Here is a 141,508-nt window from a genome sequence, read left to right as displayed (position 1 = left end):
AGTCATGCAGCTGGCAGCCACAATTAGTTGTGCAGATAAACAGCTACCAGGATTCCGTCCCTGGGATGGATTGGCAGACTTCTATCATGTAATCAGTTTTACAGACTGCGATCTGAGCTCCTCTGCCTTCTCTCCCTGCTTTCCCACAAAACCAAGCTCACACAGCCCTTGCTGGCAGTAACAAAATCTGTCTGAATCCCAAAGTCAGGCACTCATGAAATCAAAGCCACTGCTCCCAGGTGAATTGGCTCCAATGATGCTCTTTGTTGATCACTAGAATAAGACTGCACCTGCCTGAGCAATAATGCAACTTCTTCCAAAGGAGGAAGAACTCATACTGCAGCCCAGGGATGTGCTCTTGGTGACCACACCAGGGACAGGGGAAGGAGCACAGGGAATGTTGCTGTGGTCCATTTCTTCCATTTTTCAGTTCTCTTATTTGTCCCCTCTTCTTCCCCCAGAGACCATTCACAGGTGTTTGTTTGCTGCCTTCTCCATTCCTGTGACTATTCCCCTCCACATGGCAGAGAGGTTGCATTGCACATCCTTTCCTAGCTCTGGGGCTCACACAGTGTGACTTCCAGAAAAACACAGCACTTGCTCACCATCCCTGGGCCACATCCTTGTCTGCAGTACCCTCGGGAACCTGGGCACTGTCAGCGCACAGCAAACAGCTCTTCCCTTCTGTGCCACCCTCCTGCAGAACACCCCACATTCTCTCTCACCTTTTACATCTCAATTACACTTGCAATAGAGTCCTGGAAGCATGCAATCCTTAAGGTTGGCAATGATCTCCAAGACCACCAGGCCTAACCAAAACATTTCCTCGTGGGAGAGGGGCTGTGACTGCCGTTGGCTCACGTTGTCACTGCTTCAACCCGAGCTCATTTCTGCTCCCCTCCCAGAGAGAGCAGGGAGGAGGCAAACACACCACCCACAGTGGGTAGTTCTGCTGTGTTTATTCTGGCCATAACTGCTCCAGTTTATTCCTCATGAATCCTCTTGCTGCCTGCCATCTCCTTGGGTGGCAGCTCCAGGCACTGGAGCCACAGGTAAAGCCACAGGTGCTGCCAGTGCCCTGCCCCACAGGATGGCAGGTGAGGAGCAGCCAGCGCCCAGAGCCTCCGCCAAGCCCCAGGGCCCTTAGCAGCGTTAGAGTGCTTTGAGAGATCCCAGAAAAGCACATTCCTTCTGTCCCCCCTGAAACTGCAGCTCGGGGGCAAATGGTGAAAGGCACCTGCCTCACCTCCTGTGGCACAGCACGAGGCAGGGCTGGGCACAGCGCGGTGCCATGGTGCTGAATTTCCTGGAACGCCACAGCTCTGTCTTTCGGCCTCCTGAAACCCCTCCCGGGTCCCCTGCAAAGCAGCCCGTGCTCCGGGCTGGGCACAGGCACGAGTGGGCAGCACAGAGCCCAAGCCTCCCCCCAGGCATCCAGGCAGCCCTGCCTCCCTCTTACTGAGGGGTTCCTTTTCAGACTGACACATAGCACCAGCTGAAGTAACCTGGTATGAAAACTGTTCATGATGAAAGATGTTTCTAATTCAAGAAGCTTTCATAGCCTTGAAAAGTGTGAGAGTTAATTTGCAACTATGTCTGTGCAAGAGGTGACAAAACAGTTAAGTGAGGAAATAATAAAGATATTGCCATCCTCTCTCGAGGATCTTGTGTCTCTAATTTAATAGTTTTAAGCTTTTTAAAGCATTTGCCAGCACGGTTTTCTCACTTTAGCTGGGCACAGCTTGTGACCTCCATCTGAGTCATGTCAAATCCCAACGCTCGTGAGTGTGTGAATAAAATCCTGTTTCCTTTGTCTCAGCGCCCTGGACAGCGTTTGTTGAAGCAGCCTTGGCACGGGGGCCAGCTGGGGCGGGCAGGGCAGCGAGGGACCCGCAGCTGCCGCTGACCTGCCAGTTCAGGTCCCACCTGGGCTGGAATGGTGGTCCTGCCCAGCCAAGAGGAAGAGTGTCTTGGCCCAGGGGTGACCCTGTGGTCACCAAACACCCATGGCCCCATGCCAGGCCCCAAGGGCTCCCCAGGGTGCACCACATGTGGGGCTGGGGGCAGCTTCACACAGGATTTGGCAATATAAAAAAACACCCAGGCTGGTTTATCCGTGGACACAGGGAAATCTGTCTCAATGTAAAAAGGAAAAGGTGGATCAAGAAGGAGAGAAATCTCGCACAAAAAAACCTAACTAAATTACAAGAGCATCAATAAATCTCAGATTATTCTTATTCAAATAGGACCTGGACCCCCACTGCTGGCTGATTGCACTGACTGAGATCAGACACAGACAAGGAAACAGAAAAGGGCTTTTTTACATCTTCACATTTATTAGGCAAGAAAAACGTAGGTGTTCTTCCATGGGACTGCTGTGCTGATCCGTGACATTCTCCTCGTGCTGTTCTGCCTTGACTCAGCAGTCTGAATAATTCCAGTATTTTACCTTCCTGCAGGAACCTGCTGAGGGAAGCACCACACTTCTTCTCACACCTGAGGAAAGCCTTGCACGTGTCAAAGGAATATGTTTGAAGGGGTTTTCCCTACAAAAGCTGAAGAAGAGAGAACTTAGGAAGTGTGCACTTTGGATTCTCATTCCTTAACCAGCCCTGTGGCAGCAGCACCAGCCAAGCCTCAGCCCGCCCCACAGGAACCAGAGAGGCAAATTTGGGGAGCAGGATTCCAGCATCCTTCAGCTTTTGGTGTCTCCAACTCTCCACTGTCCTGGCAGAGAGACTGAACAGCCAAAATCCGTGACAAGCCCTGAATTGTCCCTCTCCCTGGAAAATGGGTGTCTGTGTGCAGAGCCTGAGTCGCTGCCGTTCATTACCCCCTCCTTGTGCTGCTAACTGTGAATAAGCAGCAACACTTTGATAAAGTTTGCAAAAGCATAATTAGTCCTACAGGCACAGTATTTTCCCATTTCAAATGCTGCTTCCCCAGCTGCACTTTGCAGATTTATGATTTCAAAAGCAGCTGATCGCAGCCTCTACTGCAGCTCAAGAATTGAGAGGTTTGGGCTTAATGACATTCAAAACCTTATTAAAATATAAGCAGAGAGAGATGCAGTACATGATCCTCCATTTTCTTTGTTATGTGCATCTGTCACAATCTAAAGATGTGAGAAAAAAGAAAAATCTAATACAAACAGACTTTATCAGAAATTCTGCTGGGATTCCATAGCATGTAATCCTTTTTCATGTAGTCCTTTATTTCTGTAATGAGCTAAAACACACGAGGAAAGGAGAGGAGAGGAGAGGAGAGGAGAGGAGAGGAGAGGAGAGGAGAGGAGAGGAGAGGAGAGGAGAGGAGAGGAGAGGAGAGGAGAGGAGAGGAGAGGAGAGGAGAGGAGAGGAGAGGAGAGGAGAGGAGAGGAGAGGAGAGGAGAGGAGAGGAGAGGAGAGGAGAGGAGAGGAGAGGAGAGGAGAGGAGAGGAGAGGAGAGGAGAGGAGAGGAGAGGAGAGGAGAGGAGAGGAGAGGAGAGGAGAGGAGAGGAGAGGAGAGGAGAGGAGAGGAGAGGAGAGGAGAGGAGAGGAGAGGAGAGGAGAGGAGAGGAGAGGAGAGGAGAGGAGAGGAGAGGAGAGGAGAGGAGAGGAGAGGAGAGGAGAGGAGAGGAGAGGAGAGGAGAGGAGAGGAGAGGAGAGGAGAGGAGAGGAGAGGAGAGCTCTCACCTGGTGCTCGCTGACCGGGGGACACCGGTGCTGACACAGTTCAGTCCACGAGGATGGAAACTCCCTGGAAGCTGGAGCTTTTGTGGCTGTGAGGTCGGTCCAGTGGTGTCAGTTCCAATCAGCCTCCTCTTGCAGAAACAGACTGCCACAGTGGGCTGGTTTTCAAACAGATCCAATATTTTGCTGCTTAGCTTGACTTTTAGGTTTATTTCCCAATTGACTTGCTCATAACAGCTTATCCTGTAGTCAGATTCCTGGGCTTCAGGAGCAGGGCCGGCTCTGCTCAGCCTGGGCTGAAACAGTGGGCTGGTTTTTATTTATTTTACTTCCTTAAAATGTCAAGATTTAATACAGCTTCAACCTTAGCTCAGCTGCTGCAGTGCAAGAGCTCCTGCACTGTTTGCCAAAGCTGGATATTCTATAGCCCTGGCCTAAATCCATACACAGGGAGACGAGGTCTTTCCCCAGCAGGGGAAATTTTCCAGCAGCAGTGTGGCTTCTCAGGGGTGCTGCTGACTCCTCAGGGTCCAAAGGAGCTTCTTCCAGAGCTGAAATCAGCGTTTTCCCAAAGATGGTAGGATGGAGTTGACACTGGACCAGTTCACAATGTGTACGACTGGAAGACCCTTCATTTTAATTTTACATCAGGTTTACTGTTTCTTACCTCAGGTGCATCTGAGGTAAGATATTTCTGTGTACATTCACCAGCTTCTTCTAATGCAGTTACTGCAGTCTGGGTTGCAGTAATTCCCAATGTTTCATATTGGGGATTCTCTGCATATTCCAAACTCCAGGTGCTGGGTTTGTCTGTGCCCACCGTGAATTTAATCCAAACAGTGACCGCTGCCCTGGCTCATCCCTGGGCCTGGCAAGTTGCTGCTTCCAGCAAATACTGGGATGTGCTGCTCGCTGTCCTATCCAGATTTACCTCTCGTGCCAGCTGATGGAAATAGCGATTTCCTTTGAAAACCACCTTTGTCTTTGCATTTGACACCTACGGCTGTTCCTCTGTCCCAGTGCATGGCAGCACAGCTGCGGGGGATGCACATCTGCACCACAGACGGACAGACGGACAGGGAAAGCAAGGCACCACAGACGGACAGACAGACAGGGAAAGCAAAGCACCACACACGGACAGATGGACAGGGAAAGCAAGGCACCACAGACAGACAGATAGACAGGGAAAGCAAGGCCCGTGGCTAGGAAAGTATTGATGAGCAGAGAGGGTAGAGACAGGGGAGAGGAGTGCTCAAACCGAAAGAAGCTTGTAGAAAGCAGAAACCTGGAGCTGTTACACTCAACCCCTGCTCCTCTCCTCCAGTTCGCAGCTATCTTTTTCTGAAAAAAAAATAAACTAACACGATAAAATATCATAAATTTGGGTTGTGATGGTGCCACACCACCTAATGCTTTTTTTTTTTTTCCCCTGGGATGGTCTGGAAATCTAGGAGCACCTCTAACAGCCCCTTGATATGGAAATTAGTTCCTGGGAGCACTGAGAGGCAGAGATCTCTCCCCAGACAAAACAAAGGAATGGGCTTTCTCCGGGGCAATTGCAAAGCGATTTGGGGGCGATTGGGCGGAATCTGATACGTTTGTGAAACTAACAGAAGAGTCCCGTGCTGCTTTCTGTAGAACAAACACTTCCAAAATCAAACAGCCGAAAAATAACCAAACATTTAAAAACGGAAAGTAACGAAACATTGTAAAATGCAAAACCAACCAAGAGCAAAAGTAACAAACATTTCTATCAGGAAAGGTAACGAAACATTTCCAGGGAGAGGGAGGTCTGGCAGCTCTTCACACACTGCGCGTGGACGTTTATCACCGCAGAGTAGCTGGACGTTAATTTTTATGAAAATTACTTTGTAAGTGGCAGCTTATTGAGACATTTATTGGCAGTAATTATTCAAATGAAAGAATAAAGCCAATAAATTTGGTTCTTCAGGAAATTAGTGCTGATTTGCAGCATGAATAAACACAAATTCCCGTCTTCTCCCACGCTCGGCAGCAGCACAGAACAATCCTGGCGCAGAGCGGCACGGAGGGACCGGGAGCATCCCTGGGAATGATTCCCAGCTCGGGCGTGGGAAGGAGCCCGACTCCTTCGTCCTGCGGGCACCCAGGGGAGCCTGAGGAAATGCTCCAGGGCGCTCCTCTTGCTCCGTGCCAGGCCCTCCATTCCCGCACGTGTTTGAGGACATCTGCCAATTATGCGCACCAGGGAAATGCAACACCTGGAAGGACAGGGTTGGAGAGAAACAGATGCAGAAGGGAATGTCCTGAATCTATCAATTAAATATTAATATGGTCTAAAATACAAATATTCTCTCTAGAAATGAACAGATACCGGGCTTCTAGGCAGGAGAACGTGTGCCAGAGGTTATCATATAATATATGTTATAGGAATATAAGACGTATCAGATACCTCACTCGATAATAAAAATGAACACCCCAGGTGTGGGCTGCCCCACGGTGAGAAGCAAAGCATCACCTTGTGTGACTGCCTAACAGGAGCACTCAGTCCTTACTGCAGAGCTTCACCTGGAAATTTATTCCTGAGTAAGTGGTAAGTAAAGATTTTGACTTCGGACTCATCAGTCTCCGATGATCAGCAGCTTTAATCATGAAGACAAATTTCTGAGCATGTCAAAACATTTATGGAAAAGAATTTAAGAATTAAAAAGCACACAGTGATTCCTTAGGGCTCAGGCTGAAGTCTGAGCCACTATTCCAGCTGTAAGATTTAGTTTCATTTCAGTTTCAATTATAAGATTTTATTCTTGCTATTAATTTACACTGTCATCTGAAATTTAAAGATTTGACGTAGTAAGATGCAATTATGGTGGGAACTAAAGGCTTCTCCAGAATTCTTTGTGTTAAGTAAAGGGCATGTTTTTAGAATTAAACAGTGGAAATATTAGCAAATATTATATAAAGATGTAGAAATGTGGCTTTGTATAAAAAAAATTAATGATCTTGGTTTAGATTAACTCCCACTTGCATTGCTGACTATTTTCTCTCATCTTGAAATCCCGTTTTTGTTGCTGAAATGGATTTACCCCTGCTGAGGTGTCAGGTTTGTGCCCACCTCCTCCCTCATGCGCGGTTTGTAGCTACAGCTTCAGCTCTGGGGACATCCCAGGCACTCACAGGATCTGAATTTTGTGCTCCCTTCCCCTAGAAGCTGAAGAAGGGGAGCAGAAGTCAGAGAGCAGAGCTGCTTTCGAGTGGTGACTCCAGCCTGAGCTTTCCAGAGCCTGGGAACTGGCACCTGCATTTCGGCATTCCCTCCGTGCCAAGCAACACCAAAACCTTCTCCAGCCTCTGCTGCCTTACAGAGCTGAATCCATGCCAGAGAGAGGGAGGTGTGCACCTGGAGGTGTTTATTGGGATGGAAGCACAAACCCTGGGCACACCTGTGCTCCAGGCTGGGCTGGCAACTGCCCTCGGCCTCACCAGAGCCAGGCTGGGCACAGGGAGGGGATGGGATGGGATAATGGGGTGGGATGGGATGGAATGGAATGGAATGGAATGGAATGGAATGGAATGGAATGGAATGGAATGGAGGTCCACTCTGGAATGCTGGCTGCACCCACCACGCTCAGAGGGAGAACCTGCTCCCTGGAACCCCATGGAGCATGTTCAGCTTGAGAGCAGAATTAACTGTTCATGCTCTGGAAGGGAGCATGAATGAGAGAGTCCGATTTCATGCTTGGGTGGCAGTTCCCAGGCAGTGCTGGAATGCTGGAATGCTGGGCCCAGCCATGCAGCAGGAATGCCAGGAGTGGGGTGTGGAGCAAGGCCAGACAGGGGGATGGCCCAGCAGCAGACACTGCCTCCAGCATGGATTATAACAACGTCATCACTTGTGCACTTAAGCCCCTGAAGACATGATTCTGACAACAGCACAAATAAATTGGGTGCCTGATACAAAAATACTCCTGAAAATTTTATATTTTCACGGCAACCAGCTTATTATATTTACATGAACAGCTGCTGCAGGTTCACTAAAATCTTCAAAACAGATGGACATAAAGAAAGAGCTGGTAATTAACAAAGCTATATGTTGATTAAATCAGCATGTGGCTAATTTTAATGATTACTGATCCTTATTGGGGTCCATAAGACTTCTCAGAATCAAACCCACTTTAGCTGATGTGTGGATTAGGTGCAGAGCTGCAGACACTGGTGCTGTCCTGTGCTGCAGTGCTGGGCAGCACCGATGGCTGTGACACTCTGTGGCTCCAGGCCTGACCCTGCTTCCAGCAAAACCCACTGGAACAAGAGGTTCATAGCCAGGGTGGGCTGCTGTCAGCATCCCTCGTGGCTTGGACATCAAAGTTTTCAGCATTAGTTTCTGCCCAAGCAGTGCACCCTGTAATACCAGTCACTGGGATGGAAATTCTCCAGCACATCCATGGACCATCCCAGTAAATATCTGTCATACCAGTCACTGGGATGGAAATTCTCCAGCACATCCATGGACCATCCCAGTTAATACCTGTCATACCAGTCACTGGGATGGAAATGCTCCAGCACATCCATGGGCCATCCCCACAGCTCCCACCTGACTGGTGATGGGACACCACTGGGGGTGACCACTGAGAGCTGAAACCATGGCATTGCCATTGCTGGCAGCAGTCCTGGAATGATCCAGACAGGTACTGAATTAAAGAACATTATCCTTTCTGCAAGCATTTAAAAATAAACAACACTTAATACTTCAAGCCTGTGCACCCCACCACTGCCTTTCACTGCAGCAACACCCGGTGATTTGTGTGTGAAGTTTGCTCCTGGAAAAGTCTGTGGGAACACAACAGGATTTCACAGAACATTAAATCCTATAGTTTTATCAAAGAGGAAACACACAAAACCAGCCTAATCTCTTAGCAAGTAGACAACTCTGATTAAAAGGAAAAAGACTTGAAAAAAACTCTAAAATGCTAAACTGAGCCATCACAGATAAGAAATTCTGCCATATGCTGTCACATCACTTTGCTGGCATTCGCCAGTCACAGGGATCAACAAAACATTGTCAGGAATTATTTCAGTTAGCAGGATGATACTGCAGAGATTAGATTAATTAAACCAGTAAATCCCGTGCACGGATCAAAAGCACCCAAGACAGAGAAGGAAAGTGAGTGCGATCCAGGAAGGGCTGCCAGGAACATCTGAAAAGGTCCCAACAGTCCAGAAGACTCAAGGGCTGAAACAAGGAAATAAATAAAGGGAAGAGGCAAAGTCCCAGGTAACTCCAAGCTCGGGTCTGACTCGGGCACCAAAGCCCCAGCCTGGAGCTGGGCTCCCAGCGCTCACCTGAGCCTGTCCATCCCACTGCACAGGCAGCAGAGCCACCCCAGGAGCCCCCAGGAACCCACGGCACCCACAGCACCCACGGGAACCCACAGTACCCACAGCACCCATAGCACCCACTGTCCCCTCACAGCACCCATAGGAACCCACAGCACCACAGCACCCACAGCATCCACTGTCTTTTCACAGCACCCACAGCCTGTCACAGCACCACAGCACCCACAAAACTCACAGCACCCATGGGAACCCACGGCACCCACAAAACCCACAGCCTGTCACAGCACCCAACACCCACTGTTCCCCCACAGCCCCCACAGGCGCCCTTGCTGGGGGCAAGGGCTCAGTGACACAGGGGACCCCATCCCACAGCTTCCTCCCCTGGCAGGCAGTCCCTGAGCTCCCCATCCTGCACAATGCAATTTAAAATGTGTTTAAAAGCATCCTTTGTACAAATGCACTTTACAGCCCGAGGGAGGACGTGCATTGTGGCTCAGGCTGCACAGGAGCCTCCTGGCACTCAAAAGGAGCTGACACCACGTCATGACAATCACAAGTGACACCTCTCTGGGAAATCAGCAAGCCAGCAAAGATAGATCATACCAGTGTCACCAGAGGAAATACTCTGTGGACACAGACACCCAAAAAACCTCCAGAATGCACCTGTAGAACTCATTGCCAGCGGATATTGCTGAGAGCAAATATTTTACAGGATTCAGAAAAACATGAATATGTAGATCAGTGCCAAAGTGAAACACTTATTTCAGCTGGGTTTTATGGAAGAGGATACAAACCCCTCTGCAATATATTGCACAGAAACACACTCAGAGTTTTTCCTGTGGATAAACGTCTCCATAATCATGGAGACCATGATCTCCATATCCATTTCTCCACAGAAATCTCCATTTCTGTGTATTCCTCTGTCTTCTGAAGCATCTGAGCCTGGCAAATGATAGAAGAAATAATAACAAAAGGGATGGATTGTCAGTCTGATCTCCTGTATCACTCTCTAAAATTCTGAGTAATAATATGGGACTTAATGAGGGGAAAATGAAACCTATGAAGCAAGGGGGAAAAGTATATATTGAACAGGAAATGGAAACCTAGAAAAGCAGTAAAGCTGGAGACCTTGGGGCTGGGTTGGACAGTAAATTAGACATGAAAATGAAATAGAATTTGGCAGCCCAAAAGGTCAATGCAATTTGGAACTGTATGTGCCAAGACTCCCATCACCGAGAGGGGATAGAGCCTATTACCCTGTTTTAGATTTAAGCAGCTTGAATAAGTTTCAAATAAATATCCAAACATTATGATGCCTAACCAAATCAAGCCTCAAAATCCTTTTGGATTTTCACTTTGATTTCTAACATCTTTATGTTTGGCCTCTTTTCTGAGAATTCAATCTGTTGTTAAAGTGAATCTTTCAAGATAAGCATCTGCAGTTGCCAAGAGACTGTTGTGTTAAGCCGGAGGATGATTTAGCATCTTGCGAACTGGGATTTTGGAATTAGAAAAAATTGCTTTGCTCTTAGCAGCAGATCCATTTCAATGCATAAGGAACAGCCATGGTTTCCCAGAACTTTTGATTCATTTATTTCCAGCCCAAATCACTGCTATTTTCCTTAAACAATACTTTTTTCTGAGGCCCATTACCCGGCTGCTGAAAAACACACACAAATAAATAGAGAAAAGTCTCTAAACAGACACAAAATAGTTCTTTCCTTTCCAAACACCCTGCAGTGACCTCCCCATCCCCGGAGCTCCATTTACTGCCACTTACGGCTCCAGAACAGGGTGACAGCTCTGCCAGGGAACAGTTTCCTGCACAGTTTTCCTGGGAAACTCAAGGATGTGACAGGTTGTGTGAGGACTGTTTCAGAGCCATCAGCTGACTCTAGAAATAAGAATTACTATATAAATGCTGCATGTATTTAAATATTATAGTGTGGTGAATAGCAAGAATTATTTTGTCTTTCAATACGTACTTGCTGTAGTCCTTTTATAACCAAAATTGCATCTTTCAACTGCTCATTGTTCCTTGATGTAACTAAAGCTTCCCTGTCAAAGAAGTTAAAATCCCTTCAGCCTCAATATTCACTCACAATTTTCTTTGAAGAAGGTGGAAATTTATTCAGTTTGACCTTATGATTGAACAGAGCAGGTTTATCCAAGCTGTCTGCCAAGCTCGACGTGTTTACTTTGGTGCTCTGAAGTTGCATTAGAATTATTTACTGTAAGTACCAAAAGCTTGGGAAGCTCTGGAATGACTGTTGTTGAGATAAATCCAGGGCTAAATCCTGGCATCTTTTTCAGAGTGGCCTCAATCCAGGAGGAAGGGACTTCCCTGGAAGGCGGCAGGATCAGATTTTTCTAGGCACTTCACTTCCCAGCTAAGCAGCTGACACAGCCATTCAGAAGATGTGACCCTACACGAGGGGGACGCATCAGAAGCCAGGTGTCCTGAGACACCATTGACACTATCGGATGCGGAGGGCACAGCGAGGGAACGTCGCCTGCAGCGGAGGCTGGACAGCCGGGGCCGCGCCCGGGGCTGGCGCTGCCCAGCTCCGACCCTCGGTGCGGGCGCTGGCGCTGCCCGGCACCGGGCACTCCGGGCGCTTCCCACGGCAGCAACGGCCTGGGCTGCTGTCAGGGGACACAAAGGGAGTACACAGAAGCTTGGTAAGTTTAAAAGAGAAAAAAGAGCCAAATTTATTTCTGACCTCGCAATATATAGAATTCTAAGTGACAGTGGATTGGAGGATGGAATTGCCACCTCTCCAACCACACTGGTCAAACCAACAGTCTATTCTTTTCCCACAAAGAATGTAAAACAATCATTATTTACATGAACAGTGTGTGAGAACTCCAGTAAAAGTTTATATATTTCTAATAGAAAAGAAGTTTGAAAATAATTATAAAAGAAAACTTAGCACTTTTAAAAATCAGAGCAACACTGGGGTTCCCCCAAACCCCAGGTCTGAACGTGTGAGGATGAGTTTCCAAAGTATGGTGGAGCCTCCTGGCTGGTGCCACTGCTGTCGCGCTTGCTTCCTTTCACCCGTGTTGAAACAAACTCACAATTATTTCTCACTGATGTTAGGAACAACTCAGATGCCGAGCGGGAATGAGTAATAAAAATTTTATTAAGAACCAATTAAAAACACAAAGCAGAAGGGAGACGGTGCTGGGAGCTCAGTGAGGCTCCTTTTGCCCACCAGAGGCTCAGTTCACAAAAATGGCATCTCAGCCTTTTATATACCCAAGGTTGCAACAGTGTCATTAATATTCATGAGCAGTCTGTATATAGCCTCTGGCTTGCCCATACATGTACATTGGCTCCTTCCATGGGCGTCGCCTCGCCTGTATAAGTAGATCTGGCTGCCCAGGGCCTGTGGTCAGTCCCTCCGTGCTGGCAGTGCCCGTCTCACGCCCTGCTTGCTGCTGGTGTGTCTCCCTGTCAGCCTCCCAGCAGCAGAAAAGGGCTCTAAACCAACCTGCAACAGCAAAAGCACATGTCAAAAGAACTATAAACTTTAACAAACTTCTTCCCACCATACCTAATAACTCCTCCTCATTTTCATGAGCCAACCCTTACACCCCATTCATAACACTGGTCAAACTCTAATTTCTGCTTGTTCCCTTTAGCCTAAATTGCAGCTTAACAGAGCAGGTTAACCCAGCCTGGCTGCAGAGTGCTGGCTCAGCTGCTGCACCTTCCCCTGTTGCTGCTGGAGAATGAAGGGGTTTTAAGGCACCAATTTTTTCTCAGTTCTTTCCATGCCAGAGTTCCTTTGCTAAGTATCAGCTATGCTTTGTGACAGCAGCACCTGCTCTTGACTTCTATTCCCCAGCCCTTCATCTTCCAACCATGGCAATCACATCCTCCCGATCACATTCAAGAGATTCCTGAGATACATGCACATATCATTTTCTCTCCAAGAGTTCTGATGGCTTTGCCAGTTAATTAAAATAGAATTTGAAAGGGTTTTTGTAATAGATTATAATATCTTTGGTTTCATGACATCTGTTAAAATTTACAACTAAGGATGTCATTTTTGGTGAAAAACATGTTCTTTTACACCCAGCCCATTTATTTGTGTATTTATTTGGTGACAGAGCATCTCATTTATAAGAAACATGCAAAAGCAATCATTAATCATACTTTTGTCACAAAGCAGCTTCCCCAGCAGTTCGCTGAAAACCCACAGACAAGCTGCTCGGGTGTGGGTGTTCCAAGAACAGGCAAGGAGCCTTGCCAAGAGAGCTGATGGAGGCATCTTTCTGTTTCAATGTCTAGCAGGGAGGAAACAAAGAGGGAAACTAAGAGAAAAACACAGAACCTTCAGAGTAGACACTGGAGTTATCTGGGAAGGATGCAGCTCCGTGGATGGGAAAGAAAAGTAAGTGACAGTGAGACCAGGATTCTCAGTGTATCAGAACCATTCAGGATAAATTCACCAGTGTTTTTCTATCACTACAGCTCACAGGCTGTATAACAGCAGCACCTCTATGCATTCCTCCTCAAGACAGAAGTAAGTGATCCAGCCACAGCCAGCCTTGTCTGATCGACCCTGTGCTCAAGGCCATGCTTATTTTAGTACAGAGGTATTGCCCAGGTATTGCCTATCCCCTCCTGCCCCTCAGAGCCCCTGCCTAGACCCTGTGTGTGCCCAGGGTGCAGCTGTGCAATCTGCACAAGATTAATTTCAGTCAGTCGAAGTGCCAGACCCCTCTCTGTGTGTATCAGTGCTTTAAAGAAGAATGTCACCTCCTCTGGCTGGTGCAGAGCTCTCAGTGCTGGCTCATCCCATGGTCCCCTGGCCCCTGCAGGGAGGGCACGGCCAGACTGGGCACAGAGGGACACATGTGGCACTGGGGCTCGCTCTGCCAGCACCAACCTGATCCGGTTCTATGTTTTGGGCTTTTTCAGCTCACCAATCCCATTCTCCATGGGTGCTGCTCCTTCTGTGCCCACCTCCAGAGAGCACATGTGTGCTTCTCTCCCAGGCTGGGGACAAACACTCTGTGGTGTCACCATGCAGGCAGCCATGGACAACCCCTGCAAGAGACAGGCAGGAAGGTCATTATACATCCAAGTGATTAACAGACTAATGTCTTCCCTGAGCATCCCTCTACACTTTAAGGAATGTACTCAGTGTGCAGCTTGAACCAGAGGGTTTGCAGCTCAGCTGATGAAACTCATCTTCAAAAATCAAAGAAAGATGAAAAGCCCAGTGTCCTTTACCAGAGGGCTGAGCTGCAGCAAGTCATCTTCACAGAAACAGGAGTACGAGCCCATAATGTGCCATCCTGTATCTGCAGACTTCTGTGCATGAAATGTTAGCCAACAGCTTTGTGTCTGCACTGTGCTGCTAACTAGAAATTGTCCCCACCAGTCCTTGATTTAAAGGTAAAAGAGTACAACCGTATCTAAACCCTGCATTATTTTTATTTTTTTCTTAAATGCTGCCTCTGCATTTTAGACACTACAGACTCCAAAACATAAACCCCATCTGCCTTACAGAGCTGTGCAGAGGCCGGGTGTCTGAGCAGCAGAACACAGACGGGGTGGCAGCTTCACCATATCCTGCTTCTAAAACATGTGGCCAACAGCAGCAGCTGCCTCCAGCACCGTTGGGACAGTGAGTGAACACCCCAGAGGGGGGGCAGCAATCCAAACCTCAGCAGTGCAAGGACACCTCAGGTCACAGCCTTGTTCTCCAGGTCAGTGCAGAGGAACAATCCAGAGCAGGTTGAAAAAAAATATTATTCCTGGTAGGGTTTTGTGGCAAACACTGCAGCAGGACTGCCAGAGGAGGTGGTGCCAAAGGACAATAGCAAAGTCACCTGTGAGAGTGGTGGGCTGCAGTGAATCATCACTGGGGCATGGCAGACCTTGACCAACGCTGGCTGAGCCTGGGTGGAAGAGGAGCTCCAGCCATCCTCCTGCCCCAGGTCTAGCACTGCTTTCAGCCACAGAACACAGGTCACACCCTGTGCAGCTGCAGTTGTCACTATTTCCCACAAAAAGCTAAAAATATCAGCTGTGTTACAAGTGAACCTCTGAATGGCAGTGAAGATTCATGCCAGTGCTGTGAATATGTCCCAGACCTCTCATTTAAATGAGCTGGTTTCAACCTCTCACACTTTGGCTTCTGAACTTTCATGCTTTTTAATTATGTATCCATGAGAAAACAACAAGGCCATCCTAAAAAAAAAAAAAAAAAAAAAAAAAAAAAAAAAAAAAAAAGTTTAAAACTGAAAATTGGTTGGATCTCTGCTATTCTGAAGTACAAATATAGACAGTGCCAGATTGCCTCGGCTACCTACACCACCTCCATGCATCGCAAAGCTCAGATGGCCTCAAACTAGCCAGATCTGGTTGAAAAATGTTATAAAAGCATAATTCTACTTCAGCTATTTTTCATGAAAGTGGCAGGGATATTCACAGCCTCAAACTCTTTGAGCTAATTGTAGATAAGGGACTCTGTGAGTGAGGACACAGAATGATTTGATCAGGAACTTCCCCTGACTATCTCTCCGTGCTCCTCCACACAATGCTGCAAACACCAGATATGCCCAGGAGCTGTAGCACTGCTCTGGAATCTCTCTAGTACTCTGCTGTGAAGTGAATTGCAACAGCTTTTGAAGTAAAACCCTCTTGCAGGAATAAAGCAAGCTCCTAAAGAAGCAGGATGGGGGTCCTGAATGAGTTCACTGGGGCACATCTTTATGTGACATCAGCACAGGTACAAAATCAATACCTCAGCATCTGGAAGCATGCTGGGAGCAAATACTGCTGGGTGTGGCAGAAGACCACTGTCCCACCATGGGCATTGTGACCTCAAACACAGCAGAGTTGTCACAAGGGTGCGTGGGAATCGCAGCTCTCCACTGTCTCCATCAGCTGTTAGTACAAGCACGACCAAGCAGCCCAACCCTTGTGCAATTCTTACAAAACTGCTCTTGTTTGGACTGCCAAGCGGCCCTTGGGGGAATGGTTTAGGGGTGACTCTGGTGGTGGTGGGTTGCAGTTGGATTGGACAACCTCGTAGGTCTTTTCCAACACTGAGGATTCTGTGATTTCACATGACCCACCATGTACAACAGACAGAGAAACAGCCATGGTTGTGACCAATGAGCACCACCAGTGTCCTGCTTCAGTCTCGTGTACATTGCATTCTTCATACAATGTACAACTTCAGACATCCTGTAACCTTCACTCATTACCAGACTAAGGATTTAAGTGGTGCTCCAACTTTTGAGAAGGTATTTGTTACTTCCCCCCTCTTCTGTGCTGCACAGAGCCAGAGCTCTTCCCCACAGAGCCTGCTTACAGCCTTCCCAAAGCACCTCTGCAGCAAGGAAAACAATTCTTAGAACAATGAGAATCTCCTGGATGGGGCAGAGACCTTTCTTAGGCAATGCTTGAGAGTGCTGAAATCACAACAGCCTCTGCTGCTCACTTTACAATTTGCCCATAAACATCCAACCTGAAGAAAAATTGCTGCAAATTAAGGGCTTTCATTCAATCACCTTGTAGAATTTGCTTTTATCACACCTACCCAGGGCGGTTCATGTGTCCATAAATGCAGAAATGGGTCATTGAGGTGAGGCGCCTCGGTGCAAATTCAGTCATTAAACACAGGTAGCAGATGCAGTGACCCACAAAGGCCACAGCAAGGTTTGGGGAACACTCTTACCTTGCCCTTCCTCGAGCACCGTGTCTCTGCAGGCTGGGAGCCGCTGGTGCCACGATGTTCTGCAGGATCAGATCAGCGTTTCGGCTGTCTAGGGCAAAATATATCCGAATCAAAGGGCATCTGAAGCAACAATGTCAAATATGACAAGGCAGGCAGGAGCCAGAGCTAACAGCTGAGGACTTCCTGACTTTTTAAGCTGTTCAATTGAACATTTAAAAGGTTTAGTCTCCTCTCAGGTCTCGAAAGCACCCTGGGGCAGGCTTAAGTAACTGCGCCATTAGGCAGGGAGCTGCAAATTGCCTATTAAGTCTGACTGAAACTGTAAAATTGCTTTTCACAATGCAAATTAATGTAAATAAGAACAATTGGTTACACATATCACAGACTATCAGATTGACGACAGATGATGCATACTGGTTTTTCCCCCTGAATTAGCATTGCTTTAAAGTTAAATTTAGTGCGTGTTTAAGAGGTCTGGATACTCCTATGACAGATTCCACCAGTGCATTACAAATGCACATCGGGATGTATAGCCTCCATTACATGAAATATAAACCTCCTCTTAGGCCAGGCAGTGATACTCGCTTTCAAGCCTAATAGAAACACCACAAAGCAAAGCCATTTGCTCAGCAGCACAGTCAGTCACATCTTAACCTCACTCTGAAGAGCGAGACCATGGATTTGTTATGAAGCCTTTAGGATGGAGGGAGCAAATCTGTGCATTTCAGAACCATCCAAAGATGATCAAAGCTCCATCTGGAGCCCCTGGGCCCCAGTCAGTCACTGGTGGGAGCAGCTGTGTGCCAGCTCTCCCCATCATTGCCATGAGCACTGCCTGGGCATTGCATTTTCAGATTTATTTCCCAAAGATGCAACAGAATGTATATCAGAAAAGTAAATCAGAAAAGTAAATCAGAAAGGTAAATCAGAATGTAAATCAGCAAGGTAAATCAGAATGTAAATCAGCAAGGCCCCTTCTCTGCCTCCTTCCAGGCTAAATGGAGACACGACACACACAGGCACAACCAACTCACCTGCTTGAGAAGAACAAGGTCTCTGTCAAGACAGACACTTTCAGTCTCAGTAGCCACTTCTACACCACAAATTCATCCTTCAGGGAAGCTCCTGACAGCAAGAGGTAGCAGCACTGCAGCAAGCAGAGCAGAGTTTTCTCTGGTGGGGGGGTATTCTTATCAGAGGTTTTGCTTATCATTACTAACATATGTTATCTGAAAATTTACATTCCCATTAGCTACAGAAATAACTGTTGCCAGTTTATTACAGATTCTTGCATAAATCAGATATCCTGATAGCTCCCTGAGGATTAGAGCTCACCTTGGGGAGGGATGGAGAGCAGTGAATGAGACAGAGGCAGTCACAGCCCTTGGTACCAGCCTGTAGCTGTGCCTGGCTGCCCTGGAGAATGGGACACGGGAACCTCGTGCTGGAGTGGTGAGTTCCACACTTGCTGGCTTGGGCTCTCAGGGAAGAAACAGCAGATGTCATGAGACCTGAGGAGGATCAGCAAGGCTGGAAATTCAGCACGGGCACACCTCGATGCAGCAGCTGTGATTTCAGGCCATGCTCATCTCCTTCCTGCCTCGCTGTGCTGCTGTGCTTCCAGCATTTTCTTCCCTGTCTCTAATATTTTAATTGCTGTTTTAAAGAACAGCATTTGGAAAGAGAGTCTGGCACAAGGTGCACAGGTCAAATAAACTCCATGTTTGCTTATCTTCCAGAGGGAAAAAATAATTAGCCACAAGCTGGAGGTGTTTTCTTTCAGCCTCAGGGACCTTTCAGCAGCAATCAGCTTTCTGCCTCTCCCTCTCATTTACATATAGACAGATATAGATTAATTAGGCAAAAAGAACTTACACCGAATTTGAAACTATTGACCTATATTTCAGGTTGCTGTCCTGGTGTCCTTGGGGTTTGTTCAGGTCTTGCTGTGTTTGACTGTGCTGAATGCATTCAAATCTTTTTGTATCACATTGCTCACTATCTGGACAAAACATACAAAGATCTTAATCCCTGGGTCAGCCAACCCACTCCTCAAAGGGTCACCCTCTTCTTCCCCATGAAAAATCAATAACCCAGAAAATAACAAATGCCTGAATCTGTAGGATTTCTGTAGCCCCAGGTCTCAGCTATGAACTTCTTCAGTCAGGCAATAATTCCATAGAAGCTGTTGCTGTGCTCTGCACCTGAATATATTTCTTTGATAACAGTGCTCAGCACATGCACACGCACTGCAAATCTGTATTACTCAACAACAAGGTATAAAATGAACCCTGAAAACCACCAAATCTGAATGCCAAAAGGCTGCTCCCCAGGCATCATGCCATTCCTGTAAATCACTAGTGCAGGACTTTACAACACTGTTACTACAGACACAGGTATTTATTGGGGTTTGAGATGCTGGAAACAGGATCCCTGTGCACATAAAATCCCAGTGATTTATTTTAATGCATTTTGTAAGTAAATTCTTGACAGATGGATGAAGCACCAGAAGGGTGACACAAGGGAGTCAGCAGGTGGACAGAGAAGCCAAGAATGGACTGGCACTGATCAGATTATCCACTCCAAATACCTTGAGACAAGCACAATCTGCCCACACAACAGACTGGCTCTGACCAGATAAACAGCAGAAATCGTGTGGGGCTGCAGCCCTGCCCAGCTGCACCCCGTCCAGACATGGCTCCTTCCTGGGCTGGGGCTGTGCAGAGACCCGTGGCAGCATTCCCAGTGCCCAGCCTGTGGGACACGGGGGCTGCGTGGGCCCCTTGCCCTGCCCTGCCAGGGGGCACAGCCCCTGCCCCTGGACCAGCCTGAAAAAATGGAGGCTTTTTTAGACCAATTTTAAAGGTAATGACCAGATATGCCTGTGTCCCTTCTTGCCTTCTGACATTACATGTCCCCTTCAGCCTTGTGCTGACTCCTCCAACCAAAGGGTCCAGATGCCACTCAGACGTGGGGCTTTGTGCCAGTCCATACCAGCATCACCAGGTGACGGTGCCCTCCCTCTGGTGTGAAGAGCTGGCCAGGACTCAGGTCTGTGCCCCTGCAGAGCTGAAGGGTTTGGAGCGTGTTTCTGACCTCCAGCCTTCCCTTAGAACCAGCAGATGGGGAGTGTTTGGATCAGGTTATTCCAAGTACAGAGTACGCCATGATTACTGTCAGGACTTGTTCACTACTTTTACTGCCTTATCATCCCATTGCTCTACTGAAAAAATTAACTTTCAGCTTCCCTGTAACACTGTCTTTAAAAAATGAGGGAACCTGTGGCTCCGGACAAGCAGAGCCCTTGCCCACACTCTTGATGCACAGTCCTTGTCATGAGTGCTGGACTTAGGAAGGGACTCAACGTGCAGAAGGCAGAGCAATGGCCTGACTGAGAGACAGAGAGAAAAAACCTTGCAGTGTTAGCTGCTCAAAATAAAGAGACTCAAAACCACCTGCAGAAGAAATCAATCCTTCTGGGTTTGTTCTGCTGTAACCATGGTAGATGTTGATGTAACAATTACAAATAAAACTCCATTAAAAACCTGTAGCATGTGTGTCAGCGGTGCCTTTTAACGAGCTCAGCCTGAGGGATGGCCCGTGTGTGCTGTTCCACTCGTTACCTCACGTCTCCACAGATGTCTCTTGACAGGTCCTTCCACAGTTGAACAGATTGTTTATAATGTCCTAGAAGAAAAAGCACTTCGACTGGTGAAACCAAAATCCCAACCAGAACTGAAGGTTTGTTTTCTTCTTTGATCCTTGAAAATAATCACTTACACAAAACACATTTCCAGAGATTATTATATCCACATTGCACATCTGCAAAAACTCAAGGAGTTTTGCTTACCAACAGAGAGGTAAGAGCTTCACATATTGAAATGCATCTGAAACAAGGTTTGCCTATAAACATTTCCTGGATTAAATATTGCCTAAGTGCTGTTCTGAAGGCAGTGGCACAGTGTAATAGCACCTGGGAAGGATCACTGTCATTCCCTGTTTGCGTTGCCCCTGCAGAGGCTGTCTTGGTGCTGGGCACTGCAGCTTGGACCACCCAGAGCGGGGTCACCACGAGGCTCTGCCAAAGACCCTCCCCTCAGCACAGCACAACCTTCTTCCCAAGCTTCCCAGGCAGAAAGGAGCTTGAGAACAGATCACCAAAACGGATTTTAACTGCACACTAAGATCACTAGAGCCTCATCTCACAGCCCAGCCTGCAGACCGCACACCTCCCCTCACTAGGGCTAAACTGCTGCTCACCATCAGCCTTCAGTGAGATTACTTGGACAGCACACTTGGCCCTTCTGGTTTGGAATTTACTGCTTTCCTGTGGCTCCTTCTCCCAGACCTTCTTTCCCCTGATTGCTTTATTTTTTTCCTTTTAGCAGAAAAAATGGTCTCATCTGCCTAAAGTGCAATTTTCAGCCACAAATCATTACTTTCATTGTGACTGTGGCAGCATTCCCTGAGTGACAATAGAAATAAATAAATAACACCTTTTCACAGCACTGTAAAGACTCATTTTTGCCCTTGGCTGACTTCTCTATATTCATTTATTGACTTAATTCTCCGTGATCAAAGCACACATTGGCTCCAGGAGATGGCATTAAGATGTGTGAGCTGAGCAGTGCCAAACAAGGACAAAATATTGCTGGTCAAGATTTCCAGAAATGATTGGCTGTTTTGTGTAGCCAGCTTGCAACTTTTTTAGCATGTAATTTCCCAGTATCTTTGTTTGTTTGCTTTTAAATGGTGGCCCTCAAAACAATTATTTATTTTTTTAAAAAATTGGCTGCTCTCTTAGTAAAAGCAGCATTCCCACTAAATAGTAAACATGGCGTGTTTATGTTTAACAGAAAGCAAAGGACAGTCCCAGACATGGCAGAGCTGTGAGACACAACAGGTCCTTCAGCATCCAGGCCTCAATGAAAGAGCCCCATGGATGTGCCCAGTCACTGCCACCAGTGCTGGTGTGGCAGTCCCAGTGGCAAGAGGATGCTTGAGAGGCCAGATATGCAGGGAGAAGTAATGGATTTCAGTAAGTCAAGGAACACTTAATTTTTGATATATCTGGAAAAATATATGCAGCTCCTACCTGAGAACCAGGGAGGGAGCTGTAAATGTTCTGTGTTGTCACCACTTCGGGGAGAACTCCCAGCCTGGCCTTTCTCAGGGGATGGAGGGGATCACTGAGAGTCCGCAGCTCCCAACGCTCGTGTCCCAGCTCTGCTATCAGGGGTCCCAAAACCCACGCCGGAGGTGCAAGGGCAATGCTCTGCCCAGGGAGTACAGGCAGGAGCCAGGACAGTGTGAGCTCTGCATCTGATTAAATCAATTAAATCTTGCTCCTCAGCAGCTGGTGCCCAGTGAAATGCAGCCCCAGCCCGGCATTTCACCTCGCTGGTTTTTGAACACCGCAGCAATTGGAGTGAGTGTGCACTATGTGTCTGGCTGGACCAGCCCTTCCCAGGCAAACTCTCCATGGTTCCAAGCCCGTGGCCAGGTAACACACAGCTAAAACAGTCCCTTCAGCCTGGTGTCAGGGACAGCAGCAGAGAACAGCCTTCAGCTGGTGTGTGGTGTGGGGCAGTGACAGGATGGCACCAGGGGAAAGCTCCAGCAGCTGTGCAAGTTAAGCTGTCAGGAGAGGACTGATCCTGCCACCTGTGCACACAGGAATGCCTGTGGGGCTGGAATATGCACCTTGGAGATGACAACCTGTCACCCATTCCAGCCTTGGAGATGGTCTGCTGGCAATGCAGACAGAGATGCCATTCATTAGAGTTAAACCTGTTAATGGTGGACACCCCAAGGCACCATTCCCTACAAAAAAAAAAAAAAAAAAAAAAAAAAAAAGCACAAAAAAAAGCTCTATACACACACAACTGCACTGTGTTTTAGCTTTTACACAATAACTAAATCCCAGTTCCCAGGATTCAGTATTCTGTATCAGCAATAATGACTAAAACTATTGAAAGTCATTAGAGAACTTGCTAATCAGTCTCTTAATTGAGGCTATCTGTTTTGCTTTACACAGAGACAAATTAAGCAGGTTAAAGCAGCTCCCAGCAAACATCTGTTGAAGCAATTCAAAATTAATGACAAATAAAACTGAGTTCCCTTTGTGGTTGATTTTTCTCCCAGCTGTACCTATAAGCATGCTGTCATGACTTGTCAATTCAAAACAACTTTGCAGCACATTCCCATCCCCTCACAACATCTGGGAATCACAAAATCATTTAGGTTGGAAAAGCCCTATCGGACCCCCAAGTCCAACCATCCCCAGCACTGCCACGGCCAGCACTAACCACATGCCCAAGAGCCATCCACAGGGCTTTTAAATCCCTCCAGGCATGGGGACTCCACCACTACCCTAGGCAGCTGTGCCAGGGCTGGCAGCCTGTTCCAGGAAGGAATTTCCCCAAAATCCACCCTGAGGCTCCCCTGGCCCAGCATGGGACCATTCCCTCTCCTCCTGTCCCTGTTCCTGGAGCAGAGCCCGACCCCCCGGCTGTCCCCTCCTGGCAGGAGCTGTGCAGAGCCAGAAGGTTCCCGCTCCATGGGTCAGGGCTGGAGAGAGACATCAGGGTGTGGAGCCCTAACCCACAGCTTTGGGAGCTGTGTCCCAGTGGCACCAGTGGCAGGGGATCCTCCCCTCTGCAGCCCAGGGCTGCACACATGTGCCACACGTGCTGCAGGTGGCTGGGCAGCCCCAGCTGCTCCCTGCACGGGCAGCAGCAGCCAGGCAGGTGCTGCACCAGCACTTGCCAGCTGGAGAGCAGTGGCCAACAACTTGTTGAAGGAAAAGCAGTAAAATCCCAGAACTAGGTCCAGCAAGAAAGCACAAGGAGCCACGGGCAGTGCTCAAACACTAATTGGGACCTTGGAGAGCTGACTGCAGCACACCATCCGAGCAGGCCTGAGCGGCATTTTGGAGCAAGGTGCGCTCACACCGCGGGCAGCAGCCAAGGCTCGCCCCGTGCCCCACAGCCCGGCCCCTGTGCTGGCTGCTCCCACACCGACCCCTGCCCGGGGGCAGTGTTCCAGATGCCAGTGCATAGAGCGGCTCCTTGACACTGACGGACAAGTTGGCACAGAGCTGTTTTTCTCTCTGAGGGATCTGCAGAGAGCTCTGCCCATGGAGCTGGCTCCTGACAAAGGGCCCGGGGTGTTCATCTGCTTGCTCGCTGCTTACTTTGCTCATTAAAACCTTTGCTCCCCATACCTGCACAGCCATGGCAGCACAGCACCAAGTCCCACATGCCTCAGGGCAACAGCTCCTCTGACAGCAAGGAACTCACACCAAGGGCACCAAGATCAGAGACCCTCTGCAGCAGCCTCTCTGTCCGGCAGACAGCAGCATTAACAGCTTCCCAGCCCAGGAGGGAAATCTCCTCCCCAGCCCCAGCCCTGGACTCGTGGCAGCTCTCCTTTCTCAGCTGGCAGCGTTGCCTTTCCCCCAGCTCCAAGCACAGCGTGCACAGCTTGGGCTGAGCCTCCAGCCGGGGATGGACAGCTCACCTGGGAGCTCACTCCTGGTGTCCATAGTGGCTGTACTGAAAAGCCTGGCTTTTAGGGGTGTCTGAGTAAAGCCTTGCCTGTAACTCCTCAGATGGATTTTCAAACTAGACAGATGCCCAGTGTAAATAGAGGTTGATGAAAACATTTATATTAGAAAGAGTCAAATATATTTCCAGAAAAAGTAAGCCTTGGGAAAATCCCAGTGAGCACCTGGCCACACCCCTAGGAGCCCATCACCTTTTACATCATGTCTGTCAGGGACAAAAGCTATCTGCCTTTCCTTATCACACTGGTACAAAAGCCCAGCTAGAACTGCACAGAAGAGGGTGAGGGAGAAGATGCACTGCAAGCTGACTGCTTTAGTGAACAGCCCATGGAGCTGGCAGGTCCTGGAGCCCTGGCTGCCCACCCACAGCCCCTCTGGAGCCTGCAGCACCAGGGTGGGAGCAGCCAGGCACTGAGCGTGGGGCAAGCCCCGGGTGCAGCCAGAGCTCCCCTCCGCCAGATGAGGTGTCCACACCGTACACAGGCTGGTAAATTGGGAATCTTATGCTTGGTTATTGCTGAAATGAGGTCATTCACATGTCCTGAATTCAAATTATGGAATTCTGGCATTTACATTCTAACAACGGTTTTCCCCTCCCTTCCATGTTTTACATGTGCAGATGGTTCTGACACATGCTACCCAACGCTTTTTTGTGGATGTAGGTTTTTGAGTTGGTTTTTTTTTTTTCTCCTTTGCAAACCAGAAAGCTGCTATAGGAAACCTAATGGATGAATTGTCTGTTCTCCAACTTAATGGAGCTGGTGCCAAGTTTCCAAGCAAGAGCCATCAGGAAGCTTTCAACCATGATGTTCAAGGCAGAGCTTTTACATATGAAGTGGAACAGAAATCTCAGCGCTGTCCTAGTCCAGCAGGGAAGGGGAGGCTGTGGCACAGCTGGCAGCAGTGGCACAGCATCACCTCACTGCTTGGCAGAGCAGGAGTCGGAAGCCTGAGCTGCAGCTGTGCAGAAGCATGGCAGCAAGGGGAGGAGAGCTGTCCTGGGGAGCACACTCAGAGCTCCCTTTAACTGCACATCCTTGAGTGAACCAGCAGCAGAGACGCTGGGCACACCAGCTGGCACAGCCCCATCCCAGGGCTGCTGCTCACACTGGGCATTTTCACCAGAGACCTCCCAGGTGAAGGTGCTGCTAGCACCTTCTAACCAGGAGTACTGCCTTCAGTTAGTGTCTTACCTCAACAAACACAGCAACTCACAAGAGGAGGGTTCCCCAAAGCAGCCTCAGCACTTACCAACCACACCAGGAAAGTTCCAGCAGCCTCCTGCAAGCACGCCCTGGAGCTCAAACCAGGAGCTGAGCTCACCCTGCCTTCTCCTGGGAGAAGAGAGGGTAACTCCTGGGAAACGGGTTTATCCCAGTTCTGTCACTGCTCTGGGGATTGGCCCAAAGTCACTGACATCTGGGTGACGGTGGGGGTGGCAGTGACCAAGGGCACAGGTGATTAAGGTGTGGCTTCCTACAGAGACAGGCAGAGCAAACCCCGGGGTTCTGCTGCAAAGTGCTCTGAGCACCCAAACCTCGGGCTGAAAACAGGCCAGGAAAGGTGATCTGCAGGCTCCACTCACAGACAGGAGTCCAGGCAAGAAAGAGGGAAACACCTTTTGCTTTTCTTTTGTTCTACCACCAGCAGTGCCAGACTGAATTCATGCTGCAGTTGTGTCATCTCCCTCCTCCCAGGTGTGAGCAGGTGATTCACTGCCCTCAAACACATCTCAGCCACGTCCTGCACAGCTAAGACGTACCATTTCCTACTGCAGAAACCTGCTTGGGCATATCAAATGGACCTAAATAAGAAGACAAAACCACTTAGATACTAGAAATTCCCCAGCTGGACTCTGTGCTGTGTCTTATTACAGCCTCCATGTCTGGAGAGTTTTGTATTATCATATTTCATAGAATATTGGATAAAGGTGACAGCAGGAGAAACAGTAAGGAAAATGATAATAACCTCAGGAAAAAAAAAAAACATATTATTGATCATAAAACAGAGACTGTTACAGATTTAAAATGAAAGTTTGGTTTCATTTCTCATGTTCTCCAGTCTCACAGGTCCCAAACAGAGTCTCTGTTTGAGTATTTGAAATATTTGATGGTTAGGTTTTCAAGAAAAAGATGAGAAGTCTTAGCTCCAAGTTGATCCAAGACATATTCTTTTACCTTCACAATGAAAGTGCACAAGATGGAAACAGCCTGGCTGAGCAGGTCCCAGCACAACACAGCAATCATCCTGCCTCCCACAGAATGGGAAGAGGGCTTCTGCTCCTTTTGCTGTCTCATTGGAAGGATGGGGCTGACATGATCTGCCTGTAACCACTACTTTTGATGGCTAAAAAAAGTTAATTAGAACTTCTGAAACAATGAGACATCCAATTTTTCAAATATGATTCATCCTGCATCTGCACAAGTCTCCTGAGGGTCATTTTCATAGTAAATTAATCTCTCTAATGTCAGGCTGAAGTTATCAGCAGTGACACCATGGCCACAGTGGTGGCAGCAGCAGTGGCCGTGCTGCAGAGATGTGGGGGTGATGCTGATGATATTGAGTCTGACAACACAAAAAATTAGCTTAAAATTAAAATAGCTGAAATGGCACCAATTGCAGCAGAGGCTTTTTCAGCCCCTGGCCATGTCTCTGGACACAAGCTCAGTTCCTTCATCCTTCCATCTGGAACAGATGGGGATAACAGCACTGGGCTGTCCTGCAGCACCCCAGAGGTGCTGTGGAAAGTGCTGGAGACAGGGACAAAACCCCCAGTTCCTGCTGCTCCCAGCTGTGGGGACAGGAGCTGCAATGACTGTTCCTAGAACCTTCCAGGGGCAGAGGGGATGAGGGGGTACCCGACCGGCCGACCCTGGACCAGCAGCGGCCACAAGTGGCCCTGCCTTCCCACGCCCAGCCACGGGGGAACACGCCCCGCTGCTGCTGAATTAAACACCACTTTCTGTCGCTTGCCTTCCAGCACTGAATATTGCATCTGGAGCTCCTGAGCTGTGTTCGACAGGGAGATTTCAGCAGCCACGACATGCACTGGGAGCTGGGTAAATAAACTACAGCGAGTGGCTGTTCTAACTCCTCAACAGCCTTTGCCTCGGAGACCACCGCTCTCTTTTGTGGAGCTCTAAGCCATTCCCTGAATACATCCTGGAAAAAAATTTGTCTGATGACTACTTGAAAGCAAGTCAGATAATAGTTCATATTTTTCTTGGCAAGATGAACTTTATAACTGGGTTCTAGCAAATACACTCTGGGATTTATACCCTCATTTCATATGCCATCAAAATTCTACAATATTTGACCAAATTTTTCTTTTTTGGCAAGCACTCTTGCCAGGAAGTTCATTAGCCAAGATTTGCAAAACTGGAGGAAAAAATCAATGTTAGCACAGGCAGAGCAAATTTATTTACTGATTAATTCAGGGATTGCTCCAATTGTCACTGGCAATACACAGGATGTGCAACTGTTGAATCTCAAAGTGTCGCTCACAAACCAGGCTGAAACCATGGCCAGAATGGAATTTCATTAAGCACAGGGAGGCATTTTGCTTAAAAATCCAATATTAACCCTCACTTTAAAGAAAGTAACAGTTTAAAATAAGACATTTGTTTTCGGTTTTAATTATCTGGCAGCCTGGGCCCCTTCCCAGTTCCTGCCGCTCCCTCCGGCAGTGGCACAGGCTCCCTCCAGCACCCTCACGGTGCACCTTGGCTGGAGAGGTGGGACTCGCTGGCAGCCCAGCAGGGCCCTGAGCTCCTGCTTCACCTGCCCAGTCAGTCACCCGTGCCCCTGGCACAGAGCCTGGGCTGGCACTGTGTCCTGGGGCAGTGGGGATCCCTCCCAGCCCGCTGCTGCTGCTATGAGCCCAGCAAGCCGGGGAGCGGAGCAGGGTGTCGGGGCTCCCCTTGCAGCTGTTTGTTTCATGGGCATCTGCTGGGAGGTTGGCAACGCCATCAGAGCCTCTCCTCCACCCACCCGGTGGGAAAGAGTGATGCCAGCAAGGGAGGGGAGCTCCAGCATCGTGGCCATGCACTGCATTCATAGAACCCAGGCAGGAAGGGGAGGCCGATTGAAATCCTGCAGATGAGCAGTGGATACACCATGCCAGTGCTATGCCATGGCAGTGCTGGGTGCTGTCTGGGGAGGGAAATCCTGTCCCATCCACACTGCTGGAATGGTCCCAGCTGCACTGACAACTTCAAAATGGGTTTAAATCCTTGAGGCTAAATGGGTTGTGCATTTGGTGTGCAGGGGTCCCAGATGAAGCAGCACAGAAGGGAGCGGTTCTCCTTCTGACCTGTGTCCAAGGCCAGGATGGCAGGGCTAAAAGCAACTCAGTCTAATGGAAGGTGTCCTGCCCACAGCAGGGGGGTGGAATGAGGTGAAATTTAATGTCCCTTCCAATCCAAACCAGTCTGTGATTCTATCATTCCATGAACCAGAGACATCCAGGCAGCTGTGCCAACAGTCCTCCAAGGGTGACCGAGCACTCGGTGCCATGTCACAGCATTAACCATGCCTGAGACAGACACACGCCCACCAGAGCCTGAGAGCAGCCCCACCAACCACCACCACCCTCCTCCTGTAATTACAAAACAAACTATGCAACAAAATAAATGAGGTTGGTAATTTGTTATCGTTCTGCTGCTCCAGCAGCATGCCGAGGGTTGTAAATTAGGTGCTGTATTAAAAATGACAGAATCACTGTGAGTTCTGCACAGAGAGGGGGATTTCACCGAGGTGTTTGTGCATCTCAGCATTTGCACACAGCAACAGCACAGAGGGAAACAGCAACACAGAAACACTGAGAGGCCACGATGCTGCTTAATAATGCACAAGAACAGAAATCAGAGGGAGAATTATGTGGGTGTAGTGTGTGTTGCAGCAGGGTCCTGAGAGCGGCAGCAAGGCAGGAAGATGAGGGGAGGTGGCACCAGGTCCCCAGGCAGTGGGCATCCTGAGAAAGCCACATCCCCACAGGGATCCCTCCTGAGCTGCACTGCTGCTCCTGCAGGAGCAATTCTGAGCTGTCCTCAAACAGGTGCATCACCTCTCTGAATGCTTCCTGCCACCCTGGCCCAAGAACAGACGGAGGAAGTCAGAGCCATCACCTGTGCAGCACCCTGGGGAGCAGAGCACACCAAGGGCAGCAGTAGCACAGCAAAAGGGAACACAGGGACAAAATCCTGGCAGGTCAGGATGATGCCAGGACTGCAGAGCAATGCAGCCAGAACAATCCAATGAGCCTGGAAAGCAGCAACTCAACTGCTGTCTGTCTGAAACACAGAGAGCAGCAGCTCAGACACTGCTTGTTTATGACCCTTTGCACTTCCCAAAGTGCAGACAGGGGTGATCCCACTCTGAGGCAGGTTTAACCTCCCTCCCTCCCCCTGTTCTGCCGAGCACACAGCCCTGTACGGATTATTGAGCTCCTCATTTGCCACGCACTCCTGGGCAATGGCAACCTGTGTGCTGAGAGGACAACCTGCCGATTACTCAATTTCCATGTGCATTATTAACGTGGCACATCGAGTACACACACATCAACAGCCCACAGAAAACCCTGTTTGCTTCAGACTCACACATTATGCAAAGAAAAGAAATTACTACAAAGAGGGCTTCCCCCCATTTGTTAGCAGATTCAATTACTGGGCCACTTAACCTGTTTTAATGTTCATCTCCTTCTTGCTCCACATGAAAGCTTTATTGCCAGCACTACAATCATATAAATATAAGCTAAAGCCTGAGCCTGCTGAAGAGTTTTGGTTTCAGAGCTGAAGTAGAGGAGCACAGCAAGAGTTACTGAATGGGAAGGAAGTCGGCATGCACCGAGCTGTGGGTGGATACATCTCTGTTGCCATTGCAGGGACAAATTAACCCCTGGGTTTAATTAAAGGTGAAAAGTTTGGTTTAGCTCTCCTGATGCCAGCACGACACAGTCAGGCTTAGCGAGGCCCCTGTCCCCCAGCATGCGCAGACAGCTTGGAAAGAGAGTCTATCTTTGTCTGTATTTGCCTCTATCAGTCACACATACCCAAATGGTTGGTAGAAAATACAGCCACATCTAATTTCTTTCCAGGAATCAAACAGATGCTCTTATTCAGGCACTGTGCTGATTCCTCAGCAAGAAGCAAGGCTGCACTGAAGGACCTAGTGCCCCAGCCCTGCAGCCCTAGCATGGCTGACAAACACCTCTGGCTGCCAGGCTCACCAGGCACTGCTGCCCGCCACTGCTGGGGCTCCACAGGGACAGGTCAGGCCCGGGCTGGCTCCCTTGGCAGGTCTGGAAATTAAACACATCAGGCCTCAGCAGCTCCTTGACCACACTGTTTTGGAATGGCCACTACGGCTTGGTCATAAAACATAAGACACAAAACAAATGTATGTGAAAACTTTAGGAAGCTCATAAAGTAGCACCAAAACTTCAGTCTGACTCTGTGACTTTCATGATGTTCCTTGAGACTTCATTCTTCCGAAGATTTCAATAGGTGTTCAATAAAGTGCCCTCAAGGGAAGCAGGCAGGAGGGAGCTGAGAGACACAGCTACCTTTGGACATGTGAAACACAGCTGGCACACGGGATTGTTCGGGTGTGTCATGTCAGTCCTGCCAGATCAGAGCAGCACACCGAGTCCCAGCTGTGCAGACCAGCCCTGCTCCCAAGGATGCTCTGAGCAAGAATGCGCTCCAGAAGCTGCCTCAGCCTAACAAGGTACCATGGGCTCAGCTGAAACACAGCCCTCACAAAATACATGAAAACTTTTCCCTGAATTTGTAAAGGGATGTCCATTTAATTAGACACAGAGCTGCCATCATGATTTAGTAGAACAATTCATATAAAATCAATATTTTCAGTAGGCTTACTCAATCACACTCTATCTTTACATATGTAGAAAAGAAAGATCTACTTATTTGTTCAACACTTCACTTTTCAAAGAGTAACATAATAAGTGAATTGATAAGTAGTGAAAGCATTAACTGTCATATAAAGATTATTACTCTGGTGCTGGGTCACACAATTAAATTTAATGTTTGTTTCTCTGTCTCTGTGCAAGACGATAATATTTCCCTTGTGAATATCTAAGCGGTGACTGATAACATAAGGACAACTGCTCTGGGTGGCCAATGCAATTCATTACTAAACATGCATGTCATTAAAGCTAAATTTTGCAATTACCTTAAATGACCTCAAATGCTAAGGAATAAGGTAATATTTAGGTGTGATTGCAATAAACATGCATAAAACTATCCCCAAATCAGGTCACCTGGTTTTATTTTTATTAAAATAAAAAAGAAAAATCAGAGCTCATTTGAATAATACTGAGATGTAAAGCTGCATTAATTTTTTGTTGTGTGTTCTGTGATGGACGGTAATGGAGGTGTGATTACATCCAGAGATATGAATTTATAGCTCTCATTTCTGGATAATACAGCCAGGAACACATTAATAACAACTGAGGATCAATCAAAACCAGAAATGCTTTCTGAAAAAGGGGTAATTGAGAAACAGAAAGCTAGACACCTACAACAAATGGTTCTTGAGAGAGAGACATTATTTCTGAAATATGTTGACTGTTATCTAATGAAATATAGGAAAACATCCTGGTGGCTGGACTCCCAGAACCCAGCCTGGCAGTTGTGCAGAAGTGCTCATTAGCCAGAGGAGCCGTGTGGGCTGGAGCAGCGTGTGGGCATTGCAGAGGAGCTCAGCGACTCAGGAACATCCACCCCTGGGAGACAACGAGCGCCTCTCAGAGGAGCAGAATTTGGAGACCTCAGGGCACCAAACACATCTAACACAGGTGGTTTCTCTCACTCACGGTGGAATGTCTGTGGAATACTTCACTCGCTGCTGGCTCAGGTGTCTGGGTGAAAGCATCAGACTCCAGCAGAGACAGCGATGATCACCCTGTTCCCTGCTTCACCAGCCTGTGTTACACCAACTCACACAAAAACTCTGTGATAGCCCTGACTGCAGCTGGGGCTAAGGAGAAATTAGGGAGGCCCTAACAATAGGAAGAAGCTGATCCAGCTCAAGTCAGCTCAGCTGTAATTGCACTCTGTGAATGAAAGTTGGGTTCTGTCATGCTGCCTCACGTGCCTGGTTCTCAGGGCTGCTGCCACATCCTGCAGGCACCAGGTCCTGGTGTAACACTATTCCTGTCTGGTTTTCCAGCCCAAGCTCTTCCTTCCCATTCATTTTCACCTCTGCATCCCTGCATACCCAGGCCTCACAGCAGCAAACCACCATTGCAGAGACAGCACTGCCACGCTTACTGAATCCATTGAATGCTTCCTTGATCACCTGAATTGTTGGTGATCCAAACTCATTTAATGTCCCCAGGAGATTCAGTTCATCAAGGTGGTACAATATGTGATCTACACAATGTGACTGGTACTGTTAAATTGACTACAAAGTAATTAGATGCTAATGTCACCACTGTGTCAAGACGACAAGAATGTCACCCTCTACCACATCTGTGTAATTTCTGAGTGACTGCAATGTCACCTTGGAGGTTGTGTAAGGAACCCTGATGACATGATTGCAGGGTTGCCCCATGCAGGGTGTGCTGCTCAGGCGTGAGCAGGCACCATGAGCGCTGCAGGGGTGGAAAACTGTCTCACCTAGCACAGCACAAAGCCTGCAGCCAAAGGTGAGGACATAAATTCTGGCCTCAAACATGTTAGTTATTGTCCCATGAAGAATGAGGACAAAACCTGAGATATTCTTCTACACTCCCTACTTAAACACCAAGGACACATAGAATTATAGAATCACTGGTTTGGGTTGAAAAGGGCCTTAAAGTTTATCCAGTTTCACGTCCTGCCGTGGCAGGGACATCTCCTGCGGTCCCAGGCTGCTCCAAGCCCTGTCCAGCCTGGCATTGGACGTTCCAGGGATCCAGGGGCAGCCACAGCTTTTCTTGGCAACTCAAGCTTTCTGAGCTCTCTCCCGGGCCAGACACCTGGATTTTTTCCAAGGTGGATTTGGCTGACTCTGGGAGTCCCATCTCCTCACACCTGCAGGTCTCCTCACCAGCTGCAGCCACAGCACCCCAGCACCAGCCAGCCCGACACAGCAGCAGCCCCTGCCAGTGCAAATGGGCAAAGCCCAGACAGCAGCAACACCTGGTGTGACAAGGAGAGGCTGCTCACAAGGAACTCCACGCTGTCAGCAAGGACTTCACGTGGCTGATTCCATCTCTGACTCCTCAGTGAAGCAGCTGCAATGAAAGGCTGCAATCAAAGATTTCAATGGCCTTTGCAGCATCTGGACCAAGACCAGCTCCTGTCCATGTGATCTAATGAGAGGGTAAATGAGAGTTCAGCACCCACCATGCATCCATACCTTCTGCTTTATAGGGTCTGATATGTAAAAATTGTTCTCTTCTCTACCACAAACCCGAAGTAATTTTAATCTCAGCTGGATCTTATCTGCTGTGATGTACCCATCAGCTCTTTGACACAGAAATCAGAGAAATTACTCGAAATAAAAGTAGACAGACATAATATGACAGAGGAAAGGGTTATCAATAAAATATTTTGAACTTTAAATGCACAAATATTCCAGAATTTCCTTCATGTTTTTTCTTTCTTTTCTTTTTTTTTTTTTTAATTAAACATACAAACATCATCAGGAGCCCCATGGCCTACAACAAAACCCATTCACACCTCCCCTGGCCTTGAATTTAATTGAGGAGTCAATATTGGGCATGGTCTTTTAATTAAACTCTGAAAAGTTTCTTAATTAAGGACATGTTAGAATGGACATGGGCACTTAGATGTGGAGACAATCTCTGTCTAACAAATCCATTTTCCTGTGATTTGTGAGATCTGGGCACATGCATCACCTCCAGCTCCCCTCCAACACCTCTCCCTCCCCTCCAACACCTCCAGCTCCTGTCCAACACCTCCAGCTCCCCTCCAGCACCTCCATCTCCTGTCCAACACCTCCAGCTCCCCTCCAGCACCTCCAGCTCCTGTCCAACACCTCCAGCTCCCCTCCAGCACCTCCAGCTCCCCTCCAGCACCTCCAGCTCCCCTCCAGCACCTCCAGCTCCTGTCCAACACCTCCAGCTCCCCTCCAGCACCTCCAGCTCCTGTCCAACACCTCCAGCTCCTGTCCAACACCTCTAGTTCCCCTCCAACAGCTCAGGCTCCCTGGGACCTGCCCTGTGCCCACAAACACCATTTATCCATGCATGTGACCAGTTAGGTACATAATTACCACTTTATATTCACTCTCAGCTGGAGCTTTTGAGTGCTGGGCATGTTCAGAGGCTTGACACTAAAACATGCAGAGCACTGCATTAAGGCATCAAAAAGGGTAACTCAAAAGTCATTGCCATGGCTACATGACAACTTATTTTGCAGTATAATATGTTCTATGAAATATGTATGATCCTATTCAATATATATCATTTGTTTTTAGCATTTCATGTCTGATAATGGCCTTTTCATGATAATCTTGGTTTTTTAATGAGTGTAATAATTAGACTCTTATAAATCAACAAGTTTCATGTTAAATATGCTGAAATCCTTTAAAAATATTTATTTTTCTCTGCACTTTCTCTTGCTCTTTTGCAGTGTCTGGAATATCTTTAGAGCCACATAAAATGTCTTCCAGGAGCCTCACTTCCTTCCCTGGCTGCCAAAGGCTCCTCGTGTCTTTTTCTTCTTCTTTTAAGGATATGATAAAGAAAAAAAAATAAAAAAAAAAAAAATCAAGCACCCAGTTTTTGCATCTAAAATGTAATTGGTAACATTCTTCATCTTTTTGCTAACCAGAAACCATTACAGGACTAAATCTTGGTGATGAACTTGTAAACAAGGGTCTCAGAACAGCAACACAACTCTGAAGTTGTTCCATACTGATCAGCTCCCAGCACTGCTGGCTCCTGGATGTCCAAACAACCAACAATAGCTCTTTGTAGACTTTGCTTTTTTCCTTTCAGAGCCAGTATTAGGCAGCTTTGTAGTCTATAACTTCCCCATTCTTCAAAAACCCACGTCTTTCTGTCTTTCTTGGTGAAAAACATTTAGAGCTTTCAGTAAGGTCATGTATCCAGAAGGGAAACTCATGGTTCATTCGATCTTGCAGCGCCCCAGATTACACAGGGAGGTTTAATTATACATCTAACAGTTACTTACTCATTGTGACACAGCTTTGTTATACTTTTATTAAAGACAGGGATGGAAAAAGAGACAATTATTTGTAATTCTCTCGACTTTTTTCTACTTTTAAAGGGAAAGCTAGAATCTGTGAAGTGTTCCCACAGCTGCCCACTGACACACACCTGATCGCCTCTGTTGGTCACACAAGAGTCAAGATTAATTGTTTTTCAAATAAATAGGAAATACAGCAAGAAGTTTGAAATGAACAGCACTTTGCCTTGTGCCTTCCCTTCTGCCTGCACCCCTGGAGCCTGCCCTGCACACTCCTGACAGCAGGATGACCAGGAGACAGAAGGCACATTTCAGCCTGGCCCAAAATCAGCACATTTGGTCAATATATGTTCTAACATTTTAAATTATTAAAAACACAGTTAAAGCAATAATTATAGCAGATCCCCTCTATATAGTAGCAATGGAAGGAGAACATTGTCACAATTGCCCATGGCAACAACTTGAACAAAAATCGGTTAGAGGGGAAAAAACATAATTAGGATGAGACAGACATGCCTAATTTTGAAAGAAAGACAGTTTGTGCCTGATGCTTTAGAGAAATTGCTCCAGAAGAGCTCAGCGAGCCCTGGGCTTACCTGTCCCACATAGGACACAGCACACAGGCTCCAGTGGAGTTGCTTCCCTGGTTGACCAGGAGCACTGGCCAGTCCCAAAAGCAGAAGAAAACCTCTCTTCTTTCTCTGTTTCCTTCTCTGCCTTTGAAGAAAATGTTCCCAAAAGACATTTGTGCAACCAAATAGACAATAATGTATTTATAACAAATAAGTGCAACAGAAACAAAAGCGATGTATTAAAGGAAAAAAGTGCAGTATTGAAAAGGGAAAGTGCTGGGAATGAACAGAAAATAAGAATATTGATACTGCTGCCAGGAGCAGTACAAAATAATCATTCCTGTCTTCCTGCATCAGTGTCACTGTTCAGGGAGCACCTGGAGAATGCAAAGCCAGTTTTTGCTACGAACCCCTCATTTCCATACAAGTAGAAAGCCACAAGGCCAGACCTCAGTGGGTGCCAGGAGTCAGCCCTGTCAGTGTCCCCCCAGGCTGGGGCCAAGGTGGGTCCTGGGGCTGAACTGCAGCATGAGGCCACCACCCTCACCACAGCAACCCAAGGGGAGATCCTCAGGTGGCTTACATAGCAAAGAACAATCCCAAACATTTAAAAACAAACAAACAAGGAAAAAACCACCAAAACCAAAAAACTAAACATTTCTCAGGTACATTTGCCATCAGGGAACTTGGATCCAATCCCATCAATCCTACTAAAAGTATCATCACTTTTAGTGTACAGCCTGGGTTACAGAACCTCATGTTCCCTGTCAGAACAAACCAGCCCCAGCCCCATCTTGCTCTGTCGTGTTTCAGGCCCAAAAAACACACTACAGTCAGAAACAGACACTTTCTCCCACTCACTGAACACTCCACTGGAGTCTTTCCACTGAACTCCTCCACTCTGCTTCTCACCAGACATTTCTCAAAGACTAATTTACACTAGGAGCAATAGTTGTCAAATATTTGGTGATTATATCAAAAACAGAAACTTGTACACAACATTGTAAGGATAATACATTGGACTTCTGCAAGCATTTCCTCCATACTTTTTGAAGATTTTACTGTGGTGGGGTTGGGTTGGTTTTTTGAAAAAAAGACTGAATGTATGCTGCCATCTCCTGGACAGTACAACCTAATCTACCAACAGGTAAGTGTTTTTCTCAAAAAACCTTGAGAGGAAATTGATTTTACTTCCCTACAGTTCACAGAATCACAGACAGGTTTGGGTTGGGAAGGACCTTAAAGTTCATCCACTCCCCTCTGCTGCCCTGGCAGGGACACCTCCCGCTGTCCCAGGCTGTGTCCAGCCTGGCCTGGGCACTGCCAGGGATCCAGGGGCAGCCACAGCTGCTCTGGGCACCTGTGCCAGGGCTGCCCACCCTGCCAGGGAAGAATTTGTCCCTAATCTCCAATCTAAATCTCTCCTCTCCAGCTTAAAACCATTCCCCTGTGAACTATCACTATTTGCCAGCGTAAAAAGTCACTCTCCTGCTTTTCCTACGTTCCTTTAGAAACTGCCAGGGGCTCTGAGCTCTCCCTGGATCCTTCTCCTCTCCAGGGGAGCCCCCCAGCTCTGCCAGCCTGGCTCCAGAGGGGCTCCAGCCCTGCAGCATCTCCGGGGCCTCCTCTGGACCCTCCAGCAGCTCCAGGTCCTCCCTGTGCTGGGGATCCCGGAGCTGGGCACCGTGCTCCAGCAGCCCTTCGGTGCCAGAAAGGTGCCAGCTTGCCCACCCCAAGGAAGGGGGAAGGCAACCCAACACCCAACCCATAAAGTGACAGCACAGCTCAGCTTCAGACTGCTTGCATATAGGGAAAGAGGCTTTTTTTTCTGGGCTTTTAAAATTTATTTCTAGCAGGTATCAGTGTCTGTTTAATTCTAACATAGTGCCCCGTGGGACTCATTAGCAGTTTAACAAACTGTCCGGGTACAAACACACAGCAGATAAAAAGACAGAATCTTAAAATATTGTATGTACGCCTACAAAAATAATCTGGGTGAATGATGAAGGGTGTCAGGGAAGTGCTCAACCAAATCAAACATTGAAAACATTCCTGAGATGGGCTGTTTAAATATTAAAACAATACCCTGAACTTCTGCAAATGTCGAACAGGAGAAATGATGGAATGCTATTTTTCCTAATCTGTTTCCAACTGTAATTATGGACTCTATACTCCAGCTAAAAAGATCATTTATTTTCTGCTAAGCATTTCAATTGCTTTGTCTCCAATAAATTGCAGATATTACCTTTGACAGGTATCTAAGCCCAGCATAGACACAGCTGATGTGCCTAGAAAATATTTAACATTTTTCTTACATATGACTTTCATAAAATGTTTATAAAATGTTTCACTTCTACTTTTATGGAAGCTTTTTTATGAAATTATGTGTTGCTCAAAAAATACTTTCTTATATCCAGAAAGACTAATTGAGGGAGGGAAAAGTTATTTAGTGAATTGTATTCCCTTTTGTTAAAATACCACCAGTGTAACAATATTTATACTAATATACAGTAGTATACAAATAACAACACATGTAATTTATTTTTCCAAGAGCTGACCTGGCCACCAGCATGCAGTGGGGACATTTCCACTGTGACACAGATACACAGATAATTTATGCAAAGTAAACCCAAACCTAAGTAACTGCATATGTGAGAACTGGGAAACTAATCAAGTAGAGATGGCACTAATGAGTGTTGGCAGCCAGGAACAACAACTGTGCCGGGCATGGGGGTAGAGGGGAGAACTCATCCGTGGGAACAGAGCAGGGCCACGCTCTGCAGAGCCTGGGCACGGAGTCACAGCATCTGTGGGGCTGGCAAACACCTCCGGGATCACCGAGTGCCAGCTGTGCCCACCCTGTCCCCAGCCCAGAGCCCGAGTGCCACCTCCGGGGATGAGCACTCCAAACCCTCCCAGGCAGTTCCAAGGCCTGACCCCCCTTTCAGTGAAGAAATTCTTCCTGCACAGCACAACCCAGCACCACACCTGTTTGTTTTTGCCACCTGAACCATGTAGGCATTTCCTCCCATTTTTATGCAGCATTTGAATTCTAATTCTAAGAAAAATGACCAGTAAGAGCACAGATTCACTTATCAACATTTAATTCAACTTGATATTCACTGTTCTGGGTGGGATTATAGGAAATATGAGCTAAATCAGAGACTTTATTTTAGTAGTTATTTTTTGTTGCTATTGGAACCAGGCAAAGTTGAGCAGGGTCTGGTGTTACAGGTCCATCGCTGCTGAGAACAAGTAATTTCTTCCTGTGCCTCCGCAAGAGTTTAGATTACAAAAATTATATGAAATCTCAGCACTACCATAGTTATTCAGGGCTTGTGCATTTTCCATCTGAGGTGTTGGAGGGACTCTTCCACTGGAGGCTCTTTCACTGGCAGCATCGCTCACACCACAGGTGTGGGAAACCTCTTCCTCACACAGTTTGATGGAATTTGGTGTAGTAAGTGTACTCAGAAACAAATACCTGTGCTCGTTTTGTTACTGCATTACTCCAGTACAGCAGCGAGTGAAGGGATACCTGCTCAGTGATGAATTTAGCTTGGGTTGTGCCCTGTAATCACAGCACAAGCAAGGTGCCAGCGCTGTGGGGCTGCGCTGGGAGACGCACTGGCAGCCCGTGGAGCAGGCCATGTGCTGGGGATGCTGGGCTGGTCCCCACTACAGAGAACAGACACTGCAGAGCCCGGTACAGGGCCACAGGTATGCAGGGCCTGGAGAACCTGGGCTCTGAGCAGAAAAAGGACTCCTGGGGCCCCAGGACTGCTGGGCAGCACCGCTGTCAGCAGTGAGAACCCAGTACCAAAGAGCAGAGGTGTAGTTCCAACAGAAGAGACCATCGTCCTTACCGGTGTGAGTCGAGAGCACAAGGAAGGATCAAACGGCTATTTGTGGTGTGCATTGCTCTGATTAGACTGTTATCACCTGCATCACAGCCTCACACTGAGGAAGCACAGTGAACCATTTATCTTTTTTCTTTAACCTTCTGTCAGCAGTTTACAATCACAAAAAACTATGGATTTATTATACTTTTTTTTTTCACTTCATAAATACTTTTTTTTTTTCCCCTCAGTACCTCCTTATTGTGCTTTTACAGCTACTTTTTATTGTAAGATTTGTGCATAATGAGATCTTATCACAGCAAAGCCTTCTTTCATTCCCCTCTGACTGCATTTGGTATCGGTAATCTCAACAGACTCTGAATACAAACAGAACCCGCAGATCAAAACCCACAATATCCGAGGCAAGGAACTGCAGAGCGAAAAGCCTTCAGCTGGAAAAGCGCTCAGCGGTGTGACTCCTGCCAGTCGCTATCAGAAGAAACAGGCGCTAGCAGCTGCTGGGCGCCGCTCCCCGCTCCCAGCGCCGCTCCGCCGCCCGGAGAGCGGCAGCAGGGCGGCGAGGGCGGGCAGACGAGAACGGATGAGCTCAGGCGCCACTCGGACTCTGCCCCTCACCGGATTTACCAACCGGGCACCCGCCCGCAGCCCGGCGGGGAGCGCGGAGCCGCCCCGGAGCCTCCCGGAGCCCGCCCGGGCGCTGCCGAGGGCTCCGCCCGCCCCGCGGCCGCTTCCGGGCCCGGCGCTCGGCGGGCATGGGGGAGCGCGGGGCGGCCCGGCGGGGGGACCCGGCCCGGAGCGGGGACCCGGCCCGGAGCGGGGACCCGGCCCGGAGCGGGGACCCGGCCCGGCGGGAGGACACGGCCCGGCGGCTGGAGCGCTTCGAGGCGCTGCGAGGTGCGGCGGGGCGGCGGGGCTGGGGCGGCCCGCGGGGCCGGGCCGGGCCGGGCCGTGTCCCCGGGGCTGAGCCGGGCCGGGCCGGGCCGTGTCCCCGGGGCTGAGCCGGGCCGGGCCGTGTCCCCGGGGCTGAGCCGGGCCGGGCCGGGCCGTTTCCCCGGGGCTGAGCCGGGCCGGGCCGGGCCGAGCCGTGTCCCCGGGGCTGAGCCGGGCCGGGCCGGGCCGTGTCCCCGGGGCTGAGCCGGGCCGGGCCGGGCCGTGTCCCCGGGGCTGAGCCGGGCCGGGCCGTGTCCCCGGGGCTGAGCCGGGCCGGGCCGGGCCGTGTCCCCGGGGCTGAGCCGGGCCGGGCCGGGCCGTGTCCCCGGGGCTGAGCCGGGCCGGGCCGGGCCGTGTCCCCGGGGCTGAGCCGGGCCGGGCCGGGCCGTGTCCCCGGGGCTGAGCCGGGCTGAGCCGGGCCGGGCCGTGTCCCCGGGGCTGAGCCGGGCCGGGCCGGGCCGTGTCCCCGGGGCTGAGCCGGGCCGGGCCGGGCCGTGTCCCCGGGGCTGAGCCGGGCCGGGCCGGGCCGTGTCCCCGGGGCTGAGCCGGGCCGAGCCGGGCCGGGCCGTGTCCCCGGAGGCTGAGCGGGGCCGGGCCGTGTCTCCGGGGCTGAGCCGGGCCGGGCCGGGCCGGGCCGTGTCCCCGGGGCTGAGCCGGGCCGGGCCGGGCCGTGTCCCCGGGGCTGAGCCGGGCCGGGCCGGGCCGTGTCCCCGGGGCTGAGCCGGGCCGGGCCGTGTCCCCGGGGCTGAGCCGGGCCGGGCCGTGTCCCCGGGGCTGAGCCGGGCCGGGCCGTGTCCCCGGGGCTGAGCCGGGCTGAGCCGGGCCGGGCCGTGTCCCCGGAGGCTGAGCGGGGCCGGGCCGTGTCTCCGGGGCTGAGCCGGGCCGGGCCGGGCCGGGCCGTGTCCCCGGGGCTGAGCCGGGCCGGGCCGGGCCGTGTCCCCGGGGCTGAGCCGGGCCGGGCCGGGCCGGGCCGTGTCCCCGGGGCCGTGTCCCCGGGGCTGAGCCGGGCCGCTCCCGCAGGCGCGGCCGCCCGGCCCGGCGAGCTGTGGGACGCGGTGGTGCTGACGGCGGCGGACGCGGCGCAGGCGGGCGCGTTCCGGGAGCAGCTGGCGGAGAAGCTGCGGCGGGAGCAGCTGCCCAGGGCCGTCCGGTACCTGGTGTGCGCCGACCCGCCGGGACCCAGGATCGGTGCGTGGGGATGCGGGGGCTCGGTGCGGGGACAGCGGTGTGAAAAACGCCAATCACTTGGGTTTTAAATTTTTTAAAAGTTTAACAATAATAAAATGATTATAGAAATACAATTAGAATAATAAAAATTAGAGTTAGGACAATTACAAGACAATAAAAAGCAAAGAATTATGGACGTCCGGATGCTCTCGGACACTAAGTCATGAAAAGCATGCCTTGTGAACAAAGGAATAACCTTACAAGCAATAACCTGTTGCATATTCATATATCTCATACATGATGCATAAATTCCTTGCAAATTAAGAACTTTTCTGGTTTTTGTCAACTTTTCAATATTGGTGGTTCCAAAAAGACAGAGAGAAGTGGAAAAGTGTTTGTCTTTTCTGATAAGGAGTCAGTAACTTCTTATGGGGCCCCTTCGCTGACATCTCTGTGTGAAGAGTTTCTTGATTATCTCATCTTCCTGCTTGAGCTTGTTACAAATTCTATATCACAGAGTTTCTATTTTAACATTATGTTGTAACCTAAAACTGTATTTAACACACTACTTAAGAGAATTAATACGGCATAACTTTCTAACATTACACATATAATAGTCATTGTAACATTTGCGAAAAAGTCAACCATAAAATCTGCATTTTTCACAGCGGGCATCAGGTCGGCAGGAGCCTATGTGAGGCTGCGGTGGTGCTGGTGAGCGAGCTGTGCCACTCCTCAGACCGTGCTGTGGCTCTGGGATAGCACAAACTCCTGTCTCACACATTCATACTTACCTGGTTATTTAAACAGTCTGGGTATGTTTTAGTGCACTGCCCGGGGGTGATGTAAAACTGGTCTCACTGCTCATTATACCATCCTGTAATTCTTAATTCCTATTTGCTTTGATGTACAAATTAAGTAATCTCAGTATTATCTGCAGTGTAGAGTAATATGCAGAGGGTAATTCTCAGGAATTTGGCAGTTTTAAGTTGTAGGAGCACATAAAATATCCCAAACCATTTCCTCAGATCCCATATCTTCCTTATTTCCATACTGTAAATGTCAGAAGTACTTCTGAACACTGGCTTGAATCCATTAATAGGCTATTATGTGACTTGTTTCTTACAGGAGCTGGTGTTTGTAGCTGAGTTATGGCCTATTTAGTTGATTAAATGCTTCAAATGGTGGGGCTGTGCGGAGGTGACTGGGAGGGGAAATCACAGAGGTTTCCCTGGAGCTGGCTGCTCAGGATGCCATGACACATAGACAGACTATCCCATCTCTGGCTGGGCACCAGCACACCTCACCTGTCAGAACAGGAACTACTGTAGCTCTTCTCACAGATACTAAAATGCTTTTTCTTTAGGAAATGGTGGATCAACTCTTCATGCTCTTCGGTGCTTGGAAGAGCAGTATGGTGATCAGTGGACTTCCTTCACTGTGCTGCTAATCCATTCTGGTAAATTCAGTTTTATATATTTTTCTCTAAAACTATACCTTTTATTTTTTCTTCCTTAAAATAATAAAATGACAGAGGAGCTGGAGTTCCAAAATACAGTTCCCTGAGAAAAGCTACCCATGTGTCTGATCATTTGAAATGAGGTTGGTGCTTGCAAGATGTTACTGTCACTTCAGCATTTCTTCTCAGCGCTAACGTTGCTCAGTCAGTGAGAAAGATGTGATTCACAGGTGTGATTTAAGTTTCTGCCTTGAAACATCCATTTAAGGAACACAGTCCCCTCTCTCGGAGGACCTTGGGCTCCTCATGCCTCTGGGCAGGATGAATACTTGCCTTCTTGTCCACTTGAGTCAGGCCACTTCCAGATGTTGAAGAACATAGTTCTGCAGAGGTGAAAGAAACCAAGTGTGACCAAACCTCTGCCTTTTTGGCTCACTACTGGCTTAAAATTCCCTTGAGGAATATGGTAGTTCTCCTCCAAGCAAAAAGCAGGTAACATTTGCTTTTGTCACTCCAGCGACAGATAGCTGTGATACAAAAAGGTTACAAAATCAACCACAGTTTTAATATGAGCTATATAAGCCAGGCTGGGTTTTATATAAGGTCAGATCTGCTTTGAGACTTGATGTACAACCAAGCTGAGAGGTTTTGAATGCTTTTGTGTACCTGTGAAATAGATGCCTAGGTTTAGTTTTTTGCTCACTTGTGTACAGTGTCTCTGTGTAACTATGAGTCTTTTTCCAGGTGGTTACAGCCAGCGTTTGCCAAATGCAAGTGCCCTGGGTAAGATCTTCACAGCCCTGCCGTTGGGTGATCCTGTGTACCAGATGCTGGAGCTGAAACTGGCCATGTACATTGACTTCCCCCGTCACATGAAGCCAGGAGTCCTCATCACGTGTTCGGATGACATAGAGCTGTACAGCACGGGGGTCACAGAAACCATCACCTTTGATAAACCTGGCTTTACTGCCTTGGCTCACCCCTCCGATTTGGCAGTCGGGACCACGCATGGCGTGTTTGTGCTAGATCCGTCCAGTTTTTCGGGAAAGGGAGCACTGGAATATGGATCATGCTATCGTTTCCTGCACAAGCCTGACCTGGAGACCATGCAGCAGAGTGGTGCAGTGTGTGTGAGGGGGGATCGCCCTCAGCTCAGCTCCCCTGGGAGCCGCAGGGACTCGGCCATGGCCTCGGAGTGTGTGTACACGGACAGCGTATTCTACATCGACCACAGCACTGCCCAGCAGCTGCTGCAGTTCTACAAGCAGATGGGCACTCTTTGCTGTGAAATAGATGCATACGGTGACTTTCTCCAGGCCCTGGGGCCTGGAGCCACTCCAGAGTACACCAAAAACACGAGCAATGTCTCCAAGGAGGACTCGGGGTTGGTGGCAGTGCGGCAGCAGCTGTACTCCCTCCTGCAAGGCACCGCCCTAAATGTCATAGTCCTCAACAACTCCCAGTTCTACCACATCGGGACTACTCAGGAGTATTTGTTTCATTTTACTGCTGAGAGCAAACTGAGATTTGAGCTGGACTTGCAGCCTGTAGCTTTTAGCATCTTCCCTGACACAGCCAAGGCCTTGGATCACTTGAGTGTCATCCAGAGCATCCTTGAGCCCGGGTGTGTGATAGGGCCTGGCTCTGTCATTGAGTACTCCAGAATTGGGCCTGAGGTCTCGGTAGGGAAAGGCAGCATTGTCAGTGGGTCCTACATAAATTTCAGTGTAGAGATACCCTCGGACTGCTTGCTGAGTTCAGTAAGTGTGAAAATTACTGATCGAGTGGAGTACGTCACCATGGTGTTCGGGGTAGGCGACGACTTGAAAAAGAGCGTGAAACTGCTGTCAGATATACACTCCCTCCAGTTTTTTGGAGCCAGCTTACCAGAATGCCTTGACCTCTGGAGCTTAGAGGCTTCGGACCAGCTCTTCTCCAGTGAGGACACACGTCTGGGGCTGTGGACTGCAAGGATTTTCCCTGTTTGTTCTACTCTGAGTGAATCAGTTAGGATGTCACTGAACATGCTGAATTCTGTGCAGCACAAGTCAGCTTTCAAACTGAGTGGCTTTCAGCTCTTGTCTGTTGAAGAAATGCTCACCTACAAAGATGTGGAAGACATGCTGAAGTTTAGGAAGCAAATTTATGACGAAATCTGCCTACAAAGACAAAAAGAGAAGCCTGATTATAGAATGAGCAGTACTTGAATAAACCTGTTTTCATTTGTGGACAATTAATTACTTCCCAGCTCGTAAGAATCCTAAGGGGAAAATACACAGATCTCTTCTCTGATCTCATTGAAGTAGAAATTAAGAAATTGAATAACGTTAATAAAGCAGCAAATGCAGATAAAGTTGTCCTTTGATTAAAGTAGGGAAATATTTCAGATCTAAAAACACTATTTGGTAATTTTTTGTGGGTTGCACGTTATGTCTTGTAGTTTTCAGAATATGACACAGAAAAAATTGTCTATTTGGCTGAAATGGCTTTAACAGCTTTTAAAGGGTAGAATATTAGCTCCATCAATGTAGAATAATATAACAACTTATGTTTCTCTCTTTTTATGCTGCTATTTTGCAATACAGTTTCAAACAGTAGTTAGGTAGAGGTAAAATGATTAAAAGTGCTTTTAATTCAAGACATCTTATCTTGGGCATTAATAAATTTTTCTCTTTTGTTTTGTAACTTTTTATCCTTTCCTGTTTTTTGTCAGAAGAAAAACCATTGGCATGAGTGATTATTCTTCCCCTTGTGACTCGTAGTACTGAGGTCAACACCAGTTAATCAGGACATAATGACTTACTTTTTTTACCAGTAGTTGCTGGAAGCTGGCAGTGTGATGGAGAAGCTGCCAGCTCGTGTTACCCAGGGATTGACTGATGTGTGCCATGCAAAAAGCAGCACCTTGTATTTCTCCGAACTGAACTGTTGCAGTCTTTGCCATCCATGGTGCAGTGGAGCAAAAGCCAGGGAGGTTTGTTGTGAGTGGCAACACAGTGCATATCTTCAGAGAAACTCTCTTCCCCTCCTCCCACTTCTGCAAATAACGTTAACATCAAAGTCCTCCTGTTTCGAGTTTAAATGCCCAAGATCCAGCTCCAAACAGATAAATCTGCTATTTTTAGGAGTATGCTGTGCAGTGTATCAGTGTGATTTGGCTGTAAATGTGATGCATCTTTTTCTCTTGAATGTCTCTGTGGGTTTTCATGTTTTATTTAATATCTCATGATGACAGTGTTTATCTCCCTGCTGACTGAAATCCCAAATGGCACCTTTCTTATGCCACCTACGAGGCAGCAGAGTAGCATCCCCTGAGCATTACCACCCTTCTTTAACCTGCACTAGGTTTCTTCTTCATTAATAAACCTTCCAAGAATAAATACAAATAAGTTAAAATGTGGAGGGTGGGAATTGCTGGAGTTGACTTCAAAGGAATAAGAATTTCTGAGCAAATAGAGGGTCTATAAATTAGTATGAAATATTAGTTAAACAATGGAAGCAGTAGGTTTGGGAACACTCAAGTCCAAGGTAAACGCTTTAAGTCACAAAGTGAAAGTAGTCATAGAGCACAGAGTTGTCATTTGTATATCATCCTATTTACATGATTTATTCACCTGTTGTTACACAAAAGATTTTAGAAGAAACGTTTGACACAGACCTTGCCTCTTGAACTGGAGGCCAAACTTTGTTTGGTACAGATTTCCCTGAGGGTTGCCACACTGCCAGGTGAGTTCTCCAAGTGTTTGGTAACAGTGAAATGCATCCTTTTAACATGGTTATCCACTTTAACTGTTACAATTGTATTTGTTCTGAATTCCCTGAGTACCAGGTATTGATTTCATTACTGAAAGTAAACTGGATAAAAATAGGAAGTGGATTTGTTTCTGGCACATAAGTATTGGGAGAGTGAGGAAAAACGGTGAGGGAACAAATTGGAAAAAATTGGGGTAGGTCGGGCCAACAGCAGCTCCTGTGTTTTAGGGAGCAGTGTGAATTCCAAGACAAAAAAAAAAGGGAGTGTCATCCTGGTGGTAGCAGGTGGGATCTTGAGGCAAAGGTTTTAATGAATAAAAAAAATTGGTTGTAATGGAATAAGCATGGATTTACCAGGTAAGAAACATTGTACTGCTTTAATTCTATGTGTCACACACCGCTTTCCTCTTACTGTGAGCATTTTTGTTTCAAATTGAGAAGGCAGATTTCGGTCAGTATTAGCCCTGGATAACACCAGCAGGTTTAATGGATTTACTCTACAAGTATGGGAATATCTGGTGGTGTAGCATTCTTCATTTTTACACTGCAATCACGTTTAATGTAAAATGTTATGAAGAACATTGCAATATATTTTTTATTTATAGAGAGTTATATTAATTATTTTCCAATATGGACGTATTTAAAAGCCACGTGGATGTGACAGTTGGAGACAGGTTAGTGGTGGCCTTGGCAGTGCCAGAGGAATGGTTGGACTTGATGGTCTGGGAGGGCTTTGGACTTTTTCATTCCAAATGCTTCTTTGAGCCTACAATTCTCTGTATTGCAGCTATTTATGAAGTGTGTACATTTTTAGCGATAACAAATTGCAGTCCTTACAGCAAGGGTCATGCTACAGTGTGAGTACATCTTAGTAAAATCAAAAAGCCTGCAGACCGGACCCTTCCTCACAACAATAATGCAAGGTGAGGTATTCAATCTGTGTATGTATTTTGTCTGTATTGCATTTATAGCTCCAGGTAATCTTTGTATTCCACAGTCTGCTGTTAACGTAGATGACAACAATTTTCTCATGCAGCCAGCTGGGATAAGTGTGTCCCAAGGAAACTGAGAAACTTATGCAAGGTCACTTAGTAAAACTTCACAGCAAGGAAAGTAATGGGGTTTCTGGTTTCCAGTACCAGGCTCTTCAAACAAGACCATCACAGCATCCTGGTCCATGATTTTCCTGCAGTATGTGTGATGAAGGATGCAGTCATGAGAGTGCCAGGCACGCAGGACTCCGTGGATGGGAGTCACTGCTGAAACCTAGAGTTTGATTTTGGCTGATCCTCACAGCATTTTCCAGATGGGTACAATGTTCATATATCCTCTGGATCATTGCCTGGCTCCATCTATCCTGAAATGCAATTCGGGCTGGTACAATCTCAAACAAACTCAAGATGAGCTTTTAATGATTTTTTTGATGACAGCTTTCTTTATTGAATTAGTTTTGCTGTGTAGTGCAATAATAGGGCTCATAATGAACATGATTGCAATGATTTCCCTGAATGCCTTGAGCATGCGCCGTGATCAGCAGAGTTCAGCGCTGCTGTCTGTGTTTTCAGTGACCTTTGGTGCAGGAAACTGAAATCTGAGAAACTGGGCACTTAACAAAGAGCACAAGGGAAGGCAGCTGAAATAAAAATGAGCAGCTGAGAGGAATCTGTGCCAGGTGGATTTGGGGAGCTGATGAGAGGAAGTAAGCTCCAAGGATCAGTTGGATCTGTAAAGCAATGTTTGTGCCTTGTCAGGGTGTTTTTGCTCTAGCTCAGAAGTTCCAGCCTTTTCTCATTCCCAAACCTCTGATGTAAGAGCTTTGTTTTTTGTCCTTTGCACTTGAGCCCCCATGGAAAGGCCTCTCTAATGTTGTGAGAGCAAAAATAACAGCACAGTGCTGCTGTGTTCTGTTCATCTGCTGTCATGGGGGAGCCACTGCAAACACCTTCTCCCTTACAAGGGCCAGAGTTCCTCTACTTTCTTTTTGACAACACGCATTTTCTTTCACCACCCTTTTAATTTCCTAGGACATATCTGAATGTCACCAGAATGGCAATGAAGTTTATGGGAGCAACTTAGAGCTTCTTCAAGTAAATTATAGATGTGGACATATGTTAATTGTGGATATGTTCTGATTAATTTGAAATAAAGATAATTTCAAAAGACTTACTGCTGTAAACCCTCCCTGTGAAGAACATTTAAAACCCCAGCTCTCCCAGTTGTTTGGCAACTGGATTTGGGAATCAGCTGCCAGGCTGGTGCCTTTCTGCAAATCACTGGTCAAATATCACAGGATACATTGAGACAGCAGGTCAAACTCTTCTGAAATAGATCCTGTGATTCATATACAAGTTTGTGCAAGTAAAGGGGCAGGCTGGTAGTGCCAGGAGCTGTCAAGGCAGCAAGGTTGTTACAGTGGGCTGCAGCGTGTGGGAGGTTTTGGAGATGTGTGTTCTCTAACATGTCTGCTTGCCTGAAATCCTTCAGTGAGATGAGAACTCACAGAACAGCTGCCAAGGTCAATCACCACACTTTAAAGACATAAATATATAAATACATAAGCATAAATATTTATGTGTGTATATTTGCATTTCACTATGAATTATATTTTGCCCTTCCTAAGTGTCATACCCAAATGCTCCCAGTGCCACCCCTGTGCCAGGGCGTTGTGAGTTACAATCATCCCTGGCCTCTCTGAGCTGGGGACCCCCTGCACTCCCTGGGGATCCTCACAGAACACCTGGGGATTCAGGTTCTTAAATTCCCTTTTCTCTACAAAATCATTAGCAAGCTGCCAAATTGCCACTTCCCACTAGCTGTAGGTGTTCAACAAATGAAGGCAAGTATTTTGTGGGAAGAACTGGAGATTTTTAAGCAAGCTGAGTGGGTGTTTCCATGACTTTAGCCCAGTGGACAGCACAGGCTGTTTCGCTCCATGCTATTGTTGCATGACATTCCTCTTGGCACAATGTTTATTTTTAGCCAGAGACTATCACAAGTATTTTTCAGCAGGACTGTCACTGCTCCTGAACAGGGAATCATATTACTGCAAGAACTTTGCTGAAACAAAGAAGATAAATTGGACAAATGGGAAATTATAAATCTAGACCAACCCAGACTTGCACGGGTAACTAATGTCACTTTTTTACAGGCAATGTGCCATCCATCCATCAGCAAGGAGCAAATGGTATTTCAGGAGATAACTCATTCCTGGTTTACTCTTGAGTTCAAGGCTCAGGTATTGTTCTTGACTTAACCCAGATACAGGCTGTGAAAGACAAAAAAGCCAACATTTATTTGGGCAATTATATAAAATCATAATAACTTGTATACTATGTTGATTTAACTCATATTTCATGAGAAAAACCTTTAAATCTCTAACCTGTTTCTGCTGTGTGTCTGTTGAGGAAAAAAAAAGCTAACAAATGTAACCTGAACGTTTCAGTTTTCTCTTGAATATTATTTAATACTAAAATATTTCTAGGTAAGGATTCATACATGTGCACTCTGTCTCTGAAATCCTTGTATATGTTTCTGTATTGGCTGCATCAGGAACAGTTTAATAGCTATAATATTTTATACTTTAATAGAAATATATATGAAATTGTACAATTGGATGTTTAAAAATCAAGTGTTCTGGATACTGGGACATTGTTTTTGTGCTTTGAAGAGTTTTATCAACTTGGAGTTTTTGTTGTAGATGAATGGAAGAAGAAAGTCAGTGAATCCTATGCCACTGTCACGGAGCGGTTGGAGGACGACCTGCAAATCAAGGAAAAGGAGCTGGCAGAGTTAAAGCATGTTTTCAGGTAAAATGTTCTGTGAATTTGATTTCTTTCAAATGACTATCTGTTATCAAACAGTATTTTCAGTTCCAGGTGCTTTATATGGACAGAGTTTCTTCTGTGTGGAATGCATGTTCTTTACGTCTATTTTTGGGAATATGTCATCACAGTGCTGGGCAGAGCCTCACGGCAGAATACCAAAATTAGTGGCTGCTGATTATTAATGCCAGTATTTTACAACAAACACCTCTATACTTCTGTAAAATAATTAGCTCTAGTACAATGTCTGATTTTTCTGTACACTTTTCAGCTTTGCTGATGTGTTTCTGTAGCCACGAATATTGCTGAAGTGTACCACTGTAAACAAACACAAAAGTAATGGATTCAAATTTAGGAATTGGTTTTCTCAGGATAGCACATGCTCATGCACAGGCTCGCCCAGCTGAGTAATGCAGACGTGTTCATTACCTGCAAAGCTCCAGTGCAGAAAACTCCCGGCTCACAGACTGGAAATGAGTTGAGAAAAATATTGAAACTTTTTTTTTTTTTTTATAGTAACCTTGTTAAATATGTGTAATGGTTGCTCCTCCCTCAGGGTGGGTTTATAGTTACACAAATCCAAGTGTTCTGCACACTCAGGGTCATGGATGGGCTGATACTGAATGGAAACTTCTATGGGCAGGCTGAAATTGAGATTCTCGAAAGCAATATGAACTGTAGGTGTATTTAGTTTTTAACAAATGTAATTATTTACAGTGTTTGATGGATCACTAACAAATCAGTCTGTGCTGAAGGAAACCCACAAGGCTCGATGACAAAAGCTAAAATGTCCAAGTACTGTCTCATTAACAACCTGTAAACAACCACAGTGATCACTGTCCCTGTGATTTCATCTGGGGGGTACAAACTCACTTTGTAATAGGCTTTTTCTGATTATTCTTTTCATTTAGCAAGATGGCCCCTGCCCTATGCATGTCCTACTCACTATTTAAAAATCAATACACATATTTTAAAAATACATCTTAGTTATTATTGTATTAATGCAGACGCTGAGTTTATATGGATTGTTTCTATTTTTAAAGTCTTTCCTTTTATTTTGCCTAATTTAGATAAATTTGCAATGTATTTTTGTGATCGCATAGCCAGTTTTCTCAGAAAACAATAAATCCGGACCACTCAACTTGATAGTAGTAAAGTATTTCTAGATTTACAGACTGTAAGCTGGCTATAAATTCAGCCTTGTGTCTCAAAAAAAATTACATTGTGATTTCTCTTTTAAATGTTTCCCGCATGCAAGAAGCTGTGCTGAAAGACGGAAGAGGTAATCATCTGTAAAATCCCTTTTTCAGCTCTGATGAAGCCTTCTGCAAAGTCAACCTGAATTACCGCACGGAGAACGGGCTCTCGCTGCTGCACCTGTGCTGCGTGTGCGGGGGTAGGTCCACACGGGGCTTGGTCCACGCGGCCGCAGGGCTGAGCTCTCAGGGATGTCCTCAGCTGTGGGAGCAGCTCAGCATCGCTGGGAGCCGCCCACAGAGCCCCAGGGGGTTATAGAGAGCCCCAGGGGGGTTAGAGAGAGCCCCAGGGGGTTATAGAGAGCCCCAGGGGGTTATAGAGAGCCCCAGGGGGTTATAGAGAGCCCCAGGGGGTTACAGAGAGCCCCAAGGGGTTACAGAGAGCCCCAGGGGGTTACAGAGAGCCCCAGGGGGTTACAGAGAGCCCCAGGGGGGGTTACAGAGAGCCCCAGGGGGTTACAGAGAGCCCCGGGGGGGGTTACAGAGAGCCCCAGGGGGTTACAGAGAGCCCCGGGGGGGGTTACAGAGAGCCCCAGGGGGGGTTACAGAGAGCCCCAGGGGGTTATAGAGAGCCCCAGGGGGTTATAGAGAGCCCCAGGGGGTTACAGAGAGCCCCAGGGGGGTTATAGAGAGCCCCAGGGGGTTACACAGAGCCCCAGGGGGTTACAGAGAGCCCCAGGGGGCACAGAGAGCCCCGGGGGGGGTTATAGAGAGCCTCAGGGGGTTACAGAGAGCCCCAGGGGGTTATAGAGAGCCCCAGGGGGGTTAGAGAGAGCCCCAGGGGGGTTACACAGAGCCCCAGGGGGTTATAGAGAACCTCAGGGGGTTATAGAGAGCCCCAGGGGGTTACAGAGAGCCCCAGGGGGTTATAGAGAGCCCCAGGGGGGTTATAGAGAGCCCCAGGGGGGGTTATAGAGAGCCCCAGGGGGTTACAGAGAGCCCCAGGGGGTTACACAGAGCCCCAGGGGGGTTACACAGAGCCCCAGGGGGGGTTACAGAGAGCCCCAGGGGGCACAGAGAGCCCCGGGGGGGGTTATAGAGAGCCCCAGGGGGTTACAGAGAGCCCCAGGGGGGTTATAGAGAGCCCCAGGGGGTTATAGAGAGCCCCAGGGGGGTTATAGAGAGCCCCAGGGGGCACAGAGAGCCCCGGGGGGGGTTATAGAGAGCCCCAGGGGGTTACAGAGAGCCCCAGGGGGTTATAGAGAGCCTCAGGGGGTTATAGAGAGCCCCAGGGGGTTATAGAGAGCCCCAAGGGGGGGTTATAGAGAGCCCCAGGGGGTTACAGAGAGCCCCAGGGGGGTTATAGAGAGCCCCAGGGGGTTACACAGAGCCCCAGGGGGTTACACAGAGCCCCAGGGGGTTATAGAGAGCGCCAGGGGGTTATAGAGAGCCCCAGGGGGCTACAGAGAGCCCCAGGGGGGTTACAGAGAGCCCCAGGGGGGGTTATAGAGAGCCCCATTGGGGTTACACAGAGCCCCAGGGGGTTAGAGAGAGCCCCATTGGGGTTACACAGAGCCCCAGGGGGGTTACAGAGAGCCCCAGGGGAGCTGATTCTTCAGTTGACCAAGGTCCTGGCTGGGGGTGCAGCACGATTTACTGCAGGTGTTCAGCTCATCCTAAATTGCCTCTACGTGCGTTTGTTAATCCAAACTCACCACAGAGCATTTCTCGCTCCACCTTTCTGGATTCTGTCCGTGGCTCAGGCTCCAGGACAGGGACCTTGTTGTAGCAGTACTTTGCCATGCTTACATCACCAACTTTTCTACCGTTGTGAAAATACCTGTATTTTATTGCCCGTTGATTAAAATAAGAATAACTCTAAGAATAATGCTCTAGTGACAAACATCAGCTGATAGGGCTTTTCCAGACAGCACATCAGAACACACAAGGGAAGAGGGCAAGATGTGTTCTGGGATGCTCATACAAACATCCTGATGGTGGAATTTTCCACTTTAATCCACACAGCTGCTCTGTTATCCACAAAAAAGTCATTAGTTCATGCACTTATTTCGCTCTTGTTATACAATTTTCAGCAGAAATTGGCTGAGAGAGGCAGAGACTTTTACCCTGAGGTTTCAGCTCTGCAAAATACTGACTAATGATATGCATAAATGATTTTATCAATCTTAGTTAGATGTTCTTCATGAGGAACAACCTGATCCTGCACTACTGAAAAATGAGTGGATCTTCACTTGTCATTTTTTGAGTGCAAGATCTTATCCAAAGATGGCATCAATACATGGGAACATCAGAGCAGTTGGGGTAGCTGAGAGGAAGTTTAGGAAAACACACACTAATCATCAGTTCTTTGAACACTCAGAGATGGGCAAAGAGCTGCTAGACTGACATTGTCCTTGGTTACTGTCACAAGTACTCAGAAGGCAGATGAATTTATTTAATTTATGCATTTATTCACTGTGCATCAAAAAAGGTCAGAGCAAAGCTACTGGCCTGGACCACATTAATGGACCCACATTAGCAGTCCCCAAAATTACTGTCTTTGTAAGGATGTCCTGTGTAGGGAGAGCAGTGCTCCAGTTCTGAGATGGCAAAGGAGCTCAGTGGCTGAGGAACCAGAGGCTCCAGAAGCACCTTCTGGTTCATGGAGCTCTCTGCTCTGGATGCTAAAGGAGGGGTTTTCTTCTCCAGAAGCTCAGTTACCCTTACCAAATCCTCATTAAAGTGTGAACAAACAGTGAGCTGGTATGTGTCCAGACCCACAACTGTCCCAGCCAATGAGATATTTCCATCAACTTCATTGTTTTGAAGTATCAAAAGGTACATTTTATTTTACTTGCCTCAGGTCAGCAGTCGAGATATCTATTTCTCTGCTTTTAAACTCACGCAGGAGCTTCTTACCTCATCTGCATGTTCTTTCCTGTAACTGTCTTTTTTACTGCTTTTCTCTTTAAAGGCAACAAATCCCACATCAGAACTCTCATGCTGAAAGGGCTGCGCCCATCCAGACTAACCAGAAATGGATTTACAGCTCTGCACTTGGCAGCTTATAAGGTAAGTTATTTTCAATAGAATTGATGGCAGGAAATCATAGCTGAGCAACTGATTTGTCTGTACTGTCTAGATGAGCTCTCTAGTCATTATTTCTGGTGAAAATATAAGTTTTACATCTGTGGTGCACAGGAAAGTGCCCCATAAGGAGCCCATGCACAGGAATCATCATGCACTTTTGCAGTGTTATCCATGGGGTAGGATATTGCTTTGGAATTCCTGATGGAGACATCCGCTGCAACTCAAGACAGAGGAGTTGTCCAGTGCCACCATAAAATCAGGATAGAGACTTTTTTAATGCCCAGGCTTCAGAATAGCAACAGAGAGAGGGCTGGTGCCCGGGGCAGAGCCTCTGCAGGCTCCCTAGCCCCTGGGCCGTGCTGGTCCCTCTCCACCACGGCCGGCCGGGAGCCCGGGGCTGGTGCTGCTCCCTCAGCCCCTCAGCTGTCCCAGGAGTGATGGGGGTGCAATCCCCACTTGCAGGACGACGCGGAGCTGCTGACGGCGCTGCTGCACGGCGGGGCTGACATCCAGCAGGTCGGCTACGGGGCGCTGACGGCCCTGCACGTCGCCACCATCGCTGGCCACCACAAGGTACGGCCCTCTGAGCTGTGCAGGGCTGCACAGGTGGGCGCTCTATGGGCAGGTCATTCTGGCTTCAACTGCTGTCTTTCCAAACAAAATGCAGAACTGGTTAAGTACAGCTGCATTTTCTTTAATTTTTTCTGCATTTTAGGAAAATCATATCTGTGCATATATTTTTACACTGAACAAACATGCACAAAAGAACACAGGTTGGACTTGATAGGTCTTGGAGGCCTTTTCCAACCTTGATGATTTGACTCTAATAGTTCTGTGCAGAATGATGGTGGAGCTGTTAACCTGAGCCCTGACTCTGGGATGCTTTCATTCATAGGTATTTAATGTCTCCTCTGTGGACAATACAAAGTCTTCTCTGAGCACTCTGGGGTTTCAAGTAATTTCTAAAACATCTGGGCCTTTTGCTGTAAATGCCAAAGGGAGACCTGCTGTTGCTCCCATGTCCTGAGCTCCTGCTGAGGTTATGGGCAAGTTTAGGGGGCTCACAACCCAACAATATTAACTCAATAAGAAATAAACTGTTAGTAGTATTGAAAAGTTTCTTATTTCTTCCTTGGGAATGATCAGCTGTGTATCAGAAGCATCTCCATAAATGCAGTGGGATTCTATAGCTCATTTGATTCATTTGCTGCTCTGGGAACCAATGATCTGTAGTCCAAGTTCCTGCTTTCTTTCTTTACTTAGATGTGAAATTTTCAGTCAGCTTAGAAGTTTCTCTTCCAGATAAAGTAACTTGTTTTGTCCACAATTTCATTAATATTAATGGAAACATGGAATAATTTTTTCAAGTCACCTTATAAGGATGAGTTTTTATCCCTTGCCCTTTTCCAAAAGACAAAATCTTTATGTCTATCTCATGGGGTTTTTGTTGGCTCCTTCTAGCCTTCAGAGTGGCTTAATTAATTGTCTTTGAAGTGAAGATCATTCAAAAAGCTTCTGAATAAACCATTTGTAAGAGAATTTTAAGAAAAATTGCAAAGACTATAGTGCAAGTTGTTTAAAGCATTGTTTTGAAACAACATTTGGCTGTACAAGGAGAAGGGAAGTATTAGTTCCCCTTGTTCTCCAGGCTGTGCTGGTGTGAGCCCCACTGGGATGCTGCTGGCTTCCTTAGACCAGCCCACTCAGCTGCTTTCTCTGCAGCTTGGGAACATCCCCTGGGTTGCAAGCTTCACCTTCACTTGCCATCTGTCTCCTGAGGATAAAAATCTTTTTTTTTTCCTCCTTAGTTTCTGAAGTATTTCTATCCTTGCACATCCCTCCAGCATAGCCTCCTACTTGTGATGCCTATGACAGCTTTCAGTGCTTTCTAAGGCTTCTTTTTTCTTTCCTGGAAAGATATCTTGTCTGACAAACTATCAAGCCTGTCTCTATACCCCTCTCATCATTTACACTTGAGTGGAGTTTGCTTAGTACAACACACAAAATTCTACTTATCAAGGGATCACAAAGCATGGCTGCCATTGCTGCAGCCTGGAAAATATGTCAAAACCCATCTAGTTTTATGTTCATCATCAGGGATGAATCCACGTCACTCAACACAGGCTTTTTCACTTTGAAGATCCACCTTGAAAGCTCATAGATGAATCTAAATTTTGAATTCCAGCTCCCAAAGGGTTTGAGGAGAATTGGAGTTATGGTTGCATTCCTGAATGTGTTACAGCCTCACAATTCATGGCTAAATTAAAATCAGGCTGATCAAAGATGTTTCAGTCATATTAGTGTAAAAGCTACAGGCCTAAACATCTCTTTCCAGAGACAACAGCTACAACTTCAGTTTTATCATGCTAGTTTGCTGGAAAATGTCTTAGACTGATTATTTGAAAGCTACCAAACCATTAAATCCCTGGCTGGCTGGCTCTATGTTCCCACCTCTGGCCCACCAAGATATTGAAAATTGGCCAGACATGGGAAGCACAGTGGAGGGAATCAGCCGTGTTAACTAAATAATGGAGTGTGTTCTCTATTTAGCACCTGAGCATATTCCCACCCCTGAGTGCCTGTTGCTGAGCTGATAGAACAGCCAGCAGAAAGATCTCAGGGGGTCTTTCTTCAGATTTTTGCTATGTAGTCCAAATGCTTTTTTGGGATTGGCAGCAGAAGGATCCACAGCAAAAGGATGTCAACACATGTGGCATTTAGCAAGGGAAATTCTGACTGTATGTGGAGGGGGTGAGGGGATCACAACGAGAGTGAAGCAGCACTGAGAACATTCCAGGGAGGATGCAGAACCCCCACACAGGGCAATAATCAGACCTGGCCCTGCAGTGCTGCCTCCAGGGGAAATCATAGCTGATGCCACAGAAAAATGGTTAAAACTAATGGGAAATGGATACATTTGCATATGTCAGGGCACAGACTGTATGCAGAAAATATCTTCAGGCCATCATATGAAAAAAGAAATGCTGAAATTGTGTAAAGAAACAATCCCTGTACACTGCTGTTGCTTGGGAAGAGTTTGTGTTCTCTGAGCACTCAAGAGTTGCGTGGATTGAAGTGACTGTCTCGTGTGTATGTTTGCCATGATCTGGAGTCCCAGCCGAGAGCAGGTGGCAGCCGTGCATCGGGACAGCTGGCACTGCTGCCATCCTGCAGGGGCTCTCCAGGGTGAGCGGCACAGTGCAGGCTTCAGTTTAGAACCCAAAGTGGTTTCACTCAGCCTTCTATTTTGGCAGCTATGCAGCAAGCCATTTCTTGAGAGTTCACAGCTTTCAAAAAAAACTAAAACATGGGCCTCCTGAAGGACCAAAAAAAGCAGAAATTTGAAAGAAAGCACTTAGGGTTATTTATTGAAGCCAAAGAGCTCTTATGTTCTAAAATACAAAGAAATCTTTCCATGTTTGAGGATTTACCTTCACACATTTAAATTTAAAAGGATCTTTCATTTTGTGTGACTTTTTCACTTCTAAAATCTCTGATATGTTTACAGCTCTTTGTTCATAATGGCTAGAAGAAAATTAAAGGCTATTCTGAGAATATCCAGACAGATATTTCTCTGCCTCTTACTTCATGAATCAGTTTTTTTAGTGGCACACCGATCTTCAGGCTCATTTATAAAGCATCAGTGACATTCAGTGTTCAGTTCAAGTACTGTAAGTTAATCACTTTTACATGCTCTGCACCTTTAGAACTTGTTTGTTTGGGGCTGGTTGGCATTTTTGAACTTGGAGGCTTGAGGTTTCAATGTCCAGTTTTACCAGCTGAGCACATGCAGGCCGTGCACAGGCTCGTGGTGGGCATTCCTGCTGGTTTCCCTGCAGGCTGTGGACATCCTGCTGCAGCACGGGGCCTACGTGAACGTGCAGGACGCCGTGTTCTTCACCCCGCTGCACATCGCTGCCTACTGCGGCCACCAGCAGGTACCGGGGCGGGCACAGCCCTGCCCGGGGCATCCGGGGGTGCTCCTTTCCTACCCTGATGCCCCTGCTGCCCATTCACCACAGAGGATGTTTGTCAGAATGAACATCTGCTTGCTTTTGAGAATTTAAATTTTTTTATAGACATGGAACTTAAAAATGAGTTTTCTGTTGAATCTCTTCTCCCTGTTTTAACTTTACAGAGATGCTCACATACAGTATTACCCAATGCACTATTGTATCTGGTTTTCTCGAAGTTTTATTTTCATGCGATATTTTAATTAACCTTAATTAAATATTTAGGTAACCCACCTGCTACTGAAGTTTGGAGCTGATGTGAATGCGAGTGGTGAAGTTGGGGACAGACCTCTCCACCTGGCTGCCGCCAAAGGCTTTCTCAACATCACAAAGCTTTTGATGGAAGAAGGAAGCAAAGCTGATGGTAAGATATTTAAAAATAATCTTTAACACTGTGTTTGCTGAACAGAGTCTTAGCTTCCTAACACATACTCTTTGTACTGTGTGTCTGTGTATCATCTTTGGACAGCCAAAACAAGAAAATAGCAGTTGGAAAGCTTCCCTTGGCCAAGTATGCTGGTTTGTAATCTCACGTTTGTTCTATTTTCAGTAATAAGTTAGAGGTGAAAAACAAAGGCAGAAAACAAAATTAATATACAGGTGTCTCATTATTTAGACATTTATCCAGGCAGGGAACGTGTGGCCATGTGGTGGGGGTCTGTAGTCAAAGTGACTCAAGTGCACAGAGAACTACTGAATGAGGTACAGGAGGAGGATTTTAAGTCAAAAGTATGCAGCAAGAAATTTAAAATAATTAATATGAATTCCACAGAAAAGGGGAATTTTTAGCACATGATTTATTATGCTCCACAAGCTTCCCACTCTTCTCTGGGAATGTCAGCTGTGGGTCATTTTCTGTCTGAGAAAATGCCTGTGTGAAGACTTGGTGGGCTGGACAAAAGTCTCTCAGCACACTTTGGGCCTTGGGGGAGTTCTTTGTCCAGGTGGCCTCACAGTGATTGCTGTAACTTACAGGTCACATTTTAGACGTGTTGTGATTATCAGTGCAGAGATTCTTACCTGTACCTGAGGGGAGCCTTAAAGAAAGATAGAGAGAGACTATTTACAAGGGCCTGGAGTGCCAGGACAAGGGGAATGCTTTCACACTGACAGAGGGCAAAGTTAGATTAAACACCAGGAAAAAATCCTTCCCTGGCAGGGTGGGCAGCCCTGGCACAGGTGCCCAGAGCAGCTGTGGCTGCCCCTGGATCCCTGGCAGTGCCCAGGGCCAGGCTGGACATGGCCTGGGACAGTGGGAGGTGTCCCTGCCCACAAGGAGGAATCTTAAAGATCAGGGTCCCTTCTAACCCAGGCCATTCTATGATTCTGTAAAATACTGAGCAAATTACAAATTATTTAATAATTAATTTCTTATCCTCAGAGTAAGAGACAGAAATGTTTTTTGGGAAGTAACAGTACATTGCTTGGAAACGTGCTGCTCATTAATACATCAATTTACCATCTTCCCTGTGAGTCCTGCCTGCAATCACACATCCTCCTCTTGCAACAGAAAAACATGGAGGGAAGCAGCACAGTCAGGTCTGTGTGTGCTGTTCTCAGTAGTGAGCTCAGGGTGTTTCAGCCTCAATGTGTGTGCACTGGGCTGATATAATTATAATAAAGGGGGGAAAAAAGAGACATTCTCTCATCATGACAAGGCAGTGGGAGGTTTGCCCTCTGTTAGAGAGTTTATTTCAAAAGGAAAGAATCTGGGGCACCATTTCAGGTCCTTCTCTTTAAACTCAAAATTTTCAGCATAGAAAAAGAGAAAAGGGAGACTGGAAGCGGGAAGCCTTTTGCTCTTAAAGTAGCACACTTTGAAACTTGCTGTAAATGCAGCAGCAGAGGAAATGTCTTTAGTGCCCAGGAATGAAAGGAACTGGGGAAAGAACCTGAATGAATTTGGCACTGTTCAGTGCAGACCAGTAATTGGGGTCGCAAACCTGAGCTATTTCTTTTAACAAAATGTGACTTGCTAGTCAGCCCAAAACCACAGATATTGCCCATCCCGTAATCAGGCAAAAGGCTCCCTGGCATGGGTGTGCTCCATGACAGCTGACTGTCTCCAACATTCCCATCTGCAGATCAAGGATCCCCCTGGGTCACTCTATGCAGCTGCCCTTGGAATGTTTTGCTGCTACTGGTAGATGCCAGCAGTTCTGTGCTGCCTGGATGTTCCCAGTTCTGTTGATGTTGTTACTATCTTACTTTTGTTTCAAAATTGCTCTTTCTAAGGGTCACTTATAACTCATGATTCCTTCATGGAAAGCTTTGTCAAAAGACTCAATGAGTTTGCAGCTGGAAGAAAGAAGTCATGCCCCAAGGTCAGAAAATCTCCTTGACAGTGCACTGCAGGCGGCGCAGAGCAATGTGGGTTTGATATCCAAAAGATCACAGAAATTTCAATTTTAAACAAATACGTCTGCAAATATTTTTCCAGGAGGCTTCAAAACGCATAGACACAACACATAAAATTTTACTAAATATCTGAAAGTATCCCAGACACACTTTGTTAAGGATAAAATCCTTTCTGTGGTCTTTTTCTGGGTCGACCGGCAGTGAATGCTCAGGACAATGAAGATCATGTGCCTCTGCACTTCTGCTCTCGATTTGGGCACCATGATATTGTGAAGTTCTTACTGCAGAGCAGCTTTGAAGTGCAGCCCCACGTGGTGAATATCTATGGAGACACACCTCTACACCTGTGAGTGCCCTGGAGCAGCTTCTGGACATGTCTGGGGCTCTTGGGAAGTCTGGTTTTGCTAACACCTCTGTACTGGCTTCCTCTTCAGTGCCTGTTACAATGGGAAGTTTGAAGTTGTCAAGGAAATAATTAAACTCTCAGGAACAGAAAGTCTCACTAAAGAAAATATATTCAGTGAAACCGCTTTCCACAGGTGAGGTGTTCAAATGCCATTGTCAGTAGAACTCCACTTACACACGCTTGCAGCACAACACTCAAAACTACAAATGTCTCACAACAACCAAAATTACAAATGTCTTCCCAGCAGCCAGGTGAGGAACCAAGTGAGCAGGGAGCTACACAGGGAGGTTGAGTTTGTGTCATGAGATACATGACAGGGCATGAAGGAAGAGGCAGAACCAGGCAGTGAAAATCAGGTTCACCGACACCTGGTTGGACAATGGTTCCTCTCCTTGTCCAGTCTGGGAGCTGGGATTAGAGCTTGTTCCACCTGGATGTCTGCTGGGGCTAGGCACTCTGAATGATAAACCAGGTGGCAGAACACAGTTTGGTTGGCATGCTGAAAATTTGTAAAGGGCTATTTAAGAGGCACTTTGCAACTCAGACTGTTTGCACAACTGTGTGAAATTAGGTGATTCGGCAATAATTAGAATTTTTCTGAAACAATAAAAATGAATGTGCTCTGCTGGATTAATCATGAATTTGCACATTTCTAATGATCCTTTATTACTGCATTTTTATCTATTTGTAATTCCTTTTTGGCTACCCAAAGTACTGCTTTTATGGACTACACCACTCACCACTCCCTTTACTTCTGCAGCGCTTGCACCTATGGAAAGAACATAGAACTTGTCAAGTTTCTTCTTGACCAGAATGTTGTAAGCATCAATCATCAGGGGAGAGATGGGCACACAGGTAATACCACCACACTTCCTGTATAAGGGTAGATACCAGCACCAAAATATTGGGAAGCCACACATCAGGATTTCCAGCACCCGAGTGCCTTTCAGACAGAGCACAGCCTTCCTGAAATATTTTTACTGGAGGCATAAAAGTGATAAGGCTTCAGTGAGAATGTATCAGGCCTGTTAGGATTTATATGAGTAACAAAACCTGCTGTAAACTGTTCTTCCCATGTTAAGGCTTCTAAGTAGTGTTAGAAATTATTCTGCAAAGAGCTGGGCTTCTGGAATGTAGTGTCTGAAGGGCTGCAGACCTTCCTATCCCCACTACACAGAGCTGCCTTTGTTTCCACTTGCTTTTTCTCACATAGAGTTGTTTAATGTGGTTTGCAGCTGGCAAAGTAAGTGGTGGCACATTGTGCAGAGGCAATAGATGGGTTCTTGCAGCCTTAATGTTTAATTTTCACCTCTTGCCTCAGGTATTTTTTGGGCAACATATTTATTTATCGAGGAGATCAATTTGCACTTTGCAGTTGTTGCTGCAGTCCCACTGCCATGTTCTGACAGCTGTGCTCCCCACACTTCTCTGATGTTCCAGGGCTGCACTGTGCTTGCTACCACGGCCACATTCGCCTTGTGCAGTTCTTGCTGGATAATGGAGCTGACATGAATCTTGTAGCTTGTGATCCCAGCAGGTCCAGTGGAGAAAAGGATGAGCAGACCTGTTTGATGTGGGCTTATGAGAAAGGTATTTTAATTTTCCAGTTTCTGCTACAAAACCCACAGAAGCTGTACAGGAAGGAGAGGGCAGACTGGGAAGGAGATAATGCTGCAAAATAACCTGCCAATGCAGACTAAGCTCCCACCACCTGCTCCCCAGGCAGTGGCACAAAGGGTTATAAACACCAGCCCTTCAATTTGTCATCTCAAATCTCTGTTAAACATTAGTTTAATCCAGCACAAACTCAAAAAGAGTTCACTGAAGACTATTGCCAACTTTCATTGCAGGATTTCTGCAGCAGGGTTTTTCTTTGCCATATCTTGCATTTCAGGAATAGGTGGACTTTAGAAAATAACATCCTTGTTTTTACAGAAATTTCCCATATTTCTACAATTAAGAATCGCAGTAGGTTTAGATTAGCACCACCATGTCTTTGCATATTTTATAGGCATGTTTTACAATTTTTTTTAATCTTCTGATTTTGTATAAATTAACATTTTTCTTAAAGTCTTTTGGGTTACCTGCATATCCTTGCATTTCTCTTTCTTCCCAAGGTCACGATGCAATTGTGACCCTCCTGAAGCATTACAAGAGACCTCAGGATGAGTCCCCCTGCAACGAATATTCCCAGCCTGGAGGAGGTATGGGCTGAGCAATAATTTTATTCAAAGGGCCTGATCCAAAGACTGCTGAAATCTCTGGAAGTGCTCCACCCATGTCAGAGAGCTTTGGGTCAGTCCTGTCCAGCACAAATAAAATCATTGTCATGGGATTCACCATTTTCTGGCCACACACAGATTCCTTTCAAGGTTGCAGCCATACAACACCCAGGGTCTGGTACAGTGAGGAAAATGAACTCTATCCCAGCCCAAACCAGATCCCATCAGATGTGTTGGTGTTTTATCAGAATTCTCACCCTTTATTATTAATTTTTTCTGGCATCCTTGGCTCATTAATTTATCAGCACCATCACTTATGTTGTTGTTGAACTCCATAATTTCACTCTGTTCTTTATTTCAGACGGTTCCTATGTGTCAGTGCCATCCCCCCTAGGGAAGATTAAAAGCATGACAAAAGGTATTTGCAATGGCAAGGGAAAATGTGAACTTTTGTGGTCCTTTGAGCCAATATGTTTGTCAGCCTGAACGTCCTACACAGGATTCATTATTCCTGGACTTTTTATGGTACACTGTTACATTTCCCTGGGATAATTTTAGGAAACAATATACTTAGCTTTGTTACTCAGTATAACGACAATTCCTGTATTTTCCTTGCTTTCATTCACTTTAAAAATATTTTTTTTCCTTATTTCTTTGAGGAAAGGGTGTGATGTGAAATAGCACTAATGAAATAACCATTTCTCCATTAATGTAAATAAGTATCATTAAAATCACACCATAGAATGCCTGAATTAGAAAAATTCTGTCCAAAAATAATTTGTGTTGCTCTGAAACAAATATAGCTGAAATATTCAGATAAATATTTTAAAAGTATTTTAGGATACTTCCTCCTTTTTTTTTTTTTTTGGTGGTACTTTCAATTTTCCACTTTAAATGTTCACTTTGAATATAATCAAATATTTACATCCTTTACATAGCAGCATCAAAATGCTCTGTTTAGAAATATTCTGATAAACTTTGTAATAATAAACTGAAAAGATCAACAAGATAGAGACATTTGACAACTAAATTCAGTTGCAAAGTTGTCACCAAGAGCCAGTCGGCTCTGGAATAGCATCCCCAGCAGCAGCAATGAGTACTGGCTGCACAAAGAGAAGGAATGAGTTCTCCATGTAAGGAATTTGGTGCCACCATCCCATGGGACAGGCAGGGTTTGGGACAGTGCTCATGGCTGGCAGGTGCCAAACCAGGAGTGCCCAGGGCAACCTGGGGCGTTGCAAGGATGTTTCTGTCACTGGGCTTTCCTGAAGCAGGGAGCAGGATTAGCAGTCAGTTTACAGGGGAAAATCAGCTCTCCCAGTGCAAGGGTTCTGAAGTCCAGTGCTCTTATGCCTGATCCTCCCCCTGGCCGTGTTTTACAAACAGGATGGGTGTTTCTCTTGCAGAAAAGGCCGATGTCCTCCTCCTCCGTGCTGGCTTGCCATCACACTTCCACCTGCAGCTCTCTGAGATAGAGTTCCACGAGATTATCGGCTCAGGTACCAGAAGTGAAAGTGCATTTGCTTTAAATGTTTGATGTTTGTAACAAACATATTTGAGCTTATTTATTTTAAACTATTTTAGGGTCTTTTGGAAAAGTCTATAAGGGACGATGTAGAAATAAAATTGTTGCAATTAAACGGTAAGTTTGTCAGGCTTTTCCATCCTGCTTGGTCAATCACCTGGTTTGAAGTGTTTCAAAAGCCCATATTTTATGATACCTTTGCATTCTGCTTCCTCTCCTGTCACTTGTAAGTTACCGAGCCAACACCTACTGCTCCAAGTCTGATGTGGACATGTTCTGCCGGGAGGTTTCCATTCTCTGCCGACTGAACCATCCCTGTGTCATCCAGTTCGTGGGAGCCTGCCTGGATGACCCCAGCCAGTTTGCCATTGTCACCCAGTACATCTCTGGGGGATCACTCTTCTCCCTGCTCCATGAGCAGAAGAGGTATTGCCCTCATCCACCTGCGGGCCTGCTTAGAGAATTTAGAAGAACAGGGAATCTAAGCTGATGCAAATATTCATTTCAGCATAGGACAACAGAGAAAGGAACACTCTAGAAAATTTTGAGATTTGGTTCGGTTTATTGGGTGTACAAGGTAAACTGATAAGTCTTCACAAATTTGTTATTGTCATTATTTTACAGTATATTGATTTACTTTATATAGATTACGTAACATTATTTTGTATGTAAAACAATTTTAAATGTTGCATGATTTACAGATCAGAATACTTTTCAACTGTCTATTAACTTCAAGTAATCTTTACTTTTTACAAAATACAGAATTCTCGATCTGCAGTCTAAATTAATCATTGCAGTAGATGTGGCCAAAGGCATGGAGTACCTGCACAATCTCACACAGCCCATCATACATCGGGATCTGAACAGGTCAGTTTCTGTCTTTAACCTCAAAATTTGGACAACCTGAAAGCTCAAAGCCACAGGGGCACCGTGCAGTCTCCTGCAACCCCAGTGTCTCATTAGCACTCAGCTGAAAATAATCTCAGGGGTTTTATACAAACCATACAAATCACAATAGCTTAACTGTGGTTGTCCTGGAAGGCTGCAGTCACTGACATTGTTTTCCTGCATCTGTTTGTTTGCCTGAATCTCTGTTTTCCAGGGCTGAGTTTCAGCCTAACACCATCTGTCAAAGGGCACTTGGTCACATTCCCTCAGCACGTCATCTCTGTCCCTTTGCTTTGTGTCTGTCCCTGTAAATACCTCCCCACAATCACTGAGTTGGTGTGTTTCTCGGTTTGCCCGGCTCATCCATTGCAGCTAGCAGCAGCTCTGGCTGCTCCCCTCTGGGAGCTGGGATCTTGCATGGGACTGGGCACTCATCCATCTCTTCAGTGGTGTCCCAGTGGGAGCACTGGGGCCTCGGTATCTGCAGGGAAATCCTGTTCTTTCTGTTCTAGCTGTGGAAACAGTCCTGTGCATGTTTCAGCAACAGGGGGTGAAATACCTGAGCTGCAGTGATTGCAAGATTGGAGATAAAAACGATCCTTTTGCTAAAGCCAAAACATGGTCCTTAGCTCTGTCAGCCCTCAAGAGTAGCAGGCACGCTGGCATGGCATCCTCCACTATCCTATGAGCCTCTTTCACGTACCTGCATCCCTGCCCAGTCCTTCTGGGCCACAAACCTGAGTTGTTCCGAGGGACAGCCTTGCTTCTGAGGCAGTGGCACGAGCCAAGAGCCCCGTGCCTGACTGCAGCCTGTGGAACTGCTCTGGGGCAGCCAAGGCTCAGACCAGGGCAGCCAAGGCTCAGACCTCAGTGCAGCTCCGTGCCTTGGTGGCTCTTAGGAGAACAGTTCTGCATTGCAGGATTTTAAATAAGGATTTCCTCAAAAGAAAACCCAAACCAGTATCTTCCTAGAGAGCCAGAAAGCCCTGCAGAAATCATATAGGTCATATTTATAAGGGTCAGAAGATAATGTGCTCTAGGGTTGCTGGTGCCATTGATGTGTGCTGCTGAGAGAGCTCAACTTCTGAAAGCTGAGTGCAAGAGCAGGAGTCATGTTTGCAGCATGAGTCCCAGCCAACCCACAGGCACAATTACCAGATGAAAATCTTTGCAACAGCTTAAGAGAAAGACTAAGAGTGAAATTCTGTGTTAAGTTTTGCCAGTGACTTCACAGGAGCCTCATATTTTTTACCTTAAATTTTCACATAACTCATAACCACCTTTGTGATTCTGAAATCTAATGCACTGCATATAATGCATTAAATAAACCTGCAACATGGCTTGACAGAAAAGAAGAAAATTAATCTTTTGTGTCTCTACCCTGGAAAAGGGGTTATCCTTCCATTTGAAGAATAATTGGGAGTTTTATTTTGCTTTTCAGTTCTGACAACCATCAGAAATGGTGACATGCATCAACTTACTACCACTTGCACCATGGTGAGGGATGGCAGCCACAATGATTATAGCACTTTAATAAAAGAGAGACCATTTTATTATCCATTTAATTTAAGCCATAACAGCTGAACATGGCTGGAGGAAGCCTTTGAGCGACTGACCTGCTTTTGATGACTCTAACTATCTGTGAACACTTCTGAGAGCTGCTTGGTGAGGGAGATGAAAGACAGGACAGCAGCCTGGTGGTAATGAGGATGGAGTCTGCGACTCCTCTTTGTTGAAATATCCCTTGTGAAATCCTAAAATATCCATTGCTTTTCATTACACCCATAGTGTGTGAAAGGCAGAAGGAACTTTTAATGGCCCGAATCCCTGTGAAAGGGACGTGCTGAGCCTGTCACTTGCCATGGGAGAGAGAAGCCTCTGTGCCTGGCAGACCCCAGCACCATGTCCTTTCCCAAAGCCAGGATGATTGCACACTCCTCCTTATCTCATTTTCTTCCTTCCATGGTTTCATGAAGAGAACAATGCCTGCTCTCACCACTGCAATCCCTCTGTGACCTTAACAGAAAACAATTAATTTCTGATTTTACTGGACTCAGTATTGGTCTTCTGCCAGCTCAGTTCAGCTTGGATTTTTATTGCTGTATTTCTCAAAACACAAACTTAAAAGTACCTGTTTCATTTGAGGTTTTCAAATTTTCAAGTGTCACTGAGGCAATAACAGCATTTTTAAGAGGTACCTTCCAAGCCTTATTTCTGTGGGGTGTATTTTTTACTTTAAAAAAGAAAAATCAGTGACATTACTGCTCCCTGGAGGCAAGAGACTAACAAAACCTCTCAGAGTCTGCTTCCTGCCCTCAGATATCAATGCACTCAGCACCAAGATGAGCATTTCAGCACTGTTGGTCAGTTCCTAGGCCAGGGGAGGTTCAAGGTGGGCATCAGGGAGGATTTCTTCATTGAAAGGGTGGTCAAGCATTGGAAGAGGCTGCCCAGGGCAGTGGCAGATTTCCCATCCCTGGTGGTGTCCAAGGAACAACTGGACATGGCACTCAGTGTTCTGGGCTGGGGACAAGGCAGGGGTTGGTCACAGATTGGACTCTGTGATCTTCAAGGTCTTGGAGACTTCTTTTCCAGTCTCAAAGATTCTGTGATTCTATGAAAGGCTGATGCATGCCATGAGGAGAAAGAGATTTTCATTTGATTTCTCTGCTTCTCCACAAAAACTGTCAGCCTAGGTCTTCATTATGTCTTGACTTGTCAAGTTGGATTTATTCATGTCTACACAATCCTGGAATAGATTGAAATTGAAGCTAGGGCTCAGTGCAGTTTATTGACATTGAGACATGGTGATAATTTTTGTGTCTACTGACAGAGGCCAAATTTGAGCAAAGACCACAGCAAACTCTGCAGCTTTGTATGGTTTGTGTACCTACACCCACCCTGGGGCACAGCCTCCAAGAGTCTCTCTAGTTCAGCCTTGTGTTTGATTCATATTTTCATTTGGCATATGCTGTGGGTCTCAAAACAATTCCGCATGTCATACTAAAATCACGTCAATGTTTTGATCAAAAGTACATATGAGAGCTAAAATCAGATCAAATACAAATCAAGAGAGTCATGGTTACATTTTTATGATTAAATTTATCATCCCGAGGGTTGGGTTAGGTGAAGGTGGAAATCTTGAAGACAGTGATTTGCGGGAGTCCTGCTTGGGAGAGCTTAAATTTTTTTCTGTCCTAAGACTGCTTTCTGGTAAAATTTGTGTTCCTCACTTGACTGTTCTTGTTTGTTTCTGCAGCTCTAATATGAGCAAGTTGTGCTTTTTGTTGAGACCATCAATATTACTTCCATTTTCCCTCCTCATGTAAACTCTTGCCAGCTTTTCCATTTTTGTTTTTCATACACTTTTCACTCTCCTGAATTTTCTTGGCTGAGTCAGCATTTGATAAAAATCCTGAGAGCATTGTTGTGTCCACATTCCGTACGCTGAGATTTGCTCAGCCCTTCCACAGCCCTGTGCCATGAAGGTGTAGTGACTGGGGCAGGGAAATCTTCAGAGGTACTGGAAACCTGTGACCTACCTAAAGCAGATTGTGGGTCGTTCCCCAAGTTTCCATTTTGTTTGAAACCCTGTGTTTTTGTTGGCAGTTTCTAAAAGTCTCTCTGGATTTATTGCATGCAGATCAAAGGTTGGCTCGCCCTCTCAGGAGTAATGTGTACTTTCTAACGGTAAATACGAGGCATACCTATAGACATTTAGCTATCCGAGGAGGTGAAAGGAGGTGATCTGAACTCACTTATTTCACTATGAGCCAAAAACTATAGCATTCTCACCATCTTTAAGACGCTATCAAACAATTACCTGTAGTTTTTTTTCCCCCCAGTCATAACATTCTCCTGTATGAGGATGGTCATGCAGTAGTTGCTGATTTTGGAGGTAAGGAGTTTTTATGAAACACTTATAAATTAACTGCAAATTCTCTAAAATTAAACATGTGCTTACTGAGAGGTCCTGTGGAATTGCACTTAAGGTAGGACTTCTGTATAATAAGTGTATTTCTTGCTCTGTTTCAGAATCTCGATTTCTGCAATCCCTGGATGAAGACAACATGACAAAACAACCTGGGGTTTGTTTATTTTGTTTCTTGTTTTATTTCACATAATTAATATCAAATATAGAAACATAGCTTAGGAGAAAAAGACATTGGAAATATGTTTCTTGGAATAGATGGACAGGTATAGTATTAAATCTCTCTCACTGTTTCTCTGTCTTGGTTTTATTTTTTTCCTCTGTCTTCAATAATAGAGATGAGGGAATATGTGACACCTGCAGCAGAAAAAAAATGCTTTACAAGGCTGTCTTTGGAGCTCTATTGCTCCAATTCCTCACTAGAGAGTTGTTTTTAATCCACTCTTCCCTATGCACATGCTGTTGGCAGGTGGTTCCTTTTTCTAACAGCTACTCAGCACTGGTTCCCTTATTTCACAGTTCTTTTCCTCACAATAGCCCGTTGCTCACAGTCAGATTTACAAGACAGTTGTTATCTTCATGGTTTGAGTCCAGATGTGTCTTGTGTGTCACTCCTTGGCCAGGAATGTTCACATCATCCCAACTGTTGATGTGGGCTGGCATGGGTGATGGGATGGAATGGAGTGGCAGTGCCAGGGGATGGGTGGTGCTACCCCAGGCCTTGGCAAGCAGTTCTTTACCCCTCAGTAGTGGCACTCACTGTGTGGTTGGAGAGGAGGGAGCACAAGGACTCTGAAAATCCACCCTGAACCCATTACCCCAGGAAGAGACAAGTTGCTTGTGAGGCAGCCTCACAACTGGGGCCTGCAGAGAGCAGCAAGACCCCAAGAGAGCAGGCCCCAGTGCAATGCAGCTATTGCCAGCTTTTACTTCTGCCAGCTGCAGCAGTAGTTAATTCTTATTATATGCCATATATGCATATGTCTCAGCCCTTGAGCCCGGGGTTTTTATTCTCACCCTACTGTGATGTTTTGAGCCAGCTCAACCTGGCTCTATAGACCCGAGACAGCACCAAGTTAATGCAGTTCCATATAACACTGTAACACACTGACTTGATCTTGCAAGCCAGGTGAGAGTTTTTCCTGGCAGATTACCAATTATTTTATTGGGTGATGGAGGCAGGAGATAAGGAAACAAAGGAAGACACACATACAAACAGAGGACTAGGTGCACAGTTTGTGTGAGGAAGCAAACACTGCTAACGTGTGGTCGCTGTCTCCTGGTGCACAGAACCTGCGCTGGATGGCCCCTGAGGTGTTCACCCAGTGCACAAGGTACACCATCAAAGCCGATGTCTTCAGCTACGCTCTGTGCCTCTGGGAGCTGTTAACAGGGGAAATTCCCTTTGCTCACCTCAAACCAGGTAACATGCTCAATGAACTAATAGTTTCAATTTCTCTGAAGTCAAGAAGTAGCTACACTGTGTGATTTTAACCCATATCATACTGCTGTGTGTTACCAAGTGCTGAGATATTGCATTTGGTGAAGAGCACAGAACTATCCTATCTAGGTCTAGGACTAGGAACAAGATGCTCTGACTGCAGGGTGTCCGTGTCTCACATGATTGTTGGGATTGCAAAGCCATTCCTTGGTACAGCTCCAGGGTCTGCCTCAGGACAGCATCTACAAACGGGGGGAAGGGCAGCAGAGCAACATTTCCAGGGTTGCACTTTGCACTCCTGAGATTCTGACCCCTGGATGTCTGAAAAAGAGCTGTCAGAGGTCATGAGTGCTGAGGACATGGCCAGGGCCAGGAGGAAAGAGGGCCATGAGAGTCTCTGCCAGTGAGACTCTCACTGCTGTCTGACCTGTGACCAGAGGTGGGCCTGTGGCCATGGTGATGGGCATCTCAGTCTGCTCTTGGTCTGATGGCAAAAGCCTCCTTTAACCCCCAGCCTTCATCCAGCCTTTGCTAGTTGGTTGGATAGCTCAGCAGTAGGTTTCCATACCTGCTGCGTGTCTCAGAGGTGGGTAGGGGTGTTCTGGGGTGGATCTGGGGTTGATGGGTGTCTCAGAAGTGGGTAGGGGTGTTCTGGGTGGCTCTGGGGCTGACACATATCTCAGGGGTGGGTAGGGATGTTCTGGGTGGCTCTGGGGCTGATGGGTGTCTCAGAAGTGGGTAGGGGTGTTCTGGGTGGCTCTGGGGCTGACGGGTGTCTCAGGGGTGGGTAGGGGTGTTCTGGTGTGGCTCTGGGGGTTGATAAGTGTCTCAGGGGTGGGTAGGGATGTTCTGGGTGGCTCTGGGGCTGACACGTGTCTCAGGGGTGGGTAGGGGTGTTCCTGGGAGCAGGGTGGCTCTGGGGCTGACTGGTGTCTCAGGGGTGGGTAGGGATGTTCTGGGTGGCTCTGGGGCTGACGGGTGTCTCAGGGTTGGGTAGGGATGTTCTGGGGTGGCTCTGGGGTTGATGGGTGTCTCAGAGGTGGGTAGGGATGTTCTGGGTGGCTCTGGGGCTGACGGGTGTCTCAGGGGTGGGTAGGGATGTTCTGGGGTGGATCTGGGGTTGATGGGTGTCTCAGAAGTGGGTAGGGGTGTTCTGGGTGGCTCTGGGGCTGACACGTGTCTCAGGGGTGGGTAGGGATGTTCTGGGTGGCTCTGGGGCTGACACGTGTCTCAGGGGTGGGTAGGGGTGTTCCTGGGAGCAGGGTGGCTCTGGGGCTGATGGGTGTCTCAGGGGTGGGTAGTGGTGTTCTGGTGTGGCTCTGGGGGTTGATGGGTGTCTCAGGGGTGGGTAGGGATGTTCTGGGTGGCTCTGGGGCTGACACATATCTCAGGGGTGGGTAGGGATGTTCTGGGTGGCTCTGGGGCTGACACGTGTCTCAGGGGTGGGTAGGGGTGTTCCTGGGAGCAGGGTGGCTCTGGGGCTGATGGGTGTCTCAGGGGTGGGTAGGGGTGTTCTGGTGTGGCTCTGGGGCTGATGGGTGTCTCAGGGGTGGGTAGGGGTGTTCTGGTGTGGCTCTGGGGCTGATGGGTGTCTCAGGGGTGGGTAGGGGTGTTCTGGGTGGCTCTGGGGGTTGATAGGTGTCTCAGGGGTGGGTAGGGGTGTTCTGGGGTGGCTCTGGGGCTGACACGTGTCTCAGGGGTGGGTAGGGGTGTTCCTGGGAGCAGGGTGGCTCTGGGGCTGATGGGTGTCTCAGGGGTGGGTAGGGGTGTTCTGGTGTGGCTCTGGGGCTGACACATATCTCAGGCGTGGGTAGGGATGTTCTGGGTGGCTCTGGGGCTGACGGGTGTCTCAGGGGTGGGTAGGGGTGTTCTGGGTGGCTCTGGGGCTGATGGGTGTCTCAGGGGTGGGTAGGGGTGTTCTGGGTGGCTCTGGGGCTGACACATATCTCAGGGGTGGGTAGGGATGTTCTGGGTGGCTCTGGGGCTGACAGGTGTCTCTGGCTGTCCTGTGCAGCTGCAGCAGCAGCAGACATGGCTTACCACCACATCCGCCCCCCCATCGGCTACTCCATCCCCAAGCCCATCTCTGCCTTGCTGATGAGGGGCTGGAACGCCTGTCCTGAGGTGAGTGGGCCCAGCAGAGGGAAAATGGGCACTTTGCTCTGGCTGATGCCCCCAAAATCACTTCAGTTTCTGTGGGAAGGGTCACTGCAGAAACCCCCAGGCAGGCAATGGGGTGTGTCAGGAAAGACAGGAGAGTTGGTGAATTGAGGAGGAAAATAAATTAACATTTAGCCTTTTAACAAAACTTAATTAGTCATGTAATGCTGATTATGACTTGAGCTGTTACAGAGTGAGTAGAAAATTCCTTGCTACTCTCAGATTTTTGTAAGAATTGGTTAATGACAGCATGTAACACGCATTCATTTTAAATTCATGAACAAGGTGTCATATTAAAGTGCTGACTTAAGCAGGCACTGAGATGGGTGCAGTCCCTGTGTCTTGTCAGCATGCCCACAGCCAGTCAGCCCTATAAGGAGAAACCATCTTTTCAGAGACTCAGTGCAGTTTGTTACCCATTTGTGACTCCAATGTCACTTCATCTTGCCAGTGTTTTACAGCTTCAAGACAGAACTATAAAACAAATGATGGGTCAGTGAGCCCATGGATGGCCAGAACTTCGCACAAGATCTGAGCAAAAACTTGTCAAAATTATCTTTATTAAGGTTTTTTTTGCTACTGTTCTCTATTAGGTTCTATTTTGCTTTTTGCCATCTGTTATGGAAAAAACGTGAGTTTTGGGGCTCAACAATGTTCACAGGTCAAAATTATTCACAAGGTCTGCTCAGTTTAAAGGAAAAAAAAGCAGAAAATGGAGTATACCTGTAGGAGTTTTGCTGGATGGCCATGAAATGCCTCCAAGTTAGAAAATGTATCCTTTTATTTGTCTTTCATTTCATTCAAGGCTCATCCCAGCTGAAAAACTAGCTCCCATGTGACATATCCCTGTTTCTATTTATCAGGTACTTGAACATCTGTTTCCCAGAAACTTTTGACAGCAGCTGTTTCCAAAGGCAAACTGGTGATTAGAAGATTAGCATCATCTCCCGAGAAGCCTTTTTCATTGGCTAATTGGATTTGTGAGCTTTAATTAGAGCCAGAGAAGTTGCCGTTAGGCCTAGGGCTGAGCTCTGCAAAGAAGTAAACATTTAGTTTTATTAAGTGCATCTCTCATGGACAAGGGAGGGAGGAGGATGGCCATACAGGCAGGCTGGCCAGGAACTTGTCCACTGCTCATCTCTGCTGTTGCTGTGTCTGAAGTGCTGTTGATGGGCAAAGAGCAGAGCAGATCATTTATTGATAGTTTTTTTTGTGATCTAGCCATCATTAGCTCAAATCTAAGTGTTACAGAAAAAGAGCTGAATTGCAGTTAAAGTTCATAAAGTTCACACATCTTTATGTTGTAGCTCAGCACTGAACTTGCAGATTTCATCCAATTCCCAAACACACCAATAGCTATGCCATGAATTCAGAGGGGAAATGATGAGGCCTGTGGCTCATCCCTTCCCTGTGTGTCAATATAACCACATCAGATCTGCCTCCTCCCATTTTTAACCCAGCTCTGCTTTTCCTGTTGTGTTCTCAGGGGAGACCAGAGTTTTCAGAAGTTGTCACAAAGTTAGAGGAGTGTCTGTGCAATATTGAGGTAAGGGCCCACTACCAGCAGGGGAGGTCTGTGTGTGTGCACGCAGATGGGAGTGCAGATGGGGACAGGGACAGTGGCAGCAGCTGAGGACAGCGGTGGCTTTGGAGCTGCTGGAAAAGTGGGATACGACTTATGAGAGAGAGATGAGAAAGGACTTGTAAATATGCCATAATGGTACCTTTATTATTTTTTTTAATCCAGTTAATGTCTCCAGCCTCCAGCAACAGCAGCGGGTCCCTGTCTCCCTCCTCCTCCTCGGACTGCCTGGTGGCCCGGGGTGGCCCTGGGCGCAGCCACGTGGCCGCCCTGCGCTCGCGGTTCGAGCTGGAATACGCCATCAACGCGCGAGCCTACGCTGCCTGGTCCCAGGGGTGGGTACAGCCCCGGGCCCTGGGGCTCCCCTGGCCTGGCTGGAGGACAGAAGTGGGCTGTGCTGCTGGGAGGTGGTGTGGCAGGGCCAGGAGAGAGCTCTGGACCTGTGCCATCACCTTGTCCGTCACAGAGCCCAGGCTGCCACTGGGAGGGTGAAAGTGTCCTTGCTGAGAAGGGAAGGGACAGATGGACAGACAGACAGACAGAATCCAGAGCCTTCCAGCAGGTACAGTGGCAGGAGACAGCTATGTAAGGAAGAGCCTTGCAGAGGTCTGTGGGAGTCAGCATTGCTGGGACTGGTCCTACCAGGGTACATTCTAAAAGCTGGGTATCACTCATTTCATGACTATAGAACCGTAAGAACTCCTGATGGTTTTTAAGGTAGGGACACACATGGGTTCTATATTATTGTACTATTAAGTAAATACCAGAGGTATCATACCCTACCACTCGGAGAACTGGTTTCAAGGGCAAACATAGCAACTCCCATCCCTAGGATCAGGGATGAACCACATGTTGGCAGGACAGTGGATTTGGTCCATGACTGGAGGATAATTCCCCCATCTTCTTTGCCTGAGAAATGTATTTGCAAGGACTTTTTAGCAGTGACACACAAAAAACATCAATGACCCTGGACTGATGTCTGGAATTGTATCCAAGATGGTAATCCGGAGACAGCTGTGAAGCCCCAAATGGGGTATTTGAGGGCAGTTACTCAGGAGGGTAACTGAGTGCCAGCAGGCCCGGGGTCATGGTCTCACTTCATGACTTATTCTTCCTTTTTGTTTACTGCACTGCTGTGGCCGGGCCCCAGGCTGAAGTCTGATGGTACTGTTCTTTCCTTCCACTTGGGAAGAAAAGTTCTCGGTCTGGAGATGTGCCCTCATCAGTCTTACAAACTGACACTTCCTGCTTGAATTGCAGCACTGGGCAACCCCCTTCTCAGGGCCTGTCTCTGGATGACATGAGAAGGAACTTCCACTACCCAGCCGTGGACAAAAACGGTGAGCTGTGCAGAGTGCCCCCCAGCCCCCCGAGCACGGGACAGGCTGCTGTGCTGGCACTGCGGGGCAGGGCTGGGGAGCACTCTGTGCCAGCTGCAAGGGACCCTCTCTGCTCCTCAGGGTACGTGTCTGACCCCTTGAGCACCATGAGGTTCCACTCCTGCAGCGGCAGCATGGAGGACAGCAGCTGAGGGAGGGAGCGTCCAGCTGCCCCAGCCTGGCCATCACCACGGCACCGAGTGGCACACGGACATCCCTGGACTGAGCAGCTTTAGTGTTGATGACAGATGTCCCTGTCCTGAATTCTGCTTTTGCATCTCCCTCAGCTGACCACCCCATGCCCTGCAGCAGCAACTCTGACCATGGAGCATTATAAAAGAGAATAGAGGCAAGGCAGTTGACCTCTTCCTCTAGAAGCAATTACAGAGTTAATCACACTGTTATTTTCTGGGGTCTTTTTTCAAATTAACAAAATATATCTGTAATACTGTCTGTGTGGCCGAGGCAGAGCTGCCTTCCTGGCTGAGCAGGAATCAGTATTTCCCATGGATGCAAGGTTCTGTGGTGTTATTGAGGATGTTGTTTTTCCCCAGACTTGATCCCTGAAGCAGGTATGCAAAGAGGCCTCAAGCAGTGTGACAGACACGAGCTATGGCTGCATGGTGGGCTCTGACAATGCTGCTGCCACACCTACCATTACTTCAACAGTGCTGAAGCAATAAAAATGGGGAAGATTTCACTAAGTAAAGCATAGAGGTTATTTTCCCTTTGTTCTGTTTCACCTGCTGAAAGGTTGAATGGGGATAAACTGTTCCAGCTCAGTCACAGCTCTCCCAGCACTGCCCACTGCTCCACTGGGCTCATGTCTCAGATGCTGTTCCATTTACACCAGCAGCTGCTGGGACAATAGAAATCTCAGAATAAACACACAGGAAAGCCTGGAATGGGGCTCACGAGGACCCTCCTGGGTCTCCTGCAATCTCCTCGCCCAAGAAGTCACAAGATTTCTATGGAAGGGGCTGAACAAGAGGAACTATAAAGCTCCAGCAAACCACAACAAAAAAAGCATCCAATTTGTCTACAACTGGAGGAAATCTGTTCTATTTTTTCTAGGAGTACAAGCAAGGTTGGCAGTTTGCATGCTGTGAGGGAAGAGGGGCAGAGCAGGAGGGAGAAGCTGCATCTGGGATGCTGATGAACATTGTCTACCTGACTCTAATTGGTCAGGTGATGATCTGCTCCACATGACTGAGCTATAGAAGCACAGGCAGGGAATAGGCTGATGAAAAAGAGTGGATAGAGATTAGGTCTCATTCCTTGGTCTTTGCATTGGCCAGAAACACCACTGGTACAAAAAGGATCCGTTGTCATATCTGAAAATCAGTTCCAGCACTGATTCTTTTTCAACAGGATTTTTTTTCTTACAAATATCTCTGCATTCTATCTTTTTCCCTTGCTTAAAGTAACCATGTAGTGACTCTGCATTCAGTGACTGGGCCTGAAAACCAGAAACTAAACTGGATTACAGAAACAAAAGTGGAGCAAGGAAGCAGACTTCATGTGCATTAATACCTTTGTATACTCACTGATACCTGAGCTGCTGCTGTCATCCCTGAGCACCCTCTCAGAACATGTCAGAAGCGAACACATGGAAACAACAAAAAATATCAAATCCAAACTTTTTTAGCTTAAAAGCTCTTTATAAAGACAAGTCCTGGCAACTAATTTTAATACTAATTAAAATTACCAGTTCCTTGAAGGATACAATGTCTTAGTTAATTGCTCTCTATAGAAGAAAGTCAGGCTCAGGGGGAAAACGTGTTTCATAGGAGTGAACACTTAGTGAAGCAAACAAAAACTCTGAAAAATGTAAATGAGTAGAACATGTTCCAAAGCAGTTTGTGAGAGTGCAAGTAGCCTGTGCTGTTCCCAGAAAAGCCCCAGCATACCAAGTTATTTACCAAGAACAAGATGCTAAGAGGATTCTTACCCTGCTTTGGAGACCTGCCAGTGCCTGGCAGCTGTAGTGATATTTTAAATTGTTTAACATATCCACAATAGGTGATCTAGATAAAAACAATCTGGCGTCCATCCAGAGAAGGGTTTGGACAGCAGCCAGAAGTGAGCCCAGCATTCCTGCAGCAGGCCCCAACATTCCCCAGCATGGCACAGGACAGCAAAGCCAGGACTGAAGGGCTGCCTCAGAGGCTCAGCCCCAATGGGCAGGCTGAGGTTGGTCCACTCTGCTTTGTACAGCTGAGCCACAAAACCACTCAGGCAACTCCCAGCCAGGAAACTCACCTTGCAGCCCTTGTTTCAGACAGATGGATGAGCTGCCCATGCTGTCCACACCCAGCATCCTTGGTGGTGTCCATGAGTCACTATTCCACATATCTGCCAGCAATGCCAGGCTTGGTGCCCAGTTCCAGGAGATAGACTTTAAATTTCTCCCATCCTGTGTCTGCAGTGCACAGCTGGCATGGTTTTGAACTGATGAAATGTATCTTCTCAGCTGTGGAATGTCACCATGTTCCAGCTGTTTGAGGAACATCTGAGGCACAACCATCAGAAGCCAATGACAGGCAACTGAAAATACTTGACACTTCAGGGAGTTAAAAAAGCCTTCCTGATGAGCCAAGAATGAGTTTTGCCAGTGGCTACACTGTTGGATAGTTTGCTTTGCTTACATATGCTCACTTTAATAATTAGTCTTTTTTTCCCTTTTGCTGCACATCTTGTTTTTCCCCAAGTGCAACCTACTTTTCACTTTGAAGTTAATTACTAATTAGCACCATATAGGAGAGCAGAAAGGACCATGGGAAGCTTTTCCAAACCTACACAATTACCCATTTCCATGGCTTTGCTTATTACCAAACTTCTGCCTCCTCAAATGACAGGGACACTAATGTTTTGGAAGTCCATATATGTGTTCCTAACCACAGGATTCTTTCCCTCAGCTGTTACAACCATACACATAAGGTCACTGATAATTTTTTCAAGACTGTTAAATAATGATCTATCAGTTTTCCAGTTCCTTAAAGTCACACTGCTCTGTTCATCAAGGCTCTCTCTGATGCCCTGGGTCTCCTGCAGCCCCAGAGCAGCTCCCAGAGAATCTCTGCAGAGGCAAATCCCTGCATCCCTCTGTCTCTGCTCACTTGTAACCCTGGAATTGCCACTCACGTGTCCGAACGCCCAGGTGTGGCCATGCCTGCAGCCCTGGGCATGAGTTTAGCAGGGCACCTGCACAAGAGTGGCACAAACAGCCCAGCATCAGTCAGCCCACTGGCAAGCAGGGACAGACACCAAAGCTCAGGCTCTGCTGCACTGGCAGGGGTTATTCCTACAGTTAAAAAGCTGCACAGACTGGTACAGGTATTTAATAGGCCTGAGTGAACATGTAGGCATGGGTATGGACACAGAAAACACAAACTCTGAGACACGTCCAGACTGAACACAGAAATACAACCATCTTCAGTACAGGAACGTCTCTAGCAGCAAACACACAGCAACCACTTGATCACGTTTGAGTTTCCAGTTCCACGTATATTGACCTGAAGTTACTCACAGCACCAATCCACTCAAAATCCTGCTCATTTCAGTGTCTTTTCCAGTTACAGTTCCCCACTGTGTGGGGCTGAGTCTGCTGCACCCACCAAGCTTAGAGTGCCTCGGGGTTGCTGCACACCCAGCCCCAGGTGCCCAGCCCTAAAGGGTCCTGGGGGTCCCAGTGTTGCAGAGGTGCAGCAGAGCTGACAAGAGGCTTGGGCAGCAGAGATGGACAGCCAGCACCAGGCTGAGACAACTCTAAACTGACCTCCCTCCTGGCAGCCTCACTGAGGCTCCATGCACCACTCCTGAGTGACTCCAGCAAAAGCAGAATGCCAGGCTTTATGCATTTACAAATACTTGCTAGAATTGTTCTGATTTAACAACTTTCAGCAACATTTCCACATGCTGAGAATGCCTTGAAGCGTGGCCAGCACCAAGCCTGGATGCCCAAGGGGAGGGAAGCCCCCCCCACACCTCCTGGCACAGGGGGCACTGCACATGCAGGAGGGCTCCCCTCCCCTAGCACGGGACAGGGAAGACCCCAGGATAAAAGCCCTGCCTGCAGGTGGTGCCTAGGGGAGGAGGGGAAGTTCAGTCAGTCCACTATTTCTCTGGTTTTCAAGAAAAACAAGCCAGACAGCTGTGGAACAATCCTTGTGATTACTGTCTTCATCCTTGCAAAGGAATGCTGTTTCCTGGGCTGGCAAACACAGGCTTGCTTCAGTTGTGCGCTGCATGCTGAGGGTCTGCTCCAGTGAAACGTGACAGGTGGCTGTGGTGCTCACAGGGTGAAGAGAGGAGTGACATCCCAACCGGCACAAACCCACGGCCAGCTGAGTGTATGTTGCAGGACACAACACTGAGGAGCTGCAGAATAAGCTCAGAGCAGAGTTTCTTCCCCATACTGAGGCTGTTCTGAGGACATGATGAGCGGGTCTGGGTTTGCACTGTCCTAGAAAACAATGACCAAACATCACAGAAAACGTGCTGAACTCGGCCCTACTGAGGTACTGCGGTGACATCTCCTACGAGGAAAGGCCAGAGTAACAGGGAAGCCGAGTGCTCCCAGGGCTCACCCGATGCCACCAGAACTGCGACATGCTGGGTAGAGGGAGCTGATCTGCACGGCCGGAGGGGAGGGAGAGAGGAGGGGCTGTGAGAATCAGTGCCACAGCAAAGCGATTTATTTGCACGGGATTTTGGGAATAGGAAACAATGCAGAAGCCGCCACCCAAAAGGATTTATCATCCCCTGACCCAGCTACCATCAGCAGACATTTAAGGAATGGATAAGGAATGGGGCGAGATGGTGCATCCCCTGTCCCCGACAGGAATCAGCCTGGGGACGGCTGGGGGCAGTGACCCACGCAGGACTCACCTGACGGGAGCTGCGGCTCCTCTCGCCCACGGCAGCGCCTGCCGGGAGCCCTGGGCTCCCTCCGACGGGACTGTCCTTCCTCGGCTCCCCGGTTCCCGCAGCGGTCCCTGCACTCGCCGAGACATCCGCCACCTCGCCCTCGCTCGTGTTTTCACAGGGACCCGGCTGTTCCCCCTCGGCTTTCACTGCTGCCTGCTCTATCTCCTGCTCCTGCCCGTCCCTGCCCCGCGCTGCCCCTGTCTCTGGAGCTGCCAGCTGTGGCTGGGTGTCCAGGCACAGCCCCTCGCCTCCTGCGGACCCTCCTCTGCCCCTCGGTGCCGCCGGCCCGTCCCCACGGGCAGGGCTGCCCGGGGCGGCCTCTGCAGCCGGCCGTGCCCGCGGCATCGCTCCCGGCGCCGCTCGGCGCCGTGGGGACCCGACCCGCACCGCGCCCGGCTCCCGCTCCGCCTCCCGCCGGCCCTCGGCTCCCGCCGGCATCGCTCCCGGTCCCCCGCACCCTGCTGCTGCCTCCCGCTTCACCGCTCGCCCGCCAGCCGCAGGTGCCTCGGCCAGCCCTTCCCCGGACTCCCCGACCGCCGCCGTCCCCGTGGCTGACACCTCCTCTGCCGCTGCCGCCCCTGTCCCGCTCTGTGCCCCCTGCACTGCTCCTGCCACCCCCTCCTGCGCCACCGCCCCCGTGCCCACCCCGCCAGCCCCGGGCACTGCCCGCCCCCCGGGCAGGGCTCCTCGCCCGGCCTGCCCACCCAGCACCGCGATGGCCACCAGCCCGGGCTCCCCGGGCCGGCCCCCGCACAGCCCCGGCGGCGGCAGCGCCGCCTCGCCCACCGCCCCCTCCCCGGGAGCCCTCCCCTTCCCGCCCACTGGTGCACACCTCAGCCACCCCTCTGTCCCAGCTGCCGGCTCCTCTGAACCTCCTGCTCCGTCTGTGGCCTCCTCTTCATCCCCCGAGCCCGCTCCGGCCGCCCCTGCAGACCCTCCCACCACCTCTCCTTCGGGTTTTCCTTCCACTGATCTCTCAGTCTCTGCTTTGCTGCCCTCAGACGGGTTTCTACTCCTCAGACGGGTTTCTGCTGGACCCTCCTCCTCCTGCGCTGCTGCCGGCGTCTCCTCCACCCTTGATGACCCTTCAGTGACAGGACCCTCCCGAGCACCCCCCAGTGCCCCTAACCCAGGTGCCACTTCCAGTACAGGACCCTTGTCAGGCTCCACAGACTCTTCCATCGTGTGCTCCACTTTCTGGAGAGCCTGAGCACTCTCAAGTGCTACTGCTCCTGTGTCAGCTTTCCTCACCTCCATCCACTCTTCCCCTGACACTTTCAGCTGGGAAAACTCACTTGGCTCTACAAACCCTTCCTCTCCAGACATTGCTTCTCCTGTTTCCATATCACCTAGTGCTTCCCAGAGAGCCCCAGGCTTCCCCATAGCCTCCTTCCCTTCAGAAATGTCTTCTTCAACAGCCTTTTCTCCTTCAGGGCCGACAGCTCTGGCATTCCCATCTGCTGCCACATCAGCATCCTCCACAGCCTCCTCTCCCTCTGACACAGCACCCACCATCGTGTCCTTCCCTGCATACCCTCCCTGCCCCAGGGACTCCCCTGCCTCGGACTCTGGCTCACCCACCTCCTCCTCTGCTGGCGGCCCTGCTGCTTTCAGGCCTTCCTCTGCAGCCTCCTCCTCAGCGGTCCCGCCAGCCCCCTCCTGTCCCTGGGGCACGGCTCTGTCTGCCTCCCATCCTGGCAGTGCCCCAGCTGGCCGCTCTCCCCGAGCTGCTGGCTTTCCCAGTGCCACCTCTCTCTCCATCCGCTCCACCAGCACCTCCTGCTCCCCGGGTGACACCTCTGTGCCCAGCTGCACTGCCTCCCTTGTTCCCTTTCCTTTGGGATGTTCCTCTGCCACGGCGCCTTCCCCAGGTGCGGATTCCTCCAGCGCAGCTCCCGCGCCTGCCTGGGGCAGCGAATCCCCCGCCTGTGCAGCTTCTCCTGCAGGCTCTCCACTGCCAGCATCTCCTTCAGCAGCAGCATCCTGCTCCAGGGCTTGTCCCGGCCCTGTCACCGCCCCTTCTCGCACCGCCTGTCCTGCTGCCTCCTGCACATCAGGGCTTCTCCTCCCTTCTGCCAGGAAACTTCCAGCTGGTGCTACCGGGAAATAACCAAGTGTTGGTTTACTCAGCACCGTGTCAGTGTTACATGCTTCACAGGGTTAGTGCTAAAGGAGCATTTCTGCTCAGCAATGAGGGACATCAGCCTGGGCACCTGGAGAGAACTTGCTGTGATGCTTCTCATCGCATCCCTGCGCCCTGGCTTTGTCTTTAGTACTGCTGCTCTGGCATCTGGCATAAAGAATTTAACTAAAACTGTTGATGTAAGGCCAGTCATGCTTGTCCTGCCTGCCCTGCCTCCCTTCCTACCTGCAGGGAGCTCGTGTGTGTGTGTGCAACACCTATAAGCTTGACACTGACACTCAGAAAGTCAGGAATAGCTAACAAATTGCTCATGTGAAATATGCACAGAAATGACAAAGAGCATTCAGCTTCCTGTGGATTCTGTAATTACACCGGGGAATAATACAAGGTTAATTCCTGCCCCTGGGAACCAAGGCATTTCCCAAGGAGGCTGCACACTAGCAGAAAGCACATGGAACCTCACTACATTCCTGCTTTCCACAGCTATTTCCTGATTCACAGTTTTTTCATGTTCTGGATTCTTCTCCTAGAGCCATTTAATGGCCAAAAAAGCATTAATTATAAATGACTACAGATGCCAGCTAGTTGTCACCTGATTTTTTACAAGTTAGGAAAGAAAAAAAGCACAAGGAGACTTTGATATCCAAAGGAAAGGGAAAGGGCCAACACTTCTGTTAAAAGACTTCAGGGGAGTAACTTAATCCTTGTCCCTGACTGACAACCAATCTTACCTCCACTGGCACCACGCTCTGTATTTGCTGCATTCTTTTCTTCCTCATTGGCACATAAATCACCAGGCTCAGGGTCAGAATTCACAGGATGATCATTTCCAGTTGCTTTTGCTATTTCCTTCTGGACTGGTTTGTAATCTTCAAAAACTATCACAAAGAAAACAGGAAGCAAGAAAGAGAAACCATTAAAGAGCAAAAGGGGAGTAGAAGCCATTCAGCCATCTCAGCTTTAAAATGGTTCTAAAATTCATTTTTGGACAAATCCTCACACTTGAAACAATAGCAGAGAAACACTGAGCCAGTGTTAATGTTCTGAGTGGATACTGAGCTCACAGCAGCTCCAGCAACTCCCCAAATGAGCACAAGGCAAATGCAGCAGCACAGGCTGCAGAACTGTGCAGAGGGACTGTACTCACCACCTCCTTCCTCACTCCAAGGAGCCTCCTCGTTGCCATCCTCCATGTTCAATACCCTGCTTTCCCAAGGCACTGGAGGACATTTCTCCTCATCATTCATGTTACTTTCTCCTGACCCAGTCTGTTTGAATTCCCCGTTAACCTCAGGATTTTGATGCTGCATTGCCATTATGTTTTCATGAAAAATTCCAGTATCTTCCCTTGCTGTTAGGTCTTCTGGTTTTGTCTTTTCTGCTTTATCTATCCCTTTCTTTTCCAGCACAGAATTCTCCTGATTTTCCTCTGCTCTGAGTAGTTTCTTCTCCCCATTCTCATTTCCATAGTGTGCATGTCCTGCATTATCAGATGTACTTTTGATATTGCAATCCTCTTTGCCATTCACATTGTCTGCCATCATTTCAGCATGAGAGTCAGTGCTGCACTGAGTTCTCATGGATGAGAGAGAGTCTGCAGGCCTCCTCTCTGAAAAGAGCAAACTTTAATTTAGTACTTGTCACTTAACCTCTGCATTCACTGGGGACTCACAAAGAGACATAGTCCCATCCAATAGCATTTTCTGAATTATAGCATCTGAGGATATGGTGACAAAATTCCAGTAAGTGTAAATAGAAGAACATTGCCCAGATGTATAAGTATTAAAATTAAAGCCATTTAACATGCAGGCTTTTTATCTGATAATGAAAATAAATCAGAATAATTATATCAATCACACAGAAATCCACCTCAAAATGCACCTCTAAATATGGCTCAGACAGGGTTTAGCACAGACTCTTGAGCTTCATTTGATAAAAGACATCAACCAAGGCAACAATCCCTCAGTGCCCTTCTGTTAACTCATTGAATATTAGAAAGATCTCCAAAATCATGTGTAAACCCTTCAGGTTGTACTGGAGATGAAGTTCACTGTCTCCTCTAAAAAATATACAGATATCATCATATCAAATTCATAAATGGAAAATCTGAGAAGAAAAAAGGCTGTAATCTTTCATCTAACAGTGAGCTGAACAGCAGAGCTGACTGCTGCACAGCCTTGCTGCTGCTCACAACCTACATGGGTTCAAGAAGAGATTGGTCTAACTCAAGACCAAAAAATTCAGTCAGGCCGAGAAAATAAAAGTGTCAGAACTATAATCCATGCAGAAGTGCATGTTCTGAAAAAGATATTGCACCAATAAACCTTACAGCCCCAGTTTAAAGATTCCCACTTGTAGTAATCACAAGATTACTTTGAACAGAGAGAGAGATAGCTTTCCCAGGATTTTCCTGGGAAGATGTGAGAAGCTGTGAGAAAGTTCAGAGCAAAGAATGAGAAACAATTCTTATCTTCACTTGTTGCACCTGTTGTTGTGTATATGTGGAATGTGTTATAAAGATTTGTTTACCAAAAGGTGATTTCCTAATTAGTCCATGGTGATGGTGTTTAGATTTCAATTAACAAATCTGGTCAGTCTGTATCGGACTGTCTGCGAGAGCAATGAGTGTTTCTTAACAGGACAGTAATATAGTATAGTAGTATAGTATAGTTCAATAAAGCTATTGATCAGCCTTCTGCAATCATGGAGTCGATGCTAATTATTACCCTGCTATGGGGACCCCTGCTACGATACCCACTCAGAGTACCCACCCCTGCTACGATACCCACCCACTGCTCCATCACGGGAAAACCAAATGGGTTCCTCTACAGACAGAACCACAGAATCACAGAACCACAGAATCAGCTGAGCTGGAGGGGGCCCATGAAGATCACGTCCAACTCCCAGCCCTGCACAGCACCATTGCCTTTCCTTCCAGACCATCTAACTATTTCCAGATCTCTGGCACAGCCAGCTAAATTTGGGCCATATTCAGGGCCACTAAAGACAGCAGTTTTAAAACCCAGGGTGGCCTGTCAGGTTTCCTCGGACCCCTCAGAAGGTGTAAGGGGTCACAGATTCCCACCTGTGAGTGCCTGCTGACACGGAGGGCTGGCCTGCCAGGGTTCTGAGAGCCAGCCTGCTGCCTGGCTCCATCTCCATCTTGGCGCTTGAAAGCTCAGCAAAGGCCCATCTCACTGCCAGGGGCTGCCTGCACTTCAGTGGCACACTTATCAGCAGATAAAACAGCTGTCTTTTAGCTTTTCAGTAGGAAGGGCATAGGTTTTCCTATGCAGACTATACATACACACTGGACACATGCAAACTGTAAAACAAGCATCAGGTCAGCTTCTCCAAGCCTCGTTATGAACAAAACTAACCTTGTCGATCATCTTCAGAGTCCTTGTCATCAGAATGTCCATCACTTTCATCTTTCTCACTGTCAGAGGCATGCAGTGCCTTCTGAGATGAGGTTTCACTCTCCTTTCCATAGTCTAAATTATGGTTTTTATCATCTGAGGATGACTCTGACATTCCATTCATTTGATCACCAGTCTGTCCCTCTTCATTAACTTCATATGCTTCAAAATCTTCTTCATATTCTAAAATAGAAGAATTGTACTGTGAGACAGAAAACAGAATTCACAGTTTTAAAAGTTCTTTTTAAGCAGATAGAAACACTGAGACAGTGTTAACATTCTGAGTTTATATTAATTAACATCATTAATCTCCTTTTGCCCTTGAATTTGCTGTCTTTTTAAAGCCATGAGAGAATCTAAGACCACAGATGGGAATTGTAAGAGCATATTATCATAAAAAAGCATTGTGTTCTTCACTGAGTAGCAAAAATGTAGAAAAACAAAAATAAAAACAAGATTACCAGACATGGAAAGTACTAGAAAAATGTCGAGCTGGGATAACTCAGAAATTAAATATGAGTCTCATTACAGGAGAAAAACTGGTTGTGATGAAAAAAATTACAAGCAATTGAGAAAGCTGGAGAAAGGTAATTTATTATAGCGCAAAACACAGTAAGTGTATATTGACATGGCTAAGTAACAAAGAAGTGTCTTATAAACGCAACAAATTTAATGAACTCCAGCCAAAGGGCACTGCAGAGGCACTCTGTTATCACACTGCTCTAACGTGTTCTTCCAGGGCCCAGGGGAAAACCCAGGACAAACAAAGCCTGCACAGAATTACCGCTCTTATATCCACATTCTGGAATTCAGCCAGGCACCAGCCTGAAAGCTGTGACATCTGACAGATGACAGAGCAAACTGAGCTGGACGGGATCCACACGGATCCTCGAGGCTCGGCCCTTCACAGCACCTTGCTGGCTCTGGAGGTGGAGACCTTCTTCATGCAGACGCAGTAGAGAAGACTCCCCTTCCCCCCAAAGCTGTGCTGGGCACATCCCAGGCACCAGCACAGGGATGTTGGGGATTCCCACCTCAAATCCAGACAGTGCCCTGCTGCCGCGGGCTCCCTGCACGCGGGGAACACACCTGCACCACGCAGGCCAGCTGGCACTGCTGCCACACCAGCTGTCCCTTGTGGCCATCATTCCTCACGCTGCAGATTTTATTGCTGCCCTCCTTTCCTTCCATCAGGGCTTTTAGCATACTGAACTGACAGAACACCAAGGACAGAAATGAAGAGCTCCTGATGCAGAACCATTAAGGCAAACAAACAATTACCAAGACAACGAGAACTAAGGGCAGAAGATTTATTTTTCTGTATTAAATATCAATTGAGATTCCAATTGCAATGTTGGTAGTGAGGTCTCTGTCAGAAGGGCAGTTCCTCCTTAAGGAAAAAGGCTTCATTAATCCCAAACACACATCCAGAGGGACTAACGATTGTCAGATGACCAGCAACAGTGCAGAACTGTGAAAGCGAAAATAGGAATAGGAAGTGGGAATTAAAGTCTCCCTGTGAATGTGATTGCCTCCAAAGAAGATTATGATAAGGAGAAAGTAAAGGCAGAGACTGAGCTCAACACCTCTCCCACAGCTGAGTACACCTGCCACTATCCCAGGTTGCTCCAAGCCCTGTCCAACATGGACTTGAATGCTTCCATGGATGGGGCAAGCACAGCTGCTCTGGGGAACCTCTGTCATTGCCTCACCACCCTTCCTCACTCACTTTCTTGGCTCTTGAAAACCACCTCATCCTGTTGCATGGGTGAGAAGAGCCCCTCTAATTCTGTGACCCAGAAACAGACATCACCACATTTCTCATGCCCAAGTTAAAGCTGGAGGTCCACAATCCCATACCTTCTCCAGAACCATCCCCTCCCATTTCTCATCCCCTGCTCCTGTTTGGAATACTATACCATTTTCACTGGTGTCCTGACTGTCTTCAGGAGTAAACTGCTCCTCCATTTCTTCTTCGCTGGACTCCTCTTCATTGTCCAATATTTCCTCAGTAGTTTCCACACTTACTTCATGACTCGGTATGGTGACTGACACTGAATCTGTCATTGCTTTCTGTACCATGCTGTTGTCACACGGCTGGCTGTGTGCACAGTAGGGAGAACAGGGACACATATGCTGCCTCTTGTAGTACCTACTCTTCCTCTTGGGAGGGAACAGCTTTTTGTCCAGACCCATCGCAAGAAAGCACCTGTAAAATAACACAGCTTGGGAAGTACTACATTTTTCTTCCTTTGAACAGTGGAGAGCAGCAGACATAGTGAGTTCAGCGTGTTATTAGCAGGGAAACCAAGCGTCCATCTGCCTCTGCACCACCACAGTGATTCACAAGGAGAAGCACCCTGAAACCCCTGAGAGCTCCCCTAACACAGATGCAGTTCTTCCTTGAAGGACAGTAATGCTGCCCACACTAACAGGTGACAACTGACATACAAACAGAACCAAAATTATTACAAGTGCCCATTAGTTTGAGGCTGCACCAAGCATTGGCTGTGAAGACAGAACCACCGAAAAGGCAGACAAGCTCCGAGTCAGACATGTTCTGGATCCAGACTCTGCTGTAACTCCCAGTAGTGTGATAACTGAGGGTTTGTGGGTAAGACTGGGCGTTTCTGAATTTATCTGCTGGGTCTAAGAACTGTGGGGGAAGAACAAGGTTGAAATTTAGTAATTTTCTGTTTCTGTTCTGTATACCTACTTAAAAGAAACCCAAACATGGAAAACAAAGCATTTTGAATGAGTTGTTGAGACTGCCCCTCTTGTATAAAATGGAGTGATATGCTCTCTCTCTCTCTTACAGTCAGGAGCTGTACAGACATGCTGGGCCTTGGCCAGCAGAAAGCTCTCAGACCAAGGCTTACAGCATGGTACAGAAATCATTGCAGCATCACCTCGTTGTGAGCCAAAGCCTTGACCCACCAGGGAAAATCAACTGGGACTTTTACTGGGAACCAGAGTGGGCATTCAATGTATGTCATAAAACATAAAACAAACCCAAGGGCACTTGGCCTGAAGAGGTGTGAAAATAGTTGTAATTTATGGGGAAAATCAGGTTAATGGAGATTATTTTTAGTCATCACATAAGGTCAGCTGGATTGATGAGAGGCAGGAAAAGAGAGACATCACTAAGAGTAAGAGGGAAAGGGGGACAGAAAGGGGGACAGAAAGGGGGAGTAAGTTAGGAATTAATTAATCAAATTTCTGGATACTATATTAAATTCTGAAAATTCACTTCAAATCTTTATAGAAATCACAAAAAACTGAGATTGGAGCATTTCCTAAAATCTATAGCCATTCTGAATTCAGATGCTTTTCACTCCTTTGAACATGCAATGAACATAATATGAAGATAAATCATGTTCACTGTTAGACTGGAGCAAAAACTATGATACAATAAACTAGCAATTTTTTTCCTTAGAATTCAGTCCTTATCTGAAGGAACAGAGTACACCTCTGTGGAAAGTCTCTTGTTCCAACTGCTTGCTGCTCTTTTAGAAATTATTTATTAAAATAACATAAAAGATTTTAAATTATCCACATGATCATAAGTTTACTTGCATGGCCTGAACTAAGAATTCCAGAAAAGGAAGATTTTATGAAAATTAAAGCCTCTTAGCTGAATCACAGCTGGTCACATTTGCTGGTCACAGCACTGAGATTTAACCAAGACCTTTCTGCAGAGATTTGGTTTCTGAATCATGGCAAATATTCAGTGCTGCCTTATTCTGAAGCTGGGACTATTACAACAGATTTTCACTTCAGAAGTAGAGCTGTTTAAAAATCAATTATCACAAAAAAAGCCTCTGGAAACCACTGCTGACCAAGCGGCATGCTCAGTCTTTATTCCACTGCTGCTGTGGCCACAGCCACGCGGGTGGCACAGGTCCCCACTTCCAGAGCCACTGGCCCATGTCCAACACAAGCACTGTCCCCACGCTGTGCACACACCACAGAGAGGCTGAGGAGCCACGGGAACTGGCTGTGCTGGCACCCTTGGATGTGAGACCCTGCCAGGGGACCTCCCTCCTGCACCTCCCATGGGGCACTGAGGAACAGAGCAGGATTGACAGAGCTGTGTGCAGTCAGAGAGATGAAGGAAGAGAAACGAGTCAGAAACTCTCAGAACCAGGTCCTTGTGAAAGAGCACGTTCTCCATACCTGTAGCAGGGAGGTGCTCCTGCCACATGGAGCACCCTGAAGTAGGTGTTTTTGCGTCGCAGCTGGGAAGGCCTCTTGCACTGAAAGCCTCTGTACTCACAGCAACAGCTCAGCCTGTCAACTTGGAGCCCGTTGAGGAAAAAGGTGAGGCTGAACGGGAAACCGAGGTACCTCTTGGAGATGAACTGGAAGGTGTCTGCAATCACAGAAATAAAGGGTTCAAAGAAAAACATTATGCTTCACTGTCAGCCTGTAGCAACTGCTGTGCTTTAACTGCATCACCACGGTACCCAGCCCTCTGTGGACAGGCACTGGGGTTCTCAGGTCTGGTCAACAGTTGGTTAAACTCTACCCCTCCACACACACAGCCCTGGCTCTTGCCAGCCCCAGAATCCTAAGGGACAGCTAGGCTAAGTGTCACACTGTCAGTCTGGTCACTCACTGCTACAGCAGGACAAAGGCCAGAGCCTCTCAGCCGTTTCCTGTGTTCAGTTTCCCAGAACACAATTCATCTTTTACTACTGTGATGGAATTGCACTCACACAAAAACAGATGGGAACCACGTTCCCACTGTGTACTTTTCCTTCTGGAATAAGAAACAACGTTCACTGATGTATTTTAGCAACTCAGATAACCCCTTTTTAAGGACAGTCTATTGCTACAACTGCTCTATTAACCTCTATCTATACAGAAAATTACCATAAGCCACAAGTATTTTGTTAAATCAATTCTCTATAATCTTCTACCATCGTCGCAAAAGTAACTGTAACCTCACTTTCAATCATGGGACAGCAGATCCAGAAAAAATTTTAATGGAAAAACATTTTAATGAAGCGACACAGCCTTTGCAAAACCAGCTCCTGAGCATATGGAGCTGGCCATGGAGGTAGATGTACAAATATCCATGGATGCATATATCTTGACCAAACTGAGCTGTAATCATTCTGATGTCAGGGCAAAGTCTGAGCAAAAAGACAATCAATATGAACTCTCTGACTCCATCCTTACCTCCTTCTAACAGGTCGCCTTTATAGACACAAATGTTTTCTGTTCCACAGTACTGCTGATAGACTTTGATTTCATCCTTCCAGTCACGAAGAGACACGTGCTTACTCTTTCCTAGGTAGATCATGGTGACGAGGGCGTTGCTGCATAATGGGGACTTGGGGAACCCATTGGTATTCTGCAGCAGAAAATGCACAGAAATGCCTTCAGCTCCCAGCTCCCACAAAGGCAGAAACAAAGCTCACATCTGCGCAGCACACACTTGAGACTTCTGGGCTTCGATAATGACTGCTGAGCTGATTGAATTGGGAAGTGTTTGTAACATGCAGAGGGTCTGGGATATATTTCCAACTAAAAGCCAATGCATTGAATAGCCCCAAATTGCAGGGACCAGGTTTAATGACTCATATCATCCCTCCCAGTCCTGGGTTCCTACAACTTTATTTACAGGAGTTAAAACTGGCTGGAGACAGTGTAACTGATGTAGTGTTCATAGACTCAAGGCATTTCACAAATCCCTGAGATTCTAGTGCCAGAGACAAAATCAGATTGACTGAAGTGGAAGGCTTTGAATAACTGTTGATCTAGGCTGTTGTTCAGCACCTTTTTTCTCCCCAACTGATGAAAAGCACCAAAAGTTTTCATTTACAGAGACATGCATAGCAATTATATATTTTAATAGTTATACATTTTCTTTATACAAACTAGGTATGCACATCTTTCAGCATTAAGCAAACACACCAGTGAGGAATGTAATACACCTGTACATGGACAGAGACTACTTACATTGATCAAAAACTGTTCATTGAATCCAGTGGTGGGATGAAACCATCTCTCTACAGGCAGCCCACGCCTGATTCCAGGGATACACCTGTCCCCTACATGCGGGCGGGGTGGTGGCACTGGCACCACAGAATGACCACGACGCTTGATGACAGGGAGCTGATATGGTGACACACCAGCCATGCAGTCCATTGTGTTCCTAAACTGTAACTCACTCCTCTCCCCCTGGAAAAACATTTTAATGAAGTGACACAGCCTTTGCAAAACCAGCTCCCAAGCATATGGAGCTGGACATGGCTCCAGCATATGGACCAAGCCCTGGCTCCAGCACCACCAAAATCTCATCTCAGACAGAACCCTGTACAGACCTGCAGCTCTGCTGCTCCCTTGCAGCCAGTTGTCCAACAAAAGCATCATGTGGCACCAGTTATATAAGATGTACTTCAAAATGCTGCTTCCTCATCTGAATAGAGACTTAGTGCTCTTGCAGAATAAAATGGACCACAGCCCGTTGGAGTAAGACATTACCAGAGAACAAGTTCTGTGAATGCTGCATGCTGTGGCTCTGAGTTCTGCATCATGTTCTCAGAACTTACATCTGATTTAGCTATTTCATCAGTTATGAGCACTAAATAAACTATTTAATCACCTGTAATTTGAGTAGACGTAAAGAGGTCCAACCAGCAAATTCGTGGAGAATCATGACCATGCTGATGCACAGCAAACACAGAAGAGAGCTATTCACACTATGTCTGCCAGCCAGTGGTAGCAGATCACAGACCCACTCCAAAGCCCTCTCACCCCACAGAATGCTTATCACAAAACCAATTACATTATGTTTTTCTAGAACAGAACACAAGTCCAAATATCACTTGAAAGTAACTGCAAACATATCAAGACCATATTTGACTCTCATTCTCTAAGCCCACTAGTATGATTTAGTAGAAGGAATAATCAAAAAAAGGAATTTTTTGTTACTTTGTAGGTGACAACGACAACTTGTAGGACTTGCAACTGAAAATATTCTGAAGTTCCTGGAGTCAACCAGGTTCTGCCTCTCTCTCTACATAAGAGAAAATCTAGAGGGAGAAAATTTTGTATGCAGAAAGATTTTATACTATAAAAGGTAAGTCGCCACATTTTTCCTTACTGTGATCAAGAACTGGGCATTAGACCAGTAAGACAGTGTCTTGAAAATTGAGTGGAAGTGAAAAAGGACAGTTTAAATAGAAGTTGATGTCATTTGAAAGGGATGTTCCTTGTTGTATACAGTTCTGGGAACCACAGTACTTAAACAATATTATAAAACTGTCCCTAAAGTGATATTCTTTTCAGAATGAAGTACAGTACAACCTCACCCCACAGGCAAACTGCTGATAATGTTTCAGTGCATGGCACTTCTGTTTGGAAGCCTTTGGTAGAGACCCTGCTGCAGCCCAGCCAAGAAGGGGCTGGGGGCAAGAGGGCTGCTTTGTATTTGGTCACCAGGAACTCTACAAAAGGAGAAGAAAACAATGACAAAATCTCAGTGCATTGCAGTGCCACAAAGAAAAATAATAGCACTGATGAAGATATCCGGAAGTGTTGAATGATTTCAGGTACCTATAGGACATGACATTTTCTAGTCTGCCTCCAAAGAGCCAGACCCCTTTAGGCACCTCTAACGGACTATTCAAAACAACTCTTGACCATAAATAGAAGGTTTGCTGCTGTCTCATCACCACACAGCCTTGGATCAAACACTATGAACTCAAAGAAACTGTAGCTGTGTGCTATGGACTTCAGCACGTGCACCCAGAGAGAATGCACAACAAAAAAGTACCTATTTTTGTTAAATATTCGGCTTTTTCTGGCTGTTTTATTTCATGTTTTCCTTGCATACCGTTCAGAATACCAAGTTAAAATGCTAACAACAGCACTGTTTAACTGAGGTTAACTCACCACCTTACAGTAGGCAGGATCCTTGATTCGGTGATAATAAGAATAATGTCCACCACCATCATCAACTCCAAGTCTAGGTGTCCTCTATATGAAAAGAAGGTCATCAGGATTCAAAAGTTTCTCTTCAATCTGCATCAGTTATCATTATTTATACAGAGAACCAGTTGAAACTGATCTAGGTACTTGACCTTTGACTTCAGGCTTTAGTACCATTATATTTCAAGAGTTTCTTAACATTCCTTCTTTGCTGTTAACAAAGAGCAAAAGTCAGAGCTCCTAGACCACAACCTTCTGAAATGAGCTCCAGTCTGAATTCATTCTTTCAACTCTGTTTTCTAAAAGACCCCCACCATTTTCAGGGCTTTACAACATGTGTAACCTTGTATATAGCCCCTGTGTCCACTGACAATGCTCAACACACTGATACTGGCCTGCCTGAAGTCATGAGGCAGCTAAAAAGGAAACGCTGAAGCAGATTTATCAGACAGAAAAGGTTTTGGGGATTTTCCTGGTTCTGATGTGCCATTCCTGAAACACTAGCTTCTGGAGATTCCTTTTCAACACAATCAGGAAATCAGCCTCAAGCGATCAAGGGCGAGGCCCTAATCCAGAATGATCCAGACAGTGAGTGCTGTGAACTAAGGTCCAAGGGCACACTCTCAGCTGTCTGTGCTTCCATGGTAGCCCATGGAGAAGCTGCTGAACCCACCCGTTGTGAGCGGCCGGTCCGCTCTCCAGACACTAAAGGACAGCGCGCATGGTGGTTCCTTGGAGCGACTGGCGGATGCGGGGAGTACGTATGCGTGACTTCTCCCTTTACTTGGTCCATCTGAAAGAAAAGGAATTTATGTCTCTGAGGCACCAATTCCAAAAACAGTGATGTCTGTCTCCTTACATCTCTTTCAGCTGTGACAATCAGCTGGCCTGGACCCAATGGAACAGCTAGTTAAGGAAAAAGAGGAGATCACGGGAGAATGTGAGCGACAAGCAAAAGACTTGTTCCCACCTGATTCATTTTCCTGCAGCTCTCTCCAGCTGCTGACCCACTACATTCTATTCATGTCTGTTTCTGTGTATCTCACAATTCTTGGTTTGTTTGAAAGAATCTTTCTTTTTTAAATTTGAGTGCATCTGCCACTTCCCTGCTGTGACTGCAGCTTCTCCCCACCTTCTCTTCTCACCAACCCAATGCTGGGATGCCTGCCCCACTGAAAACAGACAGCTCTGTCTCTCACCCTCCTTTGCTCAGCCATCTGCCTTTCTCCTTTCCTTTCAGACGAGCGACTCAGATTAATTCACTGAACAGATGAGGTGAGAATTAAATTACACCACTGGCTCCAGCCAGGCTCCTGCATCCCAGCATGGCAGCACAGCACACACAGATCAGGTGTCTGTAGGTGTCTTTCTGAAGGAAGCAGTTCTGGTTTACGTTCCAAAATTATTCAAGCCCAGGATCCCTTGATAGGGTGCCAGAATTGCTGATTCCATGGGGTGACTTCCTACCACAGGAGTTCCTTCAGCAAATGACACCTTTACAATTTCCATAGTGACCACTGTCTTTCAGGAAAATCTCCTCCTCTCTTTACCCCATGACTTGCTTATAGATGTATTATTTACAGTTTAACAGACCTGACATTGTTTACCAACTGCTCAATGAAGCAGCCACCTTCTCAAGGCACTCTTCTCAAGGCATTCAGGTTCCTAACACAGAAATAATTTCTGAGCATGTCTCTGCCAAAATGAGGATGACTTTTCCCATATGAATTCAGGTGATTGCATGGGGAGAAGAACCATTGACTTCTATGGGATTTTCATTACTCTAAGTAGAGAATCAAGTTCAACCTACATGACACCTAAATGAAGATTCCTAAAACCTCTTTGATTTCTTACATGCTAGTTCTGCCCAAATCCTGTGGAGAGGCAAACAAACAAACACATGAGCTCAGTGCTCATCAGCAGTCAAAAGCAGAGAAGTCTAGAATTACTGAGAGGAGAATGTGTCTTGAATTATTAATTCTGTTATGGTTCCCAATTTCAAAACAGAAAGAGTAGAACAAGAAAAGGTAAAAAAATAGCAACACTAATGAGAAGCCTGGCATGGTTCAGGTAAGAAAAATTCAGACTGAGGACCTCCAGCTTGGAAAACTGAGAAGGAATGTGAAGACGTGTGCAAAACCACAGATGCCTTGAGAAAAGAGAACATTTAATAACTTTTATCATACCGAGAACAATGGACATCAAGCAGATATATCAGAAAGCAGATACATTTACACCTACACAGAAATGCAAGGAGGTACCATTTCATGCCATTAATGATTAAATCACCCAACCAAGAACACTGCAGAAGTAGAAGAATAACTAGATTCAGAAGAAATTAAATGCATAAATGGAAGCTCCTGAACTTCTGGACAAAGGATGAAGGAGATGTAACTGGGGCAGGATCATCCTCTACTTGCCTGTTTCTTGTACTTTTCCATGTCAGAGACAGAGCACTTGTCTCAATGAACCACCAGTCAGGTTCATGGTTATTACTCCACACAGGCAAAACTGCCAGGTCCCATCAGCAGTGCTGAAGCCTTACCTTGACTGGCTGCGTCTCTTTCCTCGCAGAATAATCAAGTCTCCCTTTTATCCCCAGCTGATGACGATGCTATCAATATAAGGGGAAGAAAAATCCCATTACTGGCCATTATGAGATGTCAGTGTGTGCAAGAACTCTTGCTTCTGTCCTGCTCGTCCCATGCCTTATCCCTGGCCACTATGGTCATTGACCCCTGTAATAAAACTACTGTGGCTTGAATCTATGTGCATTTCACCTGCATATATTCACACAGCCAAGGGAACAACTGAGCACCGGTAAAGTTGGTAAAGTTGTAGGAACCAACTCCCTTCCTGATATCCCACAGGAATGTGCCCAGATTTTGTACTCAGACAATATATATATATAAATATGTTCAAACTGGTTTGTTTTTATCAGAATTTTTTTAAGCAAACTAGCCCTGTGAATATCATCTCATAATCTGAGAGTTGTCAAAAAGCAATAAGGAAGCCAGGACAGTGCCTGCTCTCACAATGGCATGGTTGGACACTGAGAGGCCCATGGAGGTTTCATGTGGGGAGCCTCATGCACAAAGTCTGCCCTTTTTCCCAGCAGGAAAGAGCCTTCCAGGGGAGCACGAGGGCACACATGGAAAGCAGTCCAGTACAATTAGCAGCCCCTGGCTGTCAGTGAGGAAACACCTGAGAAGGCTCACACATCCTCAGTAAGGGCATACCTCTGTGTCAAGGACCTTATGAAATAAGGCATCAGCCAAGCACTCCCGGACGTATGTCTGGTGGTCCCTTCTCATAGCATTGAGACGGTATTCCTTCTCAGGTATTATTCTTCCACTCCTTGAGATCTGCCATACACAAATGTAATGTTACCGAAAAGGAGAAGATGAAATAAAGTATGTTTTCAAACAGTACAATTTCCCAGAAGATCACTTCCTCCTATTTTTTTTCCACCTCTGTCCCTGCCATGGTGCTGGAACCTTCCAGCACTGTATTATCTTTGACCTCACAAATTCCAGCAGCCAAATGGAAGGAGCAGCAGCCACATTTCTAATAACCTAGGGCTCAGCCTTACCCTTCACAGGGCACTGCCCAAAGGGGTGGAAAGGATTAAACACTTGCTGTCCTATTGCACCTGCCTGTGCAAAAGAGTCACACCTAGGAGAGCACCATGGTTTTTAACAAAATGTTCAGTATATTCACCTTTACTAAATCCTTCAGTTTTCCATTAAACACCTCTGAAAAAATAGCACTGAAACTATCCAAACAAGTCAAAGATGCTTAAATTTCACAGTGTAAAAACCATGAGTGAATCAATATGATGTTGTATATCTGCAAACTGAAATACTTTGCAGAGGGAAATTCAAATGAGCAAAAGGAAATATGGGAACAAATGCATAAAAACATTTTGAATTGAATGTAGAATTGAGGGAAACTTTTCAGTCTCACCAGTCCAGATTTCTGAAGATGTCGTCTTATCCTGGCATTGCTGAAATATCCAACCAGGTGTTTGTCTGTAAGACTGTTATAGGTTTCAAGAAGTCTGCAATAAAAAAAGTGGAGATATTTATAATCCCCTTGACTGACAAATTATTGCAGTCTAAGTTAAACAGAGCTACCCAATAGTTTGCTACAGGAAATGCTGCCTTAGTAAATCATCCTGGATTTGGTTAGGTAAATGCCCATCAGATTATGTAAAAGCAAGATCTTGTGGCCTCCTGGAAATTCCTATCAGAAACACATGACTGGTACCTAAGGCCAAGAGCTGAGTGTGGAACAGCACTGCCACCAACACGGCACGGCACCACCAGGCAAGCCCTGACAGCCTCCTCCACCAGCAGCTCCTGATCATGGGCAGGACAGCAGTGTGCCTGGAGCTGGAGCCCAGCTGCACACACACAGCTCCCCAGCCACTCTGCCAGGGGCCCTGCTGGTGGCAGGGACACCTTCCACTAGCCCACGTTGCTCCAAGCCCCATCCAGCTTGACCTGAGCACTTCCAGGGATGGGCAGCCACAGCTTCTCTGGGCAACCTGGACCTGGGCCTCACTACAATCATCACAGTTACCAAAGTTTCAAAAAACTCAACCTCAGATACGAAAGCTGAACACAAAAACTGAATCATTCATAATTAGCAATTATATTTTTCAGCTATTTTTAGCACAAGAATATCTTACTTCACCCTCTGGAAAACAGGACAAATAGAGAAGTTAGTGACACTAGGATGCAGTTTGTAATACTCTAAATCCTTTCACATTTGTACAGTTTACACACTCAGGTACATGTCACATAATATGTTCAGCTTGACCTCTGGGCTCAAGTTACACAAGAGACTGAACTCCTTCGTTTTCTCTGGCTGTAGATTTAAATGCACTGTGCCTCTGTTACGTCCCTTTCAGCTGGATAACTCAGTTATATGTCTATTGCTAGGCTTATCTGCCACATACAAAAACATATTCAAGGAAAGAAAGGAGAAATTTTTTTAATAAAGAGATCATAGATTTACAGGAATTTTACATGGGGTTTCACAATAACCTCAAAGGTAGCTGCCAACAACAAATTAAATTTTAAACAAATAATGTAGGTTACCCCTTTATGCCTGTTGGTTAAACATTGGTAGGACAGCAACTGTTCTATGTTACCTCTTTAATCAAAAGTTTGCATTTGAAACCACCAGATCCCATCAGTTTTGCTAAGTATTCATTTATGGTATCACTTGGCAACTGCATGTTGAGGCAGAGGAGAAACTCAATCCAACTCCTTTTAATTTACTTCCTACCACCTAAGATATGCTGGACCACATAACTAGTTAAAATGCAGCTCCCATCTGAACACAGTGATGTGGCAATTTCTGTATCACCAAAGTCTCAGAAATGCATTTTCACATTTAAATTATGAACAGGCTGGCCCCCAAAAATATTGAATTAAGTTCAGAGTTTGAAAGGTTATTAGAGGAAATAAGGAAATGTGTTTGGCCTAAACCAACACCCATTAAATCATTGGAAAGAATGCAAGCAGGCCCACCAGGGTCTGGCTGTGCCGTGCTGCAGCCCTGGAATCGTGTTCCAGCCCTGGAATTCCTGTGGCTATAAATGCTGGCATGGGCCAGTGCCTCGGGGATGGCCAGGAACACTCCAGCAAAGCAACCATTGGTCCCGTTTAGCCTGCTCCCAGTACCAACGAAAGGATAAGACAAGTTCTTGTCTGAGCTGTCTTCTTCAAGGTTCCAGTATTGAACCACACACAAACGTTACCTTTAAAACCTCTGCAAAAGGCAGAAGTGCAGAACTAACAAAATTCATGTTAGGAAAAAGCACAGGGAAGGGAAAGCACTAGTCTCAGACAGCTCTATACAGACCGTGTGACACAGTAATCACATCCCTTTTCTGTGTGTTCCTGGGACTCCTTTTTCTCTGCCCATTTATCCTGTTCATTCTTCTCTCTAAAAATGCTGGGGTTTTATTAGAATAGCAGACAATTTTCTTGGCACAGAACTCAAACTGACTGATCTGTAGATTCCTGGAGTATGTCTGAAGCTCTTCTCAAGATGAGTGTCATGTTTGTTTCTCTGGCATCACAGCCAGTGACAACATCACTCTTAGGTCAGTAATTTTAAATTTGAGGTTGTTAGAATTCTATGATGCTATGATCATTAACACTATTATTTATTTACAGTATATTTGTTCTCAGCTGGCAGCTTACCCAAAGCCCTACACTCAGGGCCAGAGCTGCATACCACAGTAAATTTTAAGACCACTCTCACTCATTTGGAAGGATATCAAGACAAAGCCACAGCAGGCATCCTATGCGTTTTGTAAAACAAACCTTCACAGTTAATATTTCACAGTGCAATTAAATCAGTTATCACCAAATAAATTATGTGAGAGAGCACCAAAGCTTCAGTTACTAATTGGCAGAGTCACAGGCGATCATGGTGCCTGTGCTCTACCTGGCACCCGTGTGCCATCCCCCACCGAGGAAGTCTTAAGCCTCACAACCACGCATGGAGCTGGAAGCCAAAGGACTGTTCTGCTACTGATTTTTTGTGTGGCCCAGGAGCAAGTTCTACCACTGCTTGCTTACTCAGATCATTGCCCGCTATACCAGGATGTGCCAAAATTTGTCATAGAGACCTGCAGAGATTCTCTGTTCCTCACTGTTGGTCTGTGACATCAGCTCGGGGAAGTCCGGGTTCTCTGAACTCAAAACCTGCAGGTTCGAAGGCAGGTAACTAGGGACTCACCTACAGCGACAGCCCCATTTTCCACGACTCCATCAGCCCTTACCGACCGGGAGCCCTGGGGGTGCCGGGCGCTCTCCCGCAGCCGGGAAGGCTCCCCGGGCTCCCTCCGGGCAGGTCGGGGCACCCACAGCCCCCTCTGTGCCCCAGTGGGCTGCAGGGAGCCACCGGTGGCCCGCGCCTGTCAGCATTCCCGCAGCGCGGAGCGGCCCCCCGGAGCAGCCCCCCGGAGCGGCCCCGGAGCGGCCCCGGAGCAGCCCCTCGGAGCAGCCCCCCGGAGCGGCCCCGGAGCGGCCCCTCGGAGCAGCCCCTCGGAGCGGCCCCGGAGCGGCCCCGGAGCGGCCCCGGAGCAGCCCCCCGGAGCGGCCCCCCGGAGCGGCCCCTCGGAGCGGCCCCGGAGCAGCCCCCCGGAGCGGCCCCGGAGCAGCCCCTCGGAGCGGCCCCGGAGCAGCCCCTCGGAGCGGCCCCGGAGCGGCCCCGGAGCAGCCCCGGAGCGGCCCCGGAGCAGCCCCCCGGAGCAGCCCCCCGGAGCAGCCCCTCGGAGCAGCCCCCCGGAGCAGCCCCGGAGCAGCCCCGGCCCCAGCCCCGCCGCACTCACCGCGGCTGCGGGGCGCTCATGGCAGCGGCGGCGGCCGCGGGGCCCGCGCTGCTGCCGCACCGGCGCTGCCGCCGCGTCCCGGGCGTCGCCAGGAGACGGAGGGAGGGACGGGAGGAAGGGAGAAAGGGAGAAAGGGAGGGAGAGACACGCGGGAGGGAGAGACACGCAAGAGGGAGGGACGGGAGGGGGCCGGTGCTCCGCCTGCCGCCCCGGAATCACAGAACCCGCAATTGTTGGAGTTGGAAGGGACCTCTGGAGAGTACAAGTCCAATCCCCTGCCAAGGCAGGGTCACCTGGAACAGGTGACACGGGAACGCATACAGTTGGATTTGGAATGTGTCCAGAGACGGAAACACCACACCCGCTCCAGGCAGCTCTTTCAGAGCTCCAGCACCCTCCATGGAAAGTTTTTCCTCAGGTTGCGGTAAAACTTGTGCTTTAGTTCATGGCCATTGCTCCTCATCGTGTCGCTGGGCACCACTGAGCAGAGCCTGGCACCATTCTGTGACACCCCTTGGAAATACTTGTATGGATCGGTGAGATCCCCTCTCAGTTGTGTCTTTTCTACACTAAGCACACCCACCTTGGGCCATCCCTCGGCATTAGAGAGATGTTTCAGATGCAGTATGCCTCATTCACCTCTCCAACCCTCTGCTGGAACCCCTCCAGCAGCTGCTTGTCTTTCTGGTACTGAGGGGCCCGGAACTGGCCACTAACTCCAGCTGGGTGGGGCTGGCGTGGGGCTGCGGGACACTGGCGCTCCAGCAACGCCAGACTAGGAGGGGAGGGGAACGAAAAAGAAAAAACAGAAAGGAAAGATGGGAAAAGGAAAAAAAAATAAAAAGAGGGGGAGATATAAGAAGAAAAAACTTTAAAATAGAAGTATGGAGAAGGCATTTTCATACAACACAGACCCAGAAACTTAAAAATGTATCATGAGGTGACACGATGCACTTCCACTATCAATCCTGATTTCCATCTCTCAGTCCAGATGATAGGAAGCACCGAAGTTTGCATTAGCAACAGACACCCGATTTACTGAAATAAAGGAGATACAACCACCCTTCCATGCTTGTTTTTCCCTTCTTCCTGCAGTTCTTGCAAGTCCCAGTCGAAGTACAAACTCACAAGGTAATGCTTCCAGGGACCAGAGTGACTGGTATGAGCAGAGATCCCTGCAGTGAGAAATAGCAGGGAAAACCATCCCTCCTGATGCATCAGTTCCAAAATATTAGACTTCACCATCCTCAAGTTTTCTGTGGCATGATCCACCCAAACTGAATATTGACCTGCCTTCTGTAAAGGGAGCAATTCTTGACATAAATACTCTCTTGATATTTTATCTTCCCACCTCTGTAACTGAAGTTTTAAACTAACCTATTGTATCATCCTGCAGCACAGGAAGAAGTCAGGAACAGATACAGGACAATTACAATAGAGAGGCAACTACACTTTAAATGACTAGAAAAGGTAAGCAGCATTTATTTGGGGCACAGTGAAATTAAACAAGAACAATTGCTTTTCAGAACAATTCCACTCTTTTCTGTTTTAGAAACACATAGAACAGCAGTTTCCAGAGCCTTGCATAGTACACAACTCCTCACTTTGAACCCCAAACCTCTCCTGCAGATGTCAAAGTCGGCACAAGTACAAGTGCCAGTTTAACCCTTCCAAACACCCATGGCAGCACCAAGCAAGCTGTGACTGGGAACCACTGCTTCCAAAATCCCACCCAGTCGAATCAGGGAAGATTCTCAACAAACTGAGAAAATTATTCCCCCAGATTCAATGGTCTGTGGCTCCCACTCCTTTCCTCATCCTTTTCTGCACTGCCAAGGGGTAGCATGCCCCAAAAAGAGAGCCAAACCAAGGACTCTCCAGGATGACATTCTCTAGACGGGTGGCTTACCCAAATCAGACATACCTGAGCCCTACCTCATCAGTTCTATTCACACTGCTTCTTCCAAAATTAAAAAAAAAAAAAATCCTTCAATTTATACAATACATTGAAAATTGACAGACGAATAAACGATCTGATATTCCCAAGTCAGTCCCAGTCCTGCTGTGCCATTCTACCATGTCTTCTGGCAGAGAGCAGCAATAATCTGATAAGGTGGTAACACAGAACTGCTCTGACACCTTCTGGTGACAAACTTCACTACAATCACGGCCCCTGGGACATCAACGATGAGGACAGACCGGAGACTTGCTCTGAATTTCTCCTCTAAACATCACCCATGATGCAGTGGCAGCACTAAGCAAGAAAAGAGCCATTACAAACCATCAGCGTCTCATCCATGTCATAGACCCCTACTAAATTAAGACAGAATTAAAAATAATTTAATATTTGACACAGAATATAGAGGAAGGGTCTATATTTTCATATGCACATCCGCTCCACAATCATATCTGTTGTTAATCATTACTTTTAACCTGTGTTTACTACTTTGATATTGTTTGACAGTGTTCTCAAGAGGAATAGCAGGTTGCCAGCATGACACCACTGCTCAGGCTGCATTCTGCTTGAGACAACAGAACAGTCAGCACCTTTCACCTGGATAAGCAGCTGAGACACTTGCTACACACATCACTTGCAGCAGGTGAATCACTTAAATCTTCATATAAAGCTCCCTACTCCTGTGGGAAGTGCTACAAAGAAACCAGCTTCGTTCCCCTGGGGCAGCCTGGAGGGAGGAAGGATCCTACTGCACCTTGGCAGACAGTCCCACAGCTGAGCTGGCCTCGTTCTTCTCTCCCCAAGCAGCTTTCTGAAACAACTCACTGAAACCCTAAATTGAAATCATTAACTCTAGAAACATTCCACCATCTTTCCTGACACCACCGTCTGTTGTGCAGTGGATGTAAGATTTATGAGAACAAGACACAATGAAATGACCCCGGTATCATGGCAAAGTGACCCCACACAGACACCTGGACACAAGCCCTAGTGCTGAGGCTGCGCCCTGCCCACTTCAGCGGGTGAAGCTCGGGAGGTTGACAGGAACTCTCCGTGCCACAAAGCCATGCAGGCTCTGCTCTCCACAGAGCCAGGGATCCAGGAGACTTTATTAAAGCACATAGGAAGAACTGAACTCTTCACAATCAGGCATTTACTATTCAGGAATCAGCTGCTTTGGTCATGATCATCAGTTCCAAAGAGGCAAATCCCAGCATGCAGCTCCAGAGTGACAGACACTATGGATGAGCCAGGACACTGTCACCTCAGCCTTAGAGGCACAGACAAGTAGAACTGCCTCAGCTCCAAAAAGTTCATGTTTGAGACATTCTGCCCATCTTTTGAGCTGGAAAGTAAACTATTTTGTCAGTAAAAGCTTTTATTTCAAGTAAATTATGTGACAAAATTTTACTACAAATTTTGTGTACAAATTTTGTGTCTAAAAGAATTTACAGTTCTAATTAACACACAGTGAGTTGTTTATTTTTTTGTATCTGTAAAAAGCATCTTTATTCTGTGTTACCTACAGTGGCCTCACTCTGCCTTCACATGGACCATGATACCAAACCCTACCATTCCCTGCAGCACAAACCATGCCAGTGGAGGAAATTTATTATTTCCACATCAATCAAAAATCTACCAAAATTACCTTACAGTAAATGCAACTCTGCTCATTGCAAAAAGAAAATGTTAACTAATTCATCTAAGTGAGCATTTTTAGCATTTTCTGCTACTGTCAAACATGATCAAAGGTATGTTTATAACATACATTCAGTGAACCATGTAAGCAAAGGTGCAGTTAGAATAGCTACAAAATAAATGGAAGAAGGTGCTCCTTTATAGAAGGAGCACCATCTTCCCTCGGGCACCACTGCTACAAATAATGTCTTCATGAGCCTTGGCTACTTTCTCCAGGGGATATTCCAAGCCCACAACGGGTTTCAGCCAGCCAGCTTCTATGCCATCATGGACTGCTGTGGCACATTCACGCCTGTCCTCCTGCATGTAACAAACATAGTGTTTATGACAAGGTCTTTGCATTGTAGAATAGTACTGCAATTTATGCAAGAATTAGAGCAAACTCTACAACCTGAAAATATTTTATGATGTTCTGAGGTTGAATCAAAACATAAAGGAATGAAGTAACAAGTTTGTTACAATGAAATTATTCTCTCATTCCTACAAATAATTTTAACTGTAAATAGAGAGGTGCTGGAACAAGCCAATAAAGCATGCTTTAAAATAGAAATGCTTCTCACCTCAGTTGCAAGAAACAGACTCACTCCAATTATGCTGGATTCCTTGCTCATTGTGTCTCTTGGGTTTATCTCAATACGTCCTCTGCAGCCCACAACCTGCCCAAAGGAGTCCAAAGCATGGAGTCAGAGCTGTTCAGTATAATGCTGAATGCACAAAATCAGTGACACAAGCACCCGTCACCACCTCCCTGCTCAGGGGCACAAACACTCACTGTCACCCCCCAGCCCAGGACACAAGCACTCACCATCACCCTCCCTGCACAGGACAGCAGCTGCAAGTCAGCATCCAGGTTGACATTAGAGAGCATTTCTATGATGATATCGACTCCTCCCGGCCCTGTGCATGCCTGTACAGGACACAGGATGTTACTTCAGTGCTTGGGTACCACCATTTATTTTAAACACTACAGAAAGTATCCACTCTACAGCTCATTATTTATTTTCAACAGAGCCTTTGTACTGCAGCTGACAGCTAATGAGCTGAATGGTAGCACATTTTGCTGTGCTAATTGTGATGTGATCCCACACTAGAATTTGCTGAATATAAGAAGTTCTAAATGCCACTGCCTGCGAGGAAAGCTCAGCTCTTCCAGCCTCAGAAAGTTTTAACTTGTGTAGAAATGAAAAAGGCAGTACAGTATTGATCCTACATAAATCTACTTGAAATTCTTCCACAAACAACTGTTCACATTTTGTTAAGAAAAACACAACTGCATTCTTGAGTCCAGACACAGGCCTACCTTAATTCTCTCAGTGTAATTCGGGTCTCTGTGATTAAAGGCTTGGTGAGCACCATTTCTCAGGATCATATTCATGCCCTCCTCAGTTCCTGCTGTACCCAAAACCTTCAAACCACAAGCTCTGGCAATCTGACATGTTGCTAGTCCCACCTGAGGGGAGAAAACAACCAAAACAGAAAATTATTTTACCTCTTTCTTAGAATTTTAACTGTTCTACCAGTGACTTGGAACTTTCCCATTTAAAAAGCTAGTCTGGTAAAGTGTTTTTAGCCAATAATTTGGATCTTAAAGACAGCCAAATACTTTAAAAAAAAAAAAAAGACATTTACTGAGGCGTGGTAAATTTCTGAGGTTTTTTAATAGCTATCAGCATTTGACACACATCGATGTAGAATGCTGAGTATCTGTCAAATCTGGGCCCTATATTTTTGATTCAAATCCAAGGAAATCCTTCTCTTCACAGAATCACCTGCTATTAATACCAGCATTATACATTGCAAAGAAAATCTGCAGCACAAATTTTATTAATACTACTTCTTCAGAAAGTGAATTTTCAGTGTCTCCTACCAGCTTTGCACTCCAGTAAGAATAGAAGCACTACATGTAGTTTATGAAAACTTAAAAAAAGGCTTACGATGCTAAATGCTATTCTAGTATCTCAGAATAAGATTCATCTTTTTGTTGTTTAACAAATAATTAAGGAAACTTGGCCTGTTCACAGCAGCTGTTTGGTGCATCACCAGAAAGTGAGCAAGTGCAGAGTGTGGGAGATAAACTAAAATGCTGAGTCATAGAGATCTAAAATAAGTTTGTCATGAAAACCCAAAGAAAACTAGAAGTGCAATTTCTTGTAGTATTCAGTTGCAGATTTATATATTCCAGCACATTTCCCTGTGCAGCCAGCTGTTGGCTCCTGGGTAAAAACATGAGAATGTAAACAGAAATGCACAGTCACCCTCCACCAGTCACTTTTTCTCAAAGGACTGAGAACAATTTGTACATATTAGAAAATTAGAGCTTTCCGCTATCAGCAGTAAAACTTCCAGACCAACTACCACCTGCAGCAAACATCTGCTCAGCGTTGTGACCCTCTGACTGCGGAACTCGCACCAGCACTCGTGCAGCCTCACAGTTATCGGGAACGACAGGGTTTTCTAAGTGTATCCTAGAGTATCTGAAATAAAAACCTAATCTGCTAATCTATTGATACAAATATGACCATAACTCATATCCCAGGAAGAGGCAGAAGCAAGGACAGAGAGCAGTGTTCCTACCACTTGCCTCCTTGGCATACTTACCCCCCCACTAGCACCATGCACCAGCACGCTTTCCCCTGCTTTGGCACAGCCTCTAAGTGAAGAACACAAGAAATGTTGGCACTGTGACTGCAGTACACACTGACTGAGCATGGGGCTGCAGATACTGACATTGATCTTGTTCACACAGCACTGTTTCCAGTTTGTGTTCCAATTATATTCCAATTTATGGCTAAACAGGTATCATAAGCCTTTTTGGGAGAACAAGGAGGCAAAATAAATCCTGTGACTGATGACTTGAAGCAACATGCAGCCAGCAGCCAGTGAGAGTCTGGTACTGAGCCTCAGTTGAGGACTTTGGCCTGTCACAGGAAAGCAGAAGTTCTGCTCCACAGCACCTGTCTGCTTACTGAGGAAATTAGAGCTATTACTCTTTTCCTTCCTCAGCCAAAACACCTGTGCGTACTGAAAGGGAGTCACATATTTTATTCCATGAAGCCTTTCCAGGTAGGTTCTCTTAAGAAAAAAGACTTAACAGGAAAACACAGTCACAAGCTGCTACACCGCAATTATCTGACAATTCCATCCGTATAATGTTTTTAAACATTTCCCACTCACCAACCTCCCCCTTTTAAAGGAGAGTGAAAATACGAACTTCGGTATTGTAAATACCAAAGATTAGAGTGCACAAACATGGATATGGGGCCTTACTTCTGGAAAAGGGCCCGGTAGGCAGTGAAGTAGGGCACTCCAATCGCTGCTCCCTGCCTGAAGTCCAGTTTGTCTGGCAAAGGAAAGACTCTGTTGGCTGCAGCAACTGCATACTCTGCATATCCTCCAGAAAGTGTTTCAAGGGTGAAAACTCTGTCACCTTTCTAGAGTGGAGGGAGAGAACACAGAGAAATCAATAATTTCCCTTCATTTTTCCTTAATAAACATTAAGATTAAATTTACAGAGGTTTAGGCTATTGCTAACAGCTCTCCCATCAAAAATAACCAGGTACATTTTTCAAAGAAATTTTTATGAATTCTGATACATACCATCAATGCAACACAAATTGTACAATTTCTTACACTTAAATGCAAGTATCATAATTATAAGCCCACCCAGTAGTGTGACACACAAACCTACTGCGTCATTAACATGAACCTTAATGAACTTTAACTGAAGTCAGGAATTCCATCCACAGATGCCAAATGCAAAACCTCAGAAGTTTTACAAACAGAAAAGAAACATTTCTAAATTATTTAAATATGGAAATATGTATCCTCTTAATATACCCTAAGACATCTGTCTCTCATTCAAGCCAAGAGCATCACAATTGTCAGAGGAAGCAAAAAGTCACACACAGCAGATACAGCAAACTGTTGATACAAAAATATGATCAAAGATGATTCTTCTCTCTTGATAACCCTATCTCTCAGATCTCCCAGAATTGTTACATAAATTCCAAATCAGGAAATTCCAGCCCAGTTTTACCTACAATTTTTATGTTGGTTTGGACCAAATGTCTAATGACTTAAATGGGAGAACCAATTTAAAAACCAATGTGATGCCATAGATATCTTTTAGCAAATTGATATTCATCTTCTCCTGTCCTGAGACTTTCCCACTGAGAAATCCAAGTGAAATTACTAGACAGGAGTAATACAGTATTTGAACAATTTTAGCAACAAATAACAGAATTTATGGAGCTTTATAAGTAAGAAATTTCCATTTCTCAAGTACTTTACAGAATAATTCTCAGTTCTGCCTAAAATCACTACCCCCAGAAAAAATATCCAATCTCAACTTTTTCTGCAATGCCAGAAAAATAGCTCCAAACCCCAACTTTTGTACATCAGATATCACTGCTTTAAGCAGACAGACTGCAGTGCCTCTTCTGAGACCTCTGAGCTTCAGGGGGGCATAGCATTCCTCACAGTCCCACCAGCAGGACTGACTTGCCAATGGGATCCCACTGTGTGCTTTTACCAGCCCGTGAAGGGCTTTCCCCCTTGAAGGGATTCCATTATCATAAGCAACAAAACCAGGTAGAGTGGCACAGCAACCAGGCAAAAAGAACCATGAAACAATAGTGAATTCTACCCAGTGTGTAAATACCTTGAATGCAGTCACATGCTCCCCAACACTCTCAATCACCCCAGCCACGTCCGAGCCAGGAGTGTAGGGCAAAGGCGGTTTCCTGGCGTAAGTCCCAGAACGAATGTATGTCTCAACAGGATTCACCCCACAGGCATGGACTTTAATTAACACCTAAAAGAAAAACGCTTATTAAGCAATAACTAAAAAGTTATAGCCCTTGAATTCACAGCATGGCGTTGCAGCATTTTTATTGAATTCTCAAACAGCCTCTGTGACAACCCAGTGTCAAAGTGAAACTAATTTCAGGGAAATCTTGATGTGGAACATATAGCCCACGGCAGAGTAAAGAGTCCACACTTGTTAAGCATGACATCTCAAGCAGTATGAACACACTGACCAAAACTCAGGTACTCTAGGTGTAGGGTTCTGGGTTGTATCTCTCACTGCAGGCACTTGTTAACATTCATTATCACTATTTTCCTTCAGAGAGCTTACATATACCTGGTTTTCCTTTGGAACAGGAACTAACACATCTAACTGGAGTTTAAGCACTTCAGGGCCACCAAATTCAAACACTCGGACAGCTCTCATCACACGCCTGGTGGCTGCCATGGCGACCGGAGGATCCGCTAAAAGAAACAATGAGAGCCCTGGTAGCTGTGGAGGTCACGGGGAGCCTGAGGCACCAGGAGCTGGCCTGCGGGCACCGCCGGGAACAGGGCACACAGCGCGGGGCGAAGCGCGGATCGATCCCGCGGTAATAAACCGAACCGGGGAACGCAGGGGAGAGAGCGGGAGCAGGGGAAGGTTCCGCACTGCTTCGGGCCTCCCCGCTGGGAGCACCTTCCGGGATCCTGGGCACAGCCGGGGCCCGCGGCCAGCAGGGCCGCCGCCGGCTAAGAGCGGCCAGGGCCGTACCCGGCACGATGCGGTCCCGGCGCGACGGGCCCCGACCGGACGCGCTCACCACCAGGCCCCGCCACAAACACACCTGCACTGTCCGGCCCCGCCACAAACACACCTGCGCCGCGGGCCCCGCCTACAAGCACGCCTCTGCCGCCAGCCCCCGCCCCTTGCAGCTCCTCGCGGCCAGGCCGTGCCCCGGAAGCGCTCCTTGCGACCAGGCCCGGCTGTTCGAGGCGCTCTCGCCTGGCCTGGCCGCGTCCCGTGGCTGTGGCGCCTGGCACGGGTAGCGCAGAACCGCTGTGTCCCCGTCCCGTCCCCCCGGGCCAGCGCCGCGCAGCCCCCGCGCCCGCCGGTGCCTGCGGAGCGCCGCGGCGGGGTGCGGAGCAGGGCGGGGCCGCGCCGCTCGGGATGCGCCGAGGTTTGTCCTCGGCGGGACGCCGTCCCCCCGCGATGGCGGCGTTCGCGCGGCGCAAGGCGCAGTGGCTGGCGCGGCCCGACCCCAGCCGGAAGCGCGCGCTGGACGCGCGGGCCGCGGAGCTCGTGCGGCTCCTGAACGCGCGCGAGCGCTTCTGCAGCGCCAGCTCGTGCGACGGCAGGGTGATAGTGATGGTGCGTGAGGGACCGGGAGTGAGGGAGGTACCGGCACGGTGACGGTGATGGTGCGTGAGGGACCGGGAGTGAGGGAGGTACCGGAACGGTGACGGTGACGGTGCGTGAGGGACCGGGAGTGAGGGAGGTACCGGCACGGTGACGGTGACGGTGCGTGAGGGACCGGGAGTGAGGGAGGTACCGGCACGGTGATGGTGACGGTGGGTCTGGTCGCGGTGTGAATGGGCCCTTGTATCAAACGGATGCTCCTTTATTTCCAAGGACCGTTTCTGTAGCAGCACAAGGTTAAACCCACCGGGCTGCCGAGCCACTTTAATGGTTTCTGCCCATCACTAGGACACTGACGGCACGGGGATCCAGAAGAAGAACTGCACGTGGCTCCTGGTAACACATGACCCATGTGTCAAAGGCGATGTGGTAAGGGCGCAGTGAGATACAGCCTTTATATTTATGCATGGAAATGTTCCTGGTATCATGGAAAACACATCATGTCAAAGGGTTTTTATTCCTGCTACTGAGATGAATTGATACTCTACTCTCAAAATTAACTTTTCCTTAGATGTGTTGCTTAATAAATTCTTCAGCCCCATTTTAAGAGAATGCTTTTAAACTCAGTATCAAATTCTCTGCATAGTTATAAAGGCAGCTGATATTCCAGAAACCTATATATTTTCTTCCTGTCTGGAGTAATATTTAAAACTCTTGAATTAAAAATCTCTTGAGCCCTGCTTGCTGTGCTAGCAGACAGACACCTGAAAGTGGTGCAACAGGGAATTTCTTATACTGCATTTTTAATTTACTGTCATTAAATCTCCTGAAATTAAAAACATCTATAGTGCAAAGTTTTTCATTTTTAGTATGCTTTCAAAATAATCTATTCTTTGTATATATTGCTTTGTCCCACAAAAGAGGCAGTTGCAAGATCAGCATTTTCTCACTCAAGTCATAGTTCACTTTACCATAGATAAACATTCTCACACAGGCACAGAAGTGTCCTCCAGAATATTTGTTTTCATTAGTATTTGTTCCAGCAAAGCAAAGCTTGCTAAAATTTCAGGCCAAGGAGGATGCAGTGGGGTGTTGTTAACTCTTATGAGAGGAAGTACTATGATTTTTATATACATATTTTGTGTATTTTCCAGATGGCAGCACTCAAGAAAGCCACTGGTGATGTTGTATTCAAGTTTGAGCCATTTGTTCTTCACGTGCTGTGTCGGGGGCTGCAGGATGCACAGCTGCTGGTAAAGCCATGTCAAGTACAATGTGGCATTGTTCTCTTACGTTCTTGCCTGCAAAAATAAAAGTATTGGCTCCTGGGTAAGCAGTTGCACTTAGAAACAGTCCCAGATGTGCTGTGTATCTAATAATTAGGGTAGTAAGGTAAGCTGATGGAAAAACACAGCTGTAAAGTTGGTGAGGGTTTTACTGTACTTAGAAAGAAAAAAGACTCACCGGCAGTTCAGGCTTTGAACTGAAGCAGACTGCTGCATGAAGCACTACCTGAGGGGCCTGGGCTGCTCTCACTGGCTGCAAGGGCTGGATTTTAGATGGTACTTCACTGCTAGCCAGGCCATTTGGCTCCATTTCCAGTGCCTTGAATGATGCCTTTGCCTTCTGCTTTTCTAGAGATCAATGTGTGCCGTGCTGGGCTTGTTTTGGCAGTAGTGCAGAGGAGCTGAGGGGCTATGCAGAGTGCAGCTGCACTGGTCGTTGTCAAGGGGTGGCATGACACTCTGTGAAGCTCCAGCTCATTGGGATAAAGTAGTTCAGTGCCTAGAGAGATGTTACACCCCTTCTGCACTGATGGATTCAATCAGGATCCACCGTGGGCCTTGGAAATCCACCCACCATTTCTGGGTTTGATCTTAGAAAGTATTTTAATGGAACTATTTTTTAATAAGTCTGGGTAGATGATTTGAATATGTTTTTTGCAAAAATGAGATTGTATGTTGCATTGCAATGCATCCATAAATATTTTTTGCTGTGAAAGTATACTGTTTAAGCATTTATTTTTTTCTGCAGCATTCAGTGGCTATTAACTCTGGGTTCAGAAACTCTGGTATTACAGTTGGCAGAGGAGGAAAAATTACAATGGTAAGGATTCTGTTACTGTAAGGGATGTAATGAAGTCATATTGTTACGTTAACCTTGATTTTTGTACGAGCCAAGACCTGACTGGTGCTTAAGAGCTGTCACAGGGCATGCTATAGCAAAGAAATAGCTTGCTGCTTTAGGTGACAGTAACCTAAATAATCATATGGATAAACAGGTTTTTTACTATAATGAACTCCCTACATTATTTAAATAACCTGCATAAACTAAAAAACTTTATTCCAGGTCAATCATGTGTGTGTTTTTAGGCTGTGCGGAGCACTCACTGCTTAGAAGTTCCATTGAGCCACAAAGGGAGACTGATGGTCTCCGAAGAATATATTGAATTTCTGGTACATGTAGCCAATCAGAAAATGGAAGAAAACATAAGGAGGATTGACAGGTTTGTAAGAATACACCAGTTCTGTTTATGACATCTAATTTTTCTTCAGTATTAAGTAAAATGTTAGTAACCACTTTTCTCCCCTTGCATGTTTTGATTGCATTCTAAAAGCATTAGTTTCTCAGAGTAATTTGCAGATTCTGAGCAAGTCTATAAAAACAGTAACTACAGAATTGTTTCTGTCTAGATTCCACAAAGGCTTGGAGCGGGCTCTGGAAACTGCAGACACCTTGTTTCCCGAGGGGCCAGAGAAGAGCCACTCTGTGTACGTGCGCAGAAGAAAGAGACAGACTGCTCAGGAACAGGCTGAGCCCAGCAGAGAGCTGGAACCCCATGATGATACTGAAAGCAGTCTTGGTCTGTTCGCTGAAATCATGATATAGACTAAGACATTTGAAAGCAAATGGCGAACTGAAAAAGTTATTGTAATGCTCTTTCTAAGAGATCTATATATTCCTGTGCTCCAAGTAGCAATACTCTCATGGACATTGACCAGAAAAAAAGGTAATTAATAGTGAGCAGGTGTAGCTACAGGACACAGAGAACAAACTGTATAATGTTTTGGGAGTTTTTAAAGTATACAGTTGAATTAAAAAAGTGGTACTCCATCAGTTATCCCTGAAATAACTGATTTGCTGCAGCTTTTCACTGTGTTCTGTGTGCTGCATTTCACTTCCAGCTTCCTGGGTTTTGCGGAGCCAGCTGGCTCTGCAAGTTTCTCCTTCAGGAAGGGGAAGACAAGCATTGAAGACTGAAGACCATCCACTTGTGAGACAACCAATACACATGGTGGAAGTTACACAGAAACCTTCCAAAACAGCCTGTGTGTACCAGTCTCAGACCTTGTGTGCGTTTGGGCGGACTGGTTAAAGTATGACTCAACGCAGGGGCATAATTTCTAACAGTGCAGAGCTGCTGGCCAGGAGCTGTGTGAGCAAAACTGGAGTCCCACAGCCCATGGGGTAGCAGGCAGGTGGTGGGAGCAGCCCACAGCAGGGCAAAGCACAGCAGCTCCTCAGGTGTGGGGGCATGACTTCTACCACAGGTGTTACTGCAGCATTGTTGGGATGCAGGCTTGTGACACACCTTTGCAGTCACCATTTTCCACAGACTTTCCTCTCCACTCTGGGGGTCAACTGGCTGTCTGGGCTGAACTGAAACCCCAGGGCTTCCATCAACAAAAAGCAACATCTGCCTCCATGCAGAGGGTCCTCCCCAGCCTGCTGCCTTAGCAAAGCCCTGGGGAACCCCTGTTGCCATCACCACTGCTGGGAGTCCCACTGTTCCTGCAGATCCCTCTTCACCACCTGGGGGGCACACAGAGGAGGTAGTTGTTGCTTATGGATTTTAGGGAGTTTGTTCAGAATAGTCTGAACCCTCCTCTGCATGTGGCATTTCTTAAAATGTCTGGCACTGGTCTGTTTGATATGGCTCAAGGGACTGATGACACCAGCACCAACCAGAAGCAGTGCCCACAGACCCTGTAACAGCCCAAACACCCTTTGTAACTGCACTACAGTATTTACATTCTGAGAAATACAGTTTGTCAGAAACTGACCCACATTCCTCTGAAAAATTATTAAAAATTCAGGAAGACTTTTTGGCATGTTAACACAAAAATGTTACCCTGTTTACATCTTGTTACTTTATTCCCATCATCACCAATTACTGAAGACTGACCCTACAACAGGACAAACAGAGAAGGATCAGGGAAACATGTTACTTCAGTATGTAGAACAGTTTTTGCAACATTTTTCTGATTTTTTTTTTTTTTTTTTTTTTTTTGCACCCCATCCAAGGTTGCAGAGGGTGAGGCTGAGGAGGTTTCACCACCCTGACACTGTTCTGGGACCAGCATCACCTTCTTCCATGCACCACTGCCCTTACACCTTGCCCCACGCTCACCCAAGCACCACCAGCTCATTTTGAGGTTAATTTTGTCAAGCTGTGTTTTATTTCCAGCTGCTGTATGGGATTCTGTTGGGTTGTCAATGTGCAGAGCACAGGCAGCAATTGGGAAGAGCATCCAGAGGCAGCTGGAGGCAGCACCCCTGAAAAGGGGATTCTGGGGGTTATGGCTGCAGGGAAATTCACCAATAAGCAGCAAGACTCCTAAAACTGTCAAATCTTCATCATTTGGAAGTGTGCTTAGCCACTTAATTAATCTAAAAGGTATTTTTATACTTGCTCTCACTGTGTTAAATTTTTTTAAATTACTATTTCACTCCATGTGCACTCAGTTTTTCAGGGGAGGCAGGTGGGTTTAGTCACTCCAGGAACTGATTGTCATTTCTCACCCCATAGCATTTCACATCCACACCAGGAAACTACTCAAATCAGCACCACAGCATTCCCTGTGGCTGTGCCACAGGTTCCAAGCCAGTTGTGCTCCCCAGCACATCCATGCATTTGGGCACAAAGTCACTTGACCCATTCGCTGGGGTAATTCTGTACGTGCAAATCACAGATGTCAGGAGCACAAGTATTCACTTGCAACAGTTCCTCTGAAATACAGATATTTAACATGGTTCACAAGAGCATAGCAGTAACAGCTGCAGAGTGCAGTGAAATCAGAGTTTGCACATGGGTTAAACCTCTCCAGACCAGGGTGGCTTTGCACCTCCCAGCTTCCACTCCTGCCAGGGCTTCACTTAAATTTAACCAAGTCTCAATTTAATTTAATCAGTCTCAAGTTTTTTAATTTATCATATTAAATGTATCATGCACTGGAGGCTTACCAGCTCTTCTGTACTTCTGGTTATTGAAAATACACAATTACTTTGTAATGTCTTGTGAATTTTATTTTACGTAGTGGGATATTGTGGGAAATGTTTCACTTCTGATCTACCAGTTGAAAGTACCCCAGGGGAATATGCTGGGTGTTCTGTGAAAGAACCTTTGAAAAGGTATGTCTTAAAAAAATTTGTGTCTTTAAAAATTATATAAATATCAAAATTTCCTGAGCTGCTCAGGAAATCACACTTCATTTCTTCACACCAGGAGAAAACAAAGCTGGTAAGAATTGATGTCAAACATGCTGTGCTGGCAGTGGTGTGACAGCAGGCAGCTACCTGAGATCAAGGTCAGAAAATTCTCAGTGTTTTGTTTTTTTTTGTTTTTGTTTTTTTTTTTCCCCTTAAATCAGAGACTGACACCCAAATTCCATACAGAGATTACATGAAAGATCTTGTTCTGCGTTCTGAATGCAATTTATTTATGGTACCTGAGCAGATATGCTGTTTTGTTTGGTCAATTTTATACTGGAGGGGGAAAGCTTGTTTTCATTTTCTGCAGGATCCCGAGAGAAGTATTTTTCTCCAAGTCAGGTTTCATAGTTGTAATTGTGACTTTTGCAGAGTAGCGCTGCCAGCTCAGAGGCTGGCTGGTAGGTGCCTGCAGAGCACAGCCGCTGTGCCCGGCCCGGCCGGGCGGTGGGCGCGGTGCTGCGCGGGCAGAGCCCGATGCTCGGCACGTTCCCTCGGCGCTCAGCTGGCACCCTCCCTCTGTCTCGGAACTCGGGCATAGCTGGAAGGTGCCGGCACGACCAGCACCAACGGCGAGGGAGAATTCATTCATACAGGCACTGGAGTTCCTCCGTGTGAGCAGAACAGGATTTTTCCTTTCTCTAAATAAGGACATCGTAAGTTCTGTTTTATTGCATAGCTCTCCGCGCCTGCCCTGGTCCGCCAGTCCCTCCTCGGCTCCGTGTCCCGGGGATGCTGCGGGACCCGGTGCCCCCAGCGTGGGCACCGAACGAGCGCTGAGCCCCCGCAGCCGCCGGTCCCGGTCCCGTTCCCCGCGCCGGCAGCTCGGGGCCGGGGAGCTCGCCCGGCGGCCGGGAGAAACCAGCCCTTGTGCCTCGCTCCGGCTGATAGCAGAAGCCGTTTAAACTCCCGAAAAGCTGAGCAGCTGGCAAGGAAAAGCCTGATTTCCTTGGGATGATCAGCAATTCTCCGCTAATGGAGAAATAAATGGTCCCATCACTTCCCAACTTCTCGTCCTCGACAGATTCGGCATCCATGTTACACGGGCAGCACTGCTCTTTTATAATATGCTCATTTAAATATTTTTGCATAGCATTGCTAGCAAAAACCAAGGAATATTTACAAGGGAAATGTACCCAGAGTTTATACATACAATCCACTTTTTTCTGTTACTTTGCATTCCTTGATGCCTTATTTCAGGGTTTTCTTCAATCGCACTTAGCCTGAGCTTTGTTATGTTTTCTCTCATTTGAAACACCTTGAAAATACTGCAAAGAGAATGATGGGAAAATTAAATTTGCTAGGATTTTACTTAGAGCTCTGTGCAGGGTCTACTTGTTTTTCCTGTAACGTATTCACCTCGTAGTGACATACACAATCCAGGGACATACCAGTTTTGGAAAATATTCAGGAATGCTGTGGGTAGTTGTATATGAGATCAGAATTTATCCCAAAATGTACAATATTAAAAATGACCATTTTCCCTTCATTCCTATTACCTAGATATGAAAGTTCCAATTCAAGAATGTGTTTTCACATCCACAGCACTCTGGGGTAGTATTAAATGAACTCTGTTTAATAAAACACATTCCAAGTTGCTATTTTGATTGAAGCATTATACTTCTTGTCTTGCTATAAGCAGTTCAGATTTCACCGGGTCATTGAAAATTTTTGAATCAGTCTCTTTTCAAATCATATTTAAAATACAGACATAAATAACTGTGACACAGATCCTTTCACAGCACAAACCAGGAGTAAGGGACTCAGTGCTGCACAGCTGGTGCTGCAGTTACCTCCCAAGATAGGAAGGAAATTTTGTCATTCTCCAAACACACTGATCGTACCTTTCACAAAACATCTCACATTCATCCAGGGAGACAATAGCATCCCATTTTGTCCTTGAATCATTGAAATAAGAGGTATTTTGATCACAAATGTCTGCTCATATCAAAACACTGTCATGATTTCCACTGGATTAGAATAGATAATACCCAGGTGAAGCTGTGCACAGGTCTTCTCCAGCACAGGTTCCCCCTGATTCTTTTTTTCTCCAAGTTTTATCTGTTTTTATACACACTGTCATTGAGGACAGCAGCACCAGGCAAAGTCCTTAGACCTGTCCAGGGCAGCTGTGGCCCTCAGGTGATGGCCAGAAGGAACATTGTCCAAGTCCTCTGTTTTGATATTTTCTCCCTAGAAAATATAGAATCACAGAATTACTTTGGTTGGAATAACCTCTAAGATCAACTCTGATGTGCATGTGAAAATCACAATAGACTTGCAGAAGATGGAAAAAAATATTCACGTAAATACTGAAATATTTCCAGATGCAGTTCTCCCTGCTTGAACCAGGAAATAGATGCAGCTCAGGGTTCCATCAGGTCCTTCGCATCAGGATAACCTATGGGTCAAATAGTTACTTGTCTCTGCCTGCTCCAGACGGTCCAGGCAGGACTGGGACAGCAAAGCACCAGCTCCATCCAGCTGGGTGGCCCTGGGCCGGGGGAGGCCAAAGGCCAGCGGGGCTGCATTGAGGTGTCAGGTGGGCAGCAGGCTCTCACTGCACCAGCACCCCAGCACCACCATCCTTTCCTTTGGGAAGTTCCCAATGCAGAAGGTTTCCACTCTAGGGAACTCGCACAGGAACCCCTGGGCTGGGAACAGTGCTCAGATCAGCACCCCTGATCCCTGCATCAATCTCTGGGCAAAGGGAAGAGCCATTTCCCTTTCCTGTGCTTCATGTCAGCTTCTACACGTCAGAGTTCCACGGCCAGAGGATCCCTCCAGACTTTTCTTTCTTACCTATTTCCACTGTAAATTACTTCCCTTCCAGTATGAGCTCAAGGAGAAAAGGGGTGGTGGAAGTAGGAGAGCGCTAGCAGGAAAAAAATATCTGACAAACAGCAACAGCTCCCCAACACCCCTTTAAAGTAATGACAATTTACCAAATGGCTGGGAAGTTGTTATAATTCCTTTTCCAAATTATTACTCACCCTTTAGATTAGAAATGAGGCCAGGGTTAGCAATCAGCCATAAATGGTAGGATTTCTGAAGTAGAAGCACTTGTCTGATTGTGAAGTGGAGGCCATTATTGCCTTGATTGAGTCTTTTTTTTCGGGGTTTTTTTTTTTTTTAGCTTGCTTGATTTGTGGCTGAGAGCACACATTCACCACAGTACTGGGAGCAATCAGTCTTCCCTGCTCTTTTTTGCTCAGCGATTTAGGGTCCACTACTTTGGCACAGCTGCCACCTTTTAGCCTCCATCAAGCAGAGATATTTTTAAGTGAGCTGCATTTTGTGTTTGTCTTTTATCTTCCCATTGCCTTCCTCCTGTTTTTTCTTTTTTTTTCTTTTTTTTTCTTTTTTTTTTTTCTTTTTTTTTTTTTTTTGAGGGAGGATGAGGGGGGTGGATATCTCTGAAAATATTGTGTGAACTTTAGTTCCAAGTATGAAGTTGAAAGAAGGCAGATGAAGCTGGCTGGTTGTCATCTGGCTCTATGTACATATCAGATCTGCAGTTACATGAAAAATAGGGTTGAAGTAATTTGCTTAAGGACTGAAGTAAGCCAGGAGCACTGATGGGTGATTGGGTGCTGGAATTGAGTTTAGTTTGCCTGAAACTCAGAGTTTAGCCAAGAATTTGTATTTATACCATTTATTTCCAGAAGTTATCTGTTTTGCTAGCATACTGTATTTTAGAGCACCTCCCAAGCTGTCTCCGGAGGTGTGAAGCACAGCTGAGGGGGCTGGTGCCCTGCAGACCCCAGGGCTCACCCTGGCCCCTCAGGCTGGTGGCACCCAGTGGAATCTGTGCAGAAAAGGCAGCAGAGCAGCACCAGGGCCACCCTGCTCCAGTCCAGCCACAGCACCTGCCAGTGCTTTGGATTCGGGAACACATCAGCACACCTGCAGGAAGCCACACACATAGACCTCTTTCCTTTAATTGCTACTGCTCTGAAATAGCTGAGTTTTGCCTCATAGTCCATTTGCAGGCAAGAACCATGTCAGCTAACCCAGTAAAACACACTTCAGGGGCCACCAGCACATCCCTACAACCACAGAGAATGGAAATGCACCAAATCCCCAGCTACAGTGGTGTGATAGGCACTGGGAGCACAGGGGCCAGGCCGTGCCACGTAATGCCATGAAAATTGATGTAACATTTACCATGTAATGTGATGGGATGTGAGGTGATGCTGCATGAGAAGGCAAGTCCTATTGACTGTGTGCAAAAACAGGCAGCGGAAAAAAAACTAATATTTCCTGGTGCTGGAAACTGCAAATGCAGCAGAACAGGTATTTAATGCATGTCTGTAATTCACCTATTCCTCAGACATGTTTTTCAAAATGTCAGTTTGGACGGTCTAGTGCATCACTAACATCAGCCACCAGCCACCAGCTCCTCTGGGTGGGACACTGAAGAAACTGCTCCAACAGATTTTGTCTCTTTCTAAGGACAGCTCATCTGAAGCCAGAGAGGGGATGACCCCAAAACCATCCCCAAGGGGAGACTGGGGGCAGAGAGCAGCAGTGGTCACAGGGCCAGCTTGCCTCTGTCTTTGCAACATTCCCCCAGGGTGCATCTGCTCATCTGACAAGAACCTTCCGTCAACTGAAAAAATGTTGTATTTTGAACAATCCTTATTTTAAGGTACAGTCCAGTTGAAATCTTGGGGTAGATGCTGTGGTTATTTGTGTGGAACAACTATCTAGTGTTTTTCCAGGGATTTATTTTTTTTTCCCTAGATTTATATTTCAGGAGAGGTTCTGATAAAAACAAACACTGAAGAAGGTTGGCCAGTTGCTCTTAGTCAGCCCACTCAGAGATCTCGCCAGTTGCATTTTGTTATCTCTGAGGAGTTTGCCAGTGGGGTGACTTGTCAGATCCACACATCTTGTGTGTTGGCCAGTTTTAAGAATTGAAGGGTGTTGCTCTGCAAGGACTACGTGAGCAAAAGGAAACGGTCCATTTTCACATGTACCCCTTCTCCAAGATGATACCCCTCCTTTTCCTTACATCAAGCTGCTGTGGTTCCAGTCACCACAGTGGGCTGGCCAGTGCAGGACAGGCAAAATTCTCTTGGTCAGCCCCAAGGTCCAGCACCAGGAAGGAATGTGTGTCTCACTTCCTCCCTGCAGCCCGACACTGAGCACATTCGGAGTGCAGTGGTTCAGAGCTGTCACTAATCATTATCAGCTACATCTCCTGTGCCCCCCGGCAGCCCCCGGCGCAGAGACTGCGCTGCAGGGTGGTAGCCTGTCACCGGGCCTTCGAGGAGAGGGATAACCATCTTGGTACAAACTTGACATCTATAAATTGATTACATAAGTGGGCAGTGGTGGTCCTTTCAAGTATGTTCCTTTTGTTTCAGCTTTACAGTAAAATTACCAGCAGCAGTTTACAATTAAGGGAAATAATAATAACTGCATATGCTTTCATCTGCACATACAATTACAATAAACTGCTTGCTTTAATAGGATTGTGAAAAATCTATGTTTGACCCCTACAAAAAAGTAAACATTCTTGTTCTGGATACTATATCATTATCACAACAAAGGAAAACTTCTGAAATCTGATGATTTAAACATCTGGAGAATGTTAATCACTTCAAAATGACGGATGTTTTTTATTTCAGCTTTTGACAGACACGCTCCTTTCGTAGATAGACGATTATTTACATAAATTACATCACCAATGTGAAAAAAAAAAGTCCAAAATAACTTCAAAGGATAAAGAGCTTAATTAAAAGGAGGCTTTTGCATTTCTTTTTTGTAGAACACAGAAGAAATAGAAGAATTTGCAAAGGGAAAATGTAATGCCACCATTTTAAATGTTTTGCAGTTTGGCTGCTGGTTTTTCCCCTCTGTGCTTGAGCTATGGAAGTGCACTTTGGAGGGGGCTGAGGTGCAGTAATAGCGCTGCAAGAGTGGCTCACACTGCCCCTGCCCCAGGGAATAGGGCAGGTTGTGAGATGGGCAGGGGGCCGAGGGGCAGCTCAACTTCTCAAGCACTTTCTGCAAAGGCTCTACAAAAGTTTTGGTTCCACTCTGGCCAATACCTGCAGCTTCCACTACTCTCTTACCACCAATTCCATACAATATAAAGCCACTGACTTCAGCGGAACTGTTCCTCACCAACTCAGATTTGCTTGGCTTCATGTATATAAGTAAGATAAATTACATTAAATATATAACAAATATATAATACATTCTGTATAACATAACATGTTCTATTTAGCATAATGTGGCCTATTATAACATACAGATCTACAAAGAGAAGCACCAAGGTACTCATCAAGAGTGGGATTATGGGATGAGGATCCAATCCTTCAGTCCTGTGCCTCAATGTCACTCATCAGGAAGCAAATTCAGCATCCTCCCCCCTGCAGTTGTGGATGATGAGAACAGGCTCAGCTGCAAGCTTTCAGCTCCCAGCTACTTGTAAGACAACAATTTCAAAGAGGTTGCAGGAATGAGCGAGAGGAACATGCAGGCAGGTCTCACAGTGTGACATCTGCAGAGACCCAGGAGCACTTTGGGTACAGCTGGGTAGCCCACGTTTAGCACAAGCAGTCTGAAAGCTGCTGACATTCAGCGTAGATCCAAAAGGATCCCTGCGCTGATCTGCTTCACAGTCACTGCTCCAGCTGAACTCTGCCCGCTCCAGAAAGGCTGGAATTGGCTGCAGCATGACCCTGCTGGAGAGCCCTGGGCTGGGGGAGCTGTGCACTCAGTGCCGGCACGGGCCGAGCCACGCTGCCAGCAGCCAGACCCGTCGCAATTTGGCTGATCCGCTACAATTTCCTCCTACACACTGAGCTGATCCGCACGCTGACCTTGGCCAATTTGTCTTCTTTCTGGCAGCAATGTCATCCAAAAGGAAGTTATTAAGTCAAGGAGGTAATTCTGCAAGAGCAGTCCACTGTATAAACAGAACTTGACCCAGGGTAATTTATTTCTGGTCCCGCACAAAGGTATGACCAGTACATTTCAGGATCTAAATATGCCAATGAAGGCCAAAACGTAAGAATTTTAAACAATACTCATGAGGAGTTTTATCTAGTATTAGAAACTGAGAAACAAGTGTAAAACAGCCTTTAGAATCTGAAGAGATTTGGCATCTGTATTTAGGAGAATAAACATCTGCAGACAGTGGAGCTTGGCCTAGGGTTTTTCTAACCAACTTTTATTTAATTCCCTCCCTAAGGTGTTAAACTGCATTGATGTCCCCCCCACTCAACAACATGACAAAGGGACCATTTACTGTCTTTTTTCTTTACCAACTTGATAGACTGGTTAAAAATCATTCTAAAAAAGAGGCAAAGAATAAAAAAAATATTAGTTACTGCTCTGCAATGTTGAAAAAAAATATTTAGAATGCTGTTGGAGGATGTCTTCCTTACTAATATTAAATTAATGTTTTGCTTAGCCTAAAGCAATTTCCTTACTGAAGTTCAATTCTCAACACATCCATGAAAATCATCAGGCTTTTCTTACACTGGGTGCACACACAGCACCCAACAGCTGGTGGGAATCTGCTGCTCCCAGCCCCTGCAGTGGCCAGTCCTGCCCAGGCCCAGCCCCTGGTCCCAGCCAGGACCCCTCCACCCTGAGCAGGATGGCAGCCACAGGTCTGCTCTGACATGCCATGGTCAGGACACCCTCCTAGGCTGGTTCTAGGAAAGAGCCCAGGGGTGTGAAGGCAGGAAAAATCACCCAGCTGAGTCTGCAAAGAGCAGCTGGGAACAGCCTCTGATCTGGGGCAGGAGGGCTGTTTCGCAAGCAGAAGACAACTCACATCTAGCTTTTGGCAAAAGTGCAGGCGATGCTGCCACAGTTTGAAGTATCAACAGAGTACCGGGGGCTAATGTCACAGTTCCTACATCATCAAACCTTTTCCTGGTGTGCAAAGGTATGAAGTGGTTAATTATATTTATGTTGAGAATGCACATGACTTCCTAAGCTATGAAAAGCAGCTCCCTTTCTTGCCTGGTATTTACACTTACATTAAATAACTCACTTTCTAGAAATACCAGCATTTGAAGTTTAAGGAACTTCACAGTATCAAATGTTTCCTTGATGGCTGCACCTGGACCCAGATGAGCTCATTGTATACAAGTACAGCCCCACTCAAATGCACTGCCTGCTCTGTTTGTTTTCACCAGTGAAACATGATGTATGTCTCCAACAAACACAGAATATGGTTTTTATTCTTGCTCTTGTTACCCGAAAGGGATTTCACAACATTTTTTTATTTGGTTATCACATAAAGTCATGTTATTTTCAGTTTCATATCAGACATGCCTCAGATTCTTCCTACAGTTCATAGTACCCATCAGTTCTTCAGACTATTATCATAGTAATTGTTTGGAATTATCATAACTGTTATGTGTGCAGGGAACAGAAAATTAAAGTAGCACACAAATCAAATGGAAAAATGCATTTTAAAAGACTGGAATTCAAATCTAAAATAACAGGCACAACAACACTACCTCTCTGTGGAAAAGATGTGGATCTTCACAGCTATGGATGAGACACTCCAGAAGATTGTTCCTCAGTTTGCTTTTTAATACAACCTTAAAATATTAAAATTAGAGGTGGATGAAATGTGCTCAGAAAATAATTTCAGTTTTATCTGTTTCAGAACACAAGCCCCTCTGTTTGCTTCCTGCTACCTCACTGTCATCTGCAGACAAGGTGACAATGGTGTCACCCATCCAGGGCTCAGGGTGTCCCAGGGAGTTTCATATCCTTCTCTAGCTGCTACACAGCCAGAGAACACACCACTGCAGCACAGCTGCTGAGAAGGCCTGGGGGCCTAGGATCTCCTGGCATCAGCTGGTACCAACCCTGGACCTAGGTCAGAAAAACGATTAAGGGCAAAACTAAAGGAGAAAATTTCACAAACAATTACTTCTTACTGTTCCAAACCTTAGTGGTCTTTTGCCTGACAGTAACAAGGACAGTTCTGAATTCCTCTGCTGCATTAACAGCTTAAATACATGTGCCATAACAATCAACACACAGATATGACACACCTGTCCAAGTTACCAAGTTACAGTCTTAAATCTGGAGCAAGATATGCTTCCAATGAATCAGAGCCTGGCATTGATATCAAAACACTCCTGCTTAGGTCAGTCTTTGAGCAAATTGAGCATAGAGGGTGGTTTCCAGTAGGATACCAAGGTTTGGTAATTTGATGGAGAATGTACAATTAGACCAAGTAAAAGTAAACTGCAAGAAGAGTTTCCTGGGTATATAAATAAACATACATACTAACACGAGCAGTTTTATCATGGCAAGTGCTGCAGGCAATGAACCATTGCACTGCCTCATTCCTGTCATAGGCAACACTGAGACCTCTAAGAATTTAACAAAACAAGCTCCTGATGAAAGTGCAAGTAAAATAGAATGAAACAAGTTTGTAATTGTAGTTGAGGCCCCCGGCTTGAGAGAATTGATCTCTGTATTTTGCTTTCCAGTAGATTCTCTGTGTGACTTAAATATATGTCCTATTTTACCTGTCTTTCCACAAGCAAATAACAGTTCCCCTTTTAACATGAGCTTTAGCCTCAGACTGTGGCTGTAGCATGCCCAAAGGAGCAGATAAAGCACCTGCTGATAACTCTTGTACCAAACACTCATTTCTCTTGCACTGCCCAATGGTTTGTGGAGGCACATCCAGCGCAGAGCCTCAGGCAGCTCTCTGCAAGCATCAGCCACTGAATTTTGTCAAGGGGGTCTCTGAGGCAGTCTGAGTTGTTACAAATCCTGCCCAAATAACAGCCTTGTGTGAGGGAGCTCAGCCTGTGCTGTGGGTTCCTGGTGCCAGCACTGTGATGGAGCCCTGTGGGTGCCAGCTGTGTCTCTGGACACAGACCTGAGCATTTGTGTGCAGAACCAACCCCAGAGAAATCCCCAGACAGACACACAAATGCTAGGTTTGAGCTGCAAAGGCAGCTGATACTCAAACCAAACACTGCAATCCATTATTACTCACTGCAATCCATTATTACTCACTGCAGATGGAAACAGTGTAAGCCTACACTTTTCACACCACATTTTGACTCAATACCAGCCAAAGACCAGAGCCAAAATTCTGTCAAGAGTCTGTTCTTTTCAGTTTTCATTCCTTGAGAAAGAATCTGAGGGAACAACATGGCTAGGACACCTTTAGCCTAATTAGAAACTTATGCCCTCTTACAAATTAATAGAAGAGATACAGAGAGTGAAAGGAAATGTCATCAAAATCCCAGAGAGATGTGAGCAATCCTCTGGTAACCCTATAGCTGCATCAAAAGCAGCCAGTGAGCCCCGGGCAGTATCGCCAAGATGATTACTCAGTTCCTCTAGAAAGTTTGCATCCAGCTTCATGTCTTACGTGCTCTGTGCTCCCCATTCTGCAACAGGTAGAAGGAAACTAAGCCATGTGTTCCTGTTTTAATTACAAATCCAAACCTTTCAACTCATTCCTGTATGACTTGATCATGTTGGGAGACTGAGCAAAACTGACAGGTGAATGTGAGTATAAGGAATACACAGTTGTTAATCTAAACTTTTCCTCTGCACTGAGGGACCACAGACTTCCACCACAACTGGCAGAAGTGAAACACTCAAGGACCCCAGGGAGGACTGGTGTGGTTGCAAGGCTCAGGTAGAAACTGCACATCTCCCCACCCCTGGTATATTTTCCTTTGTAAAACCCCTAAGAAATGCAGTTGTGAGTTATTTTGCAGAAAATGAGTGGAAGCACACCAAGAAACTGAGTGATTTACCCAAGTGCACACAGATGTCATGCCACAGCAGGGGACTGAAATTTAATGTCCAGAGTCTTTGTCTCCTTTGCCAAACACAAGTGCACTCTCCACACCCAAACCGTGCCCGCAGGCACATGCCAACCAGCAAGAGCCAACAGAATAGCAGAGGCAGGCGTTGTTAAAAGTCACCTTTTAGCTGTAACCACACATGGTTCAGCATGGACTGCCCTCATGCCCACCATGGTATCATGATTAGTGAACAGAGCTCCCTCTGAAGCAGGACTATGGCAAGAAAAGCAAAGAGAGGTTTGACCTTATTTGGGATTTTCCTTCCAACATCCATTACCACATACTGCATAACACTCAGTATCAAATTGAGATCTCCTAGCAGACTGATGATGGAACATTCCAGGCCCTTCTCAGCCCTCAGGATGATAGCAGATGGCTCTGTACTTCGCCACTCAGATGAAAGCCCATGGGTTCAGAGATATTTCATCTCTCTGAAGCATGTCTCAGCTTTTTCTTTACCAATGATGATTATTCAATAGAAGTTTGTAACTGCAACTTCATATCCACAATATAAATCAGTTTTAACTGCACAGTCTAAATATGTGAGTGTTCTGGAAACCAATTGAAAACAGATAGGTTCCTGCTCACAGCTCCATGGCAGTGAAAACCATGACAAGCTGAGGAAGGTATGCTCAGAAAGGAAAATCTCACACCAGTACTCATATGGAAATGATTTTTTCAAAACACTGTGGTATTACAAACCCAGCCCAATAAACAGCAAGGTCACAGTAGCATTGTTCATCATGGCATCTCCTGTAAAATTCAACTTATTCAGCATTTTTGATGGTCAAGACCCTATTCACTCTTCAGTGTTAAAAGTTAACAGCTGAACAAAAGAGTAGTCTTCATCACTACTAATTATTTCTAAAGGTTCTGAAACTCAGGAATTAGGCTATACACTCGTGAGCGCTGGAACCTTACCTGTAATATAGTTGCCTACGTACCAACATGAGACATTACATACTTGCTACTTATAGTAACAAAAAATAACAACTTTTTTAGTTAGCCACAAGCCTGCCAGTGCCTAAGAGATCTTTGGAGAAAGCTCTCTGATACATGGTTTAAGTTTCCAGTTGCTCCATGCGGAGTCAGGAGTTCAACTCAAGGGTTCTCAGCGGTCCGTTTCAACTCAGGATATTCCATAATTCTATGCATGTTGTTGGGCCAAGACTAAAGTACCCATGATAATATGTTCAAAAGTCATATAAATGTGTCAGTGTACAGATGTCTTCTTGCGAGACTGTGTGGGCTGCACTGGATATGTCTGTGGCTAGAGAAAAAGCCATGATCAAACACAGATTTGACTTAAGAGGCAGGAACAATTATACAAAAAATTCCTGAGTGAAGGCTAAATTTGGTCCACTTGGAGATTTCATAAATACAATGTAGTGATGAGCAAAGTTACCAAAAAATAAGATTGTCTCTACCCAGTCACCCAGCTATGAGCAAGGGCTGACCACCTTTCAGTGGCTGGGAGGATCCAGGTGCTGGCTGGACTTCCTGGCAGTCATCAGATGGACAGACTAGGAGACACAAGCACTCTTCTGCTCAGGGTACTCTAGTTTCTTGCACTAGAGAAATCTTTCAGCTGTTGCCGTGCCAACCGTTCTTTTGGCTTGCATACCCTTATACAAGGCACTTTATCTGTTTTCAGTGGTTCCTAATCTAGGAGACTAATCAAACATGCGCTTAAACACATACTGAAGTCCCATGGAAGCAACAAGAGAAGATTAAGAATCTGTGCCAAAGCAAGGAGAATTATTTCAGTAGTTTGGGAAACAAAGTTGTGGTTTTGCTCTTCCCTCCCTTGATCCAAGCTGTCTGCTCTCATCCCACAGTCTGGCCACCCCCTGGGCAAGCAAGGTTATGTGCCACTGGCAGAAGAATGTGGCACCAAAACCCACCTCACAGTCCTGCACAAGCAGCACCACTTCAGTGCTTCACTGTGCTTTTCTCACAAACCACATCAGCCCAGGAAGCCTTGAGTGGTGCTCAAAAGTGCTCAGGGCCAAGGGCCACTGAGCTTGAGATTGGGGCCATATTATTCCCAGTGAATCTAGCTTGCAAGAGCCATTGACAGGATGAGAGGAGATGATCTCAAGTTGCACCATGGAAGGTTTAGATTAGATATTAGGGGAAAAAATCTTCATGGAAATGGTTGTAAAGCCCTGGCACAGCTGCCCAGGGCAATGGTGGCATCACCATTCTTGTAAATGTTCAAAAGGCATGGGCTGTATTACTTAAGGACATGGTTTGATGGTGAATATGAGTGATGCTGCATTGATAGCTGGACTTGATCTTAGAGGTTTTTTTTCCAGCCTTAACAATTCTATTCTTCTGTGGTTAGATTTTCTTCTCTGTTATTTGGAAAAAAACATGTTTTTACTTTATTTTTCTGTCGGACTGTTTTGATGTTGTCACACAGAGAGGGGCAAAAGGCAGTTCCAGGAGCAAGAGGGCTGTCTGTGTCTGGTGAGAAGGAGACAACCAGCTTTGTCTATAGAAGAAAGAGGAAAAGTATTGCTGCTACCAAAAAAATCACAGGTGCGACTGAACAGCAGGTTCTTGGAGAGGTCTGAGCAGCCATAGAAGTGGCTACAGTAACAGTCAGCCTTTCACAGAGGTGTTTGCACATCACAGACACAACCAGCAGAATTCAGCTCATTACAACCCTGCTGGTTCTGGATACGCATTTTTTCCTGTACCTCTCCCATCTAATTGCTTATCAAATAATTAGCCTAAATTTGGTCTTTGAGTGGTTGCAGCTTTTTGGGGTGAATGAGAGTTTCTAACAGCTCATTTCTGTCCTCTCACTGACATGCATAATGAAACATGGGTGAAGAAAGGGAATAAACCAGGGGCCTACAGCACTGGGGTGGGCCAGGACGGAGCACCCTCCAGAGACAAACCCCCACACTGCTGTGGACACTCAGGGATCAATCAGTTCTTCCCCATATGTTGTGGCAAACACTTACATGTCCCATGAAGGGGCTGTGTTCACTGATAAATACCAGATTGCCTTAACATGGCTGTTCTGGGACTTAAGTTTTTTGAAAAATGCAGCTTTTATTAAAGATAATTAAGCATTGTTTTCTTTGGTGTGAGTCACTGAACTCCATCATGTTCTGCCTTTGCATTTTGGATGATCAGTATGATGATACTGGGAAAATATAATAATTTTGATTACCACAGCAAGAGCAAGGGCAACAAGTTTGGATCTTAAATTTCACAATGCACATCTATTACTATTCCCATATTAACAAGCAGAGCCCTAAACATGTTCATTTTTTACCCATGCTCCTTGGGAATATTGGAATAGTTATTGTTCCATCCCAGATCTTAGATACTACAGCTCTGCAGTTTACCAACTCAAGCCAAATTCATACTGACTTCAGGAAACTATTAGAATATTTCAGCCAATTTTCCTCTAGCAAGCAGTAATCACTTGGGAACAGAAACGATTAAACTCCATCTTCAATGGGGTCTAAGTGGTTTTTTAGGCACTTTCTCAGGAACACCACTCTGGAGAAGCCAAGATTCATAGTCATTCTTGTAAAAGCCTTTGGAAGTGAACCAAGACTTTGCTGTCATTTAGTCAATGGAGCCAAATCTTCATCACTTGTGCAGTAGTGGGGCAGCATTTGCCTCCAGCCACTCAGGGGGATCAGAAACTGTGATTTTAGGGCACATCTATCTATCCATAAAGGCAGTGTTCTAGCTCACATCAGAAATCATTCTGCCACAGTGATATAGAGGCTTTATGCCAAAGATGTTGCATAAATTACTTGGCTTTCTTTTCTGCTATGACTGCTGAATAATTCCCAGGCAAAAGTGGGCACTGGACTGTAGACACACTAGAGTCCACCTCCCTCCCCTCAAGAGCTGCCCAAAAGTCAATTTTTACTTGGTGGAATTTCTATTATTTTCAAGGTCTTGTGCCTATTGCAAAGGTAAAAATCAGCCGATTAAGAATTTTAAAAAAGTGTTAGGCATCAGAAATTATCAAGAAGACTTTCAGAGTCTCAGAGGTTGTGCTGAAGCATTTTCTTGTGATCTGTTAACAAATGTTGTATTCCCTGAGAAGAAAGACTCTCCCTTTATAGCTCAGACCTATAAAAACTGTACAAAATACACTAAACCCAAAATAATAAAGCAGTAGATTTTATTCCACTTCCATCCAGATTTTCAGAAATTTCTGTGGTCTGATCTCCAGCTGATAAAAGAAGACCTTGACCATCTGTGTGAGAAGAATCTACTCCATGATGGGAAAAGCAGCTGTAGCTAACAAAGAATGAACCTCAGGACCATCATTCTGTTTTGCAGTGCAGGTAACAACTTGCAGCTTACAGCAGTAGAAGACATGTGAGCATCTCTGAACCCAGCTGAGGCAGCTGTCAGAGGATTGCTGTGGGAAGCTTCAGTCTTAGCTCCTTTGTCTTGCATGTTTAGATTTCAGAAGGTTTCAGGGCTTAACAAGTCCTTGAAACATTTGGCCATGTTTTGGGTTTTTTTTTGTGGGTTTTTTGTTGTTGTTGTTTTCGTTGGATTTTTGTTTTGTTTTGTTTTGGGGTTTTTTGGGGGTTTTTGGTATAGTTAGAAAATGGAGACTGAAATGGGGAAGAGTCTTCCTGAAAAAAAACAAATATAGTTGTTCTTAATTATTAGTAAAATATGAAGATAAGAGTTAGAAGAGTTAGATTTCATATGGAAAATTACTAATTCTCTCTAAAACTTGATTACCTACAAAATACATCTCTGTGACAAAGCTTTACAAAGGAGTCCTATTAATTTCTACAAGATAAAATCATAAGAATTTCTCAAGGGCTGGTTTCTAAACCATTTTTATTCTAAACTAATTTTTATTCATAATACCTGCAATAAATTATTTTTACCACATTCTGAGTTACACAGACTGACCACAAAATGACCAAGCCACACTACTGGAATAAAACATTTTAAAGCTTACCATTCTTATAAAGTAATTTGATTACGTTATTCATTTGAACTTAAAGATCAAAAAAAAAAAAAAAATCACGAGGGAAATTCTTGTGTGGTTCAGAGCCGTATTCACCTGGTTTGAGCTTTTGTTTTTGTCTTGAGTTAAAGCTATACTCATTAACTTGAAACAATACACTCAAAATTTTAACATATGTGAGTTGAATTTGACTCAATGTCCTGGCAGCATTCTTGGGAAGGTGTTACACAGTACCTTATTTTGCTTTCACAGATGTACAACTTAGAGCTCCATAGACGATGCTGGTGCCTCTGAAATAGTCCAGATATATTTCAATTTACATTAAAACACAAATACTAGGTTGCCACAGCCTTAAAAAGGATGTCCATAGTGCCAGCATTTACACTGAAACCCCAGAGTAAATATTGGGATGTTCTTCTGTGATGAAGGAAGTGCAAAAAGAAAGGCCAAATGGGTCATCAATTACTGAATAAGATGTTGGATTTTCTTGAAGGTGCATAACTGTGCAAAGGCCATTTGTTAGTAGGACAGACTTCGCAAAAGCACCTTTCTTACCACAATGTAGCTTGAGCATGAACTTTGAAGGTCTACAGGGTATGGTGCACGGCCTCTGCCAGGGGAGAAAATGAATCCTCATAGTGTAACCAGATGTTCTGGACACTCCTCTGCCTCTCCAATCACTAAACCACAAGCCAGGATTACATTCCTGGCTCAGTGTTACCTTGGTCACACACAGGTCACTGTCACAGTAGTGCTTACTAACAGCAGTGTCTGAAACAGTCTCATAGTCCCCTGAATTTAAAGCACATGATGATTTTTGAAGTGTTGTGACATCTCACAAAAGCAATTAATTGTTGTCAGCATTGGATAGTCTGTTGTATTCTCCAAACCTTGAAAAGAGCTCCAATAGTTTCAGTGAAAATTCCCTGAACTACACATCTGATGACAGAAAAATGTAGTTTAAACACTGTTAACTGATCACACATCATTTGTGAGAATTCTAAGTGATAGGTCACTCCTTGCTAAATGAAAGCCAACTTCTGCCAATAGCCATAAAGTACGATTATGAAATTGTTTAGTGCAGATCCCAGTGGCTAAAAGGAGGAAAACCAGCAAGGGCCAGAATGCCCCACAAATTCCCCTTGCAGGGCACCAGCAGCTCAGGCTCCTCTGGCTCTGCTCTCCGCCACACGGTGCAATTCCACAGCAGCTGGCAGCACACCCGCAGCACTGCTGCGCCAGTGCCAGGCCAGGGGCACAGCACCCAGCAGCTGGACCTGCACACACAATGTCTCGCTCCAAAATGCTCATTTCAGATTTTGGTGACATGGCAAAAAACTGCAATACAACACAACACACTAAGGAAGCCAAAGGATGTATCTACAGAAAATATTCACAAGATAATTTTCACTCATGGCCAAACTGAAGAAAATTCCAACTCCCACAATACACATACCAGGTCCAGAAATAAATTTCTATCTCTGCGCACATGTTGTCTATACTTACATTGCCTGCCAAGAGGTTTTAGAGAAACGTTTATATAAAAAAATGTGCTGATTCATCAACAGTAATTTTGTATGTAGGGAAAAAGGTCAGTTATGAGAAACCGGCAGTTTCAATATCCAATCCAAAATTCAGTTTTAGAAGTTTAAATTAATAGTTCTAAGTTTTTATTCAAAGTCAGTCTTTTACTATGAAAAACTAATCATTTTTTCATAAATTAAAAAAAATCATATGAATAAAAAAAATTAAATTCAGAACATAATATTTTAAAATATTCTAAGCAAGTAGTTACAACTCACTCCCTTAATTTTTGTATTTTCAGTTTTTCCTCACATCTCATTGCTACATGCAGTAATATGGGTAGTGGTCTTAGGTTTTTCTCATAATTTTTTCCCTTCAGCATCCCTCTAAGTATTATCCATAGATGCCAAAGCTTCCTCTCACCATGATTCAGATGCATGCAGAGGGCTCAGTTTGCAGGGAGTCAAGTCCAACACACTGAGGCAGCCGCAGCCCCATGAGTAACAAGTCTGAGGACTTGCTCTGACAAACATTTCTCATTACAGTGATCCTTACTCATCCTCTGCTAACACTTCATCACAGCGTGGCATGCCAGGGAAGCCCTCTGAAACCACCTTTGGCTCTAGAATTCATTTTGAAGCCTATTTTACTCACCCCAAGTACTCACTTTGTTCATTTAGTTACAGCCTCATGCCCACGATGATTAATGAATGCGGTCTCCTTTCTTGCTTTCCTCTACCATTTCTGTCCTTGCTGCAGGGAGCGTGGAGGGCCAGCCAGGCTCCCAGGCAGGCTCTCTGTCCTGGGCTGGCCCCTGCAGTGGCTGTGGCAGCCAGGGCTGGAAGAGGCTCCTTGCCACCGCGGTGGTCCCCGGGATGAGGGCGGGGGGCAGCCAGCCCCTGTGAGCCTCCCCAACAGCCCAGCCTTCTGCTGCCCTTCGGGGCTCGCTAGCAGGGACACAGGCACCTCTGGGACCTTCAGAGCTGATCACACAAAGTAACTTATAGCTCCGTCAAATTACACCGAGTTGTTAAATGCTGTGTGGTGCACGCTGTCCTGAGCCGCCAGCAGCAGCAGCAACCCAAGGACAGAATACTAGACTACAATTTGTTTCTACATTTTAATCAAGAACTAACTCCTAATCAGCCTTTCCTGCGACTCCCAATTAAAACAACAACACAGAGGATCTAACAGCATTCTCCAAAGTTTTCTTCTACAATTTTATTTTAAACAAAACAAAAAATGCAAGTTGCACGGGATATGTGTTGCAGGTCTCCATTTTCAAGGCAATTAAATCCTTCTGCTTTAAAATCCCCAGGTTTTTTACTCAGCAGAGCACAAAAAATCTCTCTGTTCGTGGGGAAAATGATGACTGGGATTTACTTATTTGTTCTCATTGTGATGCACCCCACTGCCAAAGCACTCCTCCCACCCTGACCACACACCTGGAAAGGGCTCTCCCATGCTCCACACAGGGAAACATGCCCTTGGCTTCTCACAACCATCAGTACCAAATGTCAGAAAAAAACATGTGAAGGAATTAAATTAAACAAGGCAGTACCAGAGGAAGGGTCCCTAATACACAAGATAGGCTTTCACGCTTTAGCAAACATTTACTTCCAAAGGACAGCAATCTGGGTAGCCCAGAACGTTATGTAAGGGACATTGACAACAGAAGAGTCATAAAGTTTAAAAGTCTCTCTTAATCAATGACAAATTTAGTACTTGTTGCTACAATTACAAAGATAATAGTTCCTTTATGTCAGTGCCTTTGGTTTTGCAGCTGTAAAATAGCTTTGAATTCAGCATTTCAAGTAACAGAAATTAATAGGAGGTCATTCCTACCAGAGAAATTTTAGGGGCCCATCCTCTCTAATCATCATTAAAAACTAAATCCACAGGAGAAGAGGCACTTTACTGATTGTCAAGTGGAAGCTATTATTCATTTGATGAAGCTCTTGGCACTGTGCCATTTATTCTGCTGTAGAGCCTGCTGGTTGCTCTACTTCATCTCATGCAATCAAGGTTGTTTCTGCCTGCCAAGAGTTATTTATAGAGTGGGGGAAAAAATAGCAATATGTTCTATTGCTTCAAAAACAAGTTTCAAACTTTCTAAGTGAACAACTGCCTCCCTTCTCCCTAGTGGCATTCTTCTTTTTGACCTGCACTTGCATAAAAACAAAAGCACTTTCCTAGATTTCATCTTTAAACATGCAAACAATTCCAATGCCATGGCCATTTTCACTGAGAAATCATCTGATTTTCTTCAGTTAAGATTCTGCATAGCCACAGAGCTATGGCAGCAGACAGCCAGCTGCCTCGTGTGCCACCCCTTTCAGCCCGCCAGTGCCAGAGGGGACGTCCAGAAAGGACCTGCTTTGAGGGTCACCCTCAGTGGTGCAGCTCACCTGTACCTACAGAGGAGGGAAATGTTGTTGGTGATAGGGACACTTTTCCTGTCTTCACTGTGCTGCCAGGTCGAGGAGCTAGCCAAGGCATTTCGGAGGAGGGATGATGGATTTTCATCCCAAAGCTTGATTCTCCAGGCCCAGACCATGTATAATCCTTAGACCCAGGCAGAGTGGGCTGCAGTGCTGTGGGAGGCCTTTATATCCAGTTTGACATGCAAATGACTGTAAATTCCTAAACAAAAGCTTAAAGTCTGTTTTTTACCTCAAGGTCAGTTTAAATTAGGAATCTTGACATTCTTGAACTGAAATATATAAAATCAGAAACAGTCTTTAAAGTGAATGTAGTAAAACACCACTAGTGTTGAGTTTGTACATAAAACTAGAACCAACCCTTTATGGTTTTTGTAGTTTTTAAGAGCAGCCCCAAATAAAGCTCAGACTAAACATCTGAAAAGGGGAGAAGTTTGATTTCCTGCATGGTAAGACTAGAAGTCTCACAAATGTTTGGGAAGAAAAACTATCAGAGTGCAATCGAGTAATATTCTATTCTGATTTATTCATCTCAAAGCAAACCATGGTTATCTCCACTCCAGAAAATATTGCTAACCCTCAATTTCCAGAGCTATTAACCAGTTAATTTAAACAGGCATGGTTATTTCAAGTTTACTCATTGCAGTTCTGATGCCTTTGCTCACACAAAGTAGCACCCTGTTCCATGGGTGTTTTCCCAAGTATCACACAATTATTTCCTGAACTATCTATCACTGGTATTCTATTCCACCTTAGGACTTCGAACATAATAAACAAAGCACAATCCCTGCACCAGCCTCCTTCCCCCCTAGCCCAAAGTCATAAAGTCCATACATACTGAAGTCTCTCTGGTGTCTGATTTAGGGATGTCTGGGTAACAGCAAAGGCAGGGGCAGGCACATGCAAACAGCAAGCAATGCATGCAGCAGCTCTGCAGGGAATCACAGAATCATTTGAGTTGGAAAAGTTCCCCTAGACCACTGAGTCCAAGCGTTCCCCAGCACTATCAATGCTGCTAACCCATGTCCCCAAATGCCACATCCACATGGCTTTTAAATTCCTCTGAGAATGGGGACTCTGAAACTGCCCATGGCTGACAACTTACTTGTTTGTTTTGCAAACTTTGTCTGGAGACTAAAACACATGGTTAAACTAGCCCTATTTCTGAACTTTTATTATTTTATCATGTTTTTATTAATCTCATAGACAAAAAAGCCGAAATTTTATTTCAGATCATAATTTCCTAAATAAAGTACCAACCAAATGCAGGAATTACATTTTCTGATGGGTTCTATTCCCTTCTTTCTGACCAAAATAAAATTTGCTATAGTTTCGTGGATCATTAGTCAAACAGAATTCATAAGACATACAAAGAGCTGCTTATATACAACTGCTATGGAGAGACTACCAGAAACTCCCCTCAGTAAAGAAAATGATAAGCATTTTTTGGCCAGTTTCCTAGGGATTTTATACATAATAAGCAAAGTACATTAGGAGCTCTTGATTTAACCAAAAAACCCTGAATTATGCATTTGTGTAAGGACAAGTATTGTAGGCAAAATTTCACAAGTATGCAAATTTTATGTAAAATATGGTTTACACATGGTATAATACCCATCCCCCAAATAAAACATGGTATAATTTCAAGGAAGAATTTTCAGTTCAGTAAGCTTGATCAAGAAAAACACAGTTTTCTGAAAGAACCAGCAATGCTATTGTTAAAACTGAGACATGAAAAAAAAAAAAAAACCCACAAAACAAAAAACAAAGCATAAATCACTGGAAAATCATGTGTGTTTTGAGGATTATGTCTTAGAGCTGGTTTTCCCACTGGATGACATGCCAAACCCCAGACACCAAAATGGGTTATGCTGAAGAGCAAATACCAGTCATTAACTTTCCTGTGGTTTAATAATTACACCTCTTCCTGGGGATGTGATTAAACCACACACAGCATTAGAAAACAGAGGGAATTAAGTCAATATGCCTCAGAGCTGATGAGTAAGTGAATGTGTGGAGTCAAGAAAAAGCTGGATCAGATGGCTGGCTGTATGTTTCCAAGGTCCTTACAGCAGTGCAACACACGAATGCAATAAGAATAACATCATTACCAGATGTAGTTGTATTTCCCTCTCCGGAAGGAAAATGCAGCATTGCATTACAGATCAGCATGAGGAGCACCATGGTCAGCAGAGACCTGACCCCCCACCATGAACCTTGGCTCTCCCAAAGGAAGGATGACTCCTTGACAAAGGAGTTTTGGTCCACCATTTATTTCATCACCGATATTGTGGGTTTATATTCCTTCCTGGAATACAGGGAAAAGCACCTGAAATGCCTGGAAGGAAACTTAAGTCCCTTAAATCATAAATACAATTAAACTGAAGCCCACGGAAAGAAGCATTTGGCTCAAAGACAAACACTCTCATTCCATACATGCCAAAGACAAGCTGAGAGTCCAGACAATTGTGTTCTCTTGCCCTTCACCATGACTAGCACTGCAGTGTTGGAACATTCCCAACCAACACAGTACTACAGCATTGTGCCATTATCCATGTGGCACAGTGAGATTACATAAAACACAGGAAACATCATTTCTGAAGAACTGTGTTAAGCAAACACTCCCCCATTTCTCCATTTTTTAACTCAACTAACTCCAGGAAATTCACTCTAGTTACATCTGGGTGGGAAGCAAGAAAAGGGGGGAAAACATTTTCTGTGTTCCTGCCTCTGCCTGTCAGACAACACTGCACATCACACATACTATGGGAAACTGGCACATACCAAAGCATCTACAAGGAAATAATAAACTCAAATTGTGACACTGGAAGGGAGAGTTTCCAGCCCTACCCTGATATGTCTTGCCCTCCCCGCATTTTTCTCTGCCCACTTGATTTCCAGCCCACCTCGCCTTTGTGGCTGAAGACCAGTGTAGCAGCAGGGGAGGCTGGAGGAGGAAGGACTACTCATTCTCCAGCAGCCTTTGGCTTACACCGGGCAGCTCCATCACATCCCCCAGGGACGGCAGCTGGAGGTTATCAACCTGCTCTGGATCTGAACTAGTGACCAGGAAAGAAGGGACCTTGTCAAGATTTTGTCTGTTGAGCCAACCCAGTGCTTCTTAAACTGAGCAGCAGCTCAGCTGCCAAGTGTTTGTGGACTCCAATGAGTGAGATTATTCGTTTTTACCTTGTATTATTTACATTCTCTGGAGAAGAGAGCATTTATAACAGCTGGCAGAATTTGATGCAAGCAATAAATAAGAAATTCTAAAAACATTCCAGCTTTATTAGACCCACTGTTAATACGTCATACATCATCTCTTCAGGTCAAGTGCAAATCCGTAAGCAGGGACAGCTCTTTTCCTAGGAACTTGCCTTTGCCCACTGACTATGGTCACCGTGGTCTCTGACTGTGGAATGGGAAGAGGACTTGTTCTAAAACCATCTGCAAGCAACAGGAACAAGCCAAAA

General features: G+C 46.4%; 6 protein-coding genes and 2 long non-coding RNA genes across 10 annotated transcripts; 3 read left to right on the top strand and 5 right to left on the bottom strand.

Annotated features, from left to right (window-relative positions):
* Window positions 1-2,312: 2,312 nt before the first annotated feature.
* LOC116183891 (uncharacterized) lies at window positions 2,313-3,951 on the bottom strand. The gene is made up of 2 exons (XR_004148591.2): window positions 3,675-3,951; window positions 2,313-2,555 (listed from the first exon to the last, which is right to left on the bottom strand). It is a non-coding gene; the product is annotated as an uncharacterized LOC116183891 (long non-coding RNA).
* A 36,673-nt stretch (window positions 3,952-40,624) lies between these two features.
* FPGT (fucose-1-phosphate guanylyltransferase) lies at window positions 40,625-46,113 on the top strand. Its single transcript, XM_077785530.1, has 4 exons — window positions 40,625-40,766; window positions 41,823-41,990; window positions 43,336-43,428; window positions 44,173-46,113. Exons 1-4 carry the CDS (start codon window positions 40,625-40,627, stop codon window positions 45,633-45,635), a joined length of 1,866 nt encoding a protein of 621 aa, XP_077641656.1. The 3' UTR covers window positions 45,636-46,113.
* A 4,152-nt stretch (window positions 46,114-50,265) lies between these two features.
* On the top strand, window positions 50,266-77,591 carry TNNI3K (TNNI3 interacting kinase). Its single transcript, XM_021542594.3, has 25 exons — window positions 50,266-50,305; window positions 50,879-50,987; window positions 52,313-52,398; window positions 55,173-55,270; window positions 55,751-55,861; window positions 59,128-59,226; window positions 59,527-59,665; window positions 61,861-62,005; window positions 62,094-62,198; window positions 62,826-62,920; window positions 63,506-63,655; window positions 64,183-64,269; window positions 64,649-64,705; window positions 65,694-65,786; window positions 65,872-65,929; window positions 66,044-66,238; window positions 66,575-66,679; window positions 70,546-70,598; window positions 70,736-70,788; window positions 71,922-72,054; window positions 74,087-74,196; window positions 75,719-75,778; window positions 75,980-76,149; window positions 77,075-77,154; window positions 77,275-77,591. The coding sequence occupies exons 1-25, from the start codon at window positions 50,266-50,268 to the stop codon at window positions 77,343-77,345; spliced, it is 2,502 nt and encodes an 833-aa protein (XP_021398269.1). The 3' UTR covers window positions 77,346-77,591.
* A 2,927-nt stretch (window positions 77,592-80,518) lies between these two features.
* Window positions 80,519-82,493, bottom strand: LOC144246749 (uncharacterized). Its single transcript, XM_077785297.1, has 2 exons — window positions 82,084-82,493; window positions 80,519-81,658 (listed from the first exon to the last, which is right to left on the bottom strand). The coding sequence occupies exons 1-2, from the start codon at window positions 82,465-82,467 to the stop codon at window positions 81,587-81,589; spliced, it is 456 nt and encodes a 151-aa protein (XP_077641423.1). The 5' UTR covers window positions 82,468-82,493; the 3' UTR covers window positions 80,519-81,586.
* A 105-nt stretch (window positions 82,494-82,598) lies between these two features.
* ERICH3 (glutamate rich 3) lies at window positions 82,599-103,058 on the bottom strand. The gene is made up of 15 exons (XM_077785529.1): window positions 102,980-103,058; window positions 99,592-99,685; window positions 98,865-98,990; window positions 98,171-98,239; window positions 96,299-96,418; window positions 95,590-95,673; window positions 93,652-93,873; window positions 92,869-93,043; window positions 91,861-92,056; window positions 89,604-89,893; window positions 87,646-87,867; window positions 85,413-85,874; window positions 84,997-85,143; window positions 82,768-84,218; window positions 82,599-82,691 (listed from the first exon to the last, which is right to left on the bottom strand). The coding sequence occupies exons 1-15, from the start codon at window positions 102,997-102,999 to the stop codon at window positions 82,599-82,601; spliced, it is 3,771 nt and encodes a 1,256-aa protein (XP_077641655.1). The 5' UTR covers window positions 103,000-103,058.
* Window positions 103,059-104,437: 1,379 nt separating this feature from the next.
* Window positions 104,438-112,367, bottom strand: CRYZ (crystallin zeta). Of its 3 annotated transcripts, none has more exons than XM_021542590.3 (9): window positions 112,298-112,367; window positions 111,778-111,905; window positions 111,295-111,447; window positions 109,902-110,065; window positions 109,233-109,284; window positions 107,935-108,084; window positions 107,440-107,541; window positions 107,195-107,290; window positions 104,438-106,934 (listed from the first exon to the last, which is right to left on the bottom strand). In XM_021542590.3, the coding sequence occupies exons 2-9, from the start codon at window positions 111,886-111,888 to the stop codon at window positions 106,773-106,775; spliced, it is 990 nt and encodes a 329-aa protein (XP_021398265.1). In that variant the 5' UTR covers window positions 111,889-111,905; window positions 112,298-112,367; the 3' UTR covers window positions 104,438-106,772. The 3 variants fall into 3 exon arrangements, with proteins under 3 accessions (XP_021398265.1, XP_021398264.1, XP_021398266.1); XM_021542589.2 differs by having other exon boundaries at window positions 112,268-112,346; XM_021542591.3 differs by lacking the exon at window positions 112,298-112,367 and adding an exon at window positions 112,195-112,291.
* A 256-nt stretch (window positions 112,368-112,623) lies between these two features.
* On the top strand, window positions 112,624-115,893 carry TYW3 (tRNA-yW synthesizing protein 3 homolog). The gene is made up of 6 exons (XM_077785296.1): window positions 112,624-112,791; window positions 113,128-113,208; window positions 113,934-114,032; window positions 114,814-114,885; window positions 115,152-115,285; window positions 115,473-115,893. The coding sequence occupies exons 1-6, from the start codon at window positions 112,633-112,635 to the stop codon at window positions 115,666-115,668; spliced, it is 741 nt and encodes a 246-aa protein (XP_077641422.1). The 5' UTR covers window positions 112,624-112,632; the 3' UTR covers window positions 115,669-115,893.
* A 17,774-nt stretch (window positions 115,894-133,667) lies between these two features.
* Window positions 133,668-136,490, bottom strand: LOC116183892 (uncharacterized). The gene is made up of 3 exons (XR_004148592.1): window positions 136,262-136,490; window positions 134,305-134,360; window positions 133,668-133,723 (listed from the first exon to the last, which is right to left on the bottom strand). It is a non-coding gene; the product is annotated as an uncharacterized LOC116183892 (long non-coding RNA).
* Between the last annotated feature and the right edge of the window lie 5,018 nt (window positions 136,491-141,508).

This window comes from Lonchura striata, chromosome 9 (assembly GCF_046129695.1).
Source record: "Lonchura striata isolate bLonStr1 chromosome 9, bLonStr1.mat, whole genome shotgun sequence".
NCBI lineage: Eukaryota > Metazoa > Chordata > Aves > Passeriformes > Estrildidae > Lonchura > Lonchura striata.
The sequence above is the reverse complement of the archived record's forward strand: the minus strand, read 5'-3'. Positions and strand labels throughout refer to the sequence as shown.

Bases quoted from the DNA above. Each gene is read 5' to 3' on its own strand.
- FPGT (XM_077785530.1), top strand. From the start codon at position 40,625: ATGGGGGAGCGCGGGGCGGCCCGGCGGGGGGACCCGGCCCGGAGCGGG. The intron at 41,991-43,335 runs GTGCGTGGGGAT...CTTTTTCTTTAG, and splicing joins CCCGCCGGGACCCAGGATCG to GAAATGGTGGATCAACTCTT. The intron at 43,429-44,172 runs GTAAATTCAGTT...GTCTTTTTCCAG, and splicing joins TGTGCTGCTAATCCATTCTG to GTGGTTACAGCCAGCGTTTG.
- LOC144246749 (XM_077785297.1), bottom strand. From the start codon at position 82,467: ATGCCGCGGGCACGGCCGGCTGCAGAGGCCGCCCCGGGCAGCCCTGCC. The intron at 81,659-82,083 runs GTGAGTCCTGCG...ATTGTTTTCTAG, and splicing joins GGAGCCGCAGCTCCCGTCAG to GACAGTGCAAACCCAGACCC.
- TYW3 (XM_077785296.1), top strand. From the start codon at position 112,633: ATGGCGGCGTTCGCGCGGCGCAAGGCGCAGTGGCTGGCGCGGCCCGAC. The intron at 112,792-113,127 runs GTGCGTGAGGGA...GCCCATCACTAG, and splicing joins ACGGCAGGGTGATAGTGATG to GACACTGACGGCACGGGGAT. The intron at 114,033-114,813 runs GTAAAGCCATGT...TTTTTTCTGCAG, and splicing joins TGCAGGATGCACAGCTGCTG to CATTCAGTGGCTATTAACTC.
- ERICH3 (XM_077785529.1), bottom strand. From the start codon at position 102,999: ATGAGCGCCCCGCAGCCGCG. The intron at 98,240-98,864 runs GTATGCCCTTAC...TTATATTGATAG, and splicing joins ATAAGGTCCTTGACACAGAG to CATCGTCATCAGCTGGGGAT. The intron at 82,692-82,767 runs GTGGGCACGGGG...CAGGGGCGGCAG, and splicing joins CAGTGCCCGGGGCTGGCGGG to CGGCAGAGGAGGTGTCAGCC.
- CRYZ (XM_021542590.3), bottom strand. From the start codon at position 111,888: ATGGCAGCCACCAGGCGTGTGATGAGAGCTGTCCGAGTGTTTGAATTT. The intron at 109,285-109,901 runs GTAAGGCCCCAT...TTCTTCACTTAG, and splicing joins TACCGGGCCCTTTTCCAGAA to AGGCTGTGCCAAAGCAGGGG. The intron at 108,085-109,232 runs GTAAGTATGCCA...TTCTCCCCTCAG, and splicing joins TGCATGGTGCTAGTGGGGGG to GTGGGACTAGCAACATGTCA.
- TNNI3K (XM_021542594.3), top strand. From the start codon at position 50,266: ATGGGAAATTATAAATCTAGACCAACCCAGACTTGCACGG. The intron at 50,306-50,878 runs GTAACTAATGTC...TTTTTGTTGTAG, and splicing joins ACCAACCCAGACTTGCACGG to ATGAATGGAAGAAGAAAGTC. The intron at 72,055-74,086 runs GTAACATGCTCA...TGTCCTGTGCAG, and splicing joins CTTTGCTCACCTCAAACCAG to CTGCAGCAGCAGCAGACATG.